Raw genomic sequence first — 144,179 nt, 5'->3', positions numbered from 1 at the left:
GCTCACGTTTCAGGGTGTTTCTATATGTATCACTTCTTTATATGGGCACTTCCCCCGGAAAACCCCGCCCACCTGTCAATCAGCGGGAGACGCTAGAACTAACAAACATCACATCACGAGACAGCTCTGTTTAATTTCAAAACTCAAAAATGGCACGAAAGAAGAAGTGTGTTTTTGGATGTAAGGAGAAAAAAGCCAGCCTTATAGAAACGATGGATATAGTTTATTATACGGAGTAGCAGCTGAGTTTTGTGTGTGTGCTTGATGCGCTGGATTTCATTAAAAAGTCCCAACCGGGTCATGAGTTGCATGCAGTGAGTAAGACTTCTGTGTTTTGTTGGAAATACACTGCAAAAAATTATTTTTTAAGAAAAAAATTCTTAGTATTTTTGTCTTGTTTTCAGTAAAATATCTAAAAATTCTTAAATTAAGATGTTTTTTCTTGAGGAGCAAAATGACCCGAGAAAATAAGTCTAGTTAGTAGACCAAAAATATCAAATGTGATTTTTTGCATAAAACAAGCAAAAAATCTAAGCTAATTTTTCTTGAATTTAGTGTTCAATAAAAAATTTCAAGATTTTTTGCTTACCCAATTAGCAGATTTTTTTTGCTTGTTTTAAGCACAAAATAACTTAAATTTTATATTTTTGGTCTAAAAACTAGACTTATTTTCTTGTGTCATTTTGCTCATCAAGAAAAGCATCTTAATTTAAGAATTTTTAGATATTTCTACTGAAAACAAGACAAAAATACAAAGAATTTTTTTTCTTGAAAATCATTTTTTGCAGTGTAGACACGTGCATATTATATACTGTAAATTACATGGACATGTAGTGAATCATAATTTAAACAGTGTTGTATAGTGTTGCATGACTCGTACTCGCTCCTCCCGTGGTAGTAACTCCTCCATCCTCATTTTTCGTACGTTATGGGAAAGATTCGGTAAAGCTAATCTTTCTTTTATAAATCTGATTAAACTAAAGACTCTTCTGAGATATAAAAGATGTAATACCACTCTATAGGTACTTCAGATTAACATCAGAAATGCCGAAACAGCGTGTGTTATGTGAGCTTTAACTATTAAAATTAAAACTGTATGAAAAACGGCTTCCAATTGCAGTTATGAAACACACCTGTAAAGACAGAGACATAAAGTGCATCTTTAACCAGCTCCAGTCAAACAATAACAAATCACATGGATATTTATAGATTTAAGTGTTTCTGATTGTATGTACTTTCAGCTTGCCAGGGCCATTGGCTTGACCTCTGTGTTTCATTGTTTCAATAATGGCCGCTCTCAAACAATTGGTCCATTTAAACCTATTAGCCAGCCTGTCTCTACTGGGGTTGTCTGGGGTTATAATGAAAGCAGGAACAGTTATGAAGATGGAAGGGGATGTTGTTCACCCGAGAAAAGACTTTGAACTCATGATGCTTAAGTTTAGATACTCATCACCTTACTTTAAAGACAAAGTCACAGTGAGTGCGTTTACATGCCCAGAATAAGCGGATAACAATCAAAAATCTGCTTATTATAAACCAGTTTGTATGCATTTACGTGCAAATCAATAAACCGGCTATGCAAAAACAGCGTTTACAAGGGATTTGAAGATTCGTCAGGTTTCTTGCAGGCAGTGACGTCATCACCTATAGTACATAATAGTTGTTGATGACAATAAAACTGTCGTGTAAATGTAACATTACCTTTACTTTAGCAGTGTCTCTTAGTCGAGCATAGACTTATATGTGTTATTTTGCACTTATTTCTGCATGTGACGTGTTTCTTTCACACGCAGAGACATGCGCACATGAACAACACTGCGAGAAAGCTGGTTAAGGAGTTTACATGCCACGCGAAAGTGGGGTAATGAGCAAAAAACTACCTACGCTGTTTATTGGCTTTCCCCGATAAAAGAAAAACTTTTACTCGTTTACATGACCCCACGTGTTATCAGTTTATTAAGGATAATCGGCATAAGACTGTGCATGTAAACGCACTCAATGTCTTTACAGTAATCCACTTCAAGTTGTCATTTTAGCACACAAAAAGTAAACCAAAATTGGAGGCCTACACACATCAGCTATAAAACATTAACCTTCTAAAATATATCTGTTTTGAAAAATTATACGGGTAAACGTGGAGCAGTTTTTTATGTTTTGTTTTGTTCAGTGGCAGCTGGTCAATAGGGGCGCTGGGGCGCCGCCCCCCTAAAGATGGCTAGAGAAAAAAGCTACTTTTACATGTTACAAAAAGTAAAATATATAATGCAAATTAATACAAAATACAATTGTTTAGTTGTACTATTTCACCGTTAGTCATGTTATCATTTATTTAGAAAAAAGTTAGTTTTGTGTGTTTCATGTTTGTTTGTCTGGGGCGCACCCCAAACGAGTGTCTATGTAGGTTAGTAAAAAGGGTAAAAACACGTGACCTGAGGCTGAGCTCTAATTGGCTGGTTTCGGATCCCCCTGGGGCACAGTACTGTGCGCCCCAAACCCTCCTACTGATGTTGTAAGTGAATCAATATTGTTTTTTATGTCTTTGACATCATGCGATTGGATCGTTCTCAGATTCTCATAACCACGTTGCAGATTGCCATGGAACTGCTAGCTACTGTACTGACAGTGAAAGCAAGTGAAGAACCTTGAGATAAAAGAAAATATGATTTTATGCTTACAAATCACCCTTAACAAGACTTTTAGTTGAAGAATAAATAAAGGATTAAGCTTGGACCAGATTGAGCAGCAAGAAGCAATCGCGGACGAGCTTACACTGTGTGCTTTTCCAGCACTTATGGCAAACGGAGTTGGCTAACGTTAGCTGGATGCTATGTAAGTCATATTTATTGTTTTCCCTGTTTGAAAGTCTCTTAATATACTGTGCAAAATTTTGTGCCACATTTAAGCTGCCTTTGCGTGGACGAAGCTCAGAAAATCCGATATTTTCAGTGGCTTGGTCAACTTTGCAATGTACTGGTCTGTGATTAGGCAACTTTACTGTGTGTGTGTGTGTGTGTGTGTGTGTGTGTGTGTGTGTGTGTGTGTGTGTGTGTGTGTGTGTGTGTGTGTGTGTGTGTGTGTGTGTGTGTGTACCTGGTAATTATCACGTTGTGGGGACCAATTGTCCCCACAAAGATAGGAATACCAGTGTTTTTGTGACCTTGTGGGGACATTTTGATGTCCCCATGAGGAAACGAGCTTATAAATCAAACAGAATGATGTTTCTTGAAAATGTGAAGTAGTAAAAGGGTTTCTGTGATGGTTGGGGTTAGGGAATGGGGTAGGTTGGGGGAATAGAATATACAGTTTGTATGGTATAAAATGCATTACGCCTATGGAATGTCCCCACAAATCATGGAAACCAGAATGTGTGTGTGTGTGTGCGTGCGTGCGTGCGTGCGTGCGCATGTGCTTGCACTTGTGTGACAGATCGTGTTAACCGAAGTGTAATGTAAGAGCATGAGATCAATCCAGAACAAAAGAAAAGCTTTATGACGTCGTCTATCTGAGGTAAAAACACAAAATTTTATGACAAGACTCTGCATTTATCTGCCTACATGCATTTATTACACAAGATGGTTTCAGATACACAGTGTCATGAGTTTCATTCAATTCAGATTTTTTAACGTTTGCTACACGTTTGTTAATTAGCCAACTCATTAAATATGTGCAAATTTTCATGCGATCAGGCTGGGAGCAAAATCTTATTGGAAATTTATCATATCATAAGTGTACATAATAGTCACTACTGTGTGTTGTTCTCAAAACAGTGCTACTAAAAAATAAATTGAGATTTTAGTGTTTCAGAAGTAAAATCCATCTCATTAGTCAAGCACAATTATGTCACATACTGACATTTATCTAGGATTTAAAAGATTTATGATCTTCTTTTAATAATTTGTGTTAAGCACATGAGCAGTTCATACTCCTTATATAAACCACACGTAATTAAGGTTGTAAAAACACAATGAAAAAGCAGTTTGTTCTAGATGGAGTAAAAGCCCATGTTTTTTATAATTAGACTATATTTATAGCATGCTGCCTGCGGTAGAGAAGCCTGTTTTTGCTCTGTATGTCATATGAACGTGACCAGGGTTGTAACAAGATCAAATACAATCATTTCTTTCCCCCAATATAATGAGACAAAGTCAACAATGTATATAATTTAGACCCTCATTAAATGAAAACCCAAAGTCATTCCAAAATACGTTAGAAAGCACTTTAAGTTTTAAACCTATTAGTAATCACCTATATGTAATCCATAATCATTTATAATAAAAGTGTTATTCACAGTGTGTTTAATAATCTCTACTTTATGAGTACTGTTAGTTGCGATAAGTGCACGGATACATAACCCTAAATGTTTATCAAACACAATAATACTCAAAGTTTCATTTTAAGCATGACTTTGCAAACCTATTTTAAAGAAATCCAAGCAATTCAGAAGAAACCATTTTTGCAGCCCTTTTGCAGTTTTGAAAGTTATATGTTTTTATAGTTCTGTGTACTCCTTTATCTCAAAATATCACAGAAATTGTGTTTCCTCATGATGTGACTCAAGTTGAAAGGCATAATTCGTTCCTCTTACAGTTCCAGGCATCGAAGAGACTAATACACTCCTAATGGACCATGTGACTCTACAGAGCACTTCACTTGCGAGCCAATCCCAAAAGCAGATGCAATTAGATTTGTAATAAACACTTGTCAAAACGAACAACACCTTTGAGGTTCCATCAAGACAATGAGAAATGGTTCACAACAGATGGGGAATTAATACACGGTTTCGACGGTTTGCGAAATGACTCTACAAACTTAAATAAAAGCATTTCATTTAAAGTGAATTCAGCACAATCTGTTGTTGAGACAATCATTATATAGGCATGGCTTTCTGAACCTGATTACCACCCTGAGGAAAATTACTTTTTTGTTAGGGTCGCTATCCTGAAAGAGTTTAGAATAGAAAAGGCAGAACAATACAAATGTTTGAACCCGCTGGTCATGCACCTTAACTCCAATCTGTGCATATGAGTTATGTTCCTACAATAGTTCTACTCAAGGCTGGTGCATACGGGTGTGTGTGGTGGGGGGGGGGGGGTTGTCGGATGTGTGCATTATCTAATTTCATTATTTGATTAATGATTAACCAAGACCTTTCACAAGACTTTTTTAAGATGTAAAATAAATATTTAATAAATATAGAAGTTTTAGCTCAAAATACCATATAGATAATTTATTATAGCATGTTTAAATTGCCAATTTTGTAGGTGTGAGCAAAAATGTGCTGTATTTTGGGTGCGTCCTTTAAAATGCAAATGAGCTGATCTCTATACTAAATGAGAGTGCTATAGTTCGATAGTGCAGATTAAGGCTATGTTTACATTAAAGCGTTTATCCTTTAAAACCGATTAGCCGATTGCACTTTTTGCTATTTCTGTGGTGCTAGCGGAGGACGTGCACGGACCTCGCATTCTTTTAAAAACTAACGTCATATTAATTTTATTAATTAATTGTACACTGAACAGCGACAGGTAAGGAAAGATAAGTTATTTGGTGTTTACCTCTTGTTATGTTTGATTGAAGTTTGAATTTGCTGAAATTAATTTTTGCTTTAAGTTCGCTACTGTTTAGTACTGTTCACGTGAATGCTTCCTTTTTAAATCATAAAGACCTTTCTGTTTGGTTTAAAACATCAACATTAACCTATTAATCATATTAATATGTTGTAGGGGGAAGCTGAAGACTTTCACAATTTTATAGGTTCAAAAATAGTGTCTGTTGTAGTTGCTGGCAAAGGATCCAGGTAGAATTTTTGTCAACCCCGCACACCCCTAGGCTGCATAAATGCGCAAAGGTAAGCTATTATTAGAGTTATAAGTTTTATGCGCATGCCCAGTTACGTGATTGGTCATGTTTCATGCGTTTATGGTCGTGTATAGTGTGGATGAAGATTCGTTTTAAAATGCCAGTATAAACGAGGATTGTTTTCATTTTAAAATACCGTTTTAAAATGCAAATGTTCTTATGTAAACAGGGCCTAAGAGGGTGGAATTATCCCCTTCTGACATCACAAGGGGAACTAAATTTGGGGAAGTAAAATCAATGACCTATTTTTTCACATGATTGCAGAGAATGTTTTACCAAAACTAAGTTACTGGTTTGTTCTTTTTCATGTTTTCTAGGTTGATAGAAGCACCAGGGACACAATTATAGGACTTAAACATGCACTGTAAAATACTTTGCTGCCTTAAAAATTTTTGTTGAATCAACTTGGATTTCAACACTGTAAAAATTTTTTATAATTACAGCATTTGTTTTACAGTGAACTTACTATTATTATTTTTTACAGTGAACTTACTATGACTAGAGATGAGTTGTAAGAACTACAGGTGAGTTGTTATAACTATATTTTATAAGTTGTGACAACTCATCTCTGTTGACATGACTTGTAAATCTGAGTTGATTTAACAAAAAACATTTCACCATGGACCACAAAATAAATAAATAAGTTTGTTAGGATAGGACAATATTTGTCTGAGATACAATTATTTGAAAAACTGAAATCTGAGGGTGCAAAATATTTAGAAAATTGTCTTTAATGTTATCCAAATGAAGTCCTTTGCAACAAATTACTGGTGATAAATAATTTTTTATATATTTATGGTATGAAATTTACAAAATATCTTCATGGAACATGATATTTACTTGATATCCTAATGAGTTTTTGCATAAAAATCTAATTTTGATCCATTCAATGTATTGTCTTCTATTGCTACAAATATACCCGTGCTACTTATGACTGGTTTTGTGGTCCAGGGTCATTATTATAGTGGAAAAAGGTTGTACAGACTATAAAAAGGCAAAATGGTTATTTGGACAACCAAAATGTTGTTTTTTATGGTATCATTGCAAATAATCCTTTTAAGGACCTTCAGGCCAATTTTAAAATTGTATTGAGCTTTAAGAGAAAACAAACAAGTAACATGTGCCTGTCATTATTAGATCATGGACACAATATCAGTATCAATGCCATTAGCAAATGTCAGCAAAAGAGAAAAACAACATAAGGTCATGCAATCTAAGATCTATACTGTAATCACTATTATTTATAGCGAAGTCCAGTGACACAAAACTTGCTCTGCAAGCAACGAAGACACTGTAATGCTGATTTTATCACTAATACTTTGGCACTACACCAAAGTACAGTCCCACTTCAAACTGCATTAGTCTGTTATTGAATCGAAGGCTCGTTTACACAGATGGGAGAACATTAGATGTGACTAGCCTGTCGGAGGGCATTTTCAGACTGAGGTGTTTGGGTGGAAGTATTGATTTATTCCCGTGCTTCTGAATCTACAACCGAGGAGGTGGCACTTTAAACTCTGCCCACTGCATGTCATTAATCTCCCTGGATGAAGCTCGGGGCCGAATGGACTGCTGAATCTCATGCTTGCTAATTACATGTTTCCTCTTTTCATCTGAGTCTATTCTGAGAGAGCCCACATCACATCCTCATATACTTATGGTTTACATTCTCTTTACATACAGGTGGATAGTAAATGTATGCATCAACAAACACTGTACACAGAGTCTCTGGAGAATAAGCAATCTGTTTTCTCTTTCACTTGGAAGAAATCAATGAAACATTTACAGGTGGAATTTAAAATGTTTCAGTGCTGTTGTAGTAGTGAGATGAATGCATAAAGGACACCTGAAATAAGTTGTCCTCTTGCTGTGTTTCTTTTAGTTTTTTGCACAGTATTACCTGTATTCCAATTTCCAAGTTTGCGACTTTTATTAACTTCATACTAGCTGCGTTTCCATTACCCTTAAAACGATGCAAATTAAAGTTGCAAATTGAAAGTAAGGCCAAAGGAAACACATCAATTTCCACAAAAACTCCCAAAAAGTTTTTTCGCTCACACGAGGCGTTTTTTCATGCAATTCGGAAAAGGCTTATTTCGCAAAACTGCAATGGAAACAGTTTACTCACATTTTCAGGTCACTTGACCCTACTGAAAAATCCAGCAAAGACCAGCATAAGCTGGTAGCTGGTTTTAGCTGGTTTAAGGTGGGAGTAGATGGTCTAAGCTGGTCCTTCCAACCTGACCAGCTAAGTCCAGCTACCAGCTTAAAAAGTGACCAAAACACAGCTAGATGAGCTTAAAATGTGATCAAAACACAGCTAGACCAGCTTGCTACACCAGCAATACCAGCTAAAACCAAGCTGGGAGGCCAGCTAAAACCAGCTCACCAGTTTAGCTGGATTTTTCAGTAGGCGATGCAAGTAAGTGACAACAGGGCTTGACATTAACTTTTTGAGGAACTTGTCCTGTGGACAAGTAAATTTATGTTTCACTTGTCCATGCACAAAAGTCACTTGTCCGAGTAAAGATTTATAATATAATGTATTTTTTGTGTTTTGCTAATCAGTGGCAGAGCAAGGGATTTTTCATAGGGGTGGCCAGGCAGGCAGGGGCCAGCAGTTACTCTGGGGTGGCACATAAAATCTCTATCATTCAACCTTAAAATACTTTTAAGTATTATAGGTGCGTTAATCACAATTATGTATAACATACAATTGCTACAATACTTTAATTTTAATTCAAATGAATTGAGATTAACATACAATTTAAAGTCATAATTCAACCTCATGTTTTTTTTAACTATTTAAACAAATAAAACTTTTGAAATTTACTTTGAAACCAGAATTTATATCTCCCATTGCTGAAAAAACTATAGAGACCAGGGTAGGGTTGCACCAGTTGTTTGTAAGTTCTTACTTAAACTGGGACGTAAAGTCCAAACTAGAGGCTTAGTAACTACTAGCTTATTTATAACTAACTCTGTACTTTATTCGGTTGCACCATTTGTTCTTAAGGCAGAACGTAGCTAGTAAGTCGTAAGCTCTCCGTAAAGTAATGCGTTGTCGCATAGAATGACTTTTATTTTTCTTAACCCAATCACAAGCCTTATAATGGGCAAACAGGAAATAGTCTGAACAGTACGTAATTTCAAACTCATTCTTGTCTCGCCTAAACTGAAAGTTAAACAAAGACGTTAAAGCATATGTTGTCGAACTCAAAACATTACACTTTTAATTGAAAATATATATCCCACACATGAAAGAGAAAATAAACAGGAAGAAATTTTAAATCTTATTTTAATTGATGGATACACAGAAAATTAAACAGTTCTTGAAAACTCGTTGACGAATTTGCGGCTCTTCATAATTAATATGAGCTCATCGATGTTATATAATCTGGATGACATCTTATTCCAAACGTTATTCATGGACAGGGGCTTCCGTAAATATTAAGTTACAACGTATTGTTACGTTTAAACTAAGTTTAATGGTGCAACGCAAAAACATTTAGTAGTGCGTAAGTTGTAACTTAGTGCCCATTTACGTCGTAACTAAGCTACGTTGTAACTTACGCACAGCTGGTGCAACCGGCCCCAGAAAATCACGTTAATTTTGTAGGCCACTGAAATGTATTTTACTAAGATTCATTTGGCTGCTTCTTGCTACTCTTTCTGAAGAAGGATGCTATATCTGCTGCCTTTCTCTTCATTTTTTCCCACATTTCAATGATCTGACATTAAAACACTAAAGCAAAACATTACCATGTTTTAAAAAACTTATTAGGGTAAATGTATCTAGATTATCTGTTACATATAAAATCAATCTTAAACCTAGCATTTACGCTGTAATGTTCGTGTGGGATTTTTAATGTACAGTGACGAACTCTATCAGATTCAAACGGCTGTCGCGGGGAGCGCGCACACACAGGCGCCTGGAAGAGAGATTCTCATTATAAAACAGATTCTTAAACAAGATTTTAAGCCCATTATGTGTTTTTACCGAACTTTAGAAGAGAAAAAAATACGGACTTAAATCGGCTTTTTTGACACACAGGGATGAAAACTCGGTTGAAGTGCCTGTCATTTATATATTCACGCTGGACCCTGAAGAAACATCACTCTCCACTTCATGCCGTCCCGCCCCTCCGTGTTCGGCGATCAGGTTTCATGCTCGCGCAGCTTGTTTAGTAACAATAAGGTGTAAACACGTGCGTGCGTGTGTCGGCGCGCTGCGTTCTCTGTTCAATATTCCGCTCGGTGTTTGCGCTGCGCGTTCTGCTCTGTCGTTAACGGCACATAACGATAAGTAACATTGTTTGAAATTTAACTTGTCCAGTCGGACAACTAATTTTCTCTTACACTTGTCCTTCAAAAAATCCACTTGTCCCGGACAATCGGACAAGCCTTAATGTCGAGCCCTGTAATTATTATTATTATAGATGGCGCGGTATGTACTAAAACCTCCCAGAAACACCTTAATACAGAGGGGCAACCTTCTGATTTCTCTGATGAAGCCAATACTGAAGTGACTTAAACTGCAATTCATCAACTGGCCACTAGAGGCTGCCTCCAAAAGAGAGTTAATTCCCATAGACCCCCATGTTAAAATGCCAATCAAAAGTTTATGGGCCATTATAATCATCCTAAGCATTCCCCCTTACGGCGCCCCGTCACAGGCAGACTCTTCCTTGTTCTGTTCGGTCCTGTTCTTCCTTGGTGAAGATAACGTGCAGTTGAAAAAAATTAAAAACAAACGAATTAGAAAGTGGGGGGACACAATCGGGATTTTGAAAAGTGGGGGGACATGTGGTTAAAAATAATGCCTAGTGTGTTGGATGTGATATCGGTAAACCTACCAACATCAGTCGACGTAATGTGTGGAATGACTTATCGCGAGAGGAAAAACTGTGTTTCAGTCCCATAACATCAGCTAATGGAAACGCTGTCAATTCGCAATAGTGTTTTGTCAACATTAAAAAAATAATGCTAAAGTTTTGCGCAAATCTGCAATGGAAATGCAGCTACTATCAACAAGCAAGAATATACTAGGACAAGACAGGACAGTATGGAATATAGGAACAGAAAAGGAATAGGAACTGAACAGGACAGAACAGGGATAGGATGGGATAGAATAGTAATAGGAATGGGAACTGAACAGGATAGAAATACAATAGGGTAGGAATACCAATAGGAATAGGAGAAGATAGGACTAGAATAGAATAGAATAGAGCTTTATTGGCCAAGTATGCCTGAGCATAAGAGGAATATTTTACAAGTTTTTTTTTTTTTTGCAGGTTTTTTACACACAGTCACAGCACTGCTTTACTAAACAAGACCAATACAAACATTATTACAGTCACAAGCCTGATTCTAGTAACCCAACCATGCACACACAACAATATATATCTGGATGTCATCAAATTGTTTTATTTATTTCACAATTTGTAGCCGTGTAAAAATTGACTGTTTGAATGTTATGCCAGTCGGTTGATGTCTGCCAGCTGTTTGCTAGTTTGCCAGAACATGCCCCCTTTAAAAAGGCATGATACCTCTGGGATCATTTGTTTTCATATTTAGCACTATTTTTATTTTATTGTTTATGCTATCAAATATTTTCTCATCCAAAAATTTTCGTGCACGCACTATGAAACGCCTCTATGAAAGGTACAGACGTAGATGATTTAACACAATTCCCTGAGGACACCTTATATTACAATCCCATTCTTCCCCTCACGCACAGTGTTCATCTGAAACCAGACTGACCGCCTGTTTGAGGAGGAGGTGGTGGGAGAGGGTGAAAGCTGGCGTGAAATGCTGAATCACACAGAAATGCATTCTATATTTACTGATGTCGTCAATGGATGAAGCTTTCCATTACAGAAGCACCTTCTCATTTGAATAAAACAAATGAGCACTGGCACATTGGTTGAAATGTTGGAAGACTACAGCTCCTCTACAGGAAATCCAAATAGCGAAAAGCTCTCAATGCGCTCTCAAGGTGAAAATGGGAAAGCACATGAAAGACGATCCACTCGTGAAACAAGACCTTTGGCAAACAAAAGAATAGGCATGCATCTTCCATTAGACTCTTTTTGATCTTATCCATGTTTTTCAGGCCAAAAGGGCTTTGTTTTATTCAGCATTACTCTTTAGCATCCGCATGAAAAGACAAATGAGGTCGTCTAATCAACACAAGACAGGAAATAAATGCAGATAACAACGCACGTGTGAACTCACACACGCAAATTAAACTGAATTTCAATACCTTCCCCACATACAAAAAACAAAGGGCGCTTCAAGGAAATAAAAAATGTCTGGTTATCATTTGATATCATGGAGAAAAGGCAGCGTTAATTCCTTAAAATTCAGGTCACTGCCTTACAAATTATGTTGATTTATTTGTTTCCCAACAAATACGAATTTAACAAGCTATGAAAGAAACAATCTTTTGCAATTACCACAGTCAAAAAAAGGAATTATTTTCCATTAGCCACAGGGAGTGACGTGACTGTCTGAAGACTGAAAACTGAATTTATCAAACTAATTTTCTGCTAAAATATGACAATGTTATGACATAGAGAATTCAATGAAAATTGAGACCACACCATATTTAAAAATAATTGCATTACAACCAAAGTGATAGTGGCACCGTTAAGCTACACGCCAAAAGCTATTTAATTATTTGCGTAAGTAGATTACATTCAAAGTCCATGCAAAGACGCAAATAGACGCAAATTCACACCAGGTGACGCAATTATCGTGAACATCACGTCTTCTGCGCTAGTTGAAAATGTTTTATATATATATGTTATATAATATATATACACAGTGAGGAAAATAAGTATTTGAACACCCTGCTATTTTGCAAGTTCTCCCACTTAGAAATCATGGAGGGGTCTGAAATTGTCATTGTATGTGCATGTCCACTGTGAAAGACATAATCTAAAAAAAATTCCAGAAATCACAATGTATTATTTTTTAACTATTTTTTGTATGATACAGCTGCAAATAAGTATTTGAACACCTGAGAAATGCTTGATATGCCTCTTACAGAGCCACTCCTTGGTTATCCTGGCTGTGTGCTTCGGGTCATTGTCATGTTGGAAGACCCAGCCTTGACCCATCTTCAATGCTGTAACTGAGGGAAGGAGGCTGTTCCTCAAAATCTCGCAATACATGGCCCCGGTCGTCCTCTCATTAATACAGTGCAGTCGCCCTGTCCCATGTGCAGAAAAACACCCCCAAAGCATGATGCTACCACCCCCATGTTTCACAGTAGGGATGGTGTTCTTGGGATGGTACTCATCATTCTTCTTCCTCCAAACACGTTTAGTGGAATTATGGCAGTGGGGAACCTTCAGGGCCTTCTACGCCTTCAGAGAAGGCCTAAAAAAATTAATAAAAATATTTTTTATAATAATACTAATAAATAATAAAGTATTCAATAAAAATATGTTTTTACATGTTTAAATTTATATTTAATTTAATTTAATACATGTAATATATTTTCTCTCATCTATGTTCTAACGTTAAGCTTACTGTCAGGTTCATATCCAATCAGAATCGTCTGTCTCTATTAAGGCCCGGTAAACTGGCTCATTCATTGGTTAGGACTTCAAGAATCCCAAGGAAGGCCAAGCTATGTGTTTTGGTGTGGAGAGTGACGGGCAAATCGACCAATCACGCTTTGATTTCAAGTGGGCGGGTAAAAAACAAAGCATTGTAAGCCTTCATGAAGTCCTAATCATGCAACAAGCTGGATGCGAGCTGCCGTAAAACACCAAAGAAGAAGAAGTCCTAATCATAGACCGTCTAATGGCCCGAATCTCTGCGGTGAGAGTGGTTGAGGTAAATGGCAGAAAACGTGATTGACGTTGTGGCTAGTTTGATAGGGCTGAGGTAAAAACGAAATTACTTAAGCGGGTACTCGTGAAGAGCACAGCCGAGAGATGCGCGTGCAGCTGCGCTGCGCATATCAGACGTGAACACGAGAAAAATAATGGGTTTAATTATACTTTCACTTCCTGACAGTTTTACTTGAGGATAGTAATGACTGCAGGCGACGCTGAATTACATACAATATAATTACCTAACTAAATCTCAGAGAATGCAAAAACATTCACCGGGGCTCGGGCTAGGGATTTTGCGAGCCCGCAAAATATAACAGTTATAAGCCACAAGGAGGTGCACTGAGAACGCAGGGTGCTATATTTCCCCTTATGAAAAAAGACTAACAAGCTATCCTACAGCTAAATATATATTTACAAAAAACAAAAATTAAATGCAAATTTACAGAGCAGCAGAGTCTGTATTTGTGTTTATCAGTTAGATTAAAGTAATTTTAAACTTTAAAACTGCATTTAAAGGCAAACGATGCCTATTCTGTAATTTAACTTTGCGTGCTCAGAATTTTTACACGTTCACTGTATGATTTAACGAAATACGAATAGCCTAGTATTATATTCTGAATTTTAAAATTTATGAAAAACAAACTACTCTCAATTTATTTTGGTGTTTTTTCCCCCATGCTCACTTGTCTCCATTTTCCTGTTTTTAAGAATTAAGGCGGTGTAGTAAGTAGAACCTATCCATTAAATTTGTGACTTTCATTTATTGCGCCATGCGTAATTGCGCATGGAGAGGCATTTGCACTTCATTGCATATTTTGAAGGCCCAGCTGAAGTACTCACGGTTCGCCACTGAATTATGGAATCTATTTTGGTCTCATCTGACCACATGACTTTCTCCCATGACTCCTCTGGATCATCCAAATGGTCATTGGCAAACTTAAGACGGGCCTGGACATGTGCTGGTTTAAGCAGGGGAACCTTCCGTGCCATGCATGATTTCAAATCATGACGTCTTAGTGTATTACCAACAGTAACCTTGGAAACGGTGGTCCCAGCTCTTGTCAGGTCATTGACCGGCTCCTCACCATGTAGTTCTGGGCTGATTTCTCACCTTCCTTAGGATCATTGAGGCCCCACGAGGTGAGATCTTGCATGGAGCCCCAGTCCGATGGAGATTTACAGTCATTTTTTGCTTCTTCCATTTTCGAATGATTGCTCCAACAGTGGACCTTTTTTCACCAAGCTGCTTGTCAATTTTCCCGTAGCCCTTTCCAGCCTTGTGGAGGTGTACAATTTTGTCTCTAGTGTCTTTGGACAGCTCTTTGGTCTTGGCCATGTTAGTAGTTGGATTCTTACTGATTGTATGGGGTGGACAGGTGTCTTTATGCAGCTAACGACCTCAAACAGGTGCATCTAATTTAGGATAATAAATGGAGTGGAGGTCGACATTTTAAAGGCAGACTAACAGGTCTTTGAGGGTCAGAATTTTAGCTGATAGACAGGTATTCAAATACTTATTTGCAGCACAAATAAATAGTTAAAAAATCATACATTGTGATTTCTGGATTTTGTTAGATTATGTCTCTTACAGTGGACATGCACCTACGATGACAATTTCAGACCCCTCCATGATTTCTAAGTGGGAGAACTTGCAAAATAGCAGGGTGTTCAAATACTTATTTTCCTCACGGTATATATATATTTGTTAATTTAATATTAAAATGACTTTATTTCATCTTCTTACACTGGACTCAAAAATTTGAAGCTCTGTAAAGCCAATTATGTGAGTAATTTGGCTTATTCTTTTAAGCCAAAGTCTTTCAGAAATAGAATGTATTAAGTAGGTGGCATTACCAAAAAATCCTTCTAACCTTAATATTTGTTTTAATACATCAATGCATTGGTTAAAAACTGCATTTTATGAAGAAATGTCTGCTGGGAAAATGTCATAGCAATATTGGGTATTATTCAACTCTGTATGACCTAAAAAATGAACAGAGAACAAGCTTAAGATTTTATTTTTGAGTTAATTAAATTCACATGATGAAATATCATCAGATACTACATACCGGTCTGAGTTCATCTCATATTATTCTCAGATCTAATAGCCACAAAAGTCAGAAGAGGCACAGCATGAGTGCAGCCCAACTGTGTGTCCAACTGACGCAAACATTACACCTGGATGCCATTCAGGGAAATAACGGCAGCATAGGTAGAGCATCACAACAAGGACAAATAACTGTGAGCTTACAGGAAGAAGCATCAGGGGGTTTAAGCTAAAACTGTTTATATTGTTATGAACAGATGGCACATATGGCTAATGGCCAAAAAAGACCTCACACCAGAGGGTCACATTCTTTCACATAAATTAGTACATTTAATGACAGCGTGTCTCTCCGGTGTAACAATGATAATGGATAATGAGGTGACTTTTAGATCCTCACATTGCAAAGCACCAGAAGATCAGCAAATGGAAACTCTTTGTATCTCATTATATCTATATTTATGTAAACACACATGAAAGATTACGTAAGTAATGACGCATTTTGTCAATTAAAAATGACTATTAATTCAATAACAGGTTGTTAAAGTTGAAATGGTTCTTTTAAAGAGCACCTATTGTCCAATTCATGCTTTTACATTTCTAAAAATAATGAAGACCACAGAAAAGTAATTTGTAAAAAATACCACAATATTCCAAAAACAAATTACAGTTTTACAATTTCATTGCGACTTGAAATAAGGCTTTACAAAAGACCTTAGGTTCTCTGGGTCTTAAAGGTTTCTTATAGAACCATAATGCTACAATCGTTTCTCCTATGGTATCGTGTAGCACCTTTAAGAGTGTACTTCACCAGAAAGTGCATGGAAAGCAGCCAGCAAACGTGGCCAGCATACATAAGAACTCAATTGGAGAATTCAACACTGTTTTAAAAGCATAACATGATACACCCCATACAGTAATCGATACAAAAAGGTGTCTGCTTTGGAGAAGTTAACAGTTGAACAGCTAACAGTGAAGTATAATAGTTTTATAATTGAATCTGAATTATTTATCAGGATTATTATAGAACAACAGTGAAAACAAGCAGGTGTGCTCAACCTTTTGACTGGCAGTGTAACAAATACATGAATAGAAAGAGATTTCTTCAATTATTTCTAAGAAGTGACAGGAGGGGGTGATAAATAAATGCAAGAGGTAAACCACAAAGTCTAAGAGGAATGTATTATTTGGAAGGCACAGATAACCCCTGCAGTGTAAGTGTACCAGCCTATCAGCTTCTCAGCAGGATGACACATGGCTAAATAGAGATAACACTTCTGAAAATGGCAATCTAGAGCACATAAAAACTGCTAGAAATCTTGGATGTGTCCTAATGTTTACATGGAAAAATACATACATTTATTTTTACTACATGTATAAAAAATAGTCAAAATTGGTCCCAAGCTGTCACTTGAGCGGTAACCTTTAAAAAGTTCCTATACCGTTTAGGTACAAATACAGTACTTATGTATATACATTTGGTACCAATATGTACCTCGTTTTGAAATGGTACATGCTCTAGTGGTAGCTAGGAACCATTTTTTCTGACAGATTAGAAATCAACATGATCTCATGAAAAGTCGTGTTATAGTCACAAAAAATTTGATTAATTTATTTGTCTCCATGGCACGAAATTCAGCTTTTTTTCGTGCCTTGAGCACGGATGTCTTTTTTGTGTACAAATTTCTATAAATAGTTTTTCGTGTCCGTGGCACAAAATTTTTTTTGTGTCATTTTATTTCTATTTTTCACCCTATTTTTAAATCATTGTCGCTTGGGGTTGCGGTTAGATTTGGAGTTTGGGTTAGGATGTACTTTTATGTATTGGTTTCTATACGTTTTTCTTCCACTTTTAAAACTATTCTCACCTGAAGTTGGGGTTAGATTTAGGATGTCTAAAAATGTAACAAAGTGATTCTAACCCCAACCCCAAGCAACAATGGTAAGAAAATAGGAAAAAACAGTACATAAAATGAAACGAAAAATAAGGTGTTGCAACGGACACGAAAAACTATTTATAGAAATTTGTGCGAAAAAGACATTCATGCTCAAGACACGATAAAAGCAGAATTTCATGCCATGGACACGAATAAATTAATGAAACTTTTCATGACTATACACTGAAAAAAAATGATTCATTGAATTTAATAAATATTTTAGTGGTTGCAATCAATTTATTTAAGCTACATTTAAACATAAATGTTATATTTTATTTTACTTTACTAATCTTTTTGGTTTAAATGTAGCCTAAATAAATTGATTGCAACCACTTACCTTAAAAAATTGAGTAAATTCAATGAATAATTTTTTTCAGTTTAACACGACTTTCCGTGAGATCAATCTGGGCTGGGTTTCCCGATAACGATTGAACTTAGCACTTAAGAGCGCTTTCTACGAGCTACTTTACGAACATTCGTTGTTCATTTACGTGCGTATCCCAAAGATGCACGTAGAACGATTGCTCGCAGTTGGGTTTTAAGTGCTACTTATGAGTCGCTATCCGTTTGTAAAGTGCTGAAATGTCACCAATAGAAGGACTTGAATTTTTAGCAGAAGCTTGTTTAGGTTAATTATTTTCAGCCGATGTGCACTAATATTTTTTATATTATTATTCATAATTGTTCAAAGACTTTTTAAATGTTTTAATAATTTGCGCATAATGAAATATTATTTTCCGTATTTAGTTAGGAGTCGTCCCACTGCGAAATGCCCTCTGCATTTAATATTTTAGCTTAGATTATTATTATTATTTGTTTTTATTATCTATGTAAATTTATTATTGTGGATTATTGCATTGTACCGTAAATATTTATTTGGTTTCTTTAATTAGATGCCATTTCCCAAAAAAAAAAAAAAAAAATTAAGATGCATCAATCGGTAGGAACCATTTATCAATTTGCTAGTACCAACTTTTACCAAAATACAAAAAAAAATGTACCAACTTGTATCAAATACGTTTTCCTTCTTTATTAATTTATGTTTAGTCATTTAAATTTGATTTCTCATTTGAATTTTAAATATATTATATTATATTATATATTTAATATAAAATAAACAAAGAAGAACCCAATAAATAAATATACATTAAAAACATTACATTATCGTCATTGCAGGAGTGCAATTTGCTGGTTGTCCTGCAGGTGACCTTGTAACACTGTTGTCTTACGATGCACTTATGAATGAACGATTACTCCAGAGCACTCGTAGATCTACGATGATTTTCAAGTGCTACTTAAGTTACTGTAATTTTAAGATGATTCGTACGATCGTTTTTACGATCAACTTAGCCTTACGATGCTTTTGGGAAACCCGGCCCCATGGCCGGACTTACCATTGGGCTTGAGTGGGCTTGAGCCCAGGGGCCCCGGCCAATAGGGGCCTCCGTGCCGGCTTGCATTCATTTGATTTGTTCAGTCGTTTTCATTTTTTATTTTACAGCCTATTGGTTGGTGCTGCATTTAATTTGTTAATATATGTCAGTCATTGGTACTGAATATAACGCGCTGAGTTTACTGCTTTTGAATCCCATAGATGCTAGTATAATAGCGAATACGCGAAATGAGAGTCATAAATGAGCTTTACAGATAACAAGAAAGAGCAACGCGAAAATGAAGCGCTCCGTGTGAAAGATTACTATTACTAGAGTAGGTCTTGTAACTCTGTTTTTTTCTTGTTTGTTTGTAATCTAACGTGATACGCAGCAGGTATACGCAGTATACCCACTAGGAAAGGTCAATGATTTCCGTATACCCATTTAAAAAAGCGTGAAATACTTAACAGTGTGTGACAAACCTTTGACACTTTGATTCATAAATTGACATCTGAATCACTCACCATTCGAATGCTCCACTTGCTACTTTTGCGGGTTGAACCTCATATACAGTCGGCTATTTGATATTTGGTACATTTGACTTCATGCGGCACTGCGCGATCCGATCATTATATGAAATCAAATTATCACGGCGCAAAAATGACTTTAAAGCAGACGGGTGTATTCATGTGGTTCAACAACAGCCAAAAGAATGACATCAGAGTACCGCGAGAGCGATTCGAGAAATCACACGGAGAAGTCTGCTTTCTAATCGCTCTCGCGGTACTTTGACATCATCACCAAGCGGTCTGCGTAGCGCCAAATGAAATCCAATCTGCTCGCAGTCTGCAGCTCACACGACACTGTAACCAAACTGTGAACGAGTGGAGCAGAGCTACGAAACATAACAAAATCCGGAGAGTTAATTACGCACATATGACTATGTCAACATTTAAATCATCAGTCCAGTTTATTACTTCATCTGGAGGTGAGGATTTACTAAATTATGGCCATGTCCTGATGGTTTTTGATATAGGGTAACTTTCTTGTAGTTTCTCTTTCAGCATGTTTGCTTGTGCTTAACAGAATCACAGTTTAAACTTCTGAAAAGTGTTCATTTTTATATCTACGTTCAAGGTTTTAATGTATTACGTTCATATCAGATGCAAAAAATAATTAATGATCATCTTCTCCACTTTGGTTTTTGGTGTCTAATATTACATGATGGTCTTGTCATAATTATTAAATAACATCCTAAAATCTTTTCTTTTCACTGCACCACTATATGCATAAAATACGCTTGTTGATTATGTTTATAACTTTATAAGGTGTGTAATAAGGTGAATGTAAATCAAAACATATCATTCTCTTCTTAAGCTAAGTCTAACACAATGATTTTAAATGTTGTTATGGGGTATTTTTTAATGTGCATGATTAATTTGGATTTGTGACATCCCTAAAATACATGCTTTTAATTTTAGACTGGGCTTATGTTCTGCTTTAGAGATATAGGGGCAGTTTCCTAGTCAGGTCTTATCCTAGTCCAAGACTAAAATGCATGTTTGATCTGTCTTAATTTAAACACATCTTGCACTGATATATCTTAACATATATCATTGCCATTGTTTTGTCTCAAGACGCACACCAGTGATGTTTTTTGTAAGGTTTGTTTGTAAAAACTAATTGAATGCCCTAATATAACCTAGCAATAGGCCTAGTGCTAGATTAATCTAAACCCTGTCGTGAAACTTCCCTAAAATGTAGTTCTATGATATATTTTTTATTTTAGGTTGTTTACTGTATGTGCACTCTCAGATGATAATTTACACAAACTGTCACTGGGGTGGTACCCTTTCAAATAGTACACCTTTGTACCTAAAGAGTGCATATAATGGGTACAAATGTACCTATATCTGTGCCTAAATGGTAAATATTAGGACCCATTTAAAGGGTACCGTCCCAGTGACAGCTTTTGTACCTTTTGTTCTGATAGTGTAGGGCCCAAAATTTATTCAAGCCCAGGGGCCTCCACCCTGTTAAGTCCTGCCCTGCCCGGCCCTGTTAGGAATTGAAGCTTTGGATCAGTAATTTCGATAATAAAATATTATTTATGAAGTTTTGTGTAGGATTAATTACTGTAGGATCACAAAAATGCAACTCGAACAAGAAAAATGTCTAGTATTAATGCCATTGTTAAAAAAACAATATTGAAATAGTGTGTCTGTCTTGTTGTTTAGAGTTGACACACAAACTATGTAAAAACACTTGAGGCATTCTGGTCAATGTTTTATTACTAATCAATTGTTATAAAGAAAGTATTATTCACTTTAAATGTTTTCATGTCCCAGTCTTTTATGAGGCTGTAGCTTGAGCTGCAGAAAATCAAATTTTTTTGTCTCAAAAACTTTTGACCGGCGGACTCTGGGTATATTAAAGGTGAACTTTCAAAATCTTTTGTCAACAGAGCAACATTCAAGTTATCATCAATTTTCTCAATGTGGTAGTAAATACATAGCTAGGTCCCCAAGAGCAAACAACTTAACTTCAATACATAGCAGAGCTCTTCATCCTAGCAAAGTGCATGCCATTTTAGGGTACACAGAGCATTCGTCACTTGTTTTGTCAGAGACTGATGGATATGCCAGAGTGAAAGGATGAAACAACTTCCATCTCACAAAGGTGAACTAGGTCAGTTATGATGTAGTACAGTAGCTGATGTCCTTTTAACCCTTATCCTTTGTTTTAAAAGCATGACAATCAAATCCAGTTTAGACTGTGATGTCTGTGGAGAGTCTGGTTCCTGTATGACGTGGCTTCAGCCTACCAGACACTTTAATTCAACTCGACTCTGTTATTGGTTTTGTTTCCAGACTGATGCAAGTTGTATACACTGTAAAAAGTGAAAGTTGGATCAATATACTGTACATACTTGTATCCTTAACACGTTTCTCATCTTTTATACAGTTTTCCTTAACTGGGCACTGATGTAGACCATTTATAATGTTTTCCTGAAAGTTCTCTCGCTCTCGGTACTTTGTCTCTCAGCTCTGTAATGTCTAATTTTAAACCCGCGCATGCACGTCTTCTCGCGGTTTTAAGTGAGATGTGTTGACTTTACCCCAGCTGCGTAGACCCATCGGCCATCAGTTGATTCAACTGAGCGCATGGTGACATTAAACAATTGATGCCTCATGCAAATGTACGGTTTAAAACCCGATTGCGCATTCCGTATTTTTGTCACGAGTGCCCGCACATGCGCAAGTACTTGAAAAAAAAACATGTTGGTCGCAGTCTGGAGCCCTTGGTGCCCCCTTTTGCCTGAGTTTAGTCAACGAGTTTCTCAGTTTAATTTACTTAAAAAATTACTTCAGTTGGTAACCACTAAAAAAGCTAAAAAAAAAAAGCTTTTTCAACTGAACTCATTCCCCGCCAGCCTTTTTAAAAAAGTTGCCCGCCAGCATTTTTTGTGATTTTTACAAGTATTTCACAAAATGCCTTCCAGGAAATGTTTCTTCTACTGTATAAGAATATAAATATATATAATGAAAGAAAAGAGCCTCTGCTTTCAAACAAAACGTTTCATCCTATCTTCATTGTTCTCTTTTTATCACCTCTCAAATTTTGAGCAAAAAGCTGAAATAATTGCATTTTTGTAAAATAATTTTGTTAGAGATCAGATTCAGAACGATAAACAAAACATACACAGAATTCATTTAGTTTTTGCTTGAAGTTTTTTATAAATTGTTTAAGTTTATTTTCCATCTAGTGGTTATATTACAGATGTAAAATTACAGATTACAGCAAAAACTCGTCAGGAAAGCATCATTGGCAGGGAAATGTGTTCTTGTAATTGACGAGATAATGGCGGGGAAAGAGTTAATGTTTAAATTAACAAAACTTATTTTTTAAAATGCAACTTACTAATTGAAATAATTTGTTTAAATAGATCCAAATTCACTTTTTACAGTGTTGCATGCATAGATTTACAAAAAAGTAATACATGTATTTGTAAAAATACACAATATTTCAGGGCAAACATTAAAAAGGTACGCTATGAAAATAATTGGTTAACTATTTTTTGTATAAATAACATTCACAACATATTCCTAAAGAAAAAAAGCTCTCAGCAAAAAAACCTTAGTAAAACAATTTAATTACAAACTGTATACATTACTGTCCAACCTTTTACATTAGCCTTTTACATTAAGTTAACCTATTTCATTAAGACAAGTCCCTTGTAATAACAGATTATCATCAACTAGATTTATTCCAGTTAATACCCTTCTAATGTGTCCTGATGAATATAGTGAAGTTAATGCATTGCTAATGGGCTTATACTATATCACATGTAATCAAACAATGGGTTCACAAAGTTGAACCTGAGGTCTTATACAAGGGCCAGGCTAGCAACTCTTTAAATACAACCATATCCATATACACTAAATTACACAGACAGATACAGTGGATACATATTGGAAATCAATAGATGTGGAAAGTGTTAGACAGAGCGAACGGCACACAATTTGCATGGGATTTTGCAAAGGAAGGACAATCAAGACACCTTGCATATTATATGTATACGCACAGGTCATACTGTATACTATACAGTAGTTTTAACTTGTATGGTTACATTACCAGTACTAGGAGTGAAATCACATCATGCTGTATAGTAACAAATCTTAAATATGATTTTTTTTTAGACAGCAATGATATTAAAAAAGTGATGATATGATTTGCTGTTACTCAGAAAGAAACATCTTATGTGACCCTCAATCAAAACTTTCAGAAGATATGTCAACAAACTATGCTTTCTAAAATTAATTTTAGTTTTTCTGTTTTAATGCATGTCATAATTGATCTAATTTGTGTTCATTTTTGTTTCTCCTAAGCGTATTTTATTTAACAGCGTGAGACAGCGTTGATTAGGTTATTAATTATGCTTCATTTACTTGAAAAGAGCAAGCTGACATTTTCTAAAAAAAAAATGTATCCTCTGAGATGCAACGCAAATAAATTCAAGCCTTATAGAGTACGTGACAAGAGAACAGAAGAGTAAATCATTATTGAGCACTTGACTGTTCAACACTAATCATGCAAAGGCCAACCACCCACATTATTTGTTTTCTCTAAAGACAGAAGTAAAACCACAGATGCTTTCTCTTCTGCTTTGATCTTCTCTGTATTGAAGATGTCATGAAGTCCCAGAACAGCAAGCCTTAAATGTCACCACGGTATTCCAAACCTATCCATATAATGAATCTGCTATTGATGTAAAGCTTCAGACACATACAGTGCGACCTTGGGTCCCATGTACAGGAAACCAATAATATCCTCTCTCAGCGGGGTTATTTCTCATAGAAACCCTGAACGTGTGCTGCAAGGCTTTGTTTTATACTTTTGTACCCCAATACCATTCGTTTTTCCTTTTTGAAGAATAAAACTTTATATGACTTCAAAACATTCACACAGTAAAAAACACAGAAACAACATAAAGTAACAACATAAACAAACAGCTTTCGTGGAACAAACATAACTTCCGGTAAACTCTGCAAATAATCAATAACAACTCCTTTTAGAGTAGTTTCTTTCTGATAACAAGTTAAATAAACAACAATAGATTACCTTAGTTCAAATTATAAATAAAGCGTAACAAAAACTACACTGAGCTAACGTTACTGTGTAAAATTAAAGAGCACCTATTATCCGATTCACGATTTTACATTTCCTTTGATGTGTAAGTGTGTATTAGTACATGTTAACGATTAGAGATTTGCTGATCCGATATGCTGGATCGGTATCGAGGCCGATCCAGGCTTTTTTGGCTGTATCAGACATCGGATTGAGAACCGACAACATGACCGATCCAATTCCGATATGTGCGTTAGCGTGGTTGTTACTGACAAGCTATTAAAAGGACAACGTATCATAAAATCACCATAAACGTTGCACTATATTCAAAGTCTTTTAATACACTCAATAGCTTCATGTGAAGGAACAAACGCACATATATTTAAGATCACAGAAACACTGTAACTTACTCACCCGGAATGTGCATAAAAAGTCAAACTCATAATTCCCAAAATAACCATCTGCACACTAAAGCTTTTTTACTATGACAGTTTTACGCAATTAAGAAAAAAAATATTTAGCATATTTAATTGATCAAACGTACCTATTATATGTTCCCCTAAACACTGCCATGATTAATATTTACTAATGTTTCCTGTAATGTTCACTGATATGCTCACACAAAAATCGCTGCAAAAGACGCATTCGAACAGATTTTATCGTAGTTTTTGCCAACTCCATTGACTTGTATTAGATGTGCTGTGAGGTACGGTATTACTCCGCGTGGGAACCCGTTTGTACTCTTGCAATTGGCAAAGGCGGATTATCGCCACCAATTGGGCTGGAGTGTCTATTATTCAAGCTCTCAACGGAAGAATATACGGGTGTGAGGCGTTTGGAAAAATAGGTCCACAAGTTTACAACGAATGCTAAAACAACTGTTGGAAAGCATCTTTTGCAGCGATTTTTGCGTGAGAATATCAGTGAACACCCCTCACCACTCGATGAGTTTCAAGTCTTTGTAAACGAAAGTTTAATGCATTTTTGGAAGGATTGTTCCTGTGCATCCTATAAAGCCATTATAGAGGTGGGAGGTGATACAAGAAACACCCGAAAATTCTCGGGGCAGTCGAATATGTCCAAATTTCAGTCTGAAAACAGGGCTTTAAGTGCAAAATACCGAACTTGTCCTTTAAACAAACAGATATCGGATGTTAAGTTCTGTCCAGACGGGTAATCGGGACAACCCACTCTTCCAAAAAAAAAGTCTATTTACATAAGAACATATGAAGAGTTTGGTTTTCAAAAATCTTGTTTTTTGATTGTGCATTCCAATTAATTTTTATTAAATGTAATCAATTTTAAATTTAAGTTTTTATTTAAGCCTTCAAAAAATATATACAGCCAAGCAGCAAAATAAAACATAATAACATAATAATAAACATGTTTTGACAAAAATTTTAAAACGGAGTCATCTCGTTTTGGAACCAAACTCTTCATATTTTCCACCCACCCCAAAATTAAAATAATTAGTATTTGTGTCTCGTTTCCTAGTATCAATGTCTAAAAATCTAAACCTAGTATACATAGAAGTAACGTAACAGTGTTTCGCATACGTAATGCGTAACCTTTTTGACATGATTACGTACTAGACAAGGTCACGCTGGCGCGTAACACGGCTACTGCAAGACGAGAAGTTGTGGTTTTAAGTACTTTTTTTGCAAAAATGTATGATCGTTTCGCTGGATAAGACCCTTCTGCCTCTGTTGGGATCCTTTAAAGCCCTTTGAAGCTGCCATTTTAAACTGCATTGAAACTGTTGAGGTCCAATAAAGTCCAATATATGAAGAAAAATCCTTGAATGTTTTCCACAAAAAAAAAAAAATTCTTCTTGACTGGAAAAAAAGACAAACATCTTAGATGATATGGGGTTGAGTATATTTTTTATGAAAGTGGAGTAATCCTTTAAATGTTTTTGATCTTTTTCCAGAAAATAGTTCATGTCTTGTCCTTTTGTAATGTAATTTTGCTTCTACAGTACGGTAAATGTTTTTTGACTTAAGAATGATTAGATATCTGTAAAATATCTGGGAAACAAAATAAAAATACTAGACCTAAGTAAGGATCTAATTGTTTGCAATGTTTAATAACCTTAAAAATTGTAGGTATGCCACAAGACGTGTTAAACAAGACACACAGTTCTTCTGATATCTTTTTTTATTTTTTATGCTGTTATAACACACACACAAATCCTGCAGAAATGCTTGCTACAACAAAAACGAACAGATACATGTGGACAAAAATACCTGTCTTAACAATAACTTCAAGCCCTGGTACCATTTTGGCATACCATCTGTTACTTGCAGTCAAAAACAACAGTGCCATGAATAAAAAAAATCAATCTGAGAAATCATCACAATACATATATACAATGACACACTGTTCTACTTAATACACATGGCAACAAAGATTGTCCAAAACTCATTATTAAAATAAGCAAGCCAAATAATACCCAATGCACAGTGTATTGGTGTTGAGGTACCGGGATGTAGGCACTTATGCGTAAAGTCAAAAACGGGCAAGTTCTCCAACTTTACTTTAGTTTTTGGCAGTAGTTGGTTCTGAAAACTATGTTTATAAAATAAGCAAAAAGGCCAGAATCCAGCATTTAGATCTCCCATCAGTTTGTATGGTAATTCAGTGTCATTTCAGAAATCAGTTCAAGGGATAATGAGATTTAAGCACTTGCAGAGTAAGTGAAGCTTCTGCAGAACCTCTCGTGAGACACAAAGTGGCCATGTAGGTCGACTGCGAAAGTATGAATGGGAACGTCGCATGACAAAACATTCATTGTGCTAAAACCCGTTTACAGTCGAACCAAATAATCAAAATCAATTATTATCCTTCATAAGCAAATGGAAATAAGGCTCGCTGTTGTGTGCCATCATTTTGGTGCCAAACACATTTACTCCCACGCCACATTGACTGATGCTAGAGAACAGTGCTGATTGTGTCAAAGTCCTTACTAATTTGGGAGCTGCTTGGCAAAGACTTAAGGTACTCCAGATGTCTCCTGGCATCTTCCTGGTTGTGCCGTACGTAATAGATGACATAAGCGATGACCATCGTAAACCAACCGAACATGGTAACAAACATAGCAATATCTGTAGTCTTATGGTGGAAGTTACAAAAGTTAATCCCAGAATCCAAAACTTGGATGACCGGCTTTCCCGCATACTCCTCCTGAACGGACGTGTGGCAGCTCACCTCGTTTACCGTCTCCGGATCCAGCTTGAGTTCACGCAACACCTCCTGCAGCTGACACTCGCAGTGCCACGGGTTGTTGGACAAGCTGATCTTGGCATGAAGCCGAGCGAAGGCCTCCTTGGGTACGCTTCGCATATGGTTATGGGACAGGTCGAGGGCTTGCAAGCTCTCGGCGACACCGTGAAAAGCCCCAGCGTCCACGGTTTCGATGGCGTTCCGTGACAAGTCCAGCTCTTGGAGCCAGGGAAGGTATTTGAAAGCCTGGTTTGGGATTTTGGTGATGTGATTCGAGGAGAGAAGAAGGGACACGGTATCTTGGGGAAGGTCAGGAGGTATCTCCTCCAGGTTTCGAGAGGAGCACTGCACTACAGTCAAGCCGTTCCTCTCAGAACAGTGGCAGATTTTGGGACACGCAGAAGCCATCACGCTTAAAAAAGTAACGACTGAAAGTACTGTCAAGAAAAAGCCGTGATAGATGAAGACGTTCCTTGACACATGAGCCCCTAAAGGGAAAGTCATGTCCAGATAGTTTTTGAAAGCTTTAAAGTTCAATGGCGGGCATTATTAATCCATGTCATGTGGGAAAATGAATAAATAAACATCAGTTTTAGGTGTCATTTCCACAGTGTGTTTCTCGTATTAATACACAGCCTCACATGAGAAGTTAAATTTTCAGGTGTTTGAAGATATCATCATGCATCCAAAGCACAAGTTAGAGAACACAGTGGCTGTTCATCCTAAGTGTTCTGGAGACAATCCAAACAGCTCCATCAAGATCTGTTAATGCGATTAAACCTTTGAAAGAGAGATGTTTTCAAGACAGGATTTAAGTAGAAGGAACCAGAAGAAATCTGAAGGAGACTTCTTGTACTTTACATCCCTCTCTGAAACTCTGAGAACGGAAAGAACAAGAGGAGATAAGAATAACAAATGTACGTGTTTGTGTTCATGATTAAACACATCAAAATTGTTGTTTTTTTGCATGTTACAGAAATATTTATCAGAGCGCTTTGACCTTAAAGGGACCCTCCACTTTTTTGAAAATATGTTAATTTCCCAGCTCCCCTAGAGTTAAACATTTGATTTTTACCGTTTTGGAATCCATTCAGCCGATCCCCGGGTCCGGCCCTAGAACCTCCAGCACAGCTTAGCACAATCCACTGAACCCGGCTAGACCACCAGCATCACGCTCAAAAACAACCAAAGAGTTTGGATATTTTTCCTATTTAAATCGTGACTCTTCTGTAGTTACACCGTCTACTAAGACGGACAGAAAATTAAAAGTTGCACTTTTCTAGGCCAATATGGCTAGGAACTATACTCTCATTCAGGCATAATAATCAAGGACTTTGCAGTCGTACCATGTATGCAGCAGGCGCAATGATATTACGCAGCACCTGAAAATAGTCCCCTTGAGTTTCTATATTTTTTCTATTTAAAACTTGACTCTTCTGTAGTTACATAGTGTACTAAGATCGACGGAAAATTAAAAGTTGCTCTTTTCTAGGCCGATAAATCCATCGTATCCATCGTACCATGGATGCAGCAGGCGCAATGATATTATGCAGCACCTGAAAATTGTCCCCTTGGTAACTTTCAATAGCAGGGGACTATTTTCTGGCACTGCGTAATATCATTGCACCCCCTACAGCCATGGTACGGCAGCAAAGTCCTTGATTATTACGCCGGAATGAGAATATTTTAAAAAATATTGAAACACTTTTTAGTTATTTTTTATGGTCTAATCAAATTCAATGGATTATGCTATGCTATGCTAAATGTATAACCACCAAACCCGGAGATCCGATTCAAAACGGTAAAAATCAAACTCTGGGGGAGCTGCAAAATTAGCATATTTTCAAAAAAAGTGTAGTGTCCCTTTAAGTTACTGTATTTAACAAATAAGTCTCACTCAAGCAAGATTTTAACAAGCAAATTATTGCACTTTAGGCAACAAATATGTAACCAACATCTCATATTCAGATAAAAGACGGAGGCAGTCTTGAAATTAATAGAATTGCATTGTTGTATAATTAGAGATTGTGATTACCATCAGTGAGCAACGCTAGAGGTAGATATGAAATTGATTTTGTTTTCTTGACTCCTTTTTAATGTAATTAGGTTATATGAAGCATAACCAATGCATTTGTCTGCAAGATTATGACATTCATCTGACAACCAATTAAACCTTATTTGTTAATCAGATGCATTGGTTTGCTTTGTAAAAGCTCTGTCATAGCTGCCTTAGAAAGCATCGCCATACTGCATGGTCTAGAATAGCCAATGCACAACAAAGGAGAAATAAAGATAAAGGTCTTTCAAACAGATTTCTAATAAATCAACACCTTCCTCTTCATACAGCAGAAATAGGTGCCCTTTAATTTATTTATTTTTGCTGTTTACAGAATCGTGGTCTGTGATACAGACAGGTGTGAATGCAGTGATAACTGATAGGTATGTGTGACATAGTCTGTGAATCCCAAGCTGAATGCATATTTGTGATTTACTATAAAAAGAATGCTTTAAAATTATAATCTATATATTTTTAATATTGACCGAGTAAGGTTATGTCAAAGATTGTATCAATAATCACACTTTTATTCTCCTAATCTCGTCATTAGATGATATGACTTTAGCCTGGATTTCACAAACAGGGTCACATATCATATGAGGAATTTATTAAAACAAGCTTACAGCATATTTAGGGATATTTAGGGAAGCATATTTAGGGAAAACAAAGTCATTATTCCATTTTTAGATCCCAACACTGAATACGCTGTGTGCACTCAATGACATCTACACATACAGCTTGCTCCCTAATACAATCCTACAGCATCTCATTTATGTGTAACACAGTCAGGCAGGTATAAAACATTAACATGCCCAGCGCATGCAATTGTGTACTTTCATTCATTGAATGAAACTTTGTCACAAACAAGACGGGTGGAATACATCATGAGGAAAATGTTGAAATGAAAAACGAATTCGTCGGGCAAAACACTGTGCACTGCTCAGAATTAAACACTTATTCAACAGACATTTGTAAAGATTATTCTGATGGATTAAAAAGCACAAGCCTCGTTTTAAATCCCTTGGGAGGCATGTAGTTCATCTGTGAATGTGTGTTGCGAAAGCAAAAGAGATGCTGACAGCACGGCACTCATAGAATGTAATGAATATGAAAAAGCAAAGCTGAAGTAAAACAAATGGGCACGTTGTATTTGGTACGAAACAAAGATAATTTAATTTCTAAATTAGGCTACGGTGACTGATGGATACACGATCTGCTCATGCGCACAAAGTACTCGGACACAAAACGCATGCAATTAGTGTAGCCTAACTAAAGAAAAAAGTACACAATTTTAATAGGTTGCACTTACTTTATGTTAAAATACACAGCAGTTTCTGGTGCGCTATAGAATTTGTACAAATGTAAAATCCTCGTGCAACCCTATTACAACTTTAAAACACAAGACAAAACCAGCAATACGTTCACAAAGATCTGCATTCAGACTGAGCACAAACTACTGTATTTATATGTGAATTGCATGCAGCAGTATCATCATGACTTACCATGTTGTTGACACTTGTGTGCTTCCTTCGCTTCGCAGTGTGTGTGTGTAAATGAAACAGGCATACAGAAGCTATAAGAAAGCAGCTTCGCGCTGATTGGACACCGAGTCCAGCTCGTGCCTGTGGATGATGCGCGCGGTCCCGTCGCAGCTGACTGACTGCTAAACGCTCGCCCTCAAAATTTCATTTACACAATATTGAGCGAAGATTTTTCTTTACTTATAAACTTATTATTGCGAAATGAAAGTAATATCGTGTTTTTATTCATGAAGTAAAATTAAATTTCAGCAAAATAGTTTTGTTTAATATTCCAGCAACAGAACTAATGAAAAGCTTTAAAACAAATTGACGATATTACCAAAATCACGATTGGTTTATATTTATAATATAAACTGTTATGGATCCTGCTGATGATTGCAACAAAATTTATAACTTTTTGTGAAGTGTAAGGCAATATCAGAAATTGTTTTACATTTTCAAAATAGCCTTTTAAAATTCTTATTTCCCACCCATACGAAAAGCTGTTAACCGTACTTTCGGGGTAAAAGTGCAATTTAGTTTCACTTTTATTGTCAGGATGAACCCTCTAGAAAATTGCCTTGCATCCCATATCATACTTTGTCTCATATTTATGTACAAAACAAATACAATTACACATTACCAGTACAATACAAAACATCATACATAAAGTTACCAAGTGGCTATACCGACATCAAAAAAAGTGAGATAGCATTTTTAATTTAGAGTGTGTGTACTGAATTAGATAAAGTACTTATTGATGGATTAACATATTGGTTAAAAACTACATTCTATGTGGGGCTGTAGCCTAGTATGCAAACATTTCAGATACACTCACCTAAAGGATTATTAGGAACACCTGTTCAATTTCTCATTAATGCAATGGTGTAATGGTGTGGGAGATGTTTTCTTGCCACACTTTAGGCCCCTTAGTGCCATATGGGCATCGTATAAATGTCACGGCCTACCTGAACATTGTTTCTGACCATGTCCATCCCTTTCTGACCGCCATGTACCCATCCTCTGATGGCTACTTCCAGCAAGAGAATGCACCATGTCACAAAGCTCAAATCATTTCAAATTGGTTTCTTGAAATGAGTTCACTGTACTAAAATGGCCCCCAAAAGTCACCAGATCTCAACCCAATAGAGCATCTTTCGGGTGTGGGGGAACAGGAGCTTCGTGCCTTGGATGTGCATCCCACAAATTTCCATCAACTGCCCCTATGGGCCAACATTTCTAAAGAATGCTTTCAGCACCTTGTTGAATCAATGCCACGTAGAATTAAGGCAGTTCTGAAGACGAAAGGGGGTCAAACACAGTATGAGTATGGTGTTCCTAATAATCCTTTAGGTACATTCACCATGTTTTCATTGTCATGTGGCCTGTTTGTTCATTCGCCTACTGTACGATGTACATCTATTACTAACAACCATGACAATTATTTACTCAGGTGTTGGGCAAGTATAATGTAACCCTAAGAAATATGTTTTTTTTGGTACCTAGGGCTTTTATTATGCTTGAAAACAGACAGTGGCCTACAGTTTGATGGACATGTCATAATACATGCACAAACAATTCAGAGACCGGGTATAAATATTACGTGCTGACTCTGATGATAGACATACAAGTAATTTTATGGTTCTTTTAAGGTTTTTTTGTCATTTCTATTAACTAACAAGAGCTGCATGACAAGTTAAATGAGGGATGGAGATGCTGTACTGTATACTGAATAAGTCACAGCCGAAGGGCATTGTTAGGGTGACGCAAAGCGGAGTCAATACAACCCCTTCAGCAATGATTTATTCACAATACAGCACTAGCCTCCTAATTGTTTTAATAAAATGTTTACCACAAAATACAAATGTTAAAGCAAAAAAAGTATGTACGAATGTAACTTTCCATTAAGTATAATCACTATAAGGAACAGTTTCCCGGACAGGGTTTAGATTTAGGTTTATTTTTTTTATAAATCTTACAAAAACATACTGTTGTGCATCTTGACACAAAACAATGGCACATTTACTCACCAACAATGTCATCCAAAATGTTGATGTCTTTCTTTGTTCAGTCGAGAAGAAATTATGTTTTTTGAGGGAAACATTTCAGGATCTTTCTCATTTTAATGGACTTTAATGGACTCCAACACGAAACAGACCCAATGCAGTTTAAAATTGCAGTTTCAAAGGACTCCAAACGATCCCAAACGAGGCATACGGGTCTTATCTACCGAAACGATTGTCATTTTTGACAAGAAAAATAAAAATTTGCACTTTTAAACCACAACTTCTCGTCTATCTCCGGTCCTGTGACGCCAGCGCGACCGCGTAATGCCGTGCAAAGGTCATGTGTCAGATATATGAAACGTACATTTGCGAACCATTTTAAACAATAAACTGACACAAAGACATTCGACATACAAGAGCATCGGAACGGTCCTCTTTCTCCACACTTGTAAACACTGGCGTAGTTTCACATTCGTCATCCGTGACCTCTTGACGTGATAACGTATTAAGTGAGGTCGCGCTGGCGCATCACAAGACCGGAGATAGACGAGAATAATTTTTTATTTTTCTTGTCAAAAATGACAATCGTTTCTCTAGATAAGACCCTTATGCCTCGTTTGGGATTGGTTATAGTCCTTTGATACTCCGTTGAAAATGCAAGTTTAAACTGCATTAAATCCGGGGTCCATTAAAATTAGAAAAATTCTGGAATGTTTTCCTCAAAAAACATAATTTCTTCACGACTGAACAAAGAAAGACATCAACATTTTGGATGACATGGTGGTGAGTAAATTATCTGGATTATTTTTTTTTTAAATGGACTAATCCTTTAAGATATGCCAGTGCAAGGTGTTTTGAAATTAAGGTAGGTCAAATATGCATTTTGGTCTGGTTCTAGGATAAACCCTGTGTGGAAAACCGCCCAAGCCTTCCTTCCCCTGGAAAAAAATAATGCCTGGCCGACTGGGAACAGTAACAGAAAATGTCACATTGCTAAAGGTGCTGTGCAGTGTAACACAGAATCGCTGGTGGAGCTGTCATAGTCGTGATTTATCATAAACTAATAAAACTGAAACAAATCCTTTTCTTAACCATGTTCAAAAAATGTATTGATAAAACAAACACAAGCACATCTGTCACTTCCCAGCAATGTATTACACCATGTCTCTCGGGGCATCCTAAGATGTAGGTTAGAACAGGATTGGGATTGTGTAAACATGTATGCATGTCTTACCATGTTGGTAAAACTATTCTAATTCAAATCTAGATCCTAAAATAGCCATTTTTGAATAGAATAGCTTACTACTGCATATAAAATGACAAAGGATAATGAGGTGTGTGTCAGTGACAGCTGACAGGTGAGACTCTGCTCAGGATGGCAAACCTTGTCAAATTCTGCCCATGCTGCAAGTTTTAAATGTCAGGGTACATTGCTCTATGTAAAATCAAGACAAAAACTGTATGGCATGTCTGTTCCTTAATGTATTTGTTTATATACATTTGTCTGATAATAGATTCTGACTCTGCATCAGAGGTCATTTCACAAGAGCCAAAGTCCACAATGCATCATTTGTTAGTAACAGACTACATCACAACAGTTTTCTTCTTTTACATCTCAAAGGGACAACTTTTGAGTTTTTAAGTGTTTATACTGTATATATCTAAAAGTAACACAAAATAACTATTTTATGTAATTTGTGACTTATCAATCAACACAGTTTTAAACAAACCCCAAGCAATAGTTTGGCTGAGCGCAAAGGTGTAAAATCAAAAGTATTACCTTTAAATTGTTTGTTCCAACACCAAATAAATCACGTCAAGCTAACACAGCTGCCTGCAAATTACTGCCTCCAGTTGAATTATGGGTAATGTAGTTTAAAACTACTAAAAGTTTAACATTTATAAAGGTTATTTGGTGCACACATTTCTCAACTTCATATACAGAAAATATATTTTTATGGGCACTTTTTAGGTGTAGATTTTAAAGACTTTGAATCACATTAATGTCAATAAATGTGATGCTATTATTGCTGACATACAGTATGATGCTAATTATGCAAATAGTCTACTCATTTTCAATATTAAAATATGTTATTACCTTAACTAAGAAGAGTTGATACATCCCTCTATCATCTTAGTGCGTGCACGTAAGCGCTGGAGCGCGCTGCTACACTTCGATAGCATTTAAGATGTGATTTTGAGCCTTCAAAGCTAAAGTGTAAATTATCTTCTTTTCATAGTCAGGTATTATTGTATTGGAAACTGATATACAAACACAATTTTTCCCCACATAGTTGTTCTTTGTGGAATAATAAGTGTATCCTTATCAATAGGAAATCAGTGTTCTTTCAGGACTGGATGGATAAAGGTGTCTGGTCCATTGTACACATTATGGATGGAGAAGGAAATTTGTGGAAAATATAACATTATTTGCACTCGGAAATTATATTTGGCTTTGTTAAAAGCTGCCTGGTGGTTTGGTTCAGATGGTTAAAGGTGCATTGTGTTATTCACCTGTGATTCCAAGATTAAAAAGTCTAAGCATGTCTGGCCTTAATTTTACAGAGGAGGGCTGCAAGATTAAAGTTTTAAGAACGTTGGTTAATATGGAGACTTTCCCTTGTAACGTTAAAAAGAGACCTCTTATATTTGATTTCCCGAAAGACAAAGCGGAAAAAATTAGAACAAGATTTCTCACTTTTCCACTTTTTCCAAAGGTGAAAGAGGTTCAGTTTAAAATTATTAATGATATTTATCCTTGTAATGAGTTTCTCCGACACAGATTTAATATGGAATGTAATGAGTGCACTTTTTGTGAAGCAGACATTGAGTCTTTGGAACATTTATTTTATTTATGCAATTTTTCAAAGAAATTCTGGGATGACCTTTATATTTGGTTAAGTCTGAAATATGTAATACCTGACTTTAACTTTAAAACGATCAAATATTTGTCTTTTTCTATGAATTACGATCTTGAATTTTTGGTGAACAATGTTGTGCTGTTGGCCAATTACTTCATACACAAATGCAGATTTTTTAAGAATCCTCCTACTTTCGTACTTTTTCATAAAGATTTGATGTTCTTCTTCAAGTCGTTAAGATTTGTGTATAACAAAAAAGCCCTTAAATTGTATAATCTTCTTAAGGTATTTTTTGATGAGAACCCCCTTGTGTAAATTTTATTTTATTTTATTTACTTATTATTATTTATTTATTTATTTTTATTTTTTTAATTTCTTTGTGTTACCTGTGTTTATTATGTTTACTTATATTTTATGCTGCTATTTGGACTTTTTTGTAAACTATTAAGATTTGTATCTTGAAGTGTTGTTTGGTTTTTTGTATGGTTGTTTAAGCAATAAAAAAAAAAAAAAAGTCCGAATCTTAGCAAACACACACAAAAAAAAAAAACTTCGATAGCATTTAGCTTAGCCCCATTCATTCAATGGTATCACTCAGAGATAAAGTTAGAAGTGACCAAACACATCAACGTTTTTCCTATTTAAGACGAGTAGTTATACGAAAACGTTTGGTGGTACAAAATAAAACGTAGCGCTTTTCTAAGCGGATTTAAAAGAGGAACTATATTGTATGGCGTAATAGCACTTTTGGGAGTACTTCAACTCGCCTGAAAAATCCGCTCCCCTTCTCCCTCTCATAACGGGAGAGGGAGAGTGTTACTGCGCCGAGTTGAAGTACTCCCAAAAGTGCTGTTCCACCATAAAATATAGTTCCTCTTTTAAATCCGCTTAGAAAAGAGCTACGTTTTATTTTGTACCACCAAACTTTTTCGTATAACTACTCGTCTTAAATAGGAAAAACGTTGATGTGTTTGGTCACTTCTAACTTTATCTCTGAGTGGTACCATTGAATGAATGGGGCTAAGCTAAATGCTATCGAAGTGTAGCAGCGCGCTCCAGTGCTTACGTGCACGCACTAAGATGATAGAGGGATGTATCAACTCTTCTTAGTTAAGGTAATAACATAGTTTAATATTGAAAATGAGTAGACTATTCCTTTAACAGTAGAAATGTTTAAATGGTCATTTCCACCAAATAATGCTATTAAACACAATAAATCATTTAAGGTGTGAAAAAGGCTAAACAATTCTTAAGATGCATTTATATTCAATGTTGAACATTGTAATGAGAAAATTATTGACAGTGTATACAAAAAAAAATGTGTTTATATTGTTTTATAGATCACACACCTAAATATGCCCATAGGAATTTGAGACATTATTAATTTTTTGAACAAACTCGAGTATAAATCTTCACTGAGACCATGTAGAAGAACTTGGAGATGTTCAGTCTCTCATCTTTTTATTATTCTTCTTCACAGCTTTAATGACCTACAGTGTGTCTGGACTCTATAGCTATCTAATAGCTTTGCTACTCTAAGAAACAACTCACAAACACACATTATATAATCTCATATTCAAACAACACATTTTACATATTGGATATGTACAATAATTGTTCACTTTGTTTTCTCTTTATTTTGCAAGCAATACCTCTCCTTCTTTGGCCATAGTGTGTGTTTAGCATTAATCTGGCTTTTATTGCACATTTGCTCATGGCAGACAGCCACTGACCTTTTTTGAAAGTTTGTGTTGTTCTGTGTTTTGTAAGCAGTTCTCAGAATTACTTTGAAAATTAAGTCTCTTTTATTTTTTTAGCTGTTAATTGTTTAGCTGCAAGGCATCTTTATCTGCCAGCCATGTATTTTAACAGAAAACAAGTCAACCTAAAATGCATTGGTGGGTCAGATATAATTATCTTTTTATATTTTTCTACTGCGACAAAAAGTTTATATGTCTCCTATTATGGATAAACCCCACTTACCACAAAAAATAGAACATAATTAACAAGAACTTATAGCCTGTGACAGCTATAATTATGCATGCATGTAAATGAAAATTTATAGTCAGCGGGTCACTGGTACATAATGATGTACTGCCAGATTAAATTATAATAAGTTTACAAAAATAATTGATTTATTGACTTTCAGCATCATTACAGATACCCAAAGACATTTGTCATTAGGGGACACTGAATTATTTTGCTGTTACAATATAATGTCAATACAAGTTTACCTTAATATAAAATACAACATTTAAAAAAAAGCAAAAATAATATTGTCATAATTTTGACACTTTATAGTATATAATATTTTACAAACCCACTTGTGTGGATTTTTATAACTCAATCTGTTGCCTATTTTGGAGGTTGCGGCCACTGGAGGTCGAATTTATGGGCCTTGTGGTCTCATTTAAGTATATAACTGCCAGCCCAGCTGTCCAAATACAGTACACCATGGGAAAACTGGCAGTGTGCAGGATCACACAGGCCAAAACAAAAACATTTCAAAAAGAAAATAACTGGCTATAGCATTGTTTTTCAAATAAACAGATACCCAGTGGCGGCTCGTGACTGCTCATCCAAGGGGCACTAATTGAAAATAAGTGTTCAGAGTGTCATGTGTGTGGTTCCCTTTTCCAAAATATGTGTTCTGCGTGTCGAGAGATCCTTTGTGCATCACGTGTTTTGTCAAAATAAGTGCCTGCTGCACACGCGTCAAAACCATTTATGATAAAAGAGACACTCACATTCATAAAATACACGCAAGACACTCCCTTAACACTAAACTCTGATTACGCATGAGATTATACGAGTATCTGGCAAACGCGAACATCCTTTAATGTTTATACCAACCAACCCTATTGTTGGACTATGTTGGTAGCTACAATATAAAATGAACAGAAATAATTTCATATGGGCAGAAAGCAACCGGTCTGCAGGAGCAAAGATAATCGCCATCTGTCTGACCTCTTTGAATCTCCTACAACAATTAAACTTCAATGCATTTGAGATAAACTTACACCTGAAAGTTATTAAAATAATATCCACCATATCACTTATTATGGCTTCTTGAGGGTAATGAGGTTTGAATTCAGACTGATGAATATTTCAAAACATCAACCGATTGATGTATATTAAACACTGAACGCAGCTTCACTAACTAGGGGAGAAAAGTCTGGAGGTTTGCCAAACAGAATACATGAAATGCAAAACTGTCCAGAGAGTAAACAAACAGGTTTTCACAACATCAATGTAGTTCAGTCCAGAATATATACACTCACCTAAAGGATTATTAGGAACACCATACTAATACTGTGTTGGACCCCCTTTTGCCTTCAGAACTGCCTTAATTCTACGTGGCATTGATTCAACAAGGTGCTGAAAGCATTCTTTAGAAATGTTGGCCCATATTGATAGGATAGCCCCTTGCAGTTGATTGAGATTTGTGGGATGCACATCCAGGGCACGAAGCTCCCGTTCCACCACATCCCAAAGATGCTCTATTGGGTTGAGATCTGGTGACTGTGGGGGCCATTTTAGTACAGTGAACTCATTGTCATGTTCAAGAAACCAATTTATAATGATTCGAGCTTTGTGACATGACGCATTATCCTGCTGGAAGTAGCCGTCAGAGGATGGGTACATGGTGGTCATAAAAGGATGGACATGGTCAGAAACAATGCTCAGGTAGGCCGTGGCATTTAAACGATGCCCAGTTGGCACTAAGGGGCCTAAAGTGTGCCAAGAAAACATCCCCCACACCATTACACCATGATGGATCCATGTTCTCATTCTGTTTATGCCAAATTCTGACTCTACCATCTGAATGTCTCAACAGAAATCAAGACTCATCAGACCAGGCAACATTTTTCCAGTCTTTAACTGTCCAATTTTGGTGAACTTGTGCAAATTGTAGCCTTTTTTTTCTATTTTTAGTGGAGGTGAGTGGTACCCGCCTCAAGGTTGTGCGTGTTGTGGCTTCACAAATGCTTTGCTGCATACCTCGGTTGTGCATACCAGTCAAAGTTGCTCTACTATTAGCTTGAATCAGTCGGCTCATTCTCCTCTGACCTCTAGCATCAAAAAAGCATTTTCGCCCACAGGACTGCCGCATACTGGATGTTTTTCCCTTTTCACACCATTCTTTGTAAACCCTAGAAATGGTTGTGCGTGAAAATCCCAGTAACTAAGCAGACTGTAAAATACTCAGACCGGCCCGTCTGGCACCAGCATCCATGCCACGCTCAAAATTGCTTAAATCATCTTTCTTTCCCATTCTGGCATTCAGTTTGGAGTTCAGGAGATTGTCTTGACCAGGACTACACCCCTTAATGCATTGAAGCAACTGCCATGTGATTGGTTGATTAGATAATTGCATTAATGAGAAATTGAACAGGTGTTCCTAATAATCCTTTAGGTAAGTATATATATGAATGTACTGTAATAAATAACCTTGAACATATCTGGATTTTCAATGGTGTGCGTGGAGATATTTACTGTATAAAGAAAGTCTCTTTGACCTTTCTGCTCAGTTAGATGGTTTTTCTTATACATTATTTATATCTCTGCCAAAGTGCATGGTTATGAACTGATAAAAAGTATACAGATAATGTCATTCGCTTATGAAATACTAATATATCTGGACCAGAGATGCATGCATGAAGGCATAATCTGAGATAAAGCAGTTATTGCGTTCCTCCCGTTTGATGTGCTAAATAAATTTAATGCTGTTTTGTTTTGCTGCCCAGAGGAAATGTTGATCACAGTTTATTTATATTTCATGGACGTCTCATTTAGGTGTCCGCTTGGATGTTGGACTTTTCTGTTGCATTTCATTACAGTAAGCGTCAGCTTTGTCTCGGATATTTTTCCTAACATTCCTTACAAGAAAATTATATAGCTCTATACAATACATGCAGATTAAATAATTTGATGCGATCGTACTTTAATTTAAAGTGATAAAGTTTGAAAAGACCCAGTGAGGTGAAATCTGTCCTGTCCTACTTCTAAGGGGAATCAAATAGACTTAGAGTAAGCACCCTACAGTCATTAACCCTTGACAAACTGTACCTAATTGTTTGTTAAGACAGCCCGTTTTCCCCTTTCCCAAGTGTCTTTAATAGATAAATTACCTCTGTTAGGTGCCAAATGTGAATCCTGTCTCTGTAACCACTGCACTAATTTAAGTGTGTCGATGCTAACAAAGCAAATCCATCTTCTCTGATGGAACGGATCCTGAATTAAACTGGTCTTTAAACTGTCCAGATTTATCACAATTAGCTCCCCATGCAGGTCCAGTCAGAGTTGCGGTCACCAAACCAAATCCCATAGTGAACTTTCATTTGTCAGTAAGAGACAGCATGGAGATTAAAGGACTGTTTCAGAGGTTAATTAAAACCCTGTGTTGTATAAAGCCTCCACAATGTGGCATTGGTGTAACTGAACCATGTAAAACAATCTTAGGAGAAACGTTTGGTGGATAAAGAGAAGTGCTGAGGTGTGAAAGAGGGAAATTATTGTGTTTTGTGCCATGCATAAAACTTGAAAAGACGTTTTGCTTCAATAAAATTCAATACATTTTTTTAATGTAAAAAAAATAAGCACTCAGTATAAGTATTTTTTAATAAGAATGCAATGCTTAGAGATATGTATAGGTTATAATTGTGATTTGGAGTCTTATAATCACATTTGAGTCTAGACAATCCAAGTTTGCAGCGTGCTTGCAAAATAATAATACAGATTTACAAATAACATTTTAAACCACGTGATGATATATCCTTCAAAAATACCTCACAATTTGTGTCGTCTTTCCTTTTTATTTACAAGATTGCATGCCTGCAGATGTGTCCTTATCTTTTAAATACACTTCAAATGTCCCACTCTGCTAAATAATTAATGAAAAATACCTAATTAGTTTCCATGCCATGTTTTGTCCAACATAAAAGCCAACCTTTTAAGTGTTTCAGAGTGTGCCACCATAAGGAAATGAAATATTTTGCGTTTGAATGATGGCGAAGCATTGAGCCCATGCTGCTATGGTACATTGTCTCAAGTCATACAAGATCCAAATTGACTTTGATCCAATGCACAATTCAACTACATCCATTATAATTTATTTTTTTCATGTAGTTGTTTCTTTTTGTATAGCAGCTGTGTTTTATGTGACTTCAAAAAGAAATGGCACATAAGGGAATAGTCGTACATTTTTGGCATAAAGTATATTTGGGATGGAGCCAGTTCCCTGGGGAACAGTTTTAACTCAAACGAGCGTCAGCAGGGATCCAAAAGCTATCAAGAGGTGAAGATAAAATGGGTAGCGCCCTTGTAAGATGTACCGTATAAGCATAAATATTCATCAGAAGCCTAGAACATTGACGATCTTTTTACCATAACATGTTCAAAATCCCAAAGCAAAAAATGCATGTGTGCTGCTTCAGAGATGTGGTTGTATACACTAGGCAAGCAACTGCAGTTTTTATAAAAACATTGATATATGTTTCAATAAGGTTGTATTTGTTAACATTGGTAAAATGAAATGGTTTATGTATCATAACTGAATGTGACGTGCCAGCTGCAGAAAGGAAAATAAGATGAGGCGCTATACAGGTAAGAACTACTACAGCATGCGAGACCTACATTTCTGGATGTTTCTCACACACAGTTGGAAACTTGCTAACCTATTCTTCAACCCATACAATTGCTTAGGGAATAAAATGATATTTTGGGGTATAATTTAGCTATGATGACATGTACTGTAATAAGATTATCAATTTAAACCGCCAGGATTATTGTATTTTATTATACATTACACTATTTAGGCATTTAGGGCAAATAACGTACTCATTTATTAATTATGGAATAAACACAGCATACAAAACAGTCACTTTTTTAACGTTTTAAAAATGTACTTAAAATATTCCAAGTGTACTGAGGTCAAACGATCGATTTATTTGAAGAAAAGATGAAAAGTGATGTCAATCCAGTGTAAATAACAGATCCTGTGTAGACCATAGACTGTAAAAAAAAAGATGGTAATGAATTGAAGCCAAAAATGTCCGACTTTGGTCGCCGCTATGTTACTTAAAGATGCAGTTTGTATTTTTTGCGCCGATAGATGGCGCCAGATCAAACAACAACAATGATGTTGTTTACTGACGCTCTGAAGCAGCGTGGAATTATGGGATTTGTAGTCTTTAGCTCAACCGCTGATGGCCATAAATCAGACGAGAACGAGAAATCATGTTGATGGATAAGGTAATCAAGTCTTATAAATGTTGCGTTTGATGACATCGTTTATTTCATTATGTAAGTTTATATGTGATGTTCAAAACGAAATTTTCAGTCATAGATATTATATTAGTCCAAATTCGATGGTTAACACAGCTCAGAATTAAGTTTTCAACTTACAATCTACAATGATTTTTCACATAATGTATGGACAGTACAAATCTTATTGTGAAGTGTCTTAAAATGACCATTTATATTGCTGTACAATACCTTTGATGTGCATATCATCCGCGGGAAGATGCGCTGATTACAATCTACACACTAATGTTGTGATCAATATAATAGCATACGTTTTTTGAAGGGTTACGAATCAAAACAACTCACCCATCGCGTAAAACACAAGCAGGATCAGAATCTCGGTCTAGTTAAATGCTGTCGTGAAGCTCTTCTCTATCCAGATAATGCAACAACAAATTGATCCTCTCTCGTTTTGTTCCAAACTCTTCTTGGGTCGTTTGGTTGGCCCGTACGCCAACAGGAGCTGACACAACCAGCGGCAGACGGTAAAGAGTAATCCATAAGTCCATAAGCAAGCGAGTAGCCCGACAGGCGCTATCGCATAGTTCCGTATTTGTCCACGACACTGGCTGCGTCCGAAAACTCAAGGCAGTGACTTGTTGCCTCGCTGCCTCATGAGGAAATGACTTCGGAGGCATGAAGGCAGCTCAGAAAAAGGCTTTCCGACGCACTTCAAAGGCAGCGTGTTTGAAATATGAACAGAGAGCGCCTTTGTGATAACTAATCACATATTTGAAAACTACAATACTATTTTCTCGCTAGAAATGCAATTAAAATGTGTAAAAAGTGAAAATATACATTTATTTACACTAAATTTGTGCTCCAGTCGCTTCCTTGGCCGCCATTTTATTTTTTCGAACTCGACCACTGTTGTCATGTGGTTTTTACGTCAGTAAAGGCAGTGACAAAGGGTCGCATGGATATTAACGTCATTGACAGGAGACTGCACTGCCCCGTGTCAATGTTTTGAATGGAAATTTTCTCACGATTTACAAGTAGTTGAAAACATTACAGATATTGATAGTAATCAGCTGGACAAAATATATAACACTGGCCTAGTGGTTTTTGGACATTTTACTGCAAATATCTTACAAATTGCACCTTTAAAAACGTCAGTTTGGAGCCAAGGCATGCACAGAAGGAATCGTCCGTGGAGCCCGAGGCGGAGCTGCGGTATCAAACTTCTGCCCCAAACGCTCGCGCACCCACTTTAACCACGCCAATCATAATGACACGCCCCGTTTCTATAGCATTAAATTACTAGCTAAAATGAAATCACAAAAATGAACACCTATTCACATATATCAGCGTGATAACAACTACCTAAAGGACCAAAACCATCTTTCGGAAACTTTTATTGGGAGTGTAATTTTTTTTTTTATTTAGAGCAGAGTCCCATTCATTTGAATGGAGAGGGTTGGGTTTATGACTTATACTGCAGCCAGCCACCAGGGGGCGATCAAAGAGCCAGAGGCTTCACTTTTCAAGACTTATGAGGCACACCTGGTGCCAGAAGCCAAAAGTTTGAGGATGCTACGTCATCAACATCCATTGAAGGACTGTTCCAATGTCGAGGATCCTCGGAATTGCAACCAAAGACTGAGTCCTTTGTTCGAAAGCACACATTTTTAGTGATGGGAGAAACGAAGCTTTTCGAAGCTTTGAATCAATTGAACCAATTGCTTCAAATATTGATTCAGTTTTTCGAAGCAGTTCGAAACACCACACACGGTGGCGACCCCTGCTGGTCAAAATAGTGTAAAAGCAGATATGTCCAAACATTTTACACTTTTTTTTACAAAATAATAGCAAGATTTTGATTAAAATGTTAAAAAAATTATTTAACTTAATTATGACAATTTAAAGTGTATTATGTGTTTTTAGTTTTATTTAGGGCAAACAAATGATTAAAACTAACTACCCTTTTAATTATGCACATTTTTGTCATTAAATGTGTCTATAAACAAAAAGTAGACAAAATGGCAGTGTTATTAGTCAGAAGGATAAATGTTTTATGAACTTTCATAATAAAACTGACCCGGGTTCACCTAAACATATTAGACACTGGTCAAGTGATCAACTCCCCCTAGTGGTGAACCATCGGATTTTCGAAACGTTTCGAAGCAGTTATGACGTAATGAAGCCTCGTTTGCTAAAATCACTTGGGCCAGTTTGAAACAAGCTCCAAACCACTGATTCGAAACAAAAGATTCTTAAATGTTTCGAAGCCTCATGAAGCAGTGCTTCGAAAACGACCATCACTACACCTTTTACCTGACGGAATGACGGAATGACGTGCACTTGCTAGCCTGTTCCATTTACGTGTTCTCCAAATTCTAAAGAAGAGCCTCGCCTAGCCTCTGAAGGAAGTGACTTGGAAAGACCAGTCCTGCCAAGGAAGTATCCTTGACATTAAGAAACACCCACTGATTCAAAAACTGTCGCTAGAAGAAGCGATGATACGTCATCTATGATTGTGAAAAGGCATTGGCTCTGATGTGTCTTGTGACCGATTGCGTCATTACGTCAGCCAAGAATGTGAAGCGCTATTGGCTCTTGTGACCGCCTACGTCATGCTGGTTTATGTTTAAATGAGATCTGACTGTGTGTTTTGATCACAGAGTTCTTCATATAAAGTAATCGTATGGCTTCAGTTCGCATGGTTTGCAACGAGAATGGTTTGAAATACTTTTAAAATGTTTTATGCAATAAATACCTGCGACTGTACTTTTACTTGCATGTTGTGTTTGGTTGAGAAGTGGTTGGGTTTAGGGTAAAGGGGGTCGCACACCGGCCGCGCAGCTCAGCGTCACGCTGCGCCGCGTAGAGTTGCGTCTAGGACAACTTGGAGGTATTGTAAACCGGAAGTGCACATTAAATAGCGCAAGCTTCGTCAGATAGCGTCTACTTCAAAATGCAAAGTATATGTTAGCAGCCAATGTTAATCGTTAATGATTTGGGACAAATATGATGTTATTTAATGTTAAACTATGTGAGTGGCGCTGTGTGGCGTGACAGGGATTTGAGCAACTTCCTGAGTCACAGCTGGGCGGCGCAGACAGGCGCAACCTGGCGGCGCTGGTGTGCATATACTCATAGAAAACAATGTGTTCGATTTTTTTAGAACGGTGCGGCACTGAGCTGTGCGGCCAGTGTGCGATTCCCTTTAGGGTGGTGTTAGATGCTCCAAAATCTTGAAAACAATAAATGTTTATGAAACCGTTTCTACATTTACAAATTCATTAAATAAAATGTGTCGAATCTGACAAAAGATCGTAACAACAGGTTGTATAGACCATTTCAGCAGTAACAACATAAACAAGCGGCTGTCGCGGTCCGCACGTAACTTCCGGTAAACTCCGCTAAGAATAAATAACAACAAAGTTCTTTAAACGTAGTTTATTTATATAACAAGCAAAAAAACAACACGCAGATTAGCTAGGAAACCAAAACATTTCTTATTTTCGACAAGGCATTTGTTCAAGAGATCAGTTTAGCAACTAGTCAGACCATTAAAAAAACGAAACCGGAAGTAAGGTTCGGATCCAGACGTGTATCACGTGCATCCGATGAAACCGTCTATAAGCTAATACCGCTAGAGGACACTAATCCCTTAAAACGTAACTTTACGTCGTAATAAGGTGCTTGCACAAACAACCTATAAGGTCATTATTTTTGGAGGACCGTCTCAAACTTTCAGTTAAATCAACCAATTTATGGTGTTTTGTAACCCTTTCTGGCAATAAGTTTCTTCAAAAAGTCTCTTCATACAGAAAAATATCAGCATACACTCTGAAAATGCTGGGTTATATGCTGGGTCAAAAAACGGCGAACCAAGCTGTTGGGTTAAATTAACCCGGAAAATGTTTATATAATATGACCCAGCAATTGGTTAAACAGCATTTTGGGTTGAAACGACCCAGCATACTGTAGGTTAAATTACAACCCTGTGTTGTCCTTTTTTGACCCAACATTGAAAATATTTTTTTTTCTTGGGGTGTACAGGTTTAAAATAACATGCAGATGTATTTTTGGCTGAAGTAAATTTATTCCTAAATACTAAAATATTCAAAAGATGAATAATTTCTTTGCCTAATTTATACAAATTCATTTTAACTGAGACCCTACAATCTTTTACCGCACTCTGCCTTAATCTCCATCTCTGGATATTGAATTTTGCAGTATTGCAGTGTTGTTATCAAGTCCGTGACAAGACTAAGAAGACCAAGACTTGACTACAACACTGGCAGTCTGTACAGCATCAATCATTTCTCTAAAAATATAGTAAGGAAGAAAAATATAGTAGGATAAAGCAAAACTTTCACTTTTAGTAAACAGAGCAGGTGTTACGGATAGTTTATCATCTCTACCTTGTCTACTTTTTACACAGGGAAAATGTACAGCCAGATGTATTCAGGGATCTGGGGAGGACAGTCAGAAGCTTTTAATATGAGTTTATAATGAACTGAGGCCAATGACAAGGACCGGATACAGGTCACCTTCTTCCTCTGAATTGACATACTAATTTTGAAGCATGGCAGTCATACGAGGTTATTCTCGCTGTGCTCCCCTGGTGTTTGAGAAAAGCCAGTCGGATCAGCCAGCAATTAGCCACAATGACATTTCCCATTTAGAGATGAGGACTTTTTTTAGCAACCTTGTGCAGCAAAATTACAAGAAAAACTTTTGTTTGAAACCTAACAGATTTAAATTCCGGTTAATGGCTGTTGTTCCCAGATGAATCCTGCCTACAGTATGGCACGGTTCAGGTAACCTTGAATCTAGCTATGTGGACTCAGAGGTCCATTTAGGGTAAAAGTGTAAACAAGGCCTTTAGCCCACAGCTTCTATTGACTTTGATTTAGTTTAGGTCATACAGAAAGAACAGCACATTTGCAGCCTCACAAATACCTTAAACTGCAGTTGCTTGTTTGTGATGGTAGGCTTGTGATCAAGCTAATTACTGTTCAACATTTATCGCCATCTAGTGGTAAAAATGGACACATGCACCTATTATGATATACAGTCAAGGCTACAGTTCTGTAAGTAATGACGTCTCTACACCAGGGTTGCTTTTCCCTACCAAGGGCTAAAAATCAAACCTGACTGAGGGCTGTGGGCTGAAAGTTGCATATTAACATTAAAGTTGACCTAATTCATCTAATTTATAATTTTCTAATATTTAAAAAAATAAATAAGCAAGCATTACTCTGTTTATGCATAAACTCTGTTAAAAAATAATGAATCATTTTGCAAAATCATTTTTACATTTCTTTTTGTCTCTGTGCCACTGCCTCGACCTCTTCATTATTAGCATACAGTACCAGAGTTCGTTGAGTTTCATGATGACGGATGCTATACACCTTCATATGCATGTACATATGCATGTTTCATTTCAGTTTACATTTTTGTAATGTACACATTTTTGGACCCAACATCCAATAGGAAAATTCAACTGCAGTAGCCACCGTTCAACTTGAAGAGGGCAGCACTAATGGACGTTTTTACACCATGTAGTATTGAAACACTTTATATCCAAATGTCAAAAAACTTACTAAAATCAATGAACAGCACTAATAAAGCATAATTTTTACAGATCATTAACCAAAAAAAGTTGGTTTAGGGTTTAGTTACTCTTTAAAGGTCCCGTTCTTTCTGTGTTTTTGAAGCTTTAATTGTGTCTACAGTGTGCAATGTAACATGTGTTCATGTTTCACGTGTAAAAATAATTTCACACAATTTACTTATCTGTATAGCGCTGTTTTCACTGTCCTCAAACCGGTCTGATGTCTTCTCCTTCAGAAATACGTATCGAGTTCTGATTGTGTAGCTTGTTTAGTGTGTTGTGATTCTACAGCAGCTTAGCCTGCCGTTAGCTTAGCTGGCGACTGACGTATTCCTGTGGGCGGAGTTTAGTCAAAAAACTGTTCTAGTGATGTCATTAAAGCAGGAAGTAGAGGGCTGTAGTCCAAACCGGACGTTCCCTGTAGGCTTTGAAAGGTGAATTCTGTTAAAGAAAATATATCGCCTGGCAGTGAAATTTGAGCTTTATCAGGTATTATTTATGCTATTATAGCAACATTACACACTAACTAGGGTATAAAAAATGGGATCAGAAAGAATGTGATCTTTAATTAGAAATATGAACATCTGCGTCAATGAAGTTTATCCTTTTACCTTATCTCACATGGCCTGACGGGCCATATTAAAGGTCATTATGGCCCCCGGGTCCTAGTTTGGGCACCTCTGCTGTACACTGTAAGAAAAATGGTCAAACAATGGCCTATACACTCTAAAAATGGCTGTTTTTTAACCTATGCTGGGTAAATATTGGACAACATGCTGGGAAATTACTCAATGGCTGCGTCCGAAACCGCATACTGTATAGTAGGTACTGAATAAAATGAAGTACTTGCCGTTAAAACAGTAGGTACTGTATAGTATGAATCCCGGTAGTATGAATGAGATTCGGACGTACTACATCTGCCATGTTGCTATATCACGTGACATACGTCCTCATCACGTCATGTAATTTCAGCGCGAAAACAACCGCATGCCTCTTCTTCTTCGTTGGATAACTCCTCTCCCGGGGCATCATGGGATAGTGAAGTGTCCATCGTATGCACACTGCACAATCTAAACGGAAGTAGTAGGTCATGCGGGTACTTTTCGCATACTGTTTTTCGAATACTATGTATTCGGACGTACTACTCGCCTCGCCTACTGCTTTTCGCGTACTATATAGTATGAAGTAGGCGGTTTCGGACGCAGCATTAGTTTGGTTGTTGTTATGCAACCATATAATAATGTTTTCTGTCCAAAATTTACCCATGCAGCATGGGCTAAAAATAACCCAGCTTTTTTTGTGTAGCGGTCAATAGGCCGGTACCCTGTCAAAAAGTACAACTTTGCACCTGAAGAGAGTGCCTTAGAGGTACATATTGATACCAAATGTATGGGTCAAAAGAGACGAACCCAACCCATTGGGTTGAAATTTAGCCTGTGCTAGGTTGTTTCAACCCAAAATGGCGGTGGTTTTAACCTATTGTTGAGTTAAATATAAACATTTTCTGGATTTATTTAACCTAAATGGCATGGGCTAAACCATTTTGACCCAATGCTGGGTTGAAAATAACCAACATTTTTTAGAATGTACATTTTGTACCTAATTGGTAGATATTAGGACCTTTTTAAAGGGTACACTGTAAAAAGTTGGATCAACCTTAAAAATGGTTCTATGGTAACACCTACATTTTTATATACATTTTTTTTTCAACTTAAATTTTTCACTTAAAGTATTTTTTACTTTGAAAGTTTAAAAAATAATTTTTTAGGTGTTACCAATAAAAGTAATTTTTTAATTGATCCAACTTTTCACTTTTTACAGTGTACCGCCCCAGTGATAGCTTGGGACCATTTTTATGAAAGTATAAAATGCAATATTTGCCACCTGTACTGTATTTTACATGGGATTTGTTTAACCTTCAGCTTTAGCTAAAGTAATCTTTTCTGTGATTTGCTGTTTCAAATAAAGTCATCTTTGAGTAAAGAACATTCTGCAAAAAAATACCTTGATATCTTTAATATTAACTGAGGAAGGTCATGTCAACGATTGAAATTAATTTTTAGGAAGCCAATTCGATTATGAGACCCGGATTTCACAGACAGGGTCACAAATTACAACAATAAACATGTCACTCTTGTAGATTGCATTTTAAATAATGATTATACACACTTTCTAAAGTCATATTCACCTTCAGAAAATCTGTCACTGGGGCAGTACCCTTTTAAAAAGTACACATTTGTACCTAAAGAATGCAAAAATTGCTAATAAATCTACACATACCATCCCAGAAACCGCTACCTTTGTTATGACAGTGCATCTAAAATCTGTTTTAGGTTTTGTTTACAGTTTTACTATGTGTGCTTTCTTCAATTTCAGCTTTTTTAAAGCAAACTTTATTTTATTTTTCATCAAAACCACTTCATATCATCTCATACAAAAACACAGGCCTGTGGGTAGCCCCAGATAAATAAAGAGCACAAATAATTCAAGGGAAAAACAAACTTTATTCTCATATTTTTACAAAACATTTCAAAGTTAACCTAGCCTCAGCAGTACTTTAAATCTATTATAGAGAGCTGCAAGCAGCAAATTGTCCAACATAAAATAATTACTCTGTTACATTTTCAAACCGAATCATTTACAGAAGCACAGACAGATCGAGGGATTTTCTTTTTTTTGCTGCTCTAGTACAATTGAAAATTGCATGACCAACAAAATGAATACAATGATTTTTAATGCATACAAAGTGTGTATTTGTGTGTTATGAGTACAAGTCCAACACATGATTTAGATGAGAACGATTATCATGAAATATCATGAAGCCAGTTGAAGATTAAATATGACAAAACTATAAAAGTAGTTTGAAATGACTTACCGTGTTTTCCATCAAATCATTTACAACATACAGTATCACTGCAATTCCACACACACATTTATATTATTGCATTTGTAAAATAAACAACAAAATAGTATAACAATAATAAATAGTAAATAATAGTGATGAAAAATTAAAGCCTCCCATAGTAATGCATTCCACTACGCAGAAATGTAACAGTTACGCATGCTGTTGACTAATATTATTATGTTTCTGTACAGCGTAAATCTAAAGTACACCACATTATGGACTAAACGTAACATCAAATAAAACATTCCATAAGTATCACAAGACATTGCCTTGTGTGAACGTACAATCTAACTTAATCTATAACCGAGTCTAAACCACTGACACATACAGTATTACATTTTAAAGCAGTGCAAAACATATGCTAACGTAATTCTTAATCTAAAGCAACCACAAAACATGTTAAATAATTCCCAATGAATGAGTCACTATATGCCATTTTGGTCATACTTGTGGTTAGCTTAACATGACCGTATGCATACTTGACCTTGTGAGTTGAATTTCAACATTACAAAAGCTCTGTGCTCATACGGTAGCTCAAAATAAACCGTACAGTAGATTAGAAAAAATGAATCAGATTATATTCAGATTATGCCTTTGATGTAGATTAACCCTTGGGTGCATATTTTCGATTCGTCGTTAAGAAATACTAAACGTTTAATATATAAATATAGAATATTTCTGTATAGCTTTAATGCTTTGCAAACATGCCATTGTACCCGATTATATCAATGTGAATGCATTTTCTGTTACGAGATCGGGAAATAAAATATTTCTCATGTAACACCATGCATTTGGAATATTAAGAAATGTAAAAAAAAGAGTAGCATCGTCTGTTATATGATGAATAACATGTTGAAGCAGTTACATTCAACTTTCAGCCTTAATTCCATATTTGTTTGACATTAAAGTGTGATAAGGGTGAAATACAGTTCAGGTTCAGGTAAATTCAGATTAAGGTAAATTTTGATTAAGCTAAAATCAGATTTAGGTAAATTCAGATTAAGGTAAATTCAGATTAAGGTAAATTCAGATTTAGGTAAATTCAGATTTAGGTAAATTCAGATTTAGGTAAATTTAGATTAAGGTACATTTAGATTAAGGTAAATTCAGATTAAAGTAAATTCAGATTAAGGTAAATTCAGATTAAGCTAAATTCAGATTTAGGTAAATTCAGATTTAGGTCAATTCAGATTAAGGTCAATTTAGATTAAGATAAAATCAGATTTAGGTAAATTCAGATTAAGGTAAATTCAGATTAAGGTAAATTCAGATTAAGGTAAATTCAGATTAAGGTAAATTCAGATTAAGGTAAATTCAGATTTAGGTAAATTCAGATTTAGGTAAATTTAGATTAAGGTACATTTAGATTAAGGTAAATTCAGATTAAAGTAAATTCAGATTAAGGTAAATTCAGATTAAGCTAAATTCAGATTTAGGTAAATTCAGATTTAGGTCAATTCAGATTAAGGTCAATTTAGATTAAGATAAAATCAGATTTAGGTAAATTCAGATTAAGGTCAATTCAGATTTAGGTAAATTCAGATTAAGGTAAATTCAGATTAAAGTAAATTCAGATTAAGCTAAATTCAGATTTAGGTATATTCAGATTTAGGTAAATTCAGATTAAGGTAAATTCAGATTAAAGTAAATTCAGATTAAGGTCAATTCAGATTATGCTAAATTCAGATTCAGGTAAATTCAGATTTAGGTACATTTAGATTAAGGTAAATTCAGATTAGGGTAAAATCAGATTAAGGTAAAATCAGATTAAGGTAAATTCAGATTTAGGTAAATTCAGATTTTGGTAAATTCAGATTAGGGTAAATGGTAAACACAACGCAACCACTGCTTGTGCAATCCTAAAAATCAGGAAAAACATCCACAGCTTAATCAAAGGGCTTCAATAAGTATAAAACATGGATTACACTGACAATTTTGATGGGAGATGAGATCTACAACACAATCTCTCGGTAAATTGTACATATTTTACGAAATGGCTACTGTACGACCAAATTCGTACATTTTTGCTTTCGTCCCCGTGATGTTATGTTTATAGTTTTTATTTTTAAATAATCTTACCAATTTACTTCAAACAAATTCATGCAAATTAGCCGACTCATAAAATATGTACGAATTCTCGTGAGATCAGGTTGGTTCTGCGGCACAAAACAATAATCTATCAAAGACCATCCCATCAACCATTTTCAGATACACAAGTAGCTCCGCCCACAAACTAAACCCCACCCCCACTTACTAAGCCACTGTTGTTATAGCCAGCGTGTTGCATGACTTACTTCACCTTACAACAACCATCACATTATCATGAGCAAAATGTAAAAAATTATATTCAAAGGTACCCATAGGTAAAAACATACAGTATATAACGGGTAAGAGTAACTGTGTGCATGTTTAAGGTGTTTCAATTATAAACTGGTAAGCAGAAACAATCATATTTAAGCATCGCTAGACAAGCCTGTTAAACCTGCCATCACAACAACAGCATAAATTCATGAACATTCCAGAATCATAAATACTAATGATCCTAAATTATTATTATTATTGATGATGTGACTTGCAGACAACAGCAAAGTGCTCTAGCAGAAATGCCCTCGCCATCCATGTCAAATGTGTGTGTTGAAGTATTCAAAGCTCGATTAAATGATCGATTTCCTAATATTCACTATATTTTAATGAGATATTGGAGAGCAATGTGGAAAACAAAATGAAGTGCGGGAGATTAAAGCATGAGTTGAATTTTATTATTAGCTCATCTGTATTCAAATCTGTATTCAAAAAAGGGCTTAAAATGTTTCCCATTACTGCAGTAACATAAAATATTTGTAATAAATAATGATGCTGTAATGTACCGTATTCAATCACTCGATAAACTCAATATTCTGAGCATGCAGTAAAGCTAAAAGCATGACTTTTATTTCCTCAAATAGTGCATTTGTTATTTGTAGCCCCTGTTTTGAAATTTAAAAATGAATACAAGAGTCTAATAATGGATTCGGAGTTACTCAACGTGCCAAAATGAAAAATACGTACAGGCGTATATGCAAAGAGTCCAATTCCATCAGTATGTATGAGATGCACTGTTGTAAGGTAGAGTAAATAGTAAACAGAGCCCTGTGTTTCAGAGTATCACTAAAACACAGGACGCAAGTTCAATGTGACTTAAAGTGTAGCGTTTGACCGGCTTAGCTGTAACATCAGTGCAGACATAACATAAAATATGGAAGGAAAATGATGACATCACAGTAAAGCAATGGGAAACCAATACACCAGTAAGTGACATGAGGTACTAGAGAACCAAAAAAGTTAACTTCAAAATAAACAGGTTGCAATTAATAAATAGGGATAGTCAGGATCACAACAGAAGTTCAGTAGGAGTGACATCTTAAATATGTGCACATTATAGAATATAAAGGAGTCAAAATGACTTAAAATACATGACAGCTGAATACAGAGAGAAAAACTATAGGTGCAATGCCATTGGCTCAAGGGTCATGTGATGCAGTGAAGGATCATGGGTAGAAATTAGAGAGTGCCCATTCCAGTGACCTCAGACGTCAGCCTAGAACAGTCCGGGGAAGAAGGAAAAGGGGAGGGAAAAGATAGAAAAAAATAGATAACGTAAAAATAATTCAGAAAGCATTTCACACTTCTGTAAAGGAACGATAACTTGCTCTCCATGTTTAGTAAAACGCATTCCTTCTGAGATGAAATCAATCAAATCAATTTCCCCTTTAAAGAAACACAGTTTCCAGCCATTCCTCAGTTTATCAACATCTTCACAAATTTGCATCACATCACTTGCCAACAGCATTGCTAAAAAGCAATTAGAGATGCAATTCTTAAGCTTTTCTGACAAAACTACAAGACTCGGCAACCATACTGAACTAATCTTACAAATTGAAATGGGTATACGACAAGATCCAAGCATTCAGCATGCTGAAACACTAGCACTACTGTAAAACACTGCATAACATAAACAAATCATACTACTGTTTTCATGTATCATTGTTTTTTTACTTTTCAGTAGTCTGCCTACAGTACATGAGTTTATCTACTAATGAATTTGACCATGGGGTTTAGGGGAACACTGTATGTAAGCTTTATTGGGAATCAGCAGTTTGGGGCTTCAAGATGTAGTCATTGATGAGGGGTCAGTCCACATGGCTGCCACATCTCTGAACCTGCCATCAGAACCGTAGGGAAGCAATATACATTAGTATCGCCCCGGCCGTTTACATTACATTTACATTATGCATTTGACAGAGGCAACGTTTAGTTTGTGTTTGCAGGAAATCGCTGGTTTTTGCATTACTACCATAGCACCGTAAAAGGAACACTGCTAAAGTTCTGATAAACTAAAAACGTTGGGTGGTTAGGTTTGTCCATATTTTACCCAATCCAGCATTTCTTAAAGGGACACTCCACTTTTTTTTAAAAAAAAAGGCTCATTTTCTAGCTCTCCTAGAGCTAAACATTTGATTTTTACCATTTTGGAATCCATTCAGCCGATCTCGGGTTTGGTGCTACCACTTTTAGCATAGCTTAGCATAATCCATTGAATCTGATTGGACCATTAGCATCGTGCTAAAAAATAACTAGGGATGCAACGATATGATTTTTTGGGGGGGGGCGATATCGATTTAAACAGACAACTTCTGGCCGATACTGATGCCGATATTAAACACTTGTATACAATACTATACAGTTGGTCTATTAGCTAGTTTATTTCTGCATCAAATTATTTTTACTGAACATGGATTGGATCTAATTAACATTCAACTGACAAACATAATAAGAGAGGCACAAATTAAGCTAAAACAAATATAATAAGATAGCATGACAACCTTCAAAGGTGGTTTTTGCTATTCAGCATTTATTTTATTAACAACATTAAAGTAATATTCCATTTTCTTAAAAGAAAAATCCAGATAATTTACTCACCACCATGTCATCCAAAATGTTGATGTCTTTTTTTGTTCAATCGAGAAGAAATTATGTTTTTTGAGGAAAACATTGCAGGATTTTTCTCATTTTAATGGACTTTAATAGACACCAACAATTAATACTTAACTCAACACTTAACAGTTTTTTTCAACAATCCCAAACGAGGCATAAGGGTCTTATCTAGCAAAAAGATTGTCATTTTTGACAATAAAAATAACAAATATACACTTTTAAAGCACAACTTCTCGCCTAGATCCGGTCGTGATGCGCCAGCGTGACCCCACGCAATACGTCATGACGTCAAGAGGTCACAGAAGAAGAACGCGAAACCCCGCCCCTGCGTTTACAAGTGTGTTGAAAGAGGACCGTTCCGACATTGTTGTATGTCAACTGATACTAATTAATGTCTTTGTGTCAGTTTATTGTTTACAATGGTCCGCAAATGTGCGTTTTATATATGTAACACGTGACCTCCCTACGTCACTACGCATTTACGTTAGGTCGCGCTGGACCGGACCTAGACGAAAAGTTGTGGTTTAAAAGAGCATATTTTTTACTTTTCTTGTCAAAAATGACAATCGCTCCGCCAGACAAGACCCCCATGCCCCGCTTGGGATCATTTATAGTCCTTTGAAACTCTGTTGAAAAAAACCGCTACGTGTTGAGTTAAGTGTTAATTGTTGGTGTCCACCAAAGTCCATCAAAACTAGAAAAATCCTGCAATGTTTTCCCCAAAAAACACAATTTCTTCCCGACTGAACAAAGAAAGACATCAACATCCTGGATGACATGGTGGTGAGCAAACTATCTGGATTTTTCCTTCAAGAAAATTGAACATTCCTTTAACTAATTTTTTACATATAATGGATTTCTTTATGCAGTGAATTGATAAACAGTCGGTATTGGCCTTTCTCATGCTATTGCCGATATGCCGATGGTTTAAAAATCATCAAAAATCGGCCGATAAATATCGGCGGCTGATACATCGGTGCATCACTAAAAATAACCAAAGAGTTTCAATATTTTTTCTATTTAAAGGCGCAATGATATTAAGCAGTGTTCATAATATCATTGCTCCTGCTGCAGTCATGGTACGGCATCAAAGTCCTTGATTATTACGCCATAATACGAGTATATTTCCTAGCCATATCGGCCTAGAAAAATCCCGACTTTTAATTTTCCGTCAGTCTCAGTACACGATGTAACTACAGAAGAGTCAAGTTTTAAAAAGGAAAAATATTGAAACACTTTGAAACACTTTTTAAGCGTGATGCTAATGGTCTAATCAGATTCAATGGATTATGCTACCGCCAGAGTGGTACCGCCAGACCCTGAGATCGGCTGAATGGATTCCAAAACTGTAAAAATCAAATGTTTAATTCTAGGGGAGCTGGAAAATGAGCCTATTTTCAAAAAAAGTGGAGTGTCCCTTTAAGAGTGTAGTCCTTAAAGGAATACTCCACTTTCATAAAAAACTCTGATCATTTACTCACCCCCCTGTCATCCAAGATTTTTTGTCTTTCTTTGTTCAGTCGAGAAGAAATTAAGTTTTTCCGAGTTTTTTTCAAATGGCTCTAAACGATCCCAACCGAGGCATAAGAGTCTTATCTAGCAAAACGATCGCCATTTTCGAAAAAAAAGTACTTTTGCACCACAATTTCTCGTCTTGCATTAGTTGTGTGTCGTGCCAGCGTGACCCTACATATTACGTAATCCCATCGAAAAGTCACTCTCCAATGTTTACAACTGTGGAGAAAAAGTAACCGTTTCGATTTTATTGTATGTGAAAGGATACAAATTAATGTCTTTGTGTCAATTTATTGTTTAAATGGTCCGCAAGTGTGCGTTTCACATTATGTAACGTATGACATTTCGCCGTGTTAACGTAAAACGTAAGGTCGCGCTGGCAAGCCACACGGCCAGTGCAAGACGAGAAGTTGTGGTTTGGCATTACATATTGTTTATGGCGAAAATGACGATTGTTTCACTAGATAAGACCCCCACGCCTCGGTTGGGACCGTCCAAAGCCCTTCGAAACCGCAATTTTAAACTGCATTGAAACTGTAAACTTTTTTTTAAGGTCCACTATATGGAAAAAAATCCCGCAATGTTGTCCTCAAAAAACGAAATTTCTTCTCGACTGAACAAAGAAAGACAATACACAATTTGGATGACATGGGGGCGAGTAAAGTTGAGTAATCCTTTAACATTAAACAAACTAGGGCTACATCACTAATACTTCAAACACTTTGCTTGAAAATATTACTATACAGTACAATGATTTTCTAGAAGTAAATAATAAAATTGTGATTTGTGACTATTCCAGGGGTGCCCAAACTCAGTCCTGGAGGGCCGGTGTCCTGCAGAGTTTACCTCCAACCCTAATAAATACAGTTTGGGCACCCCTGATCTATACAATATAAAAAATCTTATAAAGCACCACTAAGCTTTGTTTAGAAGATTTTAAACATGACAGTAAAAAATCGTGAAAACATTAAATACTGAGCAAATGCTGAAGTGGTGATAACATCTAGCAGAAGATGGATATGGCAACAGGCTGGTGATCTATTATGGGTGGCAGATCCTATTCAATGTTGTTCAAAGTTGTTTCAAGCCATGGCTGGATAACATAAGTTCAAACCCAACCGTTGGTGTAAAAAATGGGCATACCTTGCGTTGATGAGGTACTGGGCAAGGCTGATGTTGGCAGGGGTTCCTGTAATGGTGATCTGGCGCTCTGATGACCCTTCCATGGCATTAGCGATTTTGATCTGGGCTCCAGACATCTGACGGATCTCGTTGATTTTGGTTCCCTGGCGCCCGATTATACAGCCTATTAGCTGGGAAGAAAGAACAAAGGTTTGTTTATTTGGGACACAGATATATAGCATAATTCTTTCATAATATTTACAATATTAAAGTCACAGTAGTTTAAAAAGTGTACTGATTTTTTTAGACTTGATCAACTAATTAACCCTTGTAAACAGGCAAATAGCAATCCTAACATGAATAAAGCTGCAATCCATATCTCGTTTAGATAAAAATATACAAATATCAGTTATTATGCAAATACAAAAACTGTCCACGATTTAAAACGGTCAGCATATAATAACAATTTATAAATCAAACTTTTTTGAAAACTTCTGCTAGGGTGAAGGTTTTTTTTAGAAACTCCAGTTGCACAGTGCAAAAAAATTACATTCTTACTTAGCATTTTGTCTTGTTGTCAGTAGAAATATCTAAAAATTCTTAAATTAACATGTATTTTCTTGATAAGCAAAATGACCTAGGAAAATAAGTCTATTTTTAGACAAAAATATAAACTTTAAGTAAATTAGTGCTTAAAACAAGCAAAAAAAAAAACTGCCAATGGAATAAGAAAAAAATTCTTGAAATAAGTTTACTTACTAAGTCATAAACACTTAATTCAAGAAAATGTTTCTTATTCCATTGGCTGATTATTTTGCTTGTTTTAACTCTTTCCCCACCAGCGTTTTTTTAAAAAAGTTGCCAGCCAGCATTTTTCATGATTTTCACAAAAGTTTAATGCCTTTCAGAAAATGTTCTTCTTTAAATATATAAACAAACAATATATCAGATGAAAGAACAGACCCTCTGCTTTCAAACAAAAAAAAAAAAACGTTTCATCCTACCTTCATTAGTTCTCTTGTAATCACCTCTCAAACATGGGTAGGTTTCTTCAAAAACACCCAATTTTAAGCAAAAAGCTGAGATAATTCAATTTTTGCGAAGGACTTTTGATTGCGGAAAGACGGAAAATCTCGTCAATGGCGGGGAAGCGTTTTCTCTTAATTGACGAGATATCTCGTCAATGGCGGCGAAATAGTTAAGCACAAATTCGCTTAAATGTTAGATAAAATTTTTAGACATTTTTATTGAAAACAAGACAAAAATACTAAGACAGTAATTTTTTGCAGTGCAGTGTCATCGCACCAGATTTTATGGGAAATGTCAGCTGATTTTCAATTAACGTAAAGATAAGTGTATAAAGTAATCTGTGATTTCATGTTTCAAACTGAGATGGCGATAGTGAGTCAAAAGTTACAGATTGCAGCTTTATTTTTATTATCCCTTCAAACAAGATTACTTGAGAAGCTAAATAAGGTAAATCTCAGACTGGAATATAAAGTTGTTTACTCACATCATTGGGAATGGTGAGTTCATGAGTACTGGCCGGGGGACTGGCATCCAAACCTGGATCAGAGAGCAGAGGGAAGGTCGGGACACAGCATAGGAACAACAACACTGTACTACAAAACACCAGTATGACTGTCCCTGCAACGTTTTTAACCTAGTTTAACGACATAGACCAGGGCTAATCAACATCGGTCCTGGAGGGTTGCTGTCCTGAAGTGTTTAGCTGCAACCCTTAACCAACACCCTTAACCAACAACCAACTAAAAAGGCTAATTAAAGTGTACGGGATTATCTGTAAATGACATGCAGGGGTGTTTAATTAAATGCTGTAAGACCCTGGCCCTTCAGGACCAAAGCTGACCAGCCATGATAAAGACTCCTTAGTCAACTAACTTTGATAACTTAGTTTTGTGGATAAACTGCATGGGTGGATCAGCATTAGATCAACTACAACAACCTGGACCAGTATGAAGTTTAAATATGGCTTTTAAAGTGGACTCTGGACAAACAGTGGCCTAATGAATAATTTCCAGAAACTCAACATAAGCTGCGTTTCCATTAACTCTTTCCCCGCCAGCGTTTTTTTTTTTTAAAGTTGCAAGCCAGCGGCAGCATTTTTCATGATTTTCACAAAAGTTTAATGCCTTCCAGAAAATGTTCTTCTTAAAATATATAAACATACAATATATCAAATAAAAGAACAGACCCTCTGCTTTTAAACAAACAAAAAAAAGTTTCATCCATTAGTTCTCTTTTTATTACCTCTCAAATATGGGCAGGTTTCTTCAAAAACACCAAATTTTGATAATTACATTTTTGAGAAGTACTTTTGTTAAAGATCAGATTCAGACTGATCATCAAAACATACACCAACATGCAACTGCTTGCCCTAGGGCGATACTTTCGGGTTTTATAAGTTGCCCAATCTGGTGGAAAATAGCGGTATTGCGGAAAGCCGGAAACACTCGTCATTGGCAGGGAAGCGTTTTCTCTTAAATGACGAGATAACTCGTCAATGGCGACGAAAGTTAAGATTTGCACAAAACGTTTACATTATTTCCTAAATATCGACAAAAACTATCGCGAATTGACAGCGTTTTCTCTAACAGATTTGCAACTAAAACATGATGATGATGTCTTGTGATAAGTCATTCCAAAAACCGTGCCGAAGGGTGTGTTCGACTTCATACGGTGCCACGCAGGTTCTTGTGATGCCACATGAAGTCGAAACACCTCTTCTGTCTTGTTCTCCAACCAAACATGGCGCGCCATTTTTAAAGAATAATCATAGGACTTTTACGCACGTCAGGTCACCTGTAAATGCTAAAAAAAATGTTTTAATTGCCTGCAAAACCACCCTACCAGAGCGTAAAAACTTTTTTGAGATATTTAGGAGTTTATTGCTGCATGTAAAAAAATACTACGTTTTTACAACTTATAAAATGAAGTTGACTTTTTTAAACTATATTTTATGAGTTATAACAACTCCTCTGTAGTTATAACAACTTATCTCTAGTCAAGATACATAATAGTAATTTGAAGTGACTTGTAAATCTGAGTTGATTCAACACAAATTATTTTTTAAAAGTGGCAGCAAAGTATTTTTTAAAAGTGTGTGTTTTGCGCAATTTGAAGGGTAATGGAAACACAGCTATAATCTCAAGAGAGCATTTTTTTATGAAGGCCGTGTTTCACCTCAAACTAGTCTAAATATCTCTTGCGTCCTAAAATCTTGTCATCTACAATCTTTCCAGTGTCCTTGGTTTGATGCAAACATTTATTTATGTTTGATATACTATGTGTAAATACAGTAACAAGGCACACAGGCATTTAGGTTTGCTTAGTTCAAACCAAGTCTATCAAGATTACACATTATTAATGTCTTGCTGTGTTCTGTAAAATCAAAACGCTGATATGCTTCTCTTGTAGTTTCTGAAGGGCAGGTAAGAACACATTTTAAGTGATTTGTAATTCCTTTCGAGTACAAAAATGTACACCATTAGTCTCTTTGTACTTGACAATTTTGCATAAGAAAATGTCACCATTTTATCTACGACTGAACGTTATAGAATTATGTAAGCACATAGGAGTTGTATGTTAGTTTAACATTGCACTGTTATTTTAATAAAATAAAAAAACACCAAAAATTAAATATAAAAATAATTATTTAAGCAAACAACCTCTAAATATCGATACAACAAACAAAAACAAAAAACGTACGCAAACTAAAAATGCCACAATGGCAAGAGCAACCACCACGGGCATGTCATGTTGTTCGACATGGATCGAGAAGGAAAGAAGAAATAGAAAGACAAAGAGAGCGTCTCTACAGGTACAAAGAGAAGGAATTTTGAAAAGGGCTCGTGGGTACGTACCAGGGAAAGCAGGGGTGGTCTGTCCGAGGGGAGTAAAGGGGGTTTGCTGCATAGCCAACTGGTGGAGCTTGGTCAACTGCTGAGGGTTTGGAGGGACAGTAGAGCTAAGAGTTTATTATTATAAGACAGGTCACACCAAGAAATCAAGAAACTACGCTAGAACAAAGATACATTGAGGATAAGAAGCCATGACACACTGTGGTGGAAGAAGAGCAATAGAAAGCTCAAGATATAGAAACTTTAGTAGGACTTGGCCTGACTTGGACCTATAACCTCATATTGTTATAATATGTGATCCAGTCTGTGAAAACCAAGCTGATGTCATTTTTTTGTGATTTACTACATAAAATCATCCTACATAATGTAAAGAACACACATATATATGTGACATGTGCTGGCAAAATAAGTCGGAATTAGCAAATTTGTTAGTTATATATTTATGTTAAAGTATTTATACTTTGACATTCTCTATTAAAACAACTTTAAAATGAAGTATGATTTGTTGAAATCTGACAGCAAAGTCAGTTTTGAGTTAAATCGAGATTTTTTTTGAGGGTTCAAAAGCAAAATTAGCGCATCCATACCTTAAAAATCTCTGGTAAAACTAATAGATTTAGCACACACAAAGTAAAAAACAATGCTATAGGAACAATATATCGTCGCTGTCCGATGAAACTCACGTATGTTCATTTTGCCGATTTTGAGATTTTTCGACAGATTGAATGTCCAGGTTCATTTCCATATACAGTATGCGTCACATACCTAAATAGCCAATGAAAACTTGTGAAATCATGTCATCTGATTTTCACGTACCCGTTTGGTGTCAAAGCTGTCAATCACGCCGCATATCTTCCGCCTGTCTCGCATCTCGCCGGTCTCGTAAAGTTTCATCGAACCTCAGCACTGGATATAGCCGAATAAACATGACAATGACTTTCCTTCGAGGTAAACGTTTCCCCCGGACGCCAGACTAACATCTAGGAGTTACTTAATTACGGTAGGACTGTGCAAACAAAGTATCTGTCTAGCATTGGTGATATTTACGCTGGGGATTTCCCCACCACTTTTTGAAAGCATTTGGTTAAAAATGTTCTGAAAAATCAAGCGATGCTTAAGACTGGTTTTGTGGTCCAGGGTCACATATGTTGCGTTGTATGCTTATGGTGTGTTTTCTTGTACATATGTATGAAATTCATTGTAATCATTTATTAAACGCGCTGCTGTTTTCTACGGTATGGTGCTTTGGCATTGTTCGGTTGAGCTGGTGTTGCAGGGACTGTTACATGTGTGATGTGTGCATTCGACATTGTTGAGGGTTTATAAATTTATGCTGAGTATTTTCTTGTTGTTGACTGGCCTACGCTATGCCCATTTTTGATGCGCGTTATTCAATATTTTTCCCGTCATGCAGTAATGTTTTTATCTGATCTTTTGTCCCCACCACTTTTCAACACAAACTGACGCCCCTGTTGTGTAGCATTACCATGTCAGTGTATTGATTCATTGTCCCTTAATGGTTTGCAAGAGACATTTAATACACTTATAATTAATATTAAATAAAGTAAGCGTAAATACGAAACGCGACTTGGCCATTCTAATTAATGATCGGAAGAACGCGTATCGATCAAAGTTACTGTAAAATATGCACGCATGTCCATTTAAACTCAATTTTGGTCAAATGTGGATTATATCATGACACTGGCAAGAATATGGTTACATGTAAATATGCCGTACCAAGTATGACAACGCTACATTCAACTGCTTTTGATATACGGTGTTTTTTTTCACTTTCTGAAAAGTTACCGTTTTGGACATACGTGAGTTTCATCAGGCAGCGACGATATGTTCAACTTTTTTCTTTCTTTTATTGTTTGATTGACATTGAGACAGACAGCTTTAATATCTACTGTAATGCAAAAATCTAATATAATGTTTCACATCTGGAGCCTCATTTATAAAGAGTGCATATGAACAGATATCCACAGCAAAGTCCATATTTATGAAAACTGTCTTTGACGTGGAAAAGTGCTTAGCGCCATGTCAGGGTCTGTGCAGTTGTACACACTTTTGCTTGTCTAAATGTTGCAGGATTTTGGAAATATAAAGTACAGTTCTATGCAAAAATCTTAGGCCACCATGCCATAATAAGATTTGTTGTTTTTGCAATTGTATAGTGATCATTTATAATCCCAGTGTCTTTATTAGAACACAACCAGAAAATACAAGAAATGTGTATGTAGTATTAAAAACAGTGTAAAATGATAAGCTGAAGTGTCAAGTATTTAGGGTAAATTCCACTTGAGCAATAGCAGGCAGCTGCAGGATTTCTTAAACCTAAATTAAATTAAATCCTAATTTCTAATTCATCATTAAAATGCAGAGATTTGAAGCTATTTAGCTGCACACAATTTCAAGATCATTTGCGATTTACAGATTTCACATCTATTTGCGCGTTTTGTGCGCACGTTCGTTTTATGAATCACACGTACATACTTTTGAGAAATTATTGTGAGATCAAATTTAGGACGTTTTCAACGCAGCATTTTATAAATAAGGCCACTGATATTTTCCCCATCAGTTAACCAAATATTCACTTATATATGGATCAATGACGTGAGGTTAATTATTTTGTGTCCGTATGGTTCAATTAAATGTAAAAGGGTTAAAATTTCAAAATAAATTAGCAAAAACTTGCATACACTTTTTTTTTGAGGACCAAGTCTAAAATTTCTGATTTTATTTCATTTTGACCGGATATTTGGGTGATAATGGCAAAAATGTCAATGTGGTGTAACCGGTCTGTGTCAATTGGTGTAACTAGTATTTTTTTCTTAAATAAAAATATTAATATATTCATAAAAAATGTGGAATACAATATAAAATATAATCATCTAGCTTAGTGTTATATGATTTTTTACATATATTTTTACATCATTTGTCAAAGATTATTTAGAAAACAGAGCTGTTTTCAGCATATGTCCGGACAAATATTATAAAATGCATTAAAATTGACATTTAGAAATAACTAATACAATTATATTTAAATGATTACGCTTACATCAAGGTGGATAAAATATTTAATATTTATCATTCTTTGGCGCAATTGGCGGTTACACCCTTTGACATTTTCAGGTCCATTCAGTCTTGGCTTCCATAAAAATGGTGCAAATGTAATTTTTTATTGCATACAATTAACATAAATGCACTATAATGTGCATTGAAATAAACCTGATGCATGCTTTTAAAACAAGTTTTTAAAAAAGATTTTTTAATTTCTCATCTTGCCAAACTGTCACTGATCCCTATATGACAATATATCTGCATGAATTCTTGTCAAAACAGATATTTTTAAAACTGTAATTCGGGGTATGTGTGTATATATCAGGATTGCGCGCTGACGCATCTGTGTGCATGTTTTGGATCTGTCGGCGCGAGGAAGATCGTTTTCATGTCTTATCGCTCTTAATAACTTTTATAACATCAATCAGGTCCCAACATTTATCTCTCTTAATAACATCAAGCAAGTCCTACACTTTATTTTCTAATTCCTGCATGTTTTAAAACCAAAACGTCACGCGCATGTGGATGGACACGCATCTTTGTGTTAGAGTAAGCATTTAGGACGGTACACCTCTTAGAAAATGTACAAATGAAATATTTAATGACTATTTAAGAGCACTGAGATCGCTAGACGAGGGCTTAATGTTCTTATTTTTATGAAAAACACGACAAAAAACGACATTTATACTTATGCCTCTAGCTCAAAATTAGACGATGCGCATTCCGACTCATTTTGCTAGCACGGGTCACATATATCCACACAGTACACAAAAATTCCCAATTCATTTTAGGGAGGCTTGGCAACCACATGGAAGGAGCTTAGTACAGTGTCATTTGGCTATTTCTACTGGTAGAAGTGTAATTTAAATAACACGTGATCAAATTTATCATACATGCTTGTTTCAAGATCAAAGGTCTTTAGTTTTTGATATTATGTAACCTACACGCTATGAAATGGTCTTAACAGATTCAAGGGCAACATTATCACCAGATTTTTTTTCCCTATGACACATGCCTCAACTACGCATGAAGTATTATTCTTCAGAAATATGAACATAAGTGCTTGGGCAACCTTGAGAGGACACATAAACCTCGAGCACGTTCCTCGTTCATCTCAACCTCCCATATTAAAAGCCTCTGAACACTCTAAATCTGAGTTTAAAGCAAGCCGAAACTAACGTCCAACCTCGACTTGAGTTATTGCAGTGTCAACCGAAGCGTCTCAAAGCATCAATCACTGCCTATCTTAAATGAAAAACTGACACACGCCATCTCTCTTTCACTCCGATAGATATTCATTTAGATTATCGATGAGGAAAGCATTGCTATCTCGATCAAAGAACCATCAGGATTGTAATGGCGTTTCCATTTCGAATAGGTCAGTGGTTCTCAAACTGCGATACGTGAAAGTATACAATGAACGAATTTCGAATTAATTCGCAAATATTACGACGATATCTGTTCCAACAGGCCAAGTCCTTAGAAGTTTTACATTTTGGAGGGTTGAAGGTTGAGAACAATTTCAGATTGTAATGTGACAAAAATTACACATCAGAAACGTCATATTAATATTATTGATTAATATTAATAGAGAGGTTAAGTACAAAATCATGCAGACTGCTGATGATAATATGGATTGAGGAAAGGGTTAGGGTTGGCTGGGGACTCACATCTGGGTGTGGAATGGCATATTGTCCCTGAATCGTGTAGGCCTGTAAAGATGAAACAAAAGAGAAGAAAAATCAAACACATTTTCACATGGCTGCAAGGCCCAACAAACACAAGTAATTTATTCATAACCACTAAAAGATCTATTCATATTTTAGAGGAACACTTACTCTTACTACTTTTAAATGATTTAAAAGCTTATAAACCTAGAAGTCTTAAGAAATTTATTTTCCAGATTTTATAAAAATAATCTCCATAAATAGTAATGTAATAATATTCAGCGAGTGTGTTATTTAATATGTGAAGTTATTTCACATAATTTTCACATAACAGTATATTGATTCTTGTCTGTGTGTGTGTGCATTGGGTCAAAAAGAGACTTTAGGTTAAATTAACCCAGAAAATGTTTATATTTGAACCAACAACAACCCAGCATGAGTTAATTTACATTCCAAAGGGCTGGGCTCGTCCCTTTTTGACCCAATGATGTGTTGAAAATAACCCAGTATTTTTAAGAGTGTATAGTGTACCTATAAAGTCTGTATCTGAATGGATTAGATTAGATGAACAGATAATATCCTTTGGCAAGATTTCTATTTAAGAAATGCCATAAAGTTCTGCAAAAACTGCATTTCAGGCCATATTATATATTTTTTTTAAACTACCCATTACATCACAGTCCGAAAATATAATCAAAATATGTACCCCAGTTGTCACTGGGGCTGTACCCTTTCAAAAAGTTCATTTTTGCACCTTGCAAGAGTTCATATTAGTACCTCAGAGGTACAGATTGGTACTAAAGAGAGCTTATTATCACCTTCAAAGCACTATTCGGACTGGATTAGTTTTCCAAACAACATTTGAGTTTTAACGTGTCCCCTGTTATGTTTGTGATTTTATGTACCCATTTGGACAGGAAGATTACGTGCTTTGAATACGCGTATTTAAATTTTGCTTAACATGTAAGGAATAATCGATGACAAGCCGTTGAATTATAAAAAAAATAATGCACACCCAAAGTGGTTATCGCGTCATGCCGTTATCGCGGGTGTGCATTATTTTCGAATAATTCAAAGGACCGGAGTCAATTATTCTGCTTATACCACGATTAAATATTGCTCTGGTGCCAATTTTTAAGACATTTTAAAGTGTGCGGTTAATGGAAAATAATCAACACCCATGAAACATTTCTCAACCAAATAGAATAAAGCATTCAACAGCCCCATTGTATAATTAAAATTATTACAGGATTATTACACATGTAATGTGTTAATTTAATTTAAATTAATCAAAATAAATTATACAAATCTGACTAAAGTAGCCTTTGTGTGTTGTGTTATGTTTAACTGGCTGCTTATAATAAACCCATAGAAATGAAGAAATCATGATTAATAACCATTTATTTTCTTCATTAATTAACATTACCATTCTGAAGTGGACAACAATAAGGTTGAGTTTCTTACGTTATACCAAGCGTGCCGAACAAGCCCTGAAAAGTGAAGCCAAAACCCCCCAGTGACTGGTCCCACTATAGATCATAAACCCCACCTCCCCATGTTATTCAATGGCACTTGAGACAAACTAAACAATTTAATTACACTTCAATTATCTTTTTCTGAAGCTGCTTTCTGTCATTTACTGTAGTTTTTATCACGCTGATGTAAATTCAAGTGTTTTTAAAATAAGTTTGTGTTTAGTTCGTTATTTAATGCTATTAAAACTGTGGTGTCACGTCATGATTGACTGCTGTGATATGTGTATTCTGCGAGGGCGGGGCCTTAATTCGCTACTGTGCAGACTCAAGACCCAAGATGTCAGCGCCGTATCTGGACACTGGCGGCTTTACTTTTCACCAATGGAAGAGAGCGAACGGGCGTCGTCCATCTTTTTTTACAGTCTATGATTTATACTAATACAGTGGCTAGTCTTAAAGGGATAGTTTACCCAAAAATGAAAATTCTGGATTTTCGGCAAAAACAATAGGTAAATTGCTCTGGAATTTTTATGGAGGTCGTGAGAAAACACAGACATTTCGAAATACGGAATGGGATTAAAAACACAAAGTACCTTCTGAGAAGTACGATTTTCTTAGAGGTCGTCCGAATAGGGGTTAAGATGCATATTAGAATCTCAAAGGGAAATATTGGTACCAAATAAAGACATTTTCACATGTACTCCCCCAGCTGGGCATATTTTGCCTATTTTTTGTAACAGTGTGGGTGATTGCATAATTGCAAGTACACTCTCAAATAAAAGGTATAAGAAGGTACAAAAGTTGTCAATGGGGCATTACTGTACCTGTAAAATTACACCTTTGTACCGAAAACGTGCATATAGGTACCTCAAAGTACACGTGTACCAATATTAGGAAGCTTTTAAAAGCTACCGTCCCAGTGACAACTTACATTTGGTGTCCAAAGTCATTGTTTATTCTGCTTTTTTCAAATGGTTATATTTTTTATTATTTTAATAATCTGGTACTTACTGTCATGGATCACAAGATGTTACAAGCCACAACAATATAATATATTAAAATCAATGAGTAAAATCTAATTTTGATGCTCTTAATCTAATAATTACATAATGAGATTTAGCCTGGATTTCCACGACAGTTGTGCAGAATAGATGTCAAGTGTATTGCTAAAGGATATAACCATTCAACGTACAAAGAAATGTTAAATAAAAAAACTAAAAACGCATTGTATTGTGTGTTGGTTAGCAAATGAGTGGGGATGAACGTGAATCATGTCTGTCAGCATATCCGTTTAATATTTATAACTTGACATTTCAAGTTTTATTGGAATCCCATATTAATGCAAATTCAGGTGGACAAACACAGCTGAAGTATTTCCTCACCGTGAAACACTCGTGCTTGGTTCAAGCTTTGAAAATATTAAAAGGATATGATATTTGCCCAGAGAAGGAGGAGTTTATTTTGCAATAAGAGTTTGCAAATGAGATGCCGTAAGGCTGGTTGAGCGGGCAGCATCTTGAATAAAAATACCATCTTACAGACACTCAAAGCTCAAAATACCATATAGATCATTTATTATAGCATGATAAAATTGTTTAATGTGCATTTCAGCCAATCCTACACTTGGTCAAAATATTGTTGCTGAAACTATGTCTCCACTGAGGTCCAACCAAAAACCTCATTTGCAATCCAAAGCTCCTCCCTCCGTACAAGCGCGCCCCTGGTTAGGATGGTGTGACGTCATGCGAGTGAGAATGTGAGAAACCTGAGTAGACTAACAGGCAGTGGCTGGTGCTGGAGTAACAGGCTGAGATTGGCTGCAGACGCCGCCAGCGGGTCGGCTCTTACCTGGCCACCTGAAAAAATGACGGGGGTGGTGGCGGGCTTGGGGCGGTAGGGGATAGTGGCACCTTTCGGTGGGGACTAGGAAAGGGGAACAGGCAAAAGGCAGAAAGAGTGTCAGACCAGGAAACAGTAGACAAAGTAAATTTGCAGTATAGTCATGGATCTCGTGTGAAGATTGGTATTCACTGAGCTATGTGGAGTTAAGGTTGAACTGTCTACTGTATGAAAGATGTGTACAGAAGGAAAAAAAATTTGGAAGTCACCTTAAAGCATCAGAGCGCTATAGCAGAAAGTTAACAGGAGGCACAGGCTGGACTTGGATTCAAATACTGAATATTGTGCACTATATACTGTTTACTAAGTATAATAATATGTGAAACTGTATGCATTATGCAACTATCCAGTAGCTGTGTCTCAATTCAGAGGCTGCATCATCCAAAGGCTGCATTTTAAGACCTGCAACTATGTTGCTGTCCTGTTTCTGGCCATGTTTTTATAAATGTGCTTTGATGTTTCATTAAGTAAATGGCATCTAAGGCCCTGTCCCAAATAGCACACTCCGGACTTGTGGTCCTCCTCAGAGTCCACACTTTGATGACATCATAGAGTGCAGACTTTAGGGACCCTTGATGCGAGTCCACGTGGGTGCACCGGAGTCGTGTTTTGGAACAGACTCGAGCGTCACGCCGGAAATAGCAAGGGAAGTTGCACGTCAGTGTGAATTCCTCCCTTCCGTCGTCGGATTGATCTGATTGCTCTTTTGCAAGGACTTCTGGGTTGGTAAAGTGCGCAAAGCCTGCTGCAGTGCGGGCTTTGCCGGAGACCGCATCAAGGGGGCAAAGGGGGCGCTGATGAGCAGACTTCAAAGCGTAAAATAACAGATGGGACACCCTACGGACTCGTAGACTAAGCGAGCACGCGCAATTTAAGTCCACAAGACCGAAAGTCCACATGAAGTGCGCCATTTGGGACAGGGCCTAAGTATCATCTTGTAAATAAATATTTAGTTTGCATTTTTATTCAATTATATTTTATTGAATGCTCTTGGGCTATATATTTAACACTTGATTGTTTTCCCTCACTTTTGTGGACTTATCCAAGTCACTTTGGATAAAAAAGTCTGCTAAATGCCTATATATTAAAGGGGACATTTTTTAAGATGTCAAATAAATATTTGGTGTCTCCAGAGTACGTATGTGAAGTTTTAGCTCAAAACACCATATAGATAATTTATTATAGTATGTTAAAATTGCCACTTTGTAGGTGTAAGCAAAAATGTGCCGTTTTGGGTGTGTCCTTTAAAATGCAAATGAGCTGATCTCTGCACTAAATGGCAGTGCCGTGGTTGGATAGTGCAGATTAAGGGGCGATATTATTCCCTTCTGACATCACAGGGGGAGCCAAATTTCAATGACCTATTTTTTCACATGCTTGCAGAGAATGGTCTACCAAAACTAAGTAACTGGGTTGATCTTTTTCACATTTTCTAGTTTGATACAAGCACTGGAGACCCAATTATAGCAACTTAACATTGAAAAAGTCAGATTTTCATAATACGTCCCCTTTAATATAAATATATATTTTTAAAAATGTAAAGAAACAGATTATAGCTGGTATCAGTTCCTCAAATGAATGGTCAAGCGCCTCACATTGTGGGATACAGTATGGCATGCACTATGCTATAACATTTATAATTTCTCTTATAATTCACTGTACTGTACCTCCAGCATGACCACACATATCTGTTTGACACACTGGATAATGGCTTCCGGGGTGCCGGAGATTGTCACAGCGCGCTCTGTGGAGTTAGGCAGCATGTCCCCTGCTACCTGCACCTGAGCTCCTGTGGACTGAAGTGGAAAAAACACAGTCTGTGAATCTGCTATTAAACGTGTGATTCCTTCTGAGACCACAATGTGACTCGCTCTCAAGGGAACGGTCGGCCAAATGTTACCGACACATCTGGGTGATTCTCACGAAATCCAGATTTAGAAGGTGTCCAGTATAAGAATTTTTAAAAAGCCCTTGAAGCCAATTTTTTTGCAAATATAAGATTAAAGTCTGAACTTACTATAACCATTATTTTTAGAGGATTAAAATCATCATTATCAAAAATTATCATTACCGCAACATGATATTACATTAAATATATGCATTTACAAACTCATGTTTCGGTAATGAGAACTAAAAAGTTGTCTAGGTACTTTGACAAACAAAATTTCAACTTTTATCTGGAGAGAAAAAATAAAAACTGCTAACCTGGTAGCCATCTTTTGTGTCACAGTCAATTATGTCCCTTCAAACAATTTTTTTTAAATGTTAGCTCCTTGAGGGCTTAAACAATGATTGAAAATTGTTGCAAACTATGAGAAAATTGTTTTTGGACACATTTATATTCCTTATTATTGTCTTTACATTTACCAATGATCACCAAATACCACACGTTTCTTTACTGTAAATGTTTATAGTATAACATGCACTGAAGCTTTTTATTTTTTAGATTTTTTAATTATAAATATTTCCATGTCAAGGAACCCAAATCCAGTCATGGACACGTTGAGGTAATGACATTTTTCCCCTTAAATGTGGAAAAAACATTTGAATGTCATTTGAAATCATGTGCAAAATAGTACATGAAGAGATGTTTGTAACTGTATGCTTCTTATTTTGATACTCTTACTTTGCATTTACTTTTTTTATCAAAATGTTTCATGACACCTCATAAGTCTAATTTCGCGAGAATCACCCAAACACATAATCAGTCCAGAGGATTTTTATCCAAAGAGGGCAGATCGTCTCTTTATCATCTATCAAAGTGGCCATTTCTAAAGCAGGACACATTTTAAAAAGTTTTGCTTTTGCATCTTCTTTATCTGTTTGTGCAAAAATAGAGATATTTATGGTCAGGGGCGATCAGCGAAGGTCTGTCCGGACACACGCGGGTCTCCGTGCAGCATCCAACCCATACTCAAGCATGGACACATATGCAATACAAATTATTTCTCATACAAATGATTACTTTACCAGACAGTCAGGGCAGCAATAATTTGCGTCATTTACAGGACATTCACAAATTAAGAATAGAAAAGTGGGGAAATATCTGTAGGCACTTACCGTAACTGATATTATTAATCAGTCATAAATTCTTACCTTCGATTAACGGTTAACCGGTCAATATGAACATCCAGTGCAAAGTCAATATGGCTAGAGCATATTCAGTCTAGAAATCAATTTAAATGCATCCGATTGATTTTTCTGTTCACAGTGTGTACCAAAGAGCTGTATTGTTAGTTCAAAGATGATAAAATATCATATAAAAGAAACAGTAAAAGAACAGATGAATTAAAAAATGTGAAAGAATATAGGATGCATAAATAAAATAAACATCAAACATGCATCTGTTCAAACCTAGTGGTTATTACAAAGATGCAAATTAAAAAATAAGCCTTAAGGCACGTTTGAAATATTTACAAAAGGTAGAAGAACCTTTTCAAAAACAGATTTTTGAAATAACAAAAGCTGAGATTTGCACCTCTCTCATTTCTTTGATTTTGGAGCCTCCTTTGCCAATGAGAGAACCACACTGACTGGCGGGCACCACAAGGCGCAGGGTGACAGGTGGCTTACTGGTGGCGGGACTGTTGCTCATGGAGTTGATTATATCCTGAAAAAACATAACACAACAATAAAATATATACAATAATACTTCAATAGAGCTGAAGCAACAGAGCAGGTGCTGTTATAAAGCAAGATAAATACACAGTACACCACACAATGCTATGAAGTAGAGATGGGTATGACACAAAACTGTGTAGTGGTGATTCAGGTTTGGTTTACTGGTAGGATTGTCACAGTAGTGTTTCTGTGATCTCTATGCTCAGTGAAGTGAAGAAAGTCAAATATCCTCTTCAAACTTGTATGCGATCATAGCGAAGGCTTTAAAGATGGCATCTGTGGGCCCAGTGATGGTGACAATCCTCTCAGGACAGTTTCCTTCAGAGATGTTGATGCGAGCGCCGCTCTGCAGAAAAACAAAGGTCAAGATATTGCGAAAATATACTTCATGAATAAATGCAATATATGCTAAGTGTTCATTTTCACTTGATAAAATACTCCAGCCAGTTTATTAGTTTTTTTCTCTCTATTTTTCCACAGTGTGTTTTGATGGGTTGAATTAAGATTAAACAGAAGTAACATTTTATACTGCATTTTATGCATTGCATTTACATTCAAATTTAAGGAGAATTATTATGTATATATATATAAATAAAATATACATTTAAATACAAATAAAGCGATCTATATATTGTTTTATAGGGTTAAATTCAAAGGGACCTCACATAACCTATACACTTTGCACCACTAACACAACCCTTTACAATTTTACTTGTAGCATTTCTTTTTCTTAACTCTTTCCCGCCAGCGTTTTTAAAAAAGTTGCCAGCCAGCACCAGCATTTTTACGATTTTCAAAAAAAGTATAATGCCTTTTTCATAAAATATTTTTCTTTAAATATATAAACATACAATATATCAAATCAAAGAACAGACCCTCTGCTTTCAAACAAAAATTCATCTTCATTTGTTTTCTTTTTATCACCTCTCAAATATGGGTACCAAATTTTGAGCAAAAAGCTGAGATAATTGCATTTTTTTGAAGGACTTTTGTTAGAGATCAGATTCAGAGCGATTATCAAAATATACACAGAGTTTTAACTGTTTTGGCCTAGGATGCTTCCGGGTTTTATACGTTGGGAAGAGCGCCACCTGGTGGGTAATAACGGAAATATAGATTGACGTAAAAACTCGTCATTGGCAGGGAAGCTTTTTTTCTTAATTGAGGAGTTATCTCATCAATGGCGGGGAAAGAGTTAAAAAAGTCCTTATCCAGTTAAAGCTGCACTAGACCTAACTGTGGTTTCACACCAGCCAGGTTTGAGGGGTCAAATTCACGTCTACCACGTCTAGTTTGCCGCTTGAACATTTTGAGTTTACTCGCTTCATTCATACATGAAAGTCGCGTGTAAAATTCTAGTCATCGAGACATTTACATGGAAATTCGCATTTTGGGAGGGGCTTCTGCGACATCGCTCGCTTCCTGTAATCACGTCACTACTAGAGCAAGCTCCTGATTGGTTTCCGCCAAAGTTAAATTTTTCAACTCGTGCGTTTTCCGTGGCAGTGCTCAATTCGCGTGAATGAGGCGGATTTGCGTCTACCACGGCGCACTAAACGCCTCATTCGTGCCGCGGGACCTCCAGACACGCGTCAACGCATCTTCACATTAACTGAACATTAAAATCACCCGCGTTTGACGCCTCTACCGCAGCTGTTGTGAACGCAGCATAAGTCAGAGTTGGACTTACAGGAAATAACAACATGTTGCTGAAGTAAACATACCTCTTCACGCATCTTCTTCACAGTTTCCCCTTTCTATAGTAAAAAAGATTAAATGTTTACATTATACAGGACTTAAAACTTTTTTTTACTTAGAAGTCAATATATCTAACATACCTTTCCAATGATGCTTCCAACTTCCTGCGGAAAAAAAAAAAAATAAACAGACAAACAAAACATTTTAATAATAAGCAAAACATTTGGGCTGTGTACAAAGTACACAACCGCTCAAAAGAAATACTCATTCTTTAGAATAAAATACAGAACAACACACATATAACAGACAATTATGTTGAGACCAAATCAAATAAATCAAACCTATGTTGTTTATCTTTGCCTAAAATTTGCAGAAATGTACACTTGGCATTGTATCAAGTAGCTTCTTGATGTCTCACCCTGAGATGCCTTTTCCTTTATTCTGGACTATTATTGGCTATTTTTTATATAAATCATATAATCATTTAAGTCATCCATTTACTTTTTTTTAATGAAAGAGTAGTTTTAAAGAAATTAATAGGTTACCACAATTATATTTTTGTCTACAAAAGTAATTTCAAACATTTAAGCATACTCTATGAAACACTGCATGATTTTTAAGATCATGGGAAACATTTCAGTCAAATGTTCTTAAACTACTGAACGGCAGTGAATATAAACAAATTGCCTTACAAAAATGTTATTCTTTATTCAATCCTTGTATTCATGAATCTGAAAGGCCATTGGTACCCTGAATTACTGTACTTGGGCCTGAAACAGTAGGTTAACAAGGACATGCCCCTGAGGCACACGGCTGTGACATCACCAACCTACCCACAAGCCTTTTCTCTGTACTGCTTTGCGGGCTCAGCTTCCTTGCCGTGCATGAGAAGCCTGATGGTCAGGGTCACATTCAGCCCGCCCTCAGATTGGACTTTGCCGGGTTCCATACTAGGAGTGGAGGTGAAGCAGGAATATGATCACGTGACAGGAAATTCCCAGGAGCAGGACAAGAATGATGGTTCAGCAGCCAACCAGTCACCTGCGTGAGGAGAAAGGGTGACCGTAGAAAAGTCATAAAAAGCTTGCAGATTTTCAAATGAGTAATGGAGCCATTTGCAGTGTGTTTGTTTGGCTCTGCCCAGGAATAAAAGCTTAGAATGAAATGAATGTTCCGGTTCAATACTAGTTTGGATAATTTTATGGGCAATATTTGTGGGATATTGTTGGTTACCAAAGAATATTATTAGTAATGCACTTTTTCATTAAAGCTCTTACATGAATTATTTAGTAAAGCCTTTTTGAACAGTACAGTTCTCTAAATCATCATTTAAAAAGGTCAGATCGCCTATTAGCTGGATGTATAATTCATGTGGTTGTATTTTGCACTATGTAATATATGTACAGTATATAAAATGTGTGTATTTTAATTTATTTCATGGCCCCAAGTACATTAACTGTTAGTCATTTTTGCTAATAGATTTTTCCAAAATTTTCCACAAATGCTGCTGATCGATTTCTATTCTGTAATAATATAATGTGACATCATTAACAACCTTTTATATGCAGAATGTGAACACAAGAGGGAGCACTTCACAAGTAATCAAAGTCATCATTCCCGGAAGAAATTTCCAAATTAATCTGAGGATCAGCCAGTGCTTTGAGATCATACAGCTTTCGGCATATGTCATATGTTCAGCATACACTGCCAGCGCAAGAAGATGCACATCATACAAATCTGACATTTGACAGAACTTGTGTGACAATTGATTCCTGTCAAATCTTAAAAAATAAGAAAATGAAGGTACTCGATTTTATAGCAGTGATGTACAGATATCTCAACAGGATTATGGGAATGCTTCAAACACAGACACATGGCCGATGACTTTTAATGTTATGGCTGGGTTTACACAAAATGTATGGCTGTAGAAACCCAGAAAGCTCTATATCATCACTACATCGTGTAATCATTTATTTAATATTAATTTAATGCTCATTTAATTATGTTTTTAGCCCCCAAAGAGTGCACTCCTGGCTCCATTTAATACATTATACTAGGTGGTCTCAAACTTTTCAGAGTGTGCCCCCCCTTCTATGCCTCTCTTTGTGGCCCCCCTCTCCAAAGAGAAATCATGACACAAAACAAACGTAAAACTCTTTATTTAAAATTTGTATTCAACAAAACATATTGACTCATTACCCGCCAGCCTTTTTTGAAAAGTTGCCCCCCTTTTTCACAAAAGTTTCACAAAATGCCTTCCAGGAAATTGTTCTTCTAAAAATATATTAACACAAAAATAAATCAAATGAAAGAATAGACCCTCTGCTTTCAAACGAACAATAAACAAACCTATCAATATCGTCCTATCAATATTTTCTCTCTGTTATATGCTCTTAAAGCAACACCAAAGATTTTTTTTTACCTTAAAATAACGTTTTCAAAAAAGTTTCAGTGGTTCATCCACTCAAAACAGGGTGAATGACACTTTCACATTCGCTTTGCAGCCCTCTATTGGCCAAACCCGCACTAAAGAAGTTTCCAACCGTCGGGTAGTGGTCCTGTATTTCGAGTGAAAACTACAAAAACTTGCTTTACGGCAGACCTACAATCCAATCAGAGCCAGTTATGCTGCAGTATTTACGACAGTGGTAATGAACAATTACGCTTCTAACCTGTAGGGGGAGCAAAGAGCAATAAGTCTTTAGTGTTGCTTTAAAGGGACAATAAGCAGAATTTACCCCCATCTAGTGGTGACATTGTATTTTGCATTCCAATGATTAGTGCTCTCTAGCGCCTCGCTTTTCCAAATGCGTGTTGCAACTACGGTAGCCGTTATGTACTCGCCCGTTTCAGCTAGCTCATGTGTTCTGAATGAAAACGCGTTTTGGAAACGCATTGGTAGGCTAGTGCTTTTTGTTGTTCTCTGCTATTATAGTTTATCAATATGGCGGAACGACATGGAAGAGAATAAATTCTAAGCTTACAAACAGTCAGATCACTGGCAGAGGTCAATTGACACCAACAAGGACCTATTTTTTTAATAAAGACATTGATTTTGATAAATAAAAAAACATTCTTACTGTCCCTTTAAATATGGGAATTTTCAAAATTGCTTTTTTGTGAAGGAATTTTTGTTGATGATTATCAAAACATGCATGAAACGTAAAACGAATATTTTTTTGCTTCATTTTTGTTATAAATTGGGTAAGTGCACCATCTAGGGGATGATCACGGTATTACAGATAACCATAAAAACTTCATCAGGAACACGTTTTTTCATGCAAATGTTTTCTCTTAACTCTTTCACCGCCAGCGTTTTTTAAAAAGTTGCCAGCCAGCGCCAGCGTTTTTCATGATTTTCACAAAAGTTTAATGCCTTCCAGAAAATGTTCTTCTTCAAATATATAAACATACAATATACCAAATGAAAGAACAGACCCTCTGCTTTCAAAAAAAAAAAAAAAACGTTTCATCCTACCTTCCGTAGTTCTTTTGTAATCAGCTTTTGAATATGGGTAGGTTTCTGCAAAAACACCACATTTTGAGCAAAAAGCTGAGATAATTCAATTTTTGTGACAGACTTTTCATAGAGATCCCATTGAGAGCGATCAGACACGGACATGCATCAGCTTGCCATAGGGCAATACTTCCGGTTTTAAAAAGTTGCGGAAGCCACCTAGTGGATAATAGCGGTATTGCGGAAAGACGGAAATACTCTTCATTGGCGGGGAAGCGTTTTCTCTTGATTGACGAGATATCTCGTCAATGGCGGGGAAAGAGTTAATTGATGAGATAACTTGTCAATGGCAGGAAAAGCGTTAAATGATACAATGTAGTGCTGTTGATTGGTAGCTTTCTTTTTCTGAGATTTGATTACAGAGGATTTATGATCAAGTAATGCTTTTTATAAAATGCCACCATCTCATGCCCCCAAAGGGAGCTTTGAAATTTTAAGCTCTAAAGATTGTTGTGTTCAAATTTGCAAATGCAATCATTTCAGTCAAAGTTTCAGTACATGCTCAAACATTTTAATTAAAATACTCCTACAGTGTGTCAAATGTCTCATTTGTGCCTAGTTGTACTTTCCTACATTTTCTGAGACCAAGTTGATGAATGATAAATTATATTTGTGACTCTCAATTATAAACCTATATCTAGCGTTCATTGCCATACACGGTCACGTGGGTTTAGGATCAACAACGACTGAGAGATTGAAACATTAAGCCCTTCCAGTCCAGCTCCCAAACCTTCAAATAGAAAGCAGGATGAAAAGAGAGGAGAATTATGGCGACTGTAAAAACCATTTAACAAGAGATACAGTATATAGCATGTGTGTTCAAGGATGGCGAGTGCAGAGCACATGTGGTGTATGTGAGGATGTTACAAAGAGAGAGAGACGTAAGAAGCGTAAGAGCGTGCGAGAGAGAGAGAGTAAAAGAGTAAGAGAGAGAGAGAGAAAGCAGATTCTAATGGGTGGATGAGATGAGCCGCCAGCTGTCCACCAATCTCCCTGCTTAACACAGATTGCATAAATGTAATCTGCATTAAGAGCATACAAAGCTACAAAGAAAAAAGCAAATGAACAGAAGTAAACTGTCTAAGGCCTGCACATCTACAAATAAACTGTCCCATAAATCACAAGTCGTCTTATGTGACGGTGGCCTTGATAGGTTCAGATAAAGGGTGTAGCAATGCACTTTTCACTTTACTAAAAACTATCAATGCAAATTCAAAGTTCTTATGAAAATTGGGTTGAATCCTTGAAACCTTCCATCCTTATCCACACTATTTCTACGCCCCATGACGTTTTGTGCGAATTATGGGCGCGACTTCCGGCACGTACTGTCAAAGAATCCAAAAGTAAGGTGGATACAGTATGTTGTACTTTAATAAAAAACAAAAACAGCTTCACGTCTCACATGGTGGTTTCATTTCTGTGATATTCAAGCTCAGCACTCAACTGTTTGCCAATCCATTAACCTATACATGTTCAGTTCTGTTCAAACATCACAAATTTAATGTGAATTCACGGTGTACAGAATGGGACTACGCATTCACAAAAGGAGTAAAAACTGTATTTATGCGCAGTATGTACATGGACAGAGACAGCCTCTCACGAGCAATAAAAAATTCTGTGCTTCTTCATACTGTATGACTCATGAAATGTTTCTTTATCCGACAACATAAACCTCAAATGTCGTCAAGTCCAAGCCTGCATGAAATCTTATCTAATTAAATCAGCCTGTAAGACAGCAAACAACTCAGAGGATGTGTGTGAGGTACTAACACCTTTTGGCAACTTGCCAAATACACCGAACCTGGATAGTGGAAATGAATTCTTATCGCTGATGTGATGCTAATGCTTTAGTTCTGGTGCTTCAAATGAAACGCCGCATGATTTGCATGAATATTACTCAGATTATCATGTTTACTTGAAGGGATGGATGCCCAAAGGATGCTCTCGAACGTCTTGGTATATTTTTAGGTGACTTAAAAGGAAGTTTGTTTAGGCCCATTTAGGATCTAAAAGATTTTCTGTTCTGTTTAACCATCAGTATCCTTTATGTTATAGACGGTTTCAGCAGTAACAACATAAACAAATGGCTTTCTTGGAACAAATGTAGCTTTCTGTAAACTTCCACAAAGAATCAATAACAACAGAGTCCTTTTACTGTAGAATAGTGATTTCTAATAACAAGCTAAATAAATAAAAGTAGTTAGTTTTGAATTGTAGTTTAAATTGTAGCTAAAGCGTATCAAAAACTACACTGGGCTAACGTTACTGTGTAAAATGAATTTATACAATGTTAACTATAGATTGCCAAACCTCTCTTCACATAGCGGTGATCCATGATTGCCATCTCCACTCGTTTTTAGGAAACTAAACATTTGTTATTTTCGACGAGGCACTAGGGGTGCCGCGGTGACAGAATTTTCCCACCGGTTAATCGGCGCGTCACAAACCCGGTAATCCCGGTTTCACCGTGTGGGAGGGGCTTATAAATGCGCATGCAGACGTGCACATTTTACTTTCACTTTTGAATTACGCAACTGTTTAAATGCAGTGCTTGCGTACGCTGCGTTAAATCGCGTATGAATTTGCGTGCAATGCGAGCGCAACAGCTGGTTTAATTAAGTGCTTGAGTCAATGTGTGCAGGTAATTCTCACAGAACCCGCCAGTCCCAAGCAGAGCAACCGGCTACTTCGCCATATAGCGCTGCTTGAAATGATGGGTTTATTATTTTTCTTGATGAAAAACACAAGAACAAAACGATCTCGGTTATATTAAACATCATATATGTATATTATAACAACAACGAGTAAGCACGCGGCTTCTGTCATCATCTAGTCAGTCAGCTTGCCTCGCACACTCTGACAGGAATAAATGAAATCTGACACCTGCTGTGCTGCTCTGTGACGTGACGCGCGTTCAGCTCCGCTGTCAGCATACACACTCGGTTGTAAGCGTTTGCTCTCTCTAACGAAACTAAATGATTTAATTACATGAAAATATCAAAACGACGGTGAAAGACGGTGTCGCGGTGGGCAAGTGATCTAACCGGTGAGAGGCTGAAGCACCGGTTATCACCGTTTCACCGACCATCGCGGCAAGCCTACGAGGCACTAGTTCCAGAGTTCAGTTTAGCCACTAGTTAAACCATTAAACAAACAAAGAATAGAAGTTAAGGTCAGTCCAGACGCGTAACCACAACAATGTGCGGGCATTCAATGAAAGTGTCTATATGTGACCCTGGACCACAAAACCATAAGAGTCAGTTTTTTGAAATTGAGATTTATACATCATCTAAAAAGTTGAATAAATAAGGTTTCCATTGGTTTGTTAGGACAGGACAATATTTGGCTGAGATACTATTTAAAAATCTGGAATCTGAGTGTGGCAAAAAATTTAGATATTGAGAAAATCGGCTTTAAAGAAGTCCTAAGCAGCCCATGTTAGTAATGATAAATACATTTTTTATATATTTGTAGAACATGATCTTTACATACTATCCTAATTATTTTTGGCATAAAAGAAAAATCGATCATTTTGACTCATACAGTACAATGTATTGTTGGCCATTGCTACAAACATACCTGTGCTTGACAGTTTTTGTGGTCCAGGCTCACATATGAGGACTACATAAAAATCAGACATTCTATTCCTTCATGTATAATATTTGAAAATATAGAAAAAATATATTTTGTAAATTGTTAAAAAATACATATTAAAAAAGTAAAATTATTTTACTGTTTTGGTCCCTAGTTGTCACTGGGGTACCCTTTCAAAAAGCTACACCTTTGTACCTATAAAGTTCATATTAGTACCTCACAGGTACATACTGGAACCAAATGTATACATATCTGTACCTAAACAGTACATCTTTTTTAAGGGTACTGCCCCAGGGACAGCTAAGGACAGTTTTTTTCTGACAGTGCAGTTATTTCAGTGTATTATGGGTACATTACATGCTAGCTATAAAAATGGACAGAATGCTTACTAACATAATTTAAGAAAATAATATTGACATTTTTGTAGAAATGTAACTTGTGCCTTTTATGGAAAACGACTTATGCAAAGAGTTTGGTTCCAAAACGCAATAAATCAATTTTTAATAAGATGAAAACTACTGTTGTCTGTTACAAACTTACACATAGCATCTTTAGGCTATAATAACATTAGAAAATTCAAATCCATAATTAGATTTTTTAAACATTTACTGTATTATAAAAACTGATTATTTTCCAAAAAATGTTTTGGTCCTGCTCGATTTTCGTTGACTTTGAGTAAAAAAATTGAAAGTTTTTCATAAGATCGCCTGGAGTCAATGTGTTAGCATGACAGAAGATTGATGCTGTCTGGAGAACAAGCAACAGCCAGCATTTTTCCATCGCCTGAGTGTAAATTATTTGATTTTGATGGCTTACGTTTCTTCCCCTCTACAGAAAACCACCACAGGTTTATCAATGCCATCAAAATTACTATTTTTTTTTGTTGTTGTTTGTTGAAGTACAAAGTAGATGAGGAAAACTAGGATTCTGTGTGTATTCAAAGCGCCGCCATTATGGTGACAATGTGTGGAATGGTGTGCTGTGATTGGTTGAGTGGATTTATTGCATTCTGCAGAGAAGGAGGACTGCCGTTTAATGCAGTTTGGAAAAAAGGGAAAAAAGATGACAGAATAACACAGCGAATATTGGATTTTGCGTAAAAAGAAGAACTGACTTTTTAATACTGACCTGATACAATACTGATTGGTGGTAACTATTGTTTTAAGCAGTTTATTGTGTTTTGGAACCAAAACTCTTCATATGAATAATAGATATGTACATATGTAAGCCCAAATGTTTTGCATGCAAGTACTGCACGCAAGTAAAAAACAGACCCCAAAACAGAGACATCTGTGCAGATTTTGGCAGTCCTTAGAGCAACTGCATGAACAAACCAGTGCTACCCTAAAAGGCACGTGTCCTTTGAAACCTGATAAACTGATGCTGTGTGAGTAAGCCATTTCCAATACCTTTCAACAAAGTATGAGCTATTAAAACTTAGAAACACTTTACATTTTTATTATTTGTTTTGTTTTAACCACAAGCCTCATATCTTTATAGCGCTAGATAAGCTCTGTGTTTGCTAAAGCACAGGACAAAAAAAGTGGGTCATGGAAAGAGCTTCTGGCCTCTTCCTCTGTGGTACCTATTGAATTAATCACGCTTTACGGTTGGTTGGGCAGCGCTCTCAAAATGCTCCCTTTTCTCTCATTTCATTGGTTCAAGCACAACAGTGGTATACTGTATCTAGTTTTAAAACGTATTAATGACCAGCAGTCCAATATTTCTTTCATCCATAGTTTGGTGACAATGTTTACTAAGTTTCATACCTCTAATTTTGAACTCCGATGATTTTAAAGCTGCAAAATTATATGCATGAAAATTCCCGAGCGCATAAGGAATAATGGCATTAATAAATTTCAGTCGGACCTTCACACAGAGCTACCATATTAAATAATTAGCTGCTGGGAGTTGGCATGAAAATCATAGCATCTCTTTATCCAAACGTATCTGACTTAAATGTCCTTAACACTCAGCTGACTTTAACAACTATTGAAATGATTAAAGTACTGTTCAAATGAATCTGTGCAAACATAACACGTGAGGATTGAACAAACATTTAAGCTGGTCTGATTATTGCTTATGGCTTAATAAATCAATCGTTATTGCTGTTCGGTTTGCACAGTGAGGAGGAATTCAGATACATGGCATATACAAAACAGACTAGAAATATTACTTTGTGGTAACTGCTTGAAAGATAATGACAATGGTGCAACCTCGTAAAAGAAAACAGGAGACAGAACCTGAGGCTGCAATTCGCTCAAGAAACCTGACCACAAAAGTCCCTCTGACCACTGCAATTTAAGCACTTCTGAAATGAGAATATAAATCAAACCCCTTTTTCAGACCATAGGCTGTTTTTCTAATTAATACAAAATGGAAAAAAAATTTTTTTTACATCAGGAGGAAAAGACTGCATAACCAAGCCATTTGTCATATGCCCAAAGGTATTGACCAATCACAATAGAGCAGAAATATATGGGGTACATTGTGGGCAGAACCATCGATTTTTCCTTTTGACGAAATCATTATATTAAAGAAATAATTTATCCTTTAAAAGAAAATTGTGATTATTTACTCCCACACATGGTATTTTAAATCTCTGAGCTGCTTTGGTAGTGTCTTTGGCAAGAAAAAAAATAAAATTCAATAACTTTGAATTTCATTGTGTTCCTCATTCAGAGTATTGCATAGTTTCAGAACTTGACTTATAGTCTTTATTTTTTTATGTAATATTGTGTTCATAAACAATTAATCCTTTTAAGCCACTTTTTTAATTCATTTGCCCTCATAAACTTCAAATCAAAATCTGAAACTGTACTTTCTTTGATGACATCAGCTAGATGGTTTAGGCGGAGCATCTGTTAATTCCGCCCCCTCTCCATTTGTCAGTCTGATGCCAGTTCTAGTTCTGAATGAAACGTCTACAGCAACCAAAGCACATTGAAAAACACAAGCCACGCTCACATTTTTTTACTCGGAAATATGTCACAACATAGAAGTCAGTTCACGGGGACTTTAAATATATTTTAAATAATAAATATATAAGCAATAATGTACGAGAGGCTGTGATGTATCATGGAATAAGTCATGACTGAATGGTGTTGCTAGGCATAACGTGAAATGAGGCAAAGCAACTCCGTCAGCCGTGATTTAGGGGCTGGACACACCAAAGCTTTTGCGCCCGCGGCCAGCGCATGTTTTCAATTGATTCCAATGAAAGCTCGGTGTTTTTCAAATAAGCCAACAACTAGCGGTTTTCTTCCGCGCTGAAAACTGGCGGCCGACGTTTTTTTCCGCGCTCAGCACTGAGCGCCGAGAGTTGAAAAATTTTCAACTTTGGATGTAAAGCTCCGGTCGTCAATGTCAGTTCTCACACGGCCATCCAATCACAGTGGAGGAGGGGTGGGACAAGTATTACAGCAACGAACCGTCTCACAGCTGACAAATCAGAGCTACCAAAGCTCTTAGCTGAAGGAAGCTGGCACTCAGCTGAAAAACAGCTGGCATTCGGCGTTGTCCAGTCATTTTCAGCCTTGTTTAAAAGTTTTGTTGTGCACAACCCCTTATTCACAATGCAGCACTAGCCTTGAGTACCTTATTGCTTTTATAAAATGGTAACATCACAATACAGATATTTAACTCTTTTCCTGCCATTGACAAGTTAACTCGTCGATTAAGAGAAAACGCTTCCCTGCCAATGACGAGAATTTCCGGCTTTCCGCAATGCCGCTATTATCCACCAGGTGGCTCTTCCGCAACTTATAAGACCCGGAAGTATCGCCCTAGGGCAAATGGTAAATGGACTGTATTTATATAACTCTTTTAACTAGGGGTGGAACGGTACATGTATTCGTTTCGAACCGAATCGGTACGGGGGTCACGGTTCGGTGCATGAATTTAAACGGAGAATACACGGTATGAAAATTAAAAAAAACTTGCGTGCAAAATAATTAATGGAATGCGGAACTACTGTTAGATACGCAGGTTATGGACAGCTAATCTGTTGCCCCGCTTTAGCTCTGATTGGCGCCGATGCAGCCGAGCTCCGCCTATGTATGCGCTTTATCAGAGCCCGTTTACATTCTGGCACTCTGCAGTTTGTCAGGTCGACGCCGGTCCAGTCAGTTAGTGAGCAGCGATAGCGAGGATGGCAAGCCTCTTTAAGATCGCAAGTTTGGCAAAACTTCAGTTTTCCAGTCAGTTACAATAGTACAGGCGAGAGAGTGGTGGAAAAGACGAGGACTGTGCGTCGGCGTTGTTCAGCAGTTGTTAGGTATGTGAGTGGAAATACATCTAATCAGGGCTCTCAAGTCTCACACATTCACCTTGACACACACGCATTTCAGTCAGTTCACATGCCACACTTTGTCTTTCTCACGCTGAGAAGTAGGAGATAAATTGTCCTGCTAATATACAATTAATGGACGAGGCGCAGTTCTGTCGAGTTCAGCTGCTTTTTTAAAGTGTGCTCAACTTTACGCAGCGCCATCAGCGTCAGAGTACCGCGAGAAATCTTGCGGAGGAGGCTGATTTCAAATCGCATTCGCGTTACTCTGATGTCATCCACTTGTCGTTTCTTGCAGCGCCTCGTTTAGTCGTACACGCCTAATTCATCCTACAAGCCTATTTTTTTGTTCTTTAGTACATTGATATGAAATAAGGCCAAAATGTAATTTTAAAATGTATTTAGGTAACACTTGTAATACATTTGTATGTATGATTTGTATGAAAGATGAGTACAAGATTACTTAAAGTGGTATACATTTTTGAATACGAGATAGTATGTTAAATGCATTTCAGTTCATATTCATGACATCTCAAAATAACACTGATAAGGACACCTATGTTTTTAAGATTATCTTAAGTACTAAAAAAATGCCTTCCTCATTTTTGTTTTGCTTTTCCCTCCATTTACCGAAAGCGAATCGAACCCTGGCGCCTGATGTTTGTGTATGTTTTGCGGATTGCTCTGAATGGGATCTCATCCAGAAGTCTTTGACAAAACGCAATTATCTCAGCTTTTGGCTCAAAATTTGGTGTTTCTGAAGAAAACTACCCATATTTAAAAGGTGATAAAAAGAGAACTTTTTTGTTTGAAATAGGGGTGTCCATGGTTAACCGATTAACCGATTAACCGTTAAAAATTGTTTAACCGAGTGAAACATTTTGCTCGGTTAAATGGCATCAACGGCGTGCATTGAATTGAAATACATTTTTGCACCACCAGAGACCGCCAAAGCGCTCCCAGACATTTGTAATGTCCACAAGTAGTAGCAGTTTTCTAATATGAAGCGGGCAAAGAAAAGCACAGCGTGGGAGCACTTTAAAATCGAGAATGACAGGGCAAAATGCAAGTATTGCAATGCAGTGCTTATATACTTCATGTACAACCTAGGGTTGCTGCGGTGACAGAATTTTCCCACCGGTTAATGCATGCAGACATGCGCATTTTACTTTCACTTTTGAATTACGCAATTGTTTAAATGCAGCGCTTGTGTAAGCTGCATTAAATCGCGTATGAATTTGCGTGTTTATGAATAAACAGCTGGTTTAATTAAGTGCTTGAGTCAACGTGCGCAGGTAATTCTCGCAGAACTCGTCAAAGCAGTGCAACCGGCTACTCCTCCATAAAGCGCTGCTTGAATGATGGGTTTATTATTTTTCTTGATAAAAAAATACAACAAAACTATCTCGCTTATATTAAAAATCATATATGTGCATAATAACAAAAACGAGTAAGCACGCGGCTTCTACTATCGTCTGGTCATTCAGCTCGCCTCGCAAACTCTGACAGAAATAAATGAAAAATGAAATCTGACACCTGCTGCTTTGTGACGTGACTCGCGTTCAGCTCCGCTGTGAATTCATGCAGCAGACACATTCAGTTATGAGTGTTTGCTCTCTCTAACAAAGCTAAATGATTTAATTACAAGAAAATATCAAAACGACGGTGAAAGACGGTGTCGGGGTGGGCAAGTGATCTAACCGGTGAGAGGCTGAAGCATCGGGAATCACCGTTTCACAGACTATCGCGGCAAACCCAGCCAACACCCGGGCATCACAGAGGCGGCCGTGGAGCCTGCGAGTACCTTCGCCCAGCCTACCATCCCCGCGAACGCAAAAGTCAGTGACATACTTAAGCTGCTCTGTCCTTACCACTGCGTTTTATTTCTATAAATTACTTTTGTTTTAAATGTGGTCCAACCAGTTATTAAAGGTGTTAAAAATTAATAACTACCCCTTTCTCGTGTGTCTGTATCTCTTGGTTGCCTTGCGCATAATATGGTTAACCGAGTATTAACCGCTAAGGGTGTCGGTTGACGGTTAATTAAAAACTTGAAAACGTGCAGCCCTAGTTTGAAAGCAGAGGGTCTGTTAAACTTTCATCTGATATTTTGTATGTTTATATATTTTAAGAAGAACATTTTCAGGAAGGCATTAAACTTTTGTGAAAATCATAAAAAATGCTGCTGCTGGCTCGCAACTTTTAAAAAAAAATGTTGGTGGGGAAAGAGTTAAGCAAAAAATATCAATGCAAATTTCATGAAGTACAATCACTAAAAGCCTTAAAATAGTAAACAAAAATAGTACATGACCCTGACAAATGTTTCAATTAATTTTTTTTGCACTCCATGTTTTTATATAAAAAACTTGGTGACAAAAGATCCATCAATGCAGGTACATCTGCGCAAAGTGCTGACACGCCGTCTACCACTGAAGCACTCATCAAACTCCTGTGTTTGTAGATGAGTTACAGGCTGCTGAGTTTGTACTTTCACTTTGTACTTTACAGTACATCATTTAATTCATTGATTCCAAAATTAACACTGTCCTATAAGCTTTAAAGATAAATCAATAAAAAACAACATTAAATCAACATTCAAACCTGCTTTAATCTGATGTAAAACTTATACTTTTTCTCAATTATAAAATACTTTAGATAAAACAACCACCGAATAAGTAAATGTGTCGAGAAGCAGACTCATTCCGAGTCCATTGTCCATGTAAGAACAAGTGGACGTGAGTTGATCGGAGGGTCTGGCAGGGGGGTCTGTACAGATCAAGCGCCATGATTTATCGTGTTAAACACATCACTAGTCTTGTCAGGGTATCAAGTGCAAGAGTCTAATGAGAGACGACAGTGTTTATTGGAGACACGGGCTCATTCGAGATTTCAGGGCAAATTACAGCCCGAGGCTCCTTGTCGTTCCTCTTGCTCTCGAAATCACAACTATGGGCGGCACGAGGATGAGACATACAAAGCAAACAGGAACAAGGGAGGTAAGAGAGGAATAATCGTCACAATTGCATGGCGGAAGCACTACTTGAAAGTCTGTCAAATATTATTTAAACGAATGCAAACTCAATTGTTCATGCTGTCTGAACTATTTTTGCTTACTCTGTTTATAAATCCTGTCCTGGTGTAACCCTTCTCAAATCAAACTCTACAATTGAATAAATTTGTTTTTCTAAAAATAATAACGGATCATTTTTTCACTACAAAAAGGTTTATGTATCCATTCAGTCAAAAATGTTTCTCCAATGTTACATGTGGAGAATAACGTGACTCTAAACAGAATTATAAAATCACCTTAAGATACTATAACAAAATTTTAAGGCAGGGTTTAGGTTTGTGCAATGATAAAAAGATCACAGAAAATATTTTTTTGTCTACAATATATTCATGACTGTATTAGCCTGTCCGGTGTTACAAAAAAATCAGATCTAAGCTTAACCGAGTAAATCGAGTATAATGAGCTTCAGAATAACACAAAATTTAACTACTGATGTGTAATAAACGGGTATGTAATACAGATAACAACCTGTCCCTTATCACAACAACAGACCACCCATTTAAGTAATCTAATTTATTGATTTCCTATTGATGAAGCATTCCCAAGTGTATAATACATGCAAATGATCTCTGTAATGGCGATATAAGGATGAGCGCTGCGGATATTGTGTCCTCTGATGAGGTCCTTAAAGGGTCACTGCGCCAACTGTGGGGAGGAATTAAATTAAAACCTCAGAACAGAGATCTGGGTTACGACAATTCATCTGCTGCCATTAGAGATGCACAGAATATACAATGGTGTATTATAATGCAGTAGTTCAAAGTCTGTAGCAATTTTACAAACACAGAAAACACAAAGCAATTTAACAGGCACACAGAGAAAATGCTAAATATAATCCATCGTCATCTGGCCTGTCCTAATCCTCCAAGGCAGTCATTACATTCTAACATAAAACCATAAGCCCGCTCAGTAATTCAAAGCCACAGGCAGAAAGCAACTATAGACATGACGTTCACAGAACGCTCAGAATGAACTTACTAACCTTTTCTGACCGAACATCACAAGTTGTATTTCTATTTTAATAAGTGTGCAATATAATATAATATAATAGAATAGAATAGAATAGAATAGAATAGCCTTTATTGTCATTGCACTGAGGTACAATGAAATTTAGGGTGCTCCCTCACCCAACAAAAGAAGAAATAAACATACATTAGGACAAAAAGACAAAGAAAACAGGCTAGACAAACAATGTTCACTTATAAAAAATGTTGACAGACATTACTATGATTTGTCAAGCTTTAATGGCGGATGATTTCAAAGGGGGGGGGGGGGGCTAAGAGTAATCCCTCCAGGGATTTAAATACAGTAAAAGTGTTAAACAAAGATCAGAGTATTACACTTTGATTGTTACAAGCACATAAGGGCTTCAGAAAATTTTATGAACGATTGTCAACCTATGTGCCCACCATCTATCTCACAATAATCCTAAAAATAGTCCCCTACACTTGACTGAAATGAATACGTGTAAATTATCAGATCGTTGTCCAATCTACAAAAATTGAAGTCCTTCAGAAGCTACACACTGTAAAACATGCTGCCTTACATTTTTTGTTGAATCAACTCAGATTAGACAGTCATGTCAACTTACTATCATTTATCTTGAGATGAGTTGCTACAACTTATAAAATGAAGTTGACTTTTTTCCAATTATATTTTATAAATTATAACAACTCAATCTGTATTATAACAACTCATCTCTAGTCAAGGTAAACAATAGTAGGTTGAAATGACTTCAAAATGATTCAACAAAAAAATTAAGGCAGCAAAATTCTTACAGTGTAGGTATTTAATCAATAAAATGGTTGTCAAATAAAATGCAAGCACCATGTAATGTGCAATAATGTGTGCTAAACCTCATTCAAATCTGCTTTGTCAAAATATATGAAGAGTTTGGTTCCAAAACTCCAAAATCCATTTTGACTAATTTCGTTAAAAAAGTTTTTTCGATACTAAGAAAGTGACAAGATGAAAACTTTTTTGACAGCGATCAGCTCAGCTGTAAAATGTTTTGGTCCTGCTCGATTTTCGTTGACATCAAGTAAAATAATTGAAAGTTTTTCATAAGAGTCCCTGGGGTCAATGTGGTAGCATGACAGAAGCTTGATGCTGTCGTGTGAGAACAGCTGTCGTTTTTCCGTCGCCCGAGTGGCTTACGTTTCTTCCTCACCTCAGAAAGCCACCACAGGTTTATCAATGCCACTAAAAGTATTATTTTGTTTGTTTGTTGATCACGAAGTACAAAGTAGAGGAGGAAAACTAGGATTACATGTATATTCAACGCGCCACCATTGTTGTTTACAATGCGTGGAATGGTGCGCTGTAATTTGTTGAGTGGATTTATTGCATTTTGCAGAGAAGGAGAACTGGCGTTTATTGTGTTTTGGGACAAAAGAAAAAAAAGATGACAGGAAAACACGGCGGATGTCGGATTTAGCGTAAAATTTGAATTTACCTTTTACAATACTGATATTGGTGGTAATTTTTTTTAAAATGGCGTTTATCGCGTTTTGAAACCAAACTCTTCATATACTGTACATGACTACAATGCTTTGAAAAATCATAATAAATAAATTCAATAAATTTAATAAATAATCTTTTCATTGATGTATGGTTTGTTAAGATAGGACAATATTTTATCAAGATACAACTTGGTCAAATACAACTATTTGAAAATCTGGAATCTGATGGTGCAAAAAAATATGGAGAAAATTGCCTTAAAATGTGTCCAAATGAAGTCCTTATCAACACAAAATTACTAATATAAATAATTTTTTTATATATGTACGGAAATGAAACATGATTTTTACTATATTCGAATGATTTTTGGCCTTAAAAAAAATATAATTTGGACCCATACAATGTATTGTTGGTTATTGCTACAATGCGACTTGTTCTGTGTCATGCAATGCAATAGAAGTTATGCATTTCATAATTTCAGACATTTTGTAAAAAACAAAAGTAGAAATCCTAAAAAAAAGTCTATCTTTCTAAATAAACAGACCAAACATTCTGACACTGTTACAAGTGAGATAACACTGCAAAAAATTACTTTCTTACTTAGTATTTTTGTCTTGTTTTCAGTAGAAATATCTAAAAATTCTTAAATTAAGATGCTTTTTCTTGAAGCAAAATTACCTAAGAAAATAAGTGTAGTTTTTAGAAAAAAATACAATTTAGGTGAATTTGTGCTTAAAACAAGCAAAATATTCTCACCACATTGGCAGATATTTTTGCTTGTTTTAAGCACAAATTCATTTAAATTGTATCTTTATTTAAGAATTTTTAGATATTTCTACTAAAAACAAGATAAAAATACTAAGTTAGAAAGTCATTTTTTTGCAGCGTAATATTCTGCTGAAGAAATTTTAAGCACATCCTCAGCTGTTTTTCCTGAAAGTTTACAAGTACATCAAAGAACAAACACCAGCCGATTCTGCATAAGGTTCAGTTATTGTTTACTAAGTTCCAGGTTTGTGCACAAAGTGAGCAATCACAGATCAAGTCATTTGTTCCTATTTTTCCACAAAGAGAATGTCTACCCATCCAAACACACGAAATGTTAACACAAAGTGAGAGCGTAGCTTTTCACTGTAAAATGCGGATTTTTATCATGTTTATTTCCTGCGGGCATGTGGCATCACCAAGGCCGGGGTCCCTTTGGTTGCCCATTGTATGGTGAGAAAGGAGGGGCCTCGGACACTCAGATGAGAACAACTCTATGAAAGCCTTTTGTTGCACCACACGTGTCTGCAGGGGCGCCCTCCCCTCTATAGCCTGACAGTCGCCCAGAAAACTGTCATCCCTGATCAGTCGCCCTTGCTTGGATCTCAACCCAAATTATAATCAAGAGCTCAGTCGCCCAGCAATGTCAAAGTGAGATTTACAAAACCGATCCGTAGAGCTGCGATTATTTTGATACCGATAACACATGCTACTGTAGCGGCCTGCTGATCAAAGGGGGATGAATGCGACAACGCGCTAAATGGAGACACCTCTGGTCGTCTGAAGGCACCACAGAGAAAAACATGATGATCCTTTAAACTGAATCAATGAGTCAGCCTGCAAAATTTAAGTAAACATCACATAAACAAACTCCAAGTCCAATCCTTTTCTTTAAAAAGAAAATGTTTGCTTGGCACCAACAATCCATTAAATATTTTAAAGATATACGTCAAAATAAAGCTACCAATTGTTCACTTTTGTATGCTTCACAATTCCAAAAACTATCCAAATAAATATATATCAACTTGTCCTGTACAAATATAAGTCTGCTGAAATGCTGTCATTGCGTAACTTGCGCCAACATTCATTGTGACAGATAAAGACACCATGAGAATAATTGAAGTAACGATGAAGAAATTTGCATCTCTCTGATCATTAATCAAAGGATGAACGTTTTTAGGGTTACAAACTACCATCAAGGTTGGAAATTCCAATCGAGACTGACACACAAGTCACAATCCTTCACGCCATACTGTCGCGGCACGCATACAACTGTCGAATGCAATACGAATATTACGTAAAAATGGCTTGAACCTACAGCACACAAAACAAATCCATTATATTGAAATGACATCAATCGCAAGCAACTTGACTAAGACCTGAGCAATACATCTCACAGTTTCTTGAAATGTAAAGATCATTTTAATGGTCAAAATGTCTAGGGCTTAAAAAAGATCCTTCTAACTGGCAACATAGGAAGGCATAGGCATCACCAGATGCAATGCCTATTCAACCTTTGCAGAAACATTAATTCGTACACCATCACGTTTTATTTTCGATTGAACTACCATAAAGAAAGACGATAGATATCACAGCTGCAAATATTAGGCCAAAATGTCATGTTTAAAGTTTATGCTAAAAATAATGTTTAAAAATGTAGATTTACCTTTACAGGACTCCTAACCGTCGGCCACCGATATTGACGTTCGTAAAAGGACTGAAATTAAAAATCACAAAGGGAAAATGATTTCATCAACGTCCTCTCGCTCAGCCCAGATCGAACGGCATCATTTGATTGGTCCTGGTACGAGGTCATGTGGGAGAGGCACTGGACACGTGACCTCTTACCGAATATGATGCGCAAAAAAATCGCCTAAATCCAAATTTCACTGCAGTAAGTCCCTTGTTTGTTGGCGCCTATTGTCATTGCTTGTCTGGCGTTAAGGTTTTTAAGAGTAGACACTATGTTCACTATGAAGCCTCAGGGGTATTGGGGGCAGATTTCGGCACCCAAGACCCCAGTCGTCTGGGTATCTCCACCGGGCGGCACGTCAGCCGAGCCGTACCCACCACTGCACATGCCCGAACTTGCAGTCTGGTCCAATCCAGGTTGTCTGGTCTACTTACCATCCTAACATCAGTTACTTCTGTCATTACGATGAATGTTTGTCTGTTGTGACATTTTGGTTTCAACCTTCATATGCTTTCATGCCCCTTTCCACCTTTCCCTCACCCCCACTGTCCTCATTTTCAGAGCTAAAGACCAATGGCACGAAAACAGGCGAAAACAGGAATGGCCTAAAAACCACAAGATTTAAGTGGGGTGAGGGGCGGCTTTTAATCAACATCAACATCATCTGACAGTCATTCTGCATAGCACCCATTTTAATCTGAGGAATTATGGGAAGCTCTGCTGGATTACAAACTCCACCGCTAGACTTGGCCAGCAAAACAGGAATTAATTATAAATCACTGAGGTCAAAAGCCTACAGAATCGCATTATATTTATGTGAACTAAACATATATTACTAATAGAAATGTTTACTGAGAATTGTCCAATGTCAACATATTTTATCAAATGGTTAGTTCCAGTCCTTGATTCTGATTGGTCAATTAATTACAAATAAAACACAGCTATTGATTTAGCAACATAATGTGTGAAACATTATTATTCACATATGTGGAACATTCTGTTGCCGTTCACAGTTAGTCAGGGACTATTTTTTCCAGCAGAATGAAGGCTTTTAAGGATTTTACCTTGTGAATATGGGATAATATTTGGGGCTATCTATGGGAAACAAATTAGAAAATGAGATCTCTTTAATATCTCAGTTACTTTTCCTGGATAGTGATGATTAAATTAAAAGAAAAACTTTTTAAAAAATGTAGTTAAAAAAAGTTTATGGGGTGGTTTCCCGGACAGGGACCAGCCCAAGCCAGGACTAGGAATTAGTTTAATAAGGAAATATAACTAGTTTTAACAAACATGCCTTACTAAAATACATTATTTGTGTTAATTTTAAGGCAAGAAAAGCGCACTGATGTATTTTAAGATATGTCAGTGCAAGTAGTTTAAGTTTTGGACAGCTCTTACATTTTTTTTAGTCTAGGACTAGTTTAATCCCTGTCTGGGAAACCGCCCCTACAAGTAAAAAAAGTTATAAGCCTCTTAGATTTTTACACCAGGAAATGACAAAAAAAGATCAAAAGTCAGACATTTCAATATTAAATAGATTTCTTATAAAGACGGGAGCTGTGCTATCCAAATTTATTTTACAATTCTTTCCTTTTACTGTGTCTCATTTTAATCTAGGGGTGGGTGATAAACCGGTAGAAATTTTTCAACCAGTAGAGATTTTGGACTATCGTCTCTATCGAGGTTACGCGCCCACGTCACAATGCTTTGTGCACGGTCACAAAAACTTAACGTTTGTACACGTATTTAAGCACCGCAGTTTCAAAATAAGTGATTTTAAGCCATTGAAACACAAACAATAGTGAGCGCACTGTTTTTGTGTGAGAGGAAGCCGCAAGTCGCGCATCCACTGCTCTTAAAGCTTGTGAGCATTTTTGACGCTTTATTGCCATTAAATACATATATATGCGTTGAAATCCCCTTTGCAAGTATCCTACAAGACCATTTAGGGCTTAAGAGAAAGGAAACAGCTGAAAGAGAAAATGCATGCGTAACAGTAGATTGGATCCGGATTATGGTCTTAAAGGGGAAGTTACCCAATTTTGCTTCTGTCTGTCACTCATGTTTTTTGTGAAATTTTTCACTGCTCTTGACGAAATTACTTTTCTACCTTTAATAAGACATAATATACATTATTATTTATTAGCATTCTATCACTTTTCTGCCTTAAATAACACATATACATGTAATTAATAAATTTTTTGTGAGAATTATGAAAATTCTATGGCATTAAATATTTTAATAACATAAAAACCTTATTAAAAGAAAACTCTACAGTGATACATATCGTTATCATAATATAAAATGAATCCTATCGTGAAATATAATTTTGGTCATATTGCCCACCCCTATTTTAATCTATTTGTATTCCTTACACCCAGCTAACAATTTTTGGTTCCCGGAACGTTCCTATTTGGTTACCAAAAAAATAACCAAACGGGAACCATATGGGAATGTTCTGTGTTTGCTGGGTAAAATGTATAAGAAACATCTAAGACAAAGCTGTTACTTAATCATTTTTGTTGCATTGTTTAATTTAAGTATTAAATTAACAGAGCAAAATCTCACCAATAAAATAAAAATATATTTACTTAAAAATTCTTGGTCCGTCTACACTAACAAAACTGAAGGCGGCCTACAGATCAACGTCATAGCTCATCTCAGTGTGTTTTCAGAGGATCACATCTCAATTTTGTCCTGCCACTATTGGTAACCAAAGAACATAAAAAACCTAAATTAAAAAGACGAGACTTCAAACGCTCGTGAACTTTCAATCATTTCAGAAATACATACCGATCTTGTCTCCTTACCAAAGGAAAATGCTCTTGAGGATGAATAAGGACCAAAGATGGAATACAGTAGGCACAATGAGACAAAATCGAAAGCTCTCTGCCCTATAAGTAAACTCAACCATTGCCCCCAGCAAGGTCAGGCAGGGTGGGGTCCATCAGGCAAGTTTTGGGTCTATCACATACTCATCAATTGATCAAGCAGATCGGGCATAAAGGATACAAAAATAGAACAATCATAAAGAATGACATTTTAAACACCAATGGGATCTGATTTCATATGGAACATAAAGGTAAGATTGCGCAGTATCAACGCCTTGTTTTTTATGTTTTACAGCTGACAAAGCTGTCATGCTCTGCAGAAGCACTTCCCGAATTGATCAGTTTAACTTTGTAAGCACAAATTGAGCCGCGAGCCTGCAGGGTTTAATTAAGAAGCGCATTACTGACTGCATGGCTGGGCTGTGACATGAGGACCGCTGTAGTGGCTGTGCTTCGAGTACCCTAAAAAATCCATAAATCATTGAGCACCCAAGCCAGTACTGCACGCTTGCGGCCTCTTACTTCTCTCCACAGTTGCTCACAAATAAACAACTCTCCAGTTCTTTATGGCTCCCTTTGTGACAATACAGTTCTTTTCACACCGTTCTTTACATCAGTGCCTGTATTGAGGTCTGCGAAAGAATGGCTCTTCCTTTCTAAGAGTTCAAGACACACGTTGGTCTAGAGGTTTTGTGGGATTGTGCAGTTTAAGTGCATCCCTTGGCCATACCTTCACACACAGGCTGCAGATAAATGGAAAATTCTGTTGCCCAGGGCCTCAGTCACACCGCTTTGGAAAGGCGTTTGGTCGCTGCTCTAAAAAGCTTTTAAGCCACCCATCTCACACAGACGCAGCGAGGATGTAATGGAAAATTTCGCCTGACCCTCCATTTGGTTGCAGTCAGAAATTTCAATAATGGGACACCCCTGCAGCTAAAAGCAATAGTTTGGGACATCAGTCTGAAATGGAACGTTGTTCAGGGTGGACCTGTCACCTTTACGGCGCATTAACAAAATTGATAATTCACAAAGCTCAAAAATGCAATGCTGGGTAATGTGCATAACTTGTTGGGTGTGCATTAATGGGATCAAGCTAAACTTTGTTATTACAGTAAGAGTTAACCCAAAATAAATATGTTGTCATTATTTATGTTGTCCCTGTATTACTTTTTCTTTTCTAGTGAGAGGAAAGGTGAAATTCTGAAGGTAGTACCCTTTAACTCTTTTCCTGCCATTGACGAGTTAACTCGTCAATTAAGAAAAAACGCTACCCTGCCAATGAGCGAGTATTTCCGGCTATGCACCAGATGGCGCAACTTGAATTTGCACCACTCTTCCGCAACTTATAAAACACGAAAGTATCGCGCTAGGGCAAACAGCTGTATGTACCTGTAAAGTTTGAAGATCGCTCTGCATCTGATCTCCATCAAAAGTCCTTCACAAAAATGGAATTATCTAAAAAAAAAAAGGAAATTTTGTGTTTTTGAAGAAACGATTAATGATTCAAAGAAAAAAAATTTGATTAAAAAAATTTTTTATTAAAAAAAGATTTTTGCAGTACGTTTCAAGTCATTTCGATTAACAATGAAATTTGATTCGATTCTGTTCTTGAAATTTTAGTATACATCTGCATCTGAGCAAATAAAAGAAATATTTGGGAAATTCATGACCATTTAACAGATTTCCAATAACTTGGTTCAGGAATTCAGTTTAATAGCTTAACTTCTTAGGACTCAAAATACCATAGACCGTAAAAAAATATGGACGTAGTGTCCGTGATGTCACCCATTGGTTTCTGAAGATCGTTTTTGAAGCTTAAAGTAGGCATTGCCTGCCGTCGCCATCTTGGCCGCGCGTCACTCGCGGAAAACCGAAAATGGGTAAAGAGGCGGGACATGGGTGAAGCTGAGGTGTCTGGATGCTGAAACCACGCCCGTCTAGTGCGAGTCTAGTGACAGCAGTGGCTGTTCAACCATCACTCAAGTGGCCACGCCCTTAATTATGCAGAACTTTAAGGCTTAATATAATTTAAATGGATGAGTTACAAAAAAATCACCCCCTCACAGTTGTCATGAAGAGCAAAATAAGCTATATGCCAGGTTGTAAACACATTATTTTCTACTGTAAAGTTGGGCATTTTTAACATGGGAGACTATGGGAATTGATTCCCTTTTGGAGCCAGCCTCAAGCGGCCAGTCAATGAATTGCAGTTTAAGTCACTTCCGTATTGGCTTCATTAGAGAGATCGGAAGGTTGCCCCTCGCAAAATACATTAAAGCAAGTAAACCAAGAAAAATAATACTAGGCAACTTCTACATATTCAATGCACCATAAGCTTTTATTGTAAACATTGCATACATTTCCTGAACATTTATATATAGCAAAGTGTGTAAATACAGCAAAGTGTGTAAAGGAGTAGCACTTCTCACGTCTGACCCTAAAATACTAGCTGCTTTAGGTGCAGGTATGTCTATCTTAAATGGTATGGCGTCTGCGGAGATGGTTGCTAAGGTTCATTGTATTTCCAAAGTAGTTTAAGTATTTTAGATTTACAATGTCTGCAAACTGCAACGGACGTGTCAATCTTTCCATTTACTTTGTGAAAACCAAAGTAATCCCAAACCTTTGATCTCATGTTGGCTGATACGTTGAAATTTCTCCTTCGTGTCCCTCCACTGGTGCACTGTCTGCTGCGTTTATTCAAATGACAGCAAACAGTCATGCCGCGAATTGAAGATAAGTGACGTAATCCAATGTGCCAGTGCAGTGAGGGCGCACTTTATGTCGCAGATGCAACTAATTTAAGATTTATATCTTTTTTTAATTATCCATTGTATTCGTTATATAATCACGACTTATGCGATTTTTATAATAGAAAATTAATTATTGACCGAAACAAACGATTCACGATTCAAAAATCCAGGTTTCAAGATCGATGCATATGCATCGGCAGGATTTGTAATCGATGCATGGAGAAAACAAATGCAACATTACCCACCTAATATTTATATATTTAAAGAACATTATTTTCTGGAAGGCATTAAACTTTTGTGAAAATCATAAAAAATGCTGGTGCTGGCTGGCAACTTTAAAAACAAACTAATAAAAAAAAACGCTGACGGGGAAAGAGTTAAAAAGGTCCCAATATATACCATTTGGGTACAGATACTGTATGAAAGTCTATGAACAGTCATGAAAGCAAGTCATACAGGTTTATAATGACATGAAGATGAGTAAATGACAGACGTTTCACATTTGGCTAAACAACAATGTCTCTAAAGGATTCGTTCCCTTGTGCATCACACTGTCCCAAGACAGATGCTCTATCGAAACACAAAACATCAAAGCTAGACCTACAGTACAGCATGCAGCCCCGCTATAATCCGTATATTTTTTCTGGTAAGCAGATACAAACACAGCTAAGAAACATTTCTATGACTTTTGTTAACACAGATGAAAGTGTCTTTCTTTCATGCATCTGCCACTTCGTTTTATTTCTCTTGAAATGCATATTTTGCAGTGCTCATGATGTGAATATTTTAAATTCAAATAGTTTTATCAAACTAAGCCAAACAGTACACAAAATCAACTAATAAATGATCTATATATGAGCTTCTGACAATCCTTGAAGCCCTTTATGTTTTGTTAACAAATGCGTTAACCCTCACGTCTCCTCTCTACTCAAGCGGCTGATAGATTTTGAATGGCTTCAATTGTAAGTCTCAAGTGACTTCCTCACAATATGAACGGGCATTGTTCTAATTGTTAAAACTAGTATTTCATCATTATTTGGATGATGAACAGTTTTTGTAATCAAGATCCTGATTTGAAATTGGGTCTTTAACCCTCATGTTGTCTTCTGACAAATTTGAAGTTTCTATAGCAGAAATGTAATGCGGATGGTTCCCCAAAATGCTCTTCACAAGTCAAATTAAAAATCAGTTCACTAAATTATTGACTTTTAGGTGTTTTACTTATGTTATAGCGTTATTCTGAATTTCATTGAATGTTAAGAAAATGAATAGAATATGCTGTTAAGAAAAATACCTTCTGAAACTGTACAGTAATGTAACACTGTATTGCGTTTTAATAATAAAATTTTATTTTTATTGCATCTTGGATTATGGTTTTATTTAACAGTTGAAGAGAATCTAATGCACGATGTTTGGATTAGAGTTCTCAACGGGTCGGGCCAGCCCGACAAACCCGACGGGACCCGCGAATTCGGGCCGGGTTCGGGTCAAAAATATAAGCAACTGAGTCGGGTCGGGTCGGACCTCGGGCTTAATCTTTTACGCTCCGCGAAAAAAAGTATTAATCATCACTGCTGTTCACCGTAAAGAAAGTCTGGTCTGGCTGCTGCAACATGCATCACAGAGAGGGGCGGGGGATCGCAATAAGCTCCGGGGTGGATCAGCAACGGATCCAGACCGGAGCTGCCGGCTTCAGAGCGGATCCGTTGCAGATCCGCTTCAGAGCAGATCCGTTGCGGATCCGCCCCAGAGCTTATTGCTATCACTGGGTGCACGCCTGTTGCCTGGAGAAGAAGAGATGGAGAAAAGTAAACTTGCCGCAGGTGAATTCATTTTTAGGCATATTTATATAGCCTATAAAGTTTATTGTTTCAGTTGTTTGTATTGTTATAAGGCGTGAACATTAAAGCTTGGTTTGAATTTCCGTCTGCTGGTCATGATAATAGCCTAACGTTACGTGTATGAGAAAAAAAAGGCAAGGGGGGGGGGGTCGGCGGCGTCGGGCCTCGGGTCGGGTTCGGACAGATAATTCACGTTGATGTGTCGGGTTACATCGGGTCCGGGCTTTAAAAGCCACGGGCCGGGTCGGGTCGGGTTGTAATTTTCAGGCCCGTTGAGAACTCTAGTTTGGATTAAAAGCAAGCCTGGTCTTATTTAAAGCACTTTACAATAGGCATCAGCAAAGATGCAAATTTAAAAAACAAAATTAACTATTTCTTTTTTACAACAACATAATGTATTGTTAAATATTTACAGATTTTTGCTGGAAACTCGAGATGGCAGCAAAAAGATGTAATTATTTCAAAACACAATATATTGTTGTTAAACAGATTCTACAATAACATATTGTATTGTGAGGAATTTACTGATATTACCTGGCAACTCTAGTTGCCAGGTAATATCTGTAATTTGAAAAGAAAACAAGATAATGTTGTAAACTGTTGTAGAATAAAGTGTTGTTTTAATATAAAAACCTAATACTTAGCTGTAATTTATGTACAACAATAACCTGTAAACGAAATCCAGTATTATACTGTAATTTGTTTTTACAGTTATTAAAAGCAAATTCACAAGACTTTACAAGATTTTACTAGCAACTTTTTTCCCAGGTACTTACTGTAAAATCTACAGGCAAATTCGTTACAGTGTAGTTTCAAGAAATAACTTTAAAAACATTTTAGCACTAATAGACCCAGTTTTACTGTCTTACACATATTTACTATTAAAAAAATATTAATAAACAAATCTTAATAATAATTTAAAAGCTGAGCACATTATTCAAATTTTGCAAAGAATTTCTATGATAAATTTGTCTTAAATCCACATAGTCCTGTGTTGTTTTTGGTACTATTTATCAAATGGCTATCTTTGGCAAGAGATATTTTTTTATTTAATAAAGGATCGCTGAATACGTGTGTTGCATTCAATGTTTCTCATTCTAAAAGGAATTGAATTGCATCCTGTGCTGTAGTTGAGTAAACAAAACAAAAAATAATAATAAACACGTTTGTGAAGATTTTCTTCAAGTCCACAAGTACACTTTTCTTACCATTTCTGCTAAACAATATAATATTGAAAAACTGGGACCTGTGGGCAGTCCCATAAATTGCAGTGACAGCTGTGGGAAACCACATTATTTTACAATTCAATGAATGTGGATACAAGTACTATTCAAGTGCTGTATTCATGATTGAGGCAGACAGAAGTTCAGAATAAGAAAAAAAATCATGTTTCTAAAGAAAATGACTCCCTGCACTTCTATAAAAGCCTTTATAAAAAGAAAAAAATAATGCAATAGCAAATGCTTTCTAGAACAAATCTCTAGAAGAAAATCATCTTAAAAACAGAAAAAGAAAAAATATATAGCAGAGTAGAAGTGTATAGAAGCAATGCAAATGTTGTGTATGTGGAGTAAACAAACACACTCACTTCTTTACAGCAATGCCATAAAATAAATACCTTTTATTATCTAAAGAACCTTTTTGGAAACAAAAAGGATCTTTAAATGTTAATTTTTTTTATGGAACCATTCAGCCAAAAATGTTTCTTTTATGGCACCTTTATTTTTAAGAGTGCATGTTTTTGTTAATGTTAATATGGAGCATCATCCACTAAGATGTCGGGTTAGGTCAGCTTGGCAGAACCCTACATGGCTCAGCGTTCCTTAAAGCAAAGCCTCATCATACTTCAAACAGCTCCAGTGATTCAGAGAGATCTCTGGAGTCTTCTGGCTCTTTCTCTCCTCTCTGTCCTTTGCCATATCTTATCAAAATGCTGCTTTCGAGAACTAAACCCTGTCTGATGCAGAAAGCACAGGCCAAACACTGTGTCTCATGTGGCCGGGTGCCAAGCCCCAGTAACACGGACAGAAGTGGCAGAGGAATTTGTCACTGTGACTCTCTAGTGTAGAATTATCCTGCCAACTTCGCTCTCCTTCTATAGACTCCAGGCTATTCTTTACTGCATGTACAGCATGAATCACAGTCTTCGGTGCATGTCGGCGACTTCAACGTGCAATGCAAAGAAACTAAATCTAAATAGAATCCTTTTCATCGATTGTCCAAAAACACATTATCTCTAAAACATACACAATACAATTAAAATAGCAATGCCAGTGCGACAAACAAATCTGTATCGCTGTACAAAAATGCTAAAATTATTGCCAACTTACAATGAATTCCTATATGGCTTATGCTGTGGTGAGAAAAAGTGTTGGCCCCCTCCAGATTTCTTATGTTATTCCATATTTGTCACACTTTAATGTTTCAGATTGTAATGGTTTTGTTCTGTGTTTACTTGTGTTCTGTGTATTTTTGTATTTTGGACTTTTATTTTGATACCCTGCTCTGTTCTGACTTTTATTTTGATATTCATCATGCCATGTCACAGTTCACACTTCCTGTCTGTCTGTATATAAGTCACTTCCTGTTCACCTGTTCCTGGCTGAATATTATACATAGTAAGCCCAACCTGTTACCTGTCTGATTCTGATATCTGTTGATCTGTTAAACCTGTTACCTGTATCTGTTCCTGTTTTTTGACCATTGCCTGTATTTTGGATTCTGCCTGTTTTGCTGCCTGCCTTGAACCTTTGCCTGTACTTGGATTCTGTTTGTGGATTACCCTGTTTGGATTTGGTTGCTGGCCCTTTATGGGATTTTACTTAATAAACACCTTTTGCATATGGATTCACACTTTCTCCGCTTTCATTAAAGCACACCCAGTTACAGAATATTCAGCCATAACCCGGAATCCAGCAAAGGTCAGTAATCTCCCACCAGCACCATGAAACCTGTTTATGCCCTGCTAGAACTCCGTCAGAACCACCGTCCGATTGAAGATTATGTGAATGATTTTTTGGACTTGAGTTACCAGGTACATTTTGATGATATTACTCTTAAGAATTTTTTTCTATAATGCTTTGGACGAATGGTTGCGTTTATGTATGCCCCATGATATGTCTGCCTGGTCCCTGGAGAGTTATATTGACTTTGCCCTGCTGTTGTGTGGTTCTCCGTTCACTGTGGGTGTGGTGGATAATGAACCTGGGAATATTCACCACACACCCAGCCATGTCCTGCCTGTTCTACCCACACCTGTACAAACCATGCCTGTTCACAAAATGGCCGCCACCATGCCTGATCACAAAATGGCTGCCATCCTGCCTGTGCCTAAAATGGCCGCCATCCTGCCTGTTCCCAAAATGGCTGCCATCCTGCCTGTCTCTGCACCTGTTTGTGAGAGAGTTACCGTCATCCCTGCACCTGTATTTCAGAGAGCCATCGTCACCACCACACCAGCACTTAGGAGGGCTACCGTTCACCCTGCACCTGTCATCAAGATGGCCGCCCTGCCTGAACCGACGACCACAGAGGTATGTTTCATTGACTTAATACTCCCTGAATTTGCAATAGCCCTGTGGTGCGTCTGGTCTGCCTTCTGCTTTGTTGTTCCCGAGGTTCCTCAAGGCCCTGAATCAGATTCATCTGATCTGCCCGTCTCATCTGATCTGCCCGTCTCATCTGATCTGCCCGACTCACCTGATCTGCTCGACTCACCTGATCTGCCCGACTCACCTGATCTGCTCGACTCACCTGATCTGCCCGACTCACCTGATCTGCCCGACTCACCTGATCTGCCCGACTCACCTGATCTGCCCGACTCACCTGATCTGCCCGACTCACCTGATCCGCCCGATTCACCTGATTCACCTGATCCGCCCGACTCCTCTGATTCATCTAATCCATCTGATTCATCTGATTCGTCTGTCCTGCCCGACTCATCTGATTCGTCTGAGCTGCCCGACTCATCTGATCTGCCTGTCCTGCCTGATTCGTCTGTCCTGCCTGATTCGCCTGACCCGCCTGATTCACCTGTCCTGTCTGAATCATCTAATTCATCTGACTCGCCTGATTCATCTGACTCGCTCGCTTCATCGGATTCGTCTGTCCTGCCTGATTCACCTGTCCCATCTGATTCGTCTGACTCACCTGATTCACATGATTTGTCTGGTCCACCACCTGGGACTTCGCCACCCTGGGCTTTGGAAGCTTTTCCAAGTTTTTTTTGGGGGGGGGTAGTACCCGGACACAGGAAGGAGGCAGAGGACGCTGAGGCAGAGACCGAAGTGGACTCTGATCCTTCCTCTCCTTGTGTTCCAGGGCTATTCCTACCCAATGCTCAAGCTCCATGTCTGCCCAATAATTCTGGTCCTAGCCTGCCCCATGACCCTGGTCCTAGCCTGCCCCATGACCCAGGTCCTAGCCTGCCCCATGACCCAGGTCCTAGCCTGCCACATGACAAAGGTCCTAGCCTGCCCCATGACCCAGGTCCTAGCCTGCCCCATGACCCAGGTCCTAGCCTGCCCCATGACCCAGGTCCTAGCCTGCCCCATGACCCAGGTCCTAGCCTGCCCCATGACCCAGGTCCTAGCCTGCCCCATGACCCAGGTCCTAGCCTGCCCCATGACCCTGGTCCTAGCCTGCCCCATGACCCAGGTCCTAGCCTGCCCCATGACCCAGGTCCTAGCCTGCCCCATGACCCAGGCCCGCATCTGCCACATGACCCAGGCCCGCATATGCCCAATGACCCAGGCCCGCATCTGCCTCATGTCCTGGGTCATATGGCCAGTATGGTCCAGGAACCTCTCCTGAACTGCCCTGCCTTTGCCAAGAGGTCCTGGCCCGCCCGCCCACCCTCTATTGGACGGTATGTTTTGTTTGTTGGGCTCCGGGAGTCGCCCTTTAGAGGGGGGGTTCTGTAATGGTTTTGTTCTGTGTTTTCTTGTGTTCTGTGTATTTTTGTATTTTGGACTTTTATTTTGATACCCTGCTCTGTTCTGACTTTTATTTTGATATTCATCATGCCATGTCACAGTTCACACTTCCTGTCTGTCTGTATATAAGTCACTTCCTGTTCACCTGTTTCTGGCTGAATATTATACATAGTAAGCCCAACCTGTTACCTGTCTGATTCTGATATCTGTTGATCTGTTAAACCTGTTACCTGTATCTGTTCCTGTTTTTTGACCATTGCCTGTATTTTGGATTCTGCCTGTTTTGCTGCCTGCCTTGAACCTTTGCCTGTACTTGGATTCTGTTTGTGGATTACCCTGTTTGGATTTGGTTGCTGGCCCTTTATGGGATTTTACTTAATAAACACCTTTTGCATATGGATTCACACTTTCTCCGCTTTCATTAAAGCACACCCAGTTACACAGATCGCCAAACAAATATTTATTCTATTAATAGTCGCAATTGTAATATTTATTTATTGCATATTTTGACTTCTTTTATGTATGTCAACATTTTAAACAATGATAAAACATATCAACAAGTAAAATAAAATAAATAAAACATAGTTTTGAGTAGATAAATATCAAAAAGTAGCCCTCCAGACTTTTTGCTGTTTTATTCATTGTGGTAGCCCTTGCTCACAAAAAGGTTGGAGACCCCTGCACTAACTGCTTCAAGCTAAACTATTGTAGGTCTCTTAAAAACTTCATCAAACTTCATGCATACTTTGATCAAAAAGATTTGTGCCGTTTCCAGGCAGAATGTTAAAGAACGCGCCACACACATCTCCTGGAAATCCTGTATAATTCAAACAATCAGAGGACGACTTCGAAGCTGGGTAGCTGATGTGAGTCAGAAATCATCGTTTAGCTATAATTAATGTTGAGCTGAAAATAACCTCAAAAATGTTTCAGACACAAGCTAACTGTTCTGCAAGCCCTATCATTTTAAAAGAGGACGTCTGTTGCATGTATGTACTCGTATATTTGACGATTTAAGGCAAGGGCAACAACACACAAATAGGCTCATCCCTGATATACAAGACTACTGTACATATACAGTATATACACACACACAAATATTTAAGCAATATCGCTCGAGTAGGAGTGTGATTCCGGCACTCGGCCTGCGGCCTCGTGCCTCTGGCCTAATCACAGCCGTGATGATATAGAGCTATATCACACGACTCCGAGAGCGATATTGCTTTTATACAACAGTTCGACGGCACACGTTTGAAAAAAGAAAACTAGAAAACAACAACGGAGTTATTTTAAAAGCCTCTTTGTTTGAGAACTACTTCTTCCGCCACGGATTTGAGGGCGGCCAGAATGACAGGTAAAACTTTCGGCTGCTTTGAAGCTCATAACAACTCAATGGACAGAAAAGCTGTTACTTTATATTACCGTTTCTTGATCACAAAGTGTAGTTTTAAGATTAGTTCAGTCGAGAATGTATATGTATTATATTTAAATCTGCAGTCGATTAGTAAAGATAGCGCCTGTTTGAACGTTTGCTTAGTGAGATTCGGTACGAATGAGAACCAAAGCATGAGCGGACATCAGTGTTCACTCGCCCCGCTGACCACCGCCCTCTCTGGGCTACATTTCTGAAAGAGATACCCTGGCTCTCATGTTGGCCTTGTTTGTTTATGATCGTCAAAATGAGATCAAATCAGCAGTATTTGGTGTCATGATCAAACTATTACTTGTTTTTTAATTCATATTTAGTGTCTTTTGTGTTGTTATTGTTTTGGCGCGAGGTAAAAGTTAATAAAACTATTTGTATAACGTTACTATTGCGTTCTCATTTATTCTTAACGTGATACGAGCACTCGATTATTATTATTAAACTTTGTTCTTGTCAGTACTATATAAAACTGTTTTTTATAAGTGTCAGAGAGATGTTTTTGCATGCTGCTTATAAATATATCAGTGGCGATATCTCATAACATGTTTTAATAGTCACGTCGCGATTAAATAAATGATCAATGTCCACATTTAAAAGCTGCGGTGCTTACCTGCTGTTCCACAGTGTTTTCGCGTTCTGATAAGAAATATAGCTCCAGAAAAAAAACGAGTGTTTATATTCCTCTTTCCAAGTGTTAATCATCCACACGATGTGACAAGACATTACTCCCATTAACTGTAACGTAACATCCAAGAGCGCTGATCTTTGACGGAATAATACTTCTGATTGGGGATTCAGACTGATTTATGAGCCAACAAATGAGACACACGGAGCGTGATTCAAACAGCGCGTCTGTGTTTTTCCATTCAGAGATGAGCCTGCTTAGGACCTCCATTCACTAGGTGGCGGAATAATACGAAAGGTGAAGAGGTTACAGTGCTGTTATCAGCACAATATCGTATGGCTCTTAGCCAATCAGATTCGAGAACCAGAAAGAACTGTTGTATAAATACACTATATATAACAACAGTGCACTAATGACCTTAAGATAAAAGAGAAAATGAAAGTACCAGCCTGTTGGCAATAAAATAAAAAATAGATAGTGGGGCATGCATGTTTATTAAGAATCAGTCAGTCTTCATCAGCATCACAGTGAATTATTATTGGATGGGGGAAGTATTGCAAAACCTGAACACAAAACATCAAGCAAGTGCTGTTGAAAACATGACTGTTTAACAATGTGAATTATGCAGAACACTAAAGTGCACTGCACTGCTCGAGATGGGATCGATGTGGCGATCGCTTGTTATTTCTAAAGTGTCCAGTTGGGGTGTGGGGACGTTGAGCTCAGATACGCAGGAAAAAAATGCACAGTGGTGTTTTTACATAAAAAATCTGAAAAGCAGAAACGCTATCGGAGAACAATTTTTCAAGTTGGTAAATATTGCAAGAGGTCATTTGACAATGAGACATTGTTGGGCCTGGGGCTGTAGTCATGTGGCCAATTGGGTCACTAAAGTTGCACATTGGTTCAGTAGCTCTGCGTTGTCACTACATCTTACATCTGTTAATCTTGTATGTGAATATTTAGACATTTATGAAGGAGTTTGAAATCGTACAGGGGACAGAATCTAGCTGAAACTATGCATGGGTAAAGTATTTTATAAATATAATTGGTTATATACTGAATTAATACATTTATATAAATTACAGGATCTGGAATCATGCACTGCTTACGATAAGAGATGTTCAATGAGTTATGAAATCTGTGTTTACTGTACGAGCAGCCAGGGATGGGAAAAATGTCTAACCATGCATTTGTGACATCACATACAAACACAAGCAATATGAATAGATGAATACTAAAGAACAACAAATTACAGTTTATGACCACACACGCACACCAGACAGAGACAGACTTACACAGCGGAGAAACGGACTGGAAACATTAACAGTGACAAACGGGAGACTCCAGTCCCCGCTGAGCTGATAATGTTGCTTCTTCTGAGTTGTTAATAAGAGTAATCTGCATGAGTCCTGAATTCACCCACCATGAAGTCACAGACAGGCCTGCTTTAATGTGCACCCAAGTGCTCCAGCATGCAAACTACACAAAATCTCATCCTTAGACAATACTTTATCCAAGACATTCCCAAAAAACGTTGACTACATATGTCCATCAATGTCCACATTGCTCTTCTAAGCTTTATAAGAGTAGAAAACAGGGTCCATGACTTTTAAGCCCTAAAAGTGCATTCATCTTTCATAGAAGTAATCCACAGAGGGTTAATAAAGACCTTCTGAGGCTAATCAATGCGATTGAGATGGGGTAATAATACTTTTTTGCTAAACTATCCCTTTAACAAGAGAAACTTCATGTAACCATATGAGGGACAGGTATAATTATAGTATTGCTTAAACTTATTATTTTTGACCTATTTTTTAGGACCCTCTAGGTTTTTTTGGATTGTGACATTATTTTTTATCAAAATTAACCACCACCCTGCCATTCACATTACCCCCAAAAAGTACAAAATAACATTATATTATTTACATATGTACACTACCGTTCAAAAGTTTCACAACATTTACTTTTTTTTTATATATTTTTCCACATTTATAATAATAGTAAACTAATTAAAACTATGGAATAACACAAATATAAATATAGGAAATATGTTGTGACTAAAACACCTAAAATAAATTGGTTTAATTGATGTAAAAGTATTGTTCATTGTTAGTTCATGTTAGCTAATGTGTCAACTAATTGTTAACAAATGCAACCTTATTGTAAAGTGTTCCCAATAAATCAAAACTCTTTTATATTTTAGCATCTGCAATGTAGTGACTATTTGCCTAAAATTTTCTAAATTGTACTTTTTTTAGGAGGATCTATTCTGGGCACTTTTGGCTGCTGTTTCTTCATTATCTGGCCTAAGTCATTGCATTGGCATTTTAGTTTTGTAATGAAATTTTTTTTTAAGTTAGCACAATTATAGTTTTGTCTACAAAAGTAAAACATTTAAACGTATACCTTTACATTAAAATACTTTTTAAGATTATAAAAACATTTCTTATCTTTTGAACAGTAGTGTATATTAATGCATACATATTACTGGTATTTTTGTAATTCCATAACGAATGTTGTAATAAACAATGTGGACTTTTAGATAAAAAGGAATAAAAGCTATGCTGTTACAATTATAAGCAGGGGATTATCAGGGGCTATATTTTAATGATCTAAGCGGATTGTCTAAACGGGCGTGTCCGAATCCACTTTTGCTAATTTAAACATGGGTAAAATGGTTTATGCGCCAAGCGCCAAGTCTATAAGGGTTGTTCCTATTCTCGTAATGAGTAATGGGTGCATTTTGGCCGTAACATGCAAAAAACCAAAGTCTCAGCTTCTCATCCCCTTTAAAAGCCAGTTGCGCTCACACCATGCCGTAAACTGAAAAAGCGGAGGAACCAGAGGAAGAAGATCACCGGTTTAAGACTGATGTTAAAAAATTGCATTGTTTTTATTTGTGTTAAAATTGTACATTTTTTTATTAAAACCTTTAAAAGTTGTTTTCTTTCATTCATGGAAGTAAAATTAGCAGGCTTTTAATGGTTGTAAATGAAAGGATAGCCTAGATGATCAGTGTTATCTCAAAACATTATTTACAAATATGCCAGAAAAGGTTGGTACTCTAAAAATACTTTATTTGTAAAAATCAGGCGATAAAGAATTTACAAACGTGTAGAGACATTTCAGCACTCGGACAGCGCCGTGAGTGTTTAAAAGCATTGCTTAAAAAAGGTTCTCATATCCACAGGTACAAAGTCATCATATACAATAAATCTGTGGGGTAGCATTAAAAAAACATTTAAATATAGATGAAATGTTTGCATTTGTTTAAACCAAAACATTTAATTACTTACCAGGCTACAAGTAAAGCAGTTCTTTACGCCTTCTAAAGAGACTCAATAATCTTTTACAATTAATTCTACCACCTTAACTAGATTGTCCAAAAAAAAACAAATTTTGCTGCACAAAAGGCCATGAGATGCATCTCGGAGAATAATGCGTACGCGCTTCACACCCCGAGCGGGGATGCGCGCCACACGGCCGAATTGAGAAAGACGTGGTCCGGACCGTCACTGTCTGGAGGATAACTAGCCAGTTGATAAAACATCTCGGAGAACATCTTTCATCGTTCGCCTGACGTTCTACAACATCTGCATTAGTTTGTGTTTATCAACCCTTTAGTTTCACTTTATCATGCAGCTATTCCCATTAGAGGTACTGTTAAAAACATTTAATTCATTAATAATCTAGTATGTGTTCATTTTCTGTCATAGTTTCTTCAAAATTAAGTTTTATTTGAGTGTTTTAAATAAAAATATTTAAATTTTCATCATGATGCATACGTCCCTCCCCTTTGATTGCCACGCCCCATGCCCCGCCCACTCACCAACTCTACCACATTAACTAACAAATATTCTGCAGGAAACCCTGCTGTCCATGTGTGTAATAAGCAAACGTGCGTTGTCCTCCCGTTCATAGGTGCATATTACTAATGCGATCTTTAAATATCAAAAACGATAGATAAACGTAGTCTATTTTAGTTGCGTCAAAATAGCAACGCGCCAACAATGCCCCTGAACACACCTCGTTTTCAGACCAGAACACCCATGAGTGCATTTTCTATTTATACGTGTCGCTAAACATGAAAATGAAACGTCTCGATCGCCCCCCAGTGACTGGTCCTAGTATAGGTCATAAACCCTGCCTCCCCATGTTATTCAATGGGACTTGAGACCAACTAAACAATTTAATTACACTTCAATTATCTTTTTTCTGAAGTTGGTTTCTGTCATTTACTGTAGTTTTTATCCCGCTGATGTCAATTCAAGTGTTTGTTTTTAAAATATGTTTTTTTTAGTAAGTTATTTAATGCTTTAAAAACGGTGGTGTGACGTCGTGATTGACAGCTGTTATATGCGCATTCTGCGAGGGCGTGACCTTGATTTCGTGGCTTTACTTTCTGCTCACTACTGCTCAGGACTGGTCCCAAAATCGCTACTGCGCAGACTCAAGACCCAAGATGTCAGCGCCGTATTGGGACACTGGTGACTTCACTTTTCACCAATGGAAGAGAGCGAGCAGGCGCCATCCATCTTTTTTTACAGTCTATGGTTCAAACTAGAAAAGACATAGGGCCCCAAAGTCTGGTCATGTGCTATTGGGATGGTTAAAATAAATCTACCACACAAAACAAAACATCTCTAAATATCTAAGGGCACCCTGTCCGGTTGAGCTCTCGATTACTGTTCTTATCTACCACACAATCATCTCCAAACATCTCAGGGTGAGCTTTTGACTGCATCATCATGAGTCATGACAGGTCTTCCCTTTTGCCACCAAAGCTCTCTGTTCCTCACGAGCCAACTTGTGACAATTCTCGCCGCTTTCAGTGAGTTATTTTTAATGCACTATTCTGCAATCCTGAATGCCCTTGAGCAAAAGCTGCCAATGTAGCAAAACTACTTGCAATGACAAAGGAGAAAACCTCCTCTGAGAATTTCCTTTAAAGTGTTTAAGACAGGTCGGTGGGATGGAAAAACAATGACGCAATGGCACAAAGAGCGGGTAATGTAACTACCTGACAAATGCAAAATATGCATGCAAACACAATTAAGAGTATATGAATTACCACCATTACCCTAGATTTAAATAACATCCACTACGTCAGAGGAAAACAAGCCCTACTGAACTAAAAGCTCAAAGTCAGCACGGGGGTCTCACGCCATGCCGGCTAAATTTATCACGGTCTGATTATCCTACACAGCTGAACCATCCAGAAACCTGCTCATAACAACAATCCTTCAATCTAAAAAAAAAAAAAAATTATACTTGTACACCCTGTATGAATTTAGCACCTATACCCACTTAAAGTACTGTATGTCGCTCCAGGATAAATGGGTACTGATTCATCTATACATTGCCACTGCAAAAGGTCATCTTATTTCCTCTAATGGCATTTTCCATCTCAAAATGGGCCCGAAGGCCTAAAAGAAACCTGCAAGATCTAGTTCATTGAGAAGAAAAGGCTTTGAAGGGTTCTTAAAAGACTACTTACCGGAGTTGCTGAAAGTGGTGGATCTCAGGACATAAATGGAGAGATTTGACAGATGAAGAGGGGAAGAGAGCGCAGCTGTGTCACTGTGCGGATCAGTTCATCAGCCTTTAGACTTCTTTCCAGGTTGATAACCGGCCCATTCTGCAGGCATAAGGGCAAATTAAAACAACACACTGCATCATAGTGATGTTTTGTCAGTCATGCGAGGCCGCCATACGTCGCACCTTCCCCACATCAGGGTCCCGTGTACTCATAAGGGGTTTGCCTCAAATTAACGGGTGAGAAAACACAGGCCATATGCGTGCTGATTTACTTATCACATGGTTAAGTGAATCCTTGATAAAGAACATCTGACAATTGGAGGTCAAATGGATTAACGTGTTAAGTCTGTAAAAATTAAGTGGGGTTTTGACCAGATGTCCTCTATGCCCTAATATATTACAGATATTTTTGGACATATATATCTCTGAGAAATTCAGAAATGTCTTTATGTAGTATTCATGCAATTATAAAGTCGCTAACCAGATAGGGATCCCAAAAGTCTCTTGGGTTTTCTCTTCCAGGTCATGTGACCACGTGCCGTCACACTTCTAGAAGACTTGGGAGAACTGTGTCTGTCCAGTGTACCTCACCTTTCAATAAGACGCAAGCATGTGAGGTAACGTTCAAAAATGTAAAGATTCACACATTGTGTTTTGAATGAAAAACTGATGCATTACCTGAGCAAATCCTCACTCTGTAAAAGAGCTTGTGTTGCTTCTCAAACCAAGATTCTGCAAGAAATAAAGAGAATAAGAAATAAACATTTGCATATTTATTTTTATACAATTTTTTGATAGTTTTACTAATGGAAAATTTTAGCTTTATGGATGTGACATTTGCAGTCAAAACTTGTAAAATAATTTCTCAGAGAATAGAGCTATCACAATTATGAAATTTGGCTGACGGTTAATTGTCTAATAAATTGTGCCGATTAATTGGCTGTTTTAGGAATTTGATGATGACATTTAATTGTCTGTTTTATTGCTTTGATATTTAATTCTCATACATTTTGTTTGTTCATTGAATTATTTTATTTAATTAAATCTTTTGCAAGGTTTACCTGGCATTAAATATTAAAGCAACACTATGTAGTTTTTTAACCTTTAAATAATGTCTCTAAAATTATTTCAGTGATAGAATGACTTTTAACTTGACAAATTGTATTGTTGCTGCAACCTGAGCAGCCTCCTAGCTGCTACAAGCACACTCTGAAAGTGGCGTTGGAGGGTAGGAAACACAGCCCCGCCCCTCCCCCTGCCTGCAGAAGAGTGTCTGATACCAGGCACTGTTGCGCTTTTTAACCACATGGGGGAGCTGTAAGTCATTTTTACATGGAAACTACATAGTGTTGCTTTAATACACATAATACATATTTAAAAGTAATAATTTAATGAATATATCTTTCAAAAACTGAAAATTCTTCATAAGAAACTACATAGTGTTGCTTTAATACACATAATACATATTTAAAAGTAATAATTTAATGAATATATCTTTCAAAAACTGAAAATTCTTCATAAGAAATTAACACAATAGTGTCTGAAAAATAACTGAAAATAAAAATGCAAGCAGACTATACCAGAACAGGCCTTAAATAGTAGCCAATCCTACTAAGATCATATTAGTACTGGACCACATGTCTGTAGTAGCTGCAAAAAAATCTATTCCTTACAGATCCTTAAAGCAACACTATGTAGTTTTTTACCTTTAAATAATGTCTCTAAAATTATTTCAGTGATAGAACAACTTTTAACTGGACAAACTGTACTGTTGCTGCAACCTGAGCAGCCTCCTAGCTGCTACAAGCACACTCTGAAAGTGGCGGTGGAGGGTAGGAAACACAGCCCCGCCCCTCCCCCTGCCTGCAGAAGAGTGTCTGATACCAGGCACTGTTGTGCTTTTCAACCACATGGGGGAGCTGTAAGTCATTTTTACATGGAAACTACATAGTGTTGCTTTAAGAATAGCATCCTCCCACCCCTTAATTTGGAATTGTTGTTTTGAAAATGTATGTTTTTACCTGGCAGTTCATACTGCTTATCAAAGTTTTGCAGCATTTCTTGACATGCGTTTTTCATTTATACAGGCGCTGTGCAGCTCCCCCTTGTGTTTTTTAAAGAGATGTGCAATCATTGCGGTGATCTAAAATCATTGCAATGAGGTCAAACAATCGCAATGAGACAATTATTTGATCATTGTGACAGCCCTATCAGAGAACATTTATTACCAATATATTTCCGCTGTCCTTACAAAATCTTTAAAAACTGTAATAGAGACTTTTTATGGGTGTTTAAACCATAAAATATTTACAACTGAGATATCAGTATGGTTAAAAACTTTACTTTCCATGATTAGACATTTGCATGGAATTGTGATTCATGTGTCACTGTTTCAATTTCATTTTATTTGTATAACACCTTTCACAATACATATTGCTCCAGTCAATTTTCATCCTTTGTTTAACATAGACAGAACGCTGCAAAAAACATTAATTACAAAACACATTATTACAATGAGGATCATTTCTTACATCTGTGACTGCACCGTCAAATCCAGACTTCAAGCAATGATAAATTCCTTCAAACAGACAAAAATACATTCATTAGCGTAGGTAAATAAACATTTTAGTGTAAATAGATCTTGTTGTTCTTTTTATTTATCGGGATATTATTGAGTCAAACACATTTGTCACAATCTGTTCAGTGAAAATTTTTATTGAATATGTGGCATCTATTCAAACAAATCAAAAAACCATTTCTTTATTTGTTTACTTTATAAAAGTTTTATCTGTTCTTAAAGGGATAGTTAACTTTAAAATAAAAATTCTGTCATCATTTACTCATCCTCATGTTGTTTTAAACCTGTATGAATTTCTTTTTTCTGATAAACACAAAAGAAGATATTTTGAGAAATGATGGTAAACACATAGCAGATAGTAACTATTAACTCCCATAGTAGGAATAAAAAAATATACATTTAATGGGTACCGTCAACTGTGTGCTTACCATCATTTATCAAAATATTTTCTTCATCATTTATCACAATATTTTTCCTACTATGGAAGTCAATGGTCACTCTCTGCTGTGTGTTTACTATAATTTCTCAAAATATCTTCTTTTGTGTTCATCAGAAAAAAATATATATATTTTTACAGGTTTAGAACAACATGAGGATGAGTAAATGATGACAGATTTTTAATTTTAAGGTGAACTATACCTTTAATAACAAAATAAAATCACTGCTTCTGTCTTAAATTAAAAAACTATTTTTTAACTAGCTAGTCACATTTAGTGCAATAAAGTAACTCATATTATTGTACAGTAATCTCATATTATTATACTCAAAAAGTTTGATCCTTGACCTCTCAAAAAATACAGCTTGGAGTACTTAAGACAACACTGCCATCTATTGGCATAATAAGGCACTTGCTATTGCAGTACAATGTCAATAATTTTCTTAAGAGGGTAAAAACTTTAGGGCGGTTTCACTGACAGGGTTTAGATTAATCTTGTCCTTATTTATAATAGGATATTTATGTCATTTTTACAAACATACCTTACAAAACACATTACTGGTGTGCATCTAAAGACAAACGGCACTGATGTATTTTAAGATTTGTTAATGCCAGCTGTTTTTAAGATGCGCCTTTACCTCTAGAAGTAGGCTTAAACCCTGTCTGGGAAACCACCACATATAGACTTTAGTTATAACTTAAATTATGCATGTGCTAGGATATATCTTATATGAAAAATACTGCATTTGTCTTATAAGAAGAAAGACATGTCAAATATTTGCTTAAATATTTACCCAGCCTAAAAACCATTTAACCATTCGTCCGACGTATTTACAACCCCTTCATGAGAATGCAAATAAAACACCTCTTGTTTGCACCATCACAAAAGCTCCTCAAAAAAGACTTACGATCTCATCTCAAGTTTGACACAGAGCACAAGCTCCCAAGATGAAATTCTACAATGATGTCCACCGAAATTTAGTATGAGGGCTTGACACACAAATCACACTGTATTAATGTTTAATGATTTCTAAAAGCTTATTTTCCTTCCCACACAGCATCTCGCCCAACTGTTCTCCAAGGATCCCAGGTCCCATTTACAGATTATCACCTGACCCTCAGTCAAGGCCTGTTTTGCTGTGAACAACAGCACACATCAGCCAGATTAAAGCTTGCTCTCCTGAGCGAGTTGTGGTGACGGTGGAGATCAAAAGATCCATAAAATACATAAGTTATCTCTTTAAGACACACGGCCCAGTGAGCCGCACTAGACGCACCGCCACAAGTCACTTATTAAAATGACAGCATGCGGGTGATACAGTAAACAAGTCTCCCACTATGATGCAAGTACATATTTATTATGGTTTTTGCTTCCTACATACTCTGATTCAGTGGGACACGAACACATGGCAAATGTAGATACAGGGTTGTTTTTCCTATCGGCTTGATTTCAGATAAACAGCCTTTATAATCTATTTACAATTTCTCCTATACCGTAGCAGTCACTCAAATGTTTTTTTTTCTTTCATAAATGAAATATTAATAGGATCTAAACTATTTATATTGTGTGCATTAATAATGAATTGCGGCCCTTTCAACATTGTGCTTCAAAACGTAATATCATGCTCGAGAAGAAGAAAGCAGATATTTTTAGCTGGGGGATTACAAAATTAACTTTGCTAAATATTGTTAAAGCGCCTAATGTATTAATCAAATACGTAAATCTTTGTTGGCATTTAAAACTACAGGAGCAGAAAAAAGTGCTTTAAGCATTTCATTTTCTATGCTTTCATTTACTAATAAGTATATAAATAAACACAAAGACACTGGGAATTCAGGAATCAAATGACATTTTGATGGAGACGTTAAACGAAGAAAGACTTCCGCAGGGCTTTTAGAGAAAGTGCCGACTCTGAACTCCGTCATGGAAAAGTCGACTCGGTTCTGCCGGTGTGCAATTTCATTAGCGCTTACGCGGAGGCAGTCATTGATTTGCAAAGGAATCTGCAGGTCTAATCGATCAAACGCCTCAATAATTTTAACCAGGGATGTTGCTTTAATTTACAAGCCCACGACTATATTTATATGGGTTGCCCCACCTACCCCAGTGGTTCTCATACTGTAGGCTTTGCTTTAGGATCCCGTTTAAAATCTATTGCTGACAGCCTAACAATCGCATCATCGAATGCAAAAAAAGTATAAAGTAGTCTGGGTTGCCATGTCAATCATCATTAGGCATCGGCCTAATTTAACTCTCGAATACAACAAACACCAAAATCAGGGTTCCCACTCCTTAGTTAACTTCAAATTCAAGGACCTTTCAAGGACTTTCCAGATCCAATACCCTCAAATTCAAAGACTAAATGTGGGAACACATTTCAAGTGAGAGCAAGGTTACATCATGTTATCTTTTAAGATACATTGTTACAGTTCCCTTTCGAGGGAACTCACGCTGCGTCACTGTTGTGACACTTTGGGGACGCCTCCAGGGGTAAGTGCGTCAGAATGTGTATATTAAATTCAACCAATGGTGAGGCTTAACGACAAAGACAGGGTGACGCGGGAGCCAGGAAGTATATCACTATCTGAAATATTGCCAAAGACGGCGTTACAGGGACGCAGGAAGTATGGCAAGAGAGACGCAGCGTCTCGTTCCCTTCTCAGGGAACAACAGTTACATACATAACAGAGACGTTTTCATGTGTCAAACACAACTATGCAAAAAAGCATTTTGGTATGAATCAGCATTTGCATACAGAAGATATAACCATTTAAAGTAAACAGTTTAACACGTGTGCTTTAAAAAAGTCTAAAATTTTTATGATATTATCCTACACTACACAGGGAATAATATGTTTTTCCAGAAAACTTCTTGCATAAAATAGATTCAAGCACTTTCAATGACCGGTATCTATGTATATGTTTATTTTCAAAAACTTCCCAGGGCCTTGAATTATTTCCCCCAGATTCACAAACTTTCAAGGATTTCAAGGACCCGTAGGAACCCTGCAAAATAAATGTGCCACAACATCATAGGACGTGCATCCTTATCACATCCGACCACAGTGTTACATTAATTCTGATTTTAAAAGATAGAAAATTATATGACATGTAAAATATAAAATAAATATAAATAACTAACATAATAGACTTACAGTACTTTGCGGACACAAAACCACCTGTCAGATAAACACGCAATCACATATTTGTAGCATATAAATCGCATAATGTAGTATATGAGTCTCCTGAACTTATAACATTTTTGCTACTGTAACACATCGTATTCAAATACAAAATGTGATGAAACACAACGAAAAGGAAGCCTTTGGATTCTCATAACATGGTGCTTTGAAGGTCAGTTCGAAAACTTTAGGGGAGCGTTTAAAAAGCGAGCTGCGGTTTCAGCAGCGCAAGCACAAGGAATGAAGCCGAGCGAATGCAGGAGGGATTACAGAGGAACAAAACAAGACGAGAAGCAGTAAGCATAATGTTAGGAGAACTGCTTATGCGCAGAAACAGTCTGACAGGGGTGCGAGGGCCCTGTCACTTACAAACACAAGCACCAAGAAAAGGAGCTTATCACGGGCCCTTTAAAAGCATTCCCCAACACCAGCTTACTGTATTCAGCTCTTTTCATTTTCGGCATCGAAAACCTGTTCAAAGACATTAGTGCGTGATCATGGCTGAGGTCACAAATCTTCAATACAATGTCCTTAGCTGCGCGTTTAACTAAGATGTGATGTAATGACTTGGCCTTTAAAGACATTTCATCAACGTAAGCTTACTTTTTATGTTCTGCATTACAAACCTGTTCATGCTTGGCGGTCACAAATCTTCAATACAATGTCCTTAACTGTGAATTATAACTAAGATTTAGTAAACAAGACATCAATTTAATATTAAACTAAGTAATTAAAATAAGCATTTTTGGTAGCCAGCCAATAGCGACCAATCAATCATTTTGATTGGGATCCACATACAGTACTGTGCAAAAGTCTTAGGCCACCATGCCACAATTAGATTTGTTGTTTTTGCAATGTTAGTGATCATATGTAATTGTTTCTTTATTTTTTTAATAGAATACATCCAGAAAATACAGAAAATGTGTATGTAGTATTAAAAACTGTATAAAATTTTTTAGGGTAAACTCCCCTTCCACTTGAGCAATAGTAGAAAACTGCAGGATCTCTTAAACCTAAATACAATTAAATCCTTATTTCTAATTTTAAAGAAATTAGTCCTGAAAATGTAATTTATTTTTTGTACATATTTCCTGTATTTTCTGTTTGTAAAATTAAAACCTAATTTCTCATTTTAAAGAAAATTAGTCTTTTTACTTCATTCTGCTTAAAAAAACGCTCAAGATGTGTTTTGTGCCAAGAGAGGTCACACTAAACACCGATGATGCCTAAAGAAGACATTTAGTCCTGATATTATACATTTTTTATACATATTTTCTGTATTTTCTGTTTGTATCTTAATAAAATAGATTGAGAAATAAATATGGATGGACATTAAAACTTCAAAAACAACCATCTGGTGGTGGTGGCCTAAGACTTTTGCACAGTACTGTAGGTTTTTTTGTGTGTGCGTGTATTAAATACATTAACAAGGATGGGCAAGGTGAAATTATCTCCAATATTTAATATTTATATTATCATCTATACACTTCACGTTGGGGACCTGATCATAGGGTTTAAATAACAGCCCTGATGAATGCACACTATGTCCTTAATTACAATTATATAGACGCACGTGATACGCGTCTGGATCCGAACTTTACTTCCGGTTTCGTTTTTTTAATGGTCTGACTAGTTGCTAAACTGATCTCTTGAACAAATACCTCGTCGAAAATAACAAATGTTTTGGTTTCCTAGGTAATCTATGTGTTGTTGTTTTGCTTGTTATATAAATAAATCACGTTTAAAGAACTTTGTTGTTATTTATTCTTAGCAGAGTTTACCGGAAGTTACGTGCGGACCGCGACAGCCGCTTGTTTATGTTGTTACTGCTGAAACGGTCTATAACAGCTTATTACACGGACATTTGCAGGTTCGTTCTTTTCAAATAATAACAGCTCCAAAGTAATAACGCATAGCCGGTACTACTTGTATGTTTTAAATCCCTCCGCGCCAACAAAGATTACTGTTTGGCGCCATCTTGTGACAAACACTGGACAACCACAATTAAGAATGGAAAAAGTTTGACATTCATTTTAACATGTATGGAAAAAACAAAACATTTAAACAGTGGATAGAAAAACGAACAACGACAAGACACAGAGAGCTTACTGAGACTGAACTTGACAAAATAGAGCATGACAGCTCCAAAGCCAACACTCAAAAAAATACAGAATGGGCATTAAAACTTCTCAAAGACTGGCTAAAAGAGAAAAAAATGGACACAGACAAGTATGAAGCAGAGGATCTTAATAAGGTATTACGATCATTTTATGCATCTGTGCAAAGTTTCGCGGAAGGATAAAAATGTTAATTTAAAACAAATATGCCAATAAAATGTTTCAAATTCATATTCATGTCCAGTTTTTTTCTTATGTGGCAAGTAGCCGTGTAATAAGCGGGATAATGTAGAGGCAGCCGGTAGCCCCCTTCAGGGGCTTATTTCCCGATAACTACCGGCTGCCTCTACATTATCCCTTACTTATGAATAAATCAGACTATTTATTCTCAATTAAAAGCGTCAATTTGAGTAATTATAATCATTAATCAAATATAACAGACAAAAAATGTATATGTAAATAATCCTGAGCAACCAAAAAACACAACATAATCAATACTATAAATTATTAAGTATTTCACACAGACACTGTTATACTGTGCAAGCATATTTTTCACAGGGCTTATTCCTATAGCAGTCCATCTGTCTGGCGAAACAAAATGAAACATGAAATTAATTGAAAAATTGCCTCAACAGATGACCAAATCTCAAAAGGCAATCTCAGCAAAGGTGTCAGTGTATTCTTTAGAGACTTCCACTGCCTCCTAAGTGATACAACCCAATAAAACTGACAAAACCTAATAGAGATTTGAGCCAAAGCCTTTGAAATATAGTGATGATTTAAAACACTGCAACTCAATCAGGCAATAAATGCAGTACAGACACTTCATTAACTCTTTAAATTATGCAGGAAGGACAATGACATATGGCTTGATGAAAGAAATTATTGGACAAAATTATTATATTTTACTTTATTTATGCATTTGGCAGACGCCTTTTGCTCTGCAAACGCAATGCTATACCACTAAGCTACACAGGAACCTAATAATCGCTTTATAACAAATACACCCAAACCATACCGTACCTAACTAAGTACAGCATATACAGCCACACACACACTGATTCATTTCTTAGCATTTTCAGTAAGCTCTGTTTTGTATGCAATTTTCAATAGGCCGTATTAGCCTATCAAGACACTTGCATCATATTACCCACATGAGTCATTACGCTTTATATGCCCTTGGCGTTAATTGAGACCTAATGCCAGTTCATAGATATCCTTTAGTCGACCTCTTTTGTGCCGGACTCCTTTTGTGTATTGCAGTGTTGTGCTAAGAAGAGATTGAATCCCCCAGAAGCCCCTATTCCACCTGGGTATCTATGCCGGAGGGAGACGGTCGTCTCAAAGTCCCCTTCACGGTGAGCGCTCGAAGTATGGGTGGGTTTCTATTGAAGTCCCTCTCACACTTAGTGAAAGGGCAGAGTCAAGTACTGAGGACAAGTACACTATAAATACTGTAAAATTTGTTTTATTACTCAATGTATCTACTGCTGTAAAATGCTGAGTACGAAAGAAGTGGTTACCTACATTATAAAGTATTTATTTTATTGAAATTAAATTATAAAAATTAACGATTGTATCCTGATAACTGCACTCTACATTTACTGCACATTTCAACTTACATTTCAAATTCAAGCTATTTTATGACTTTGTGGCCACCCTGGGGATCAAACCCACAATCTTTGCACTGTTATAAGCTCCAAAAAGAGAATAATATTACAATACAGTACTTTATATAGATACAATATGTATACAATACGAATCAAAATTTTAGAAATGTGTGTAAATTTCTTAACAAAGAAAAATAATCACATTTACAAAATTAATCAGACCCTTTGCACTTGAAATTGAGCTCAGATGCCTCCCATTTCTCTTGATCGTTGCCGAGATGTTTCTACACATTTTAATGTGTAATTGGAGTTCCACTGGATTGGAGTTTTCTTATGTAAATGTGATATTTCAGGGGTTTTTTAATAAATTCAAAGACATTTCCAAAAAAAACGCCAAAAACTATACTCTCATTCCGGCGTAATAATCAAGGACTTTGCTGCAATACCATGGATGCAGCAGGAGCAATAATATTACACAACGCCCGAAAATAGTCCTCTTGGTAACTTTCAAAACCTGGGGACTATTTTCAGGCGCTGCGTAATATCACTACGCCTACTGCACCCATGGTAAGTCCTTGATTATTACGCTGGACTAAGAGTATAGTTCCAACTTCCTAGCCATATCTGCCTAGAAAATCCCAACTTTACATTTTCCGTCAGTCTTAATACACGATGTAACTAGAGAAGAGTCAAGTTGTAAATAGGAAAAATATCCAAACTCTTCGTTAATGGTCTAATCAGATTCAATGAATTATGCTAAGCTATGCTAAAAGTGGTAGCGCCAGACCCAGAAATCAGCTGTAAGAATCAAATGGGGGCGTGGGAATCAAAAGGGCTTCATGATGCATCATGATGAAAATTAAAATATTTTTATTTAAAACACTCAATAAAACGTAATTTTGAAGAAACTATGACAGAAAATGGACACATACTAGTTTATAAATGAATTAAATGTTTTTACCTCTAATGGGAATAGCTGCATGATGAAGTAAAACTAAAGGGTTAATAAACACAAACTGAAGCAGATGTTGTAGAACGTCTGGCGAACGATGATAGATTGTAAAAACTAATTATTTCCCACTATTAATTACATTATCTTAAAGGAGTGTAACTACTATAGCATGTAAATAATGCACATAAATAATGTAAGCAAGAGCGCTCAACAATTATATCGATTCAACAGGCAAGTGAAACCTAGCTAGCAGGTTGCTCAAACAACAAAATCACCAGCTAACTTACTTTAAATTTGCAAGAACTATAGACTAATACAATAACAGGCTTAAATAAACCAAAAACATAAGTCCACTTACAGTTCTCACGGACACGCGTTTTATCAAATGGCTATCCTCCAGACATGTCGGACCACGTCTTTATCTCATTTCAGCCGTGTAAAGCGCGTGCACCCTAGCGGTGTGAAGCCCATCCGCACTATTCTCCGAGATGTTTTATCACCTGGCTAGTTATCCTCCAGACAGTGACGGTCCGGACCACGTCTTTCTAATTTCGGCTGTGTGGCGCACATGCTCGCTGGCGGTGTGAAGCGCGTCCGCGCTATTCTCCGAGATGCACTTGACGGCCTTTTGTGCAACAAAATTATTATTATTTTTTTTTTGGACAATCTAGTTAAGGCGGCAAGGTTTCCCAGCTTAGGTGGGCCGCCTGAACTGCAAAGTGCTGCAGGATGCACTGTACTTTACTGTGGCTAAAAGCTAGGGTGGTCCTTATTTTTCAACTTTTAAAAAAAGTTTATGCTCTTACCCCACCAACATTTTTAAATTAAAAAAATAGGCCATTTTCAATATCAATTCATATTTAGAGGTTGCTCAAGACCTTTGAAGTTTAACACATTCACGTATTATGTGATACTTTGTGCTAGCATGTATAATTGTTTAATAATATATATTTGGCAGCAATGGATTTATTTCACCATGCTCCATGCAATTAAAACTCCTGTTTTAGTTGTGATATGTCTTTCAAAGCAAGAAAGCTTCAATAAAGCACAATAGACACTATACACTAAAGCAACACGAAGCAAGTCCACTATATGGTTACTCGGATCAGAAGAGACTGAAATAACGTATATGTGAAAAAAATTGACCCACTATAAGGACCACCCACCTAAAAGCGTCTGACAAATGCATAAATGTAAGATTCATTGATTCATAGGAAAAATTATACAAGGCACATTATTATAAATTTAAATGTGTTTTCATATACATTGTACAAAAACAGCAATAATTGCTCTGCCCTGAAACAGCTTTAAAAGAGCTGGTAAATGCCAAAGTGAAAGATTGTAAATTAGCTTTACATAAAGTAATGGAGACATGCAAGAACGCCTGACACTTTCACATCTATATGCCTGGAGAGGTGCTCCTTTCAAGGCCTTCAAGTTTTAATCCAGCAAAAATGCTCCTTCAGAAATTCAAAGGCACGTTGCAGATTTGAATATCTCCTCAGCTCTGTACCTCGCCCCTCCAGAGAAGAATAGATAGTGATATCTTCTGCTTTATACTGTACCTTCACTGCCGAGGTATTAGCGAAGTGAAGGATACTGCTGTGATGTCACAGACAGCTCTCATCGAGTTAAGATAGAGGGGAATTAACCCATAGATCAAATCCCCCAACCTTGTGGGAGAAATTGCAGAGTGTTAACTAATCTGCGGCTCAGATTTTCCTGCAGGAAGAAGATTGAGTCTCAACTTCTGATGTGCTGTTAAAATGTCAAAAAAATCAAATAGATCCCGTTAATTACATTAAACTTAAATCATTCATGCATTGCCCACACTTTGAGTTTAGTGTCTTCACCATGGGTGAAATCCTTGGCGTATGGTTTGGGTAAACGTTTCTATCAGTCATGACACAGAAAATGTATGTGCATCATTTGTGGTGTAATGTATAAACAGTATTTCATGGCCCTGTTCCAAAGTACTCAATCAGTCTTTATCTTGCTGTACAGGACTGTATCATCTAAAATATTAAAGTTACATGAAGAGAAAGGATCAATATGAACTCAGCAGCTTACCTTAATAATGATAAAGTAATGTGTAAGGGCATTGACCTAGCCTTTAATTCACAAAATAACAACAAAGGATAAACTCAATATTTGGCCTAACACACAGCATCTCTCTATATAGTAGCTAGGGCTGGGGGATAAAGCTATAAAATGTTATATTATTTGAAAATATTCAACACTATATATTGCATATCTAAATAGGCTCTATCTTAGGATAATAATACAAAGATAAATAATACTGTATCTTAAGTGTTTATTGTAGTTTAGGTCTATGTGGTGTTTTTAAAATGCTTTAAAGGGGCAATAGGTAGGATTTACTGCCATCTAGTGGTGAAATTGTATTTTGCATTCAACCGAACAGTGCTCTCTAGCGCCTCGCCTTTCCAAATGCATGTTGCAACTACGGTAGCCGTTATGTACTCACTGATCTCCTTGTCCGTTGCAGCTGGTTTACGTGTTCTGAATAAAAGTGCTTTTTGTCCCTCTCTGGTATTATAGTTTATCAATAGGGCGGAACGATATGGATGCCTCCTTGAACTTACCCCTTCAATGTAAGTAAAGAGAAGAAATTCTAAGCTTACAAAGAAAAGTGAGATCACTGGCAGAGGTCATTTGACACCAACGAGGACATGTTCATGAATAAAGACATTGATTTTGATTAATAAAACACTTAAAACCCTACTTACAGTCCCTTTAAGACAAACAATGCAAATGCAAATACCGCGGATGGGACTGGTAAGGACCCTAGCTAATTTCACATTGAAACAGTATTCACTTATTTTCCTGTGATGTGATATGACTGCTTAAGCGCAACGTAATAATTCACAGCTGTTATCAGGGAGCTACACTGCGACCAAAATAGTCGCATATGCGACCTTTTGAACTGCCGTTGCGACCCTAATTTTTAATGGGTCGCAAATGTGCTACCTAATGTTTTAGACAATATGCTATGATTTACTATGATGAGCATTTATAAAAACATAAATGTGGATTTTAAGAATACGTTTTATAACGTGCTCTGAGCCATCAACATGTTGGCTTCATTTTGCGTGAAAGCACGTCGTGTCTCTCCCCATCAGTGTGCGTTTGCGTGCTCAGCTGTTTCTCAATGAATTGGGTGTGACGCGACGCTAGCGCAGTGTCTTCCATGTTTCTGAACTTGAGCAGAGGTCTTTCTTCACTGAGGACGCGGGACCCGTATGGTTCCGGGTTTATATTTTAAATGGTCTGTCGGGTCCGGTTAGGTCCTAGTTTAATTACTTTGGGTCCCAAGTCTGATTAATATTGAGTTTATAACCCGAGTCGATCGCAAAACGGCCATGAGCGCTACCGCGCTAAAGCTCGAGTGCAGTTTAGCGTGCCTTCGGTTTCTATGGCGATGGTTCTTGTTACGACCACGCGCTGCATTTTCTTTCTCACATGTTTTTAATAATCTTATTATTAATAAACCATATATTTTCTAAAACCATATCCATATTAAGTTTGCACAGATTGTAGCAAAAAAGCAGTGCTAATGTCAAGCCCATTGCACTAAACGAGCAAAGCAATGTAAAGTTTGTCACCGGGACAGCAAGTAGATTTGAAAATAAAATAAGTGGAATGATATTATTGAAATAATAAGTGGATTAAGCTTTTTAAATCGGCAAGAGAGAAATAGAAAGATACAGCAGAAGCAGTAAAAGTGCCTATTTAATAGAAATTATTACCATTATAACATCAGTCATAACATCAGTCACATTTATAATCTATAGACCTGCACTGTCTATTAATATACTATACATAGTATTGTATTATATTGAGTTTGATAAAAGGGGTCTAATTGCTTCATATATCAGTGCAAAAACAGTAAGTGTTTTCGTGGTGCTTCGACAAACAGTGTCAGCTTTGTTTATGGCAAAGAAAGTTTGGAGTGTTTAGATTAATGAAATATAATGTGAAATTAATATTAATTTTCAATAAATCAAAGTATTGTGTTGTGTCACACATTATAGTTCTTCGTCACATGTATAGTAGACCATTATTTGTCAGTGGGTAATGATTGCCCTTTTTACCGGTTACCACCACCAAGTAAATTTCAGATCTGTGGGAAACACTGACTGCTACGTTTAAGAAAACAAGGCGGCATGTGGTTTAAAAGATGGCAAGTAAAATAAAAAGCATATCTGTATGCAATACAGTTTCATTATTGTTCATTATTAACCTTAATATAACTTGAAAAAAATATGTGCGACCAAATCATATTTTGCGCCAGTAACTGAAAAAGTTGGTAGCGCAAGTGCCACCAGTGGAAAAGGTTAGTGTAGTTCCCTGTGTTATTCATCAACAATCAGAAAAACCAACATCTCTCTGACTATATTATGAAAAACACTTTTATTATTCTCTTACATATCTGTGCATAAATTTGGAGAAATATTACATTTTGGGGTGCATAACGATTAATCACGATTAATCTATAGCAGAATAAAAAAATATATATTTATATATAATATAAATGATACATGAATATACAAATGTATATACACATGTAAACATTTCTTAAATATATACATGCATTTGTGTGCATTTATCTATACAAGGTAATATACACAGTTCACACACATATATGATGAAACTTTTATTCTGCGATTTTTATTAAATCACAATTAATCGTTATGCATCCCTACATTTAAATACTAAGTAGATTATGGTCCCTTCTTGTCTAGCAATATGTGTTTATATTAGGGGTGTGACGGATCACAAAACTTACGGTTCGGATCACATTACAGTTTTTGAGGCAGAGATCAGATTATTTTTTGGATCAGCAAAAAAGGGGTGAGAAAAATCTAATAAGAAATTACAAACATTTATAAAAAGGAACAACATTGCACATTAAGTAAAATCAGACTCAAGTAGGGTTAATTGAGGTTACTGTTACTTTAAGAGAAGCACGTTATTAGAAAAAGAATACTGTGGAGATCATTTTGTTTGTATGTGCCCTGTCAAGAACAGAAAGATTTTATGTTTTTTTTTAAAAGCGTCTCTCCATGTCTGCATTTTTGAGTGCACTTAAACGCGCACGCGCACACACAGACAAAGGGGGAATTCCAAACGGCACAGCATAAACAGTCCACATAAAAACGTTAAATTCGTTTTCAGTGCTCTATCCGCCAAATGTATTTTAATGGACTACATTATGAGACACAGTAGCACAACTCTCTCTAAAGTTTACACATCAAGAGATCTGATCTTTGAACGGCATAGGGATGATCACGTTTGACTGGAGCTGTTAAATTGTTTAAAATCACTTGAATGTTATCATTTGCAAGCCTTTGAAACATGTGAGACTGATAAACTTTCCCTATTTATATTTGCGTATACTAATGAGGCAAGGGTACATTCAAGCGATTTTAAGACATGAAGAAATTATCAAAATAAAAAAACTTTACATATGAGTTTTAAGGGGGAAAATTATCTAGCCCGGACTTGACTTGTAATCGGCAAGGCCGAAACGCTGTTGAACACTTGGCACTAGGGGTGTGACGAGATCTCGTGCGACGAGATCTCGCGAGATTAAACATGTATCGCGAGATTAAGTGTGTCTCGCGAGATTTCTTGTGTAGGTGAAATTCTGGCCGTTTCTCAAATAAAAGACTGCATCCTTCGGAGGTCGCATTTTTAAACTGCATTTACTTCATAAAGACTGTCTTATTAGAGACTACTAACAATTATAAAGTTTACTAATAATTTAGTTAATCGCAAATTGTTGTAATATGCTCACGACTTGCGAATGTAATGCTCAGTTAATGATCTGAAATAAACCTTAATGACGTATGCAGCCTGCATATGCGACCTCCGGAGGATGCAGCTTTCTGTTTGACCCTTTTAGGGGCCAGTTACATCAAAAGCGTTTATGGCAGTTGCAGGCGCCTTTTTTAAATGATATTCTATGGGCATGGAGCGTTTGCGCGCTGTTTATGCGCGCTGAGCGCCTTGCGGTTTGCCGGCGGCCGCAGCACGCGCCTTTGAAGGAACGCTGAGAGCGGAGAAGCGCCCGACGTCATTCGCGTCTTTGCATTGTCCACTTGAATGAGGGGAGATGCGGGCCTTACGTTGTGGTGAGGGAAGTTTACAGTTGCTTTGAAGAAGCGGACTCCACTCGCTCACTCTCTCCTGCGTGTTTGTGCACCTCTCACCCTCAAACAAGGTCAGAGCAAGCGTCATCTTTTTAAAGTTTCTAATATGACAGTTAACATCAAAAGAGCGCACGCTTCAATATTTGATTGACAAGACAGCTGACTAGGTGGTTGCCTAGCAATATTAAAAGCCGCGTCGACTCGCACTGCTCTTTTTTTTAAAAAAAAGGCAGTGCGTCGCGCCTTGCGTTTCCAAGCGTTTAAAGCGTGTTGGTGTAATTAGCCTCTTACAGTGCATGCATTATATTCTGTCTTTTACTGCATTTGCTTTTTTGTTTGGGTTTCCAATAATGTTCGTTTGGGAGCTCGTATGAAGTCTGAGACGTATTGTGTTTGTCTGATGATCAGTGTCAGATGTGAAGTCTACGCAGATTAAACCATCACAGAGTTTACATGATTTAATGTCTGCATGTTCATTTCTATTGTAAAGAAATGGACGTATATTAAATATTCAAATGGATTTAAACATTGTTTGGCTAAAAAATAAGCGTTTCTCTCCGTCTAAAGTGAAAGTGAAGATAGCGTCCGCGAGACGAGTCAACTATCTCCCTCTACAGGCATTTGTTATAATATATATATAATGCTTTTTATTTATAGACCACAAATGTAATGTGTTTGTTAATGTAATGTTGTTTAATGTAACTTGGTTTTAATACTTTATTTGAACCAATTATTATTGCATCTTCCTTATTATGTAATTTTAAAGGCTACTGCTCACTTTGGTCTGTTTTTATTACCCAAAAATAACAAATTACTTCATTATCAGTTAGTAAAATAATTGTTAGGGGCAGTCCTTGATTAGTTAAAACATTTAAAAATAACATGATTTCAGTTTCTTATTCATTTATTTTATCATCGAGGGTTTCTTAAAAAGTGTAAAAATATCGTCTCGTTCTCGTGAACCCAATCTCGTGTCTCGTCTTGTCTCGTGGATTAAGTGTCTCGTCACACCCCTACTTGGCACCACTATATATTTCTATATTTGCTATTTAACCACAGTAATGACATTTTTATTTCAGTCTAATAGATTAAAAATGTTTAATGCAAAAGCAAGAAACGCTAACAGAACTATTTAATCATTACTTTATGTGCATTGATCTAATAACACAAAGTACAAAATAAGAAATTAATCTATAAACATAACTGCTACTGATTCCTTAATACAATTACACTATTAAAATGTCCTTGTCTTAACACTTTCATGCTTGCGGACTGGAAAACAAATAGGATTGTGAAACTAGTTAAACAAAACTTACTGTCAAATGAAAACAATATTCATTATAACAATAATCACTCATTTATTATAACTATATTGGCAGCTAATGTAAGATGCAAATCATACACACAGAGTGAACAGCACAGAGCTGAGAGGATCTCGAGCCTCCTTTCTCAATCTGTGTCTCACCACCACACACCACAGTTATTGCTGACTTAGCTCGCTTTGGATGAGTGAACGCGATCGGCCCAGGAAAGTGTGTCAGGCAAGCATATTTATTGTGGAAAGGAAGCCAAGCCAAGAAATATCCTAAGCAGCTGACAAAACAGACCCAGTCAAAACACGCCTGATGTGTACAGCTTTAAAATGGTAAGTGACACTCAGGGGTCCATTTCAGGACCTAAAAAGACTTTCCAGGCAGCAAGTCACACCCTCTACCCTCACACCCCACCCCGCTGGGGTTCAATCTGGCTATCGCCACGGTCACACTGCTCCGGATCGAAGGCTTTGCCAGCAAGAAGGTGGGAGGGCCTCAGTAGATGCCGAACATGAGGAAGAGCTTTTAGTAAAAGCTCACGAGGCTTTAGGTTTTATAACCGAAAGTGGCCGTCCTCTCTCTCCTCCGTGCGACGCTGATGGGAAAACGATGCTGATGCCCCGATAACAGGGGCAAGGCAGATGGGAAAATGCTGCATCATTCATGGCTGGACGTCATGTCATGTGACCCATACACGTTACCTTCTTGTTGTAGGGGCGTAAAGCAAGGCAAGCGCATGGTAGGAGAACCTGACCAGAGCCTTATGCCATAGTGACACTCAAAGGATTATGTCTAAATAAAGCCTCAGCACTGCATGAATCACTCTGTCACTGATCCCACTGCTCAATGAGAAGAGAGGAAGAGAGAAAGTGAGAGAGAGAAAGTGAAAGAGAGAGAAGCAGCAGCTATGTAAAAAGGAAAGGAAGCAAGAATGTAAAGTAAAGAAGGCGTTCATCACGAGAGTGCCATGGCTTAGCCTAAGAGGCTTGAAGAATCAGTAGTTAAGCTGTCAGCCCTGCTCTTCCATCTAACGTGTGCAACAAACTCCTGCGTGTTTTTAATCAAACAGAAACGCTGAGATCCAGGAATGTTGTCAGGACAAAGCGATAAGACAGGCTTCAGAATCTTTTTAAGACTTATCCTGGCATATTATATGACTTGCAGTGCACAGGTATGCTATACATATTGCAGTCAACCTGTATGGACTTCTTTTTCCCATACAATGAACGTGAATAGTGACTGACAGCCCTAGTCACCATTCACTTTGCATGATAGAAAAAGGTCTTTTTAATTTCTTCTTGTGCTACATAAGATCATACAGAAGAACACAAGGAAGAGTAAAATGTTTTTTTTTTTTTTGTAATTGTGACCCTGTCTGTAAAATCCTCATTTGAGTCTTCAAATTTTGATTTACTTGTTGATTTGAATCTTTGATATGGCCTTACTAAATATTAAAGATGTCGAGGTTATATTTTTAAAGAATTTTTTATTATTTAATGTAGAAAACATTAAAACATAAAAAATTACTTTCACGATTAAAGTCCATGTTAAGTCCGATATTAAATTAAGTTGTCACACCACAGAAAAATGTGTTATTAACCACCCAGACATATTTTAATGATTAAAAAAATGCCAATAACAGGGCTCCAGACTGCCACCAAAATTTGAGAGTCTGCCACTTTTGCGACCAGTAAATTTGACTTTATTTTGTGATGTGACACTGAATTTGAAACAGTACATTGTACTTTCTGCATCTATCATCAAAGTATTTATTAGTAATACAGTGGAAATTAGTAGAAATGTGGATATTTGGTAAGCATGTTGATTTTCGGTGTGTGCCCCTAAATTTTCTGGTTGCGCCCCTAAAAATACGTTTTCAAAATCTTGGAAAAATAAGCAGGGTTCTCTCCTCTCAAACACTGGGGGCGTGTCCACTGCCTGCGCTGAAACCACGCCCACTCACAGGGAAAGCTACTGTATAATTTAACTTTCAAATACTGCTGCAACTTAAATGGATGCTCGAGATTGCTTTAGTGGTGGGGCCATGCTCGCTGGCTTACAGTAAGTACACCGTTAAGTGTAAGTAACAGTAAGTTACACAAAAAGTTACACAGTAAGTTACACAGTAAGTGTAACGGGACACCGTTTTAGCCCCGCACAAAATAATCCTGAACACAGGACTTTACAAAACCTGTTTGATGGGCTAACTCCACAATTCAGTACTACATAAATCACAGTCTTTGTAACATATTTCAGCAATACATTTCTAACATTTATAATGTATTTAGAAAGAATTCTCTGAAATTACTTCACATGGACTTTGGGCTCTATCATACACCCGGCGCAATGCAGCACAATGTGCCTTTTGTCTTTTGCTAGTTTCAACCGAGCCCAATGATCATTTTCACGTTTAGCGCCACGTTGTTTAAATAGCAAATTCATTTGTGCCCATGGGCGTTCTGGTCCGAAAACCAGGTGTGTTCCGGCGCATTGTTGACTCGTTGCTATTTTGAGGCAACTAAAAAAGATTACGCCATTGACCAACTAAAACTTGGTCTAGAGTCTAAAGTCAATGGTGCAATATTGTTTTTGTTATTTAATGAGCGTGTTAGTAATATGTGCCTATAAACGGGGCGACAATGCGCGTTTGCTTATCACATGGATGCGCAGCAGCACATAAACATTTTAAAATATGAAAATTCAAAGAATTAAAGTGTAAAAGATTTTTATTGAGTCTCTTGGACTGTTAAAAGTTTTAATAACAAAAAATAACAGTTTGAATACAAATGAAAACAATGGAATTTTTAATATCAATCCTAAACTGGTGGTCTTCTTCCTCCGCTTAGTTTTTCAGTTTACAAATTCCCCCTCCTAAATAGGAAATCGGCATGATGCAGGCGCAACATGCTTTTAAAGGGGATAAGATCTGAAACTCTCATTGGTTTATTACACGTTACGCCCAAAACACACCCATCACTCATTAAGAGAATAGGAACAACCCATTTAGGCTGTGTGCTTGGCGCATAAACAATTTTTCCCATTGTTGAATTAGCAAAAGTGGAATCGGACACGCCCGTTTAGACCGTGCGCTTAGATCGTTAAAATAGGGCCCCAAAAGTCACAGAGAAGAACACGATGAATAAATAATATTTTTGAGTGAACTATTCTATGAAGTAAACTAAACAGTGTAAATTCCCAGACTTGGATTCCCATCTCTGCAACAAGAAAACACAATAAGGTAGCACAAGGCAACTGACTGCATGCTTTCCTAGACTTAGTTTATAGCCTGGACTCCAGGAGTGATTAAACTGGATCATTGACAGATTAACAACAGGATGACCTGACTTAATCAAACAGTCAGCGGGATCAGTTAGGCTTACGTGACCCATGGATCTGCAAATTCAGAGAAGCCTGCAATGTTTCCCTAACCTTTTCCAGATCGTCTCCACTACATCACACACTGGAAAAAATAAAAATAGCAGCACCACCCAGCCAAGCATTCAGAACGACAGCAGCGGGGGTCCAGGGCTGGTTTCACTCCCTTCATCCCCGCCCCCTCAGCATCCTGGTCCTGATTGATCTCACGGACCATCGGCGGGTTAAATTACACTGCAGAGTGGTTTTGCGAAGAGACAAAAGGCCCGGGATTTCATAGGCTATAATTCTTTCCGGCCTTTACTTTGAAAAGGTGCTGCATTCAATTTCAGCCCCCGGCAACACTTTGCATTTGCTTAAGAGTTATGACACAGGCGTGACGTTTTTAACGTACTCCACAGCCATGCGGAGGAGACCCGCGTACCTATCAGGCCATAGCGAGGATGAGAAGAAAAACTATTTAATACTGTAAATAAATAAAAGCTATCCGGTTCTCTTAAGTCAAGCTGGTTTCTTTTCACATCCTATAGACAGGCACTACAGTAATATCAGTTTAAAACAATCATTGTGTACATATTAGTTTGGATCTCAGTCCGAAGTGATATCCAGGCTCCCGTGGTTTCCTGGCAGATAGGGAATGGAGAGGAAGCCCAGGGAATGGCAGAGGCCTTTTGATACCGCAACTCTGCAGAACCAGCAACTCGGAAGCCAGGACAGCGTGAGATCCGGAGGAAAAAACAGCCAAAGCACAAAAAGACCAGCTGCTTCGAGATCACGGGCGTCAGCGGAAAAAACACGTCTTGTTAGAGAGAATATAATTGAACTCGTCTGGCAAGTAATAGCTTTTCCCAAAACTTTATGCATCTGTTTTGAGCCGATGAAAATATACAGCGAAATAAATACGCAACTGAAACTAATCTAAAGTGGTTTAGTAAATATAAGTCCTCATCGATGACATTTCCAATTTACTCTAGCTTAAAAATCAACCCGTATTTGTAATCATACTACATGTGATAAGCTAAAACTGATTTTCCACACAGTATCACAGCTAAAACAGAAATCGCAAAATGAAAGTGCAGAGAAAATCCACACTGCCTGACATGAACATGTCAAAACACTCAAGCTGTCCGTGAAAAAAACTTAAATTTATTATAACATTTATTATAACTCAAGCATCTAGACTGTCGCTGTTATGAAAGTGTTTACCGCAGTATTGTACTTGGCATCCAATACCACTATTTAAAATCAGCAAAAAAAGCCCTGAGCTGTTTATGAGTAAACAGAGACGGCATTGCATGAGATCATTCAAGATCCTTTTTAACTGATTTATATTATGTTTATCGGAGGAAATTGATTTCCATGAACATCAACAATCTATTAACCATATACTGGAAGAAACGCATACGTTTGAGGAGTGCATATTAGAAAATAATATGATGAAGACAAGATATGTTTATGTAAATGAACTGAAGTATATCTCATCCATGTAATCAATTATTCTTTCATCACGCTTTACCTTGACTACCATCTGGCTCCATGTACCCTTTACAGACACATCAACCTTATGTTCATTCAAGATTTTGGAAAATTCTGGCATAAGAGTATTTGTGTATTTCTAACACGTTTTGCTATATTTCTATTGTTTACACTCTATTCACAACAACAACATGGTTTCATTCATAAATTTAATGACCAGCAGCTTTCTGTTGTGGGACTAACTGAAAAGTCCTATCCTCCATGCAAAAAAGGGGTGGGGCAGCAGACATATGGGATGAAATAAACTCTCATCCGCAGCTTTTAACAGATTTGTCCCACTTAAAGTAAGGTCTACTATGGTGTTGAGATATGATAACCTTTAACAACTTCTAACTTAGTGGAAAATCCATGTATGCGGAAAAAAAATATGCGGAATGTTTCTCACATTAAAGGAAAACAACACAATTTTCAATATTTTACTATGTTCTTACCTCAACTTTAATCTTTGTACAGCACCTCTTGAATGTGTTAGCATTTAGCCTAGCCCCATTCATTCCTATGGTTCCAAACAGGGATGAATTTGAAAGCCACCGAACACTTCCATGTTTTCCCTATTTAAAGACTGTTACATGAGTAGTTACACGAGTAAGTATGGTGGCACGAAATAAAACTTGTTTGGAGCCATAGGAATGAATGGGGCTACGCTAAATGCTAACACATTCAAGAAGCGCTGTACAAAAATTAAAAGCACACATTGAAAAAAGATAGGTATGTATTAATTCATCTAAGTTGAGGTAAGAACATAGTAAAATATTGAAAAAACTGTGGTGTTTTCCTTTAAGCAACTAATTTGAAAAATGCAAGATAAAAAATATATAAGAAAAAAGTGTTTACGGCTGTGAGTACTATGTTAGGTTTAGGTTAGGTGAGTACATAAGTTTTCTGAGCACTTATGCACTGCTGCTCTTTTGTTGATTTGGCTTGCTTCCATTGTTAACTTATTTGTAAGTCACTTTGGATAAAACCGTCTGCTAAATGACTAAAGGTAAATAAGATTAACTTCAAATAAAAAAGTCATGCCACGACAAATTTAGTTTGTTGCATTTAGGAGGAGACTGCTTCTTCTATGTTGGGAGTGACACAATGACAATAATCTGCAAAAATAATAATAATAATAATCCTATTGAGTCTATATAAAAATATGTAATAATAATAAAAATAATACTACTAATAATAAATTATAACTAAACTCGCAATGCATAGGTGATGATACAGGTTATGATTGTCAATAATTAAAGAATTGAGGAGGCAAAAGCAGACAAAACAATGCATGAAATAATCAATTAATGTTAAATATGCTGTATGCGTCTAATGTTTTTTTTTTTTAGATCCATTTACAAGCACTGGCGGGACACAAGATGCTACAGAGCTGGACAGATCAATGCTCAATTTTTAAAGGAAGATAAATACAGCACAGACAAACTCCTCAGTCATGCTTTGTTCATAGCACATCAAAGTTAGCTGAAGATCTGATTATTGTTTGAGCAATCACTTTATCTGTATCCCACTTTTGGAAACAGTCCAGCGTGGCACCAGAGGAATAAATGTGTTAATTAGGACACCTATTCATTGCTTCCAGCTATTCATTGCTTCCAATAACCTTGCATCACTTTAAAACGGCTACATGAAGTGATCGATCAGCCTGTCTAAGGTATGGACACAAAGATGGAGATACATACACGTATAACGTGGTTGTAAAAATGACAAATGCTATAACACTGTTAATCAAACAGACTGGAAATTGCACTCTAGAAAATGCTGGGTTGTTTCAACCCATAGTTGGGTCAAATATGGACAAACCCATAAACAACCCCAGCATTTGGGTGATTCTCACGAAATTAAACTTCACGAAATGTCATGAAACATTTTGATAAAAAAGTAAATGCTAAGTAAGAGTATAAAAATAAGAATCATACAGTTACAAACATCTCTTCATGTACTATTTTGCACATGATTTCAAATGACATAATACAAACTAATTTTATTGTTTTTTCCACATATAAGGGGAAAATTTTCATTACCGCAACGTGTCCATGACTGGATTTGGGTTCTTCGACATGGAAATATTTATAATAAAAAAATCTAAAAAATAAAAAGCTTCAGTGCACCTTATAATATTAACATTTACAGTAAAGTAACATGTGGTATTTGATCATTAATAAATGTAGAGACAATAATAAGTAATATAAATGTATCCAAACCAATTTTTTTGTCATCCTCCGCAACAATTTTTAATCATTGCCCTCAAGGAACTAATATTTTCAAAAAAAAAATTGTTGAAAGGGATATAATTGACTGTGACCCTCAAGATGGCTACCAGGTAAGCAGTTCTTATTTTTTCTCTCCAGATAAAAGTTGAAATTTTGTTTGTCATAGTACCTAGACAACTTTTTAGTTCTCATTACCGAAACATGAGTTTGTTAATGCATATATTTAATGTAATATCATGTTGCGGTAATGATAATTTTTTTGATAAAGAGAATCTAAATAATACTATAGGAAATATTTTTTTAAATCCTCTAAAGATAATGGTTATAGTAAGTTTAGACCTTAATCTTATATGTGCAAAAAATTGGCTTCAGGGGCTTTTTAAAAAAAAATTGATGCTGGACACCTTCTAAACCTGGATTTCGTGAGAATCACCCATTTGTGTTGAAATTAACCCTGCTGTTGGGTTTATTCATATTTATTCAACATTTTTAGTGTCTTTACTTTTGGCCAAAAAGTTCAAGTTGTGTCAAACTGTGCAAGAATGATCTTTGCGATAATATCGTAATTGTTGTTTTAACGATGCATAAAATCTTATCATCGAGTACATCACTTCACTGCCCACAACTTCACTGTGTGAATGCGCATTCAGAGCATCATGTAGCAGCACATCTGATTACGGTGTGTGCACGACTTATAAAAAGTCAACGTCATATCCACTTTTAATACTTTCGCCGACTCACGCTCTGTTGTCACGCTCTTTAAATTTTGCAAACACATGCAAATGTTTGAAACATGCAAATTATATTTTATAATAATTTTTGGCAACATCAGAAATATTTCCAACATCTTTTTTTTGGCAATCCCTAGTCCCACCACTTTGATCTTACGCAGTACATATTTACATCACTGGACTATATAACCTCACCATCGTGTTTTATCTGTGCACGGGCTGTAAAGCTTTAGGCCTAAAACATATCTTAAACAAACGCTTGTAGCTAAGCGAGCCTAAGGCTCGCAGGCACGCCTACAAACAGAGCTTGTTGAAAACACCAGTGTTTACACTTTTTGGGGAAACGAATCAATTAGGCGTTTCTGCATATTATATTATTCAATTAAAAATAACACTTTTTAAATACAATATACAGGACTGTGCGCATGCAATGTGTTAACTAAGCATCTGCGTACTTGCAGAGAGTATTTCTTACCCTGTAGACCAATAAGTCCTATAGCATGATGTCTGCAATCGAAGAAGTGCATATTTCTGTGACACTTCAGCATTGAAAAACATCAACAAACACCAAAGTGTGTAAAACTGAAGTATGCACACAGCATCGGTTTCTGTACCCACTGGGTATTACGGGAGGAGGCAGAGATCTTAGAAAGCACTTACTCTAAGTACTCAGTGTGAACTAAGTTTGGACTAGATAACAGTGACCTCACAGATTCTCCCTCATCTCTCTCCGCACGCTTGCCTTTGAGAAAAGCTGCCAGAGGGAAAACTTGAAAGCTAAACAGTGTGAAGACGAGTGCGTAAGAAAGAGCGAGTGAGCCTGTGTGTGTGAGAGAGTGAAAGAAAACAACATGCAGATAGAAAAGAACTAAAACGGAGTCGCATTTAGCTTGTATCTTACCCGCACAGAGTTGATGAGACGGGACGGTGAAGTGAGGATAGTCAAAGGGGTTGTGGGAGAAGGGTCCGGGCGGGTTGATCCAGCTGCTGACGGGTGGTCCGGGAGGGAGGAAGGATGGAGTGACAGGGAGCAGGGAGATGGGGAGGCCAGAGGGGGATATCAAGCACTAGTCCTCTTTTTTCTCTCGTCACCCCTCCGGCACAGAGGCAGACACCAGTACCTGCAGCCACTCAAATAACACGAGAGAAAGAGTCCTCGCATCCACACACGTTCCGGCACAGGGAGGAAAGAGAGAAAGCCCCTCCCTATCCCTCCCGGGAGCCAATCGTGTGCAGGCATCACCAGCAGCGAATAGGAGAGCGGGCAGCCGGTGCCATGCCCTAGCCAATAAGTGCAATTGCTCATATCCAGTTGGAATAATTAGTCAGAGAGCAGCATGGAGGTTCTCTGCTGAAGGACAGACAAACGGGTGCACTTACCCAATAAGTGTGATTTAAGACCGCGGCCGACATTAGAGTAATTAGATTGCGAGGCGCTTAACCCAGCAGAATAACTCGGCATGCTCCACTGCAGAACTGGCAAAGGCACAGGCTTCGCCGGAAAGGCTGCAATGAAGTTAAGCCGGCAGAAATGATACCTATAAAGAAGGAAAACGAGTATGGAATTCTGCCACA

At 36.9% G+C, this 144,179-nt stretch overlaps 2 protein-coding genes across 11 annotated transcripts; both read right to left on the bottom strand.

Moving 5' to 3' along the window:
- Positions 1-26,833: 26,833 nt before the first annotated feature.
- lrrc3 (leucine rich repeat containing 3) lies at positions 26,834-35,362 on the bottom strand. 2 transcript variants are annotated; one of them, XM_073854667.1, is made up of 2 exons: positions 35,279-35,362; positions 26,834-28,793 (listed from the first exon to the last, which is right to left on the bottom strand). In XM_073854667.1, the coding sequence occupies exon 2, from the start codon at positions 28,418-28,420 to the stop codon at positions 27,626-27,628; it is 795 nt and encodes a 264-aa protein (XP_073710768.1). In that variant the 5' UTR covers positions 28,421-28,793; positions 35,279-35,362; the 3' UTR covers positions 26,834-27,625. The 2 variants fall into 2 exon arrangements, with proteins under 2 accessions (XP_073710768.1, XP_073710767.1); XM_073854666.1 differs by lacking the exon at positions 35,279-35,362 and adding an exon at positions 31,475-31,629.
- Positions 35,363-51,714: 16,352 nt separating this feature from the next.
- On the bottom strand, positions 51,715-143,776 carry pcbp3 (poly(rC) binding protein 3). Of its 9 annotated transcripts, none has more exons than XM_073854660.1 (17): positions 143,506-143,776; positions 118,923-118,969; positions 117,070-117,123; positions 116,873-116,982; positions 116,351-116,491; positions 77,927-78,091; positions 77,191-77,216; positions 77,077-77,109; positions 75,584-75,698; positions 75,210-75,343; positions 73,399-73,527; positions 71,612-71,755; positions 68,361-68,402; positions 63,631-63,706; positions 61,260-61,312; positions 59,768-59,937; positions 51,715-55,712 (listed from the first exon to the last, which is right to left on the bottom strand). In XM_073854660.1, exons 6-17 carry the CDS (start codon positions 77,997-77,999, stop codon positions 55,676-55,678), a joined length of 1,032 nt encoding a protein of 343 aa, XP_073710761.1. In that variant the 5' UTR covers positions 78,000-78,091; positions 116,351-116,491; positions 116,873-116,982; positions 117,070-117,123; positions 118,923-118,969; positions 143,506-143,776; the 3' UTR covers positions 51,715-55,675. The 9 variants fall into 9 exon arrangements, with proteins under 9 accessions (XP_073710761.1, XP_073710758.1, XP_073710760.1 ...); XM_073854657.1 differs by having other exon boundaries at positions 51,715-56,334; positions 63,631-63,709; positions 143,506-143,775; XM_073854659.1 differs by having other exon boundaries at positions 63,631-63,709; positions 143,506-143,775.
- Positions 143,777-144,179: the final 403 nt, after the last annotated feature.

The sequence above is a fragment of the Misgurnus anguillicaudatus genome, chromosome 17 (assembly GCF_027580225.2).
Source record: "Misgurnus anguillicaudatus chromosome 17, ASM2758022v2, whole genome shotgun sequence".
Taxonomy (NCBI): Eukaryota; Metazoa; Chordata; class Actinopteri; order Cypriniformes; family Cobitidae; genus Misgurnus; species Misgurnus anguillicaudatus.
This window is presented reverse-complemented; position numbering and strand designations above follow the sequence as displayed.

Excerpts from the sequence above, each read along its gene's own strand:
- lrrc3 (XM_073854667.1), bottom strand. The coding sequence starts at position 28,420 with ATGACTTTCCCTTTAGGGGCTCATGTGTCAAGGAACGTCTTCATCTAT.
- pcbp3 (XM_073854657.1), bottom strand. The coding sequence starts at position 77,999 with ATGGAACCCGGCAAAGTCCAATCTGAGGGCGGGCTGAATGTGACCCTG. Across the intron at positions 75,344-75,583 it reads GATCGCATACAAGTTTGAAG|AGGATATAATCAACTCCATG; the intron begins AGGATATTTGAC and ends TTATGTTTTTTC. Across the intron at positions 56,335-59,767 it reads CAGTACCTCATCAACGCAAG|GTTCAGAGATGTGGCAGCCA; the intron begins GTATGCCCATTT and ends TTCTGATGGCAG.